General features: G+C 32.0%; 1 non-coding gene across 1 annotated transcript; it reads right to left on the reverse strand.

Annotated features, from left to right (window-relative positions):
• Positions 1–141,336: 141,336 nt before the first annotated feature.
• TRNAT-CGU (transfer RNA threonine (anticodon CGU)) lies at positions 141,337–141,409 on the reverse strand. Its single transcript has one exon. It is a non-coding gene; the product is annotated as a tRNA-Thr (tRNA).
• Between the last annotated feature and the right edge of the window lie 2,770 nt (positions 141,410–144,179).

Raw genomic sequence — 144,179 nt, forward strand, 5'->3', positions numbered from 1 at the left:
GAAAAATATACAAAATTCAGTTTGTGGAATTTTTTTTTTTATTTCTGTTACATATATATGTATCCATTTTTTTATTTCTGTTACATATATATGTATCCATTTTTTTATTTCTGTTACATATATATGTATCCATTATTGTTATCTGTAGTAAGTGAAGTATGTGTAGTAAAGAATTCATCGTTTAATCTAATACTAAACGACTATGTATTTTTTGTCATGACGTCATTTGTGTGCAAAGCATGCGTTTTGTAGCATGAGCATATCATGTAATGTTTACCTATTGTGCATATTTAGAGTACCTGATTATAGGTGTGGGGGAAATAAATTTATCTGTGCAATTTATTGCAATAAATAACTCTGCAATTAATGCGCGCAACACACCCGCGCAGTTTAGAGAGAACTGTAGTTGAAATGCATATAGGCAAGCTCCACTTTCTTAAAGAGAGCCATACCTCTCTAAATCAGGACCACAAATGCTGATTTACGCCATCACCTACCACTCAATAGCGTCTTCTGCCACTTACATGAGCCATTTCCGCGCACACATTCCGGTACAAAGCCTACTTATTTAAGTCACCTGTCTTTGCATTCCTGCCAGCTATTTTTAAGTCATCCTATACTCAGGTATACTTTAACCGCATTTTCATTTTGTCATAATACTGTAATTTTTTTATAATTTACCATAAAACGTAAGGAAGCATTATAGCATGTTTAAAAAAATTAGTAAAATATTTTTCCTCTTATGAAACTCGTAAGGTCTACTTGTGTTATCAAAACACAGTGTGAAGTAACACTTCAAATATCGAAATAATGATAATTGTTAATTGGAGGAGCAGATTGTGAAAGCTAAGAGGTTTACTTAATTAATTTTTAGCTATGTTTCTAAACTTTATCACGATCAGACGAATTATAGCCGTCACGTTCTAGCTGTCTGCGCTGTAAGTCGATAACAAGTCTGGAAATAAAATAAAACTTCAAAATTCATTCCACGTTTATAAGGTATTACTCACCGCCTTTCAGCATGCCTTCATGATTAATAAAATTGATTATGCAATGAAAAGCTGTATATATGAAGATATCAATAAGGTTTTTGCTGTAAGAATGAGATAAAAAAATGAAAATTTACTAATTCACAAATTCAAATTTATAGACGTGTACTGCATGCGCTAAGACGACGCCTCCGGTATAATACCTATGCAGAAAGGGGGACACTACAAAATAAACGAAAGCCCTTTAGAGGAGCCTTTAATAGCAGAAGAGGGATAGGGGACCCTTGAATAGCCCCTCGGGATGTTCTCCGTCAAAATTTGGCGGAAGCTTAAGAGTTATCTAGGCGCAGCGATACTTAATATCTATTTAAGGGAACGCACAGACCTTTCATGATCCTGTATCTAGCATAAGGTTTTCAGATTTCTGAACATATGGAAGCAAATCAAAGTAATTCATGGCTAAGATGTAGCAAGACAAAATGCGGCAAGCCATTAAAGTTTACGGCATAAAAATCTACATTGTTTTAAATGCGGGCAATGAAGAGAAAAATGGGAGCTTGTAAGTGGCATAAAATTTAAGATGGTCAAACTGTTTTTAGAGTGTGATATTGCTTTTTGGATATAGCATCTGTCTATTATTATGGACTTTAGAAATTTGAGACAAATATTATTAGACAAAGAATTTCACTTTCCATTGTTATTTCAGTATGTGCGTCAGCAACGCTGTATAAACACCGTTTATACATGTCATAATTTAGAAATGCTATATTAAACATATATTTTCTAAATGTGAAAATTTTAAGGTAGCTTAGAAAATGCAATCATTCTTAAAAAATTTGATTTATGCTGATGTTAGATCAATAAAATTACTTTCCCGTGAAAAAGTAATATGCCGTTCAACAACTTGATTTTACACATTAAGATATACTGAGTGAAAATTCCTGAAATGTTTTATTTCTTGGTATCTCACTGTACACTAATTGTATAAATAAGACTTCTTCCCATTTTTTTAAATGTTTAGTAAATACTATGAAGAAAATTGGTTACATTATTTACAGTTCATGATTAATAGAAAATAAATCATTTCTTAGCTTATCAAAATTTTTTTGTCACATTCATAAACAGTACTCATTTAAACAAACACACCATTATGATTTCAATAAATATGAAAAAGAAAATCCAAATCTGCGTCTTTGATGGTTTAGTAGACTGGACGTCTAGTTTACTACAATTCAGGAGGGCGCTGACTAACCAGACTGTAATATTTTATTTTTTTTAATTTACAAGGGAGAAAGCAATAAAATTATAAACAATTTCTTGGTTTTATATAAGCATTTATGCACATTTACAATTTTCATTTTTTAACTATCTAGTTATATCAAAATACATGATTTAATCAAATATAATTCAAATAATTTAAGGTATTTTAGATCAAGTACTAAATTTTCAATAAATATTTTCCTGCAATTCTAATAATCGACATAACTATAAAGTTTTGACTTCGAAAATTATGTTTAGAGAAACCTGAAGCTGCAGTAAATAGTAATAAATTTATTCAAAACTGAAAGGAAAACAAGAACTTTTACTTGAATTTATTTTCTTTCTTTAATTATGGCAGATCTTTTAAAACAAAATCAAACAAACAAAAAGAAATGCATTAATGAAAGGACTTAAAGGAAACTTTATATATTTCAGTAATTACAAGTGAATGAAAATTCAGTATATATAAAAAAATGAACAAGATTTGGAACAAAGTACCTGTGTTTCTATCGCATAAAATTTCTCTTTTTAATAGCACAATATCTTTGAGTTAAAGATTATACATTAAGACAAATTTATAAAACTAAATTCAAAAATAAGAAATTAAATTATTTTTAGGGAAAACATTAAGCAAATAAAAAAAATTGAATTTCATAAATAAATGAAAGTTGCATGCTTTATTTTTTGGCTTAAGGTAGATAGATATTTCCAAAACAGATTTCTGAACAATTAATCATGTTAATATTGCCTTTCTTTTTCCATTAAAAGCTATTTCCTGCTTAATGACAGTATTCTTTAAGATAAATATTAAAACGTTTGAGTAAAAATAATATAACTATAAAAAAGTGAGACACATACAAGCAGGAGTGACACAAACAGTAAGAAACAGACTAGTGCAGAATTTTTTCAATTTATTGATTTGGTATTCTATGTCATTAACAGTACCAAATGCTGAAAAGGAATCATTAGGCACGTGCAGAAAAGAACAACACATGCTACATGAAATTCACATTTCCTACACTGACGCTATTCATAAAATTTTACATAGGTGAAGCAAGTATGACTATTAAACACTGAAAATATAAAATGCTCACTTACTTTCTTCAAATAAATACTGTAATATCAGATTAGTAAAATAGGTGGATTCAATTACAAACGCCAGTCTACGAACAGTCAGTATTCTTTGCGAACGCCGCCATTCTGACTTCACAAATATTCCGCCACACTACCGGAAGTAGAAAGTTTCCTGCTTTGCCATTGGTTATTGAACAAGAATTAGAACGCTTTTTTTTCCTTGATAATTAAACATATTAAAAAAGCCTCTAAATTAGCATATTAAATAAATGTATTTTTGCATTATATAAATTTCTATTCACAGCACCTCTGCATTAAAGTAATAATTAAATTTTTCTACGAAAAATAGAAATGTCTGTGTATGCGTATGATCAGTGTATAATCGTAAATGTTGTTAATTTTTATAACTTAGCGTAAAATTAACCATGTAAATTTTGAATTCATTTAACTGGACCGTTGTGCTTATTCTGTAGATTTCCGTATTAAGAATGTCTTTAACTGTTTCAAGGAAAATATAAAATATAATATAATTATTTATTTACATTATTTATTTATTTTTTCCTCATATAAAAATTATTAAAATCGCTGTATCATTTTTTCCGTACATTAAACAAAATTAAAAAATTTTACCCTCATGTGATTTTTATAACCAAGATTAAAGGAACTGAAATATATGTAAAATATCAGGATTAAGCTTGCAATTTCGTAGAGTTATTATTATTATTATTATTATTAAATAAAAATATTAGTATATGGCATTAAAAAATCTCTATGTTTGCACATTTTTATTTTTTATTTTTATTTATTTATTTTATTTTATTTTATTTTATTTTATTTTATTTTATTTTTTAAATTTTTTTTGTTCAAAGGGGAAAAACAAACTGTAAAATGAGAAATAAAACAATGGGTACTCTGAATCATAGATTTTTTTAAAGGTTTTTAGAATTCGTATAATATTCGTAAACGTACCGAATGAAAAGTACCATGATGTCTACAGTTTTTATCAGAACATTTTGTTTCGTATAATTTTCGTAAAAATAATGTGCAAAAAATACCACACCCTTATTTCACCAAAATTATACGTATATTTATGCTGCTTGGGTAGTAATTAGAACTAATATTTCACAAAGACCAGAAATTGAAATTCATAATTAATAAATTTCAAATAATCATATAAATGCAACAAAGAATTTTAAATGTTAAAACCAAAACTTTTCAAACAAGCAAAATCCCACTTCAAAATTTTTTTTGAAATTTAAACAAAAATGAACAAAAACAGAAGAGGAATTCAATCAACCTCAATGTCACTTCATCAGGGAGGGACGAGGAACTTTGAAATGAATTGAAATCTCTCTTCTACAAAATTCCTTGCTTTTCTATATCCAGAATTAGCCAATGTACCACTTCAATGTATTTTAATTATAATTATAATAATTCCCCCGAAAATTCTGGCCCTTCCCCAAAGCAAGAGAAAAACAATGTAAATTCCAATTAGAAAAATTAGAATAATCTTAAAAAAAGAGAGAATTCATTTTCTTTTTAAAAGAATTAGAAACAAAAGTGAATAAACAATATACTTCAGTGAGAAATTTTAAATCAAAATGTTTACCTTTAAACAGATAATCCAGTGTTTAAAGGCAAGCATTTTAATTTAAAATTAAAAAAAAATTCAAAAAAATTAATTTAAAAAAAATTTTTTTCACTGATGTATATTGTTTTTCCACTTTCGTTTTCAATTTTTTTCACTTTCGTTTTCAATTTTTTTAAAAAGAAAAAAAATTCTCTCTTTTTTTAAGATTATTCTAATTTTTCTAATTAGAATTTACATTGTTTTCCCCTTTCTTTGAGGAAAGGCCAGAATTTTCGGGGAAACTATTATAATTGTAATTAAAATACATTGAAATGGTTCATCGGCTAATTCTGGATACAGAAAGCAAGGATTTTTGTAGAAGAGAGATTTCAATTAATTTCAAAGTTCCTGCCTGATGAAGTGACATTGTGGTTGATTGAATGCCTCTTCTGTTTTTCTTCATTTTTCATTAAATTAAAAAAAAATTTTTGAAGTGGGATTTTGCTTGTTTCTGTAAAAAATCAGCCTGTTTCTGGTAGTTAAGAAATGCGAATTAAATTAATTGAGTTAAATACAATAAACTGTGGAACTAATCGGGAACATTATGCAATAAATGTCCAGCAACATAAGAAGAACTGGAATAAGTTTTTAACTAACTCTAATATGTGCAAACTGATGAAGGATAAATTTAAATGTGTTCTGATAAGTTAAAAGTTTAGTAAAATATTTTTAATGTAGTTTAGAAAGCAAGTAATAATTAGAATTAACCTACTGTGTAAAGAAAATAGTTATTACCTCAATTTTGTCAAATTCAGTGAAACTGTAGGTGCTGAAATTGTTCATGACATAAAGCTAAACTGCACGCCACATGATTCTACTTAATGTGGTAGTAGTTGAAATTAAAGGATTTTCCAGATGATAGATTTAGTAGTGGTATGTAATGCAATAGATAAAAAACTAGAAAACGAAATACTTTGTTTTCTTAAAGATTACAGCTTGCTGAAGAGGGCTATCTTGAGTCTTACAAAATGAAGTGTGCCTGATTTGTTAAAAAATGCAGAGATTATTGATAAAGTCGCTGAACACTGGTAGTTCGGTCCGAGGTTCGAATCCCGCGAACGGGCTGGCTGCATGGGTGTTTTCGTGGTTTTCCCCATGTGTAACGTGTATACGAGCCAGTTTCCCTTAGAAAGTCCTCCACGAAAGGCATCCCTCCCCTTAGGCAGATAGCCCTAGTGTGCTTTGCCATAATTAAATACACCACACCACAGAGATTATTGAACATTCTTATATATTTCAATTAACAATTTAAATTCTTTTAAAAGAGTCTTTGCTGCCACTGCAGATACCTCTAGTTCTTTTGGTATAATTAATAATAGGATTTGCTATAATTTTACTGGAGATGTTTGAATGTCTATTAATTAGTTTAATGGTAATGAAATTGAATAGTCTTCTTTTATCAAAGACTTTTATATCTCAAAGATTTGTAGTTCTAACTACTCTGCTTCTATATCATTAGTGGGCATTTGTGATAGATTTGTCGTTTTTCTGTTTCTTTCTAATTTTTAACAGCAGTAATGTCGTCAATATACCTGTGGTAAAATTTAAAAATTTAGGATTTTGAAAGTTTTTTGATAAAATATAATTTTTAACGAAGAGGAAAAGGTTACAAATGGTTGTAGTAAATTTGGTACCCATTGGAATACCATTAAATTGTAGATAATTTTTTCAATGCTATTTAACATAGTTGTGTAAAAGTGTGCATTATAGGCACGTATCTCATTATTTCAGTACAATTAATTCTTTAATGTTGATAACACGATTATAAAGTTTAATTAAATTATTGAATCTTACTAAGAGGTAATGCTATATATAAGTTTGTAAAATCACAGCAGTTAAGTATTATAAATTGAAATTTTGGTGATGGTTTTATTTATTTTATGACTATTAGTAATAATCCAATTATTATGTAAAGTTAATATGCTCTTTTACATTTAGGTAATCTTTTTTTAAGTATTTTGATGAAATTAATATTACTTTTTCGAAATTATTAAAATAATAGGTATAAATCTAAATATGATAGGATTCTTGTGAAATTTTGGCAGAGAGTGTATGCTGGTAAATTTATTCTGCTGCGGCCTGTTGGAAACTTTAAATTTTTTATGACAGAATTTAAATATATTAACTGAAGTGCTTTCGTAAACAGCAGACACATTTTTTCACAATTCTTATACTAAACATACCAGACATATATATATATATATATATATAAATTATATAACTAATTTTCTATTTATGATTATTTTCTCGGAAAGAAAGTGTAAAACTATTGCAAATTGAAATTAGTGTGGTGTGGTGTGTGGTGTATTTAATTATGGCAAAGCACACTAAGGCTATCTGCCTAAGGGGAGGGATGCCTTCGTGGAGGACTTTCTAAGGAAAACTGGCTCGTAAACACGTTACACATGGGGAAAACCACGAAAACACCCATGCAGCCAGCCCGTTCGCGGGATTCGAACCTCGGACCGAACTACCAGTGTTCAGCGTCTTTACCGCTCGGCCGCTGGTGGGCCCAAATTGAAATTAGGAAGTTTTAATTCTTAAGATGACTGTAATAAATCTATTAAAAATTTATAATAAACTTAGAAGAAATTTAAGATTTGTATTGAAATGCATCAAATACATATAGTTTTAAATAAAATTAAAAAAAAAAAAAAGAATAGTACGAGTATATGCATAAAAATAAAGTGGAATAACACATTATATAAAAAAAGTTGACAAATTGCTAATTTCTCGGAAGAGGGCTGTCATATCATGGCATCTTACGCATATATATATATTTAAAAGGTAATAAAATAAGGATTAAACAAGGACTAAAAAATAAATTGTAAAATTAAGCCCTTAAGCTGTTTAAGATTAAAAATATAATTTGGCAAATTTTTTTTTCAACCGCAAATATTATACCATCCTGAAAACATTAAGAAACGTTTAGACTGTAAAAAAAATTATTCGGTATTTTGAACAAAGTATTTATCGTATTAAACTAGTTAAAATTTTATTTAAAATATAAACAAAAAATTCATTTTTTTTGAAAAACTTATGAAAATCTGCATTTTAAATCTGTGTATTAATTTCTTAGTTTAATGTTTCACATTTAATTTAATTAAAAATTTTTGTTTTTGCACCCAAAACGTCAAGAAGGGCGAAACGTGTATTCCGTGGATAAAACGTGGACGATCCGTACTACTTAGTTGTTCATGTTTGATGTTTTTAATAATTACCTCCTGTCGAGCTATTTGAAAAATAGGGGTCAAAATTTCTTGACTCTCTGAGAGGGGAAGTAAATCTTTTTCTAAGAAAATTTTGTGATTATATTTATTTTTATTTTTATTTTTGCATTCAAATGATCAAGAAGCCTGAAACATGTATGCAATACTTCTTAATTGTTCGGCCCACCAGCGGCCGAGCGGTAAAATCGCTGAACACTGGTAGTTCGGTCCGAGGTTCGAATCCCGCGAACGGGCTGGCTGCATGGGTGTTTTCGTGGTTTTCCCCATGTGTAACGTGTATACGAGCCAGTTTCCCTTAGAAAGTCCTCCACGAAGGCATCCCTCCTCTTAGGCAGATAGCCCTCGAGGCTTTGCCATAATCACACACACACACTTCTTAATTGTTCATGTTTAAATAATTACCCTTTGACGAGTCTGTTTGACGTATTAAATTATTAATAATTAATATGTAGACATAAATTGGAAATATTCATTATTTAATTTTTTTTTTTCATTTTTTTTTCATTTTTAGAGAAATCTGATTAGTTTAAAATACTTGATACGCACCGAATAAACTTCCAGTGTAGTATAAACTATGTATTAAAAAAAAGAGTATTTGATAAACTTGAATGTATATGTATATAGTAACACAAGTTTTTTTTTAAAACAAAGATATCCCAATATTATTTCCGAACACAATGCTGCTGAAAATATTAATCAATTATAGACAAAATAGTAAGAAATTTAAAACCAAAACCGCAAAACATGAAAGAAATAAAATTTAAAGCCAGTAAAATCCCTAAATTTCCTAATATATATTTCTGTTGTTTACGGGATTTCTCCTGGTTTAAAAACACTGAGTTAATAGGGTTTTTTTAATTTTTTTACATTTTCTATTGGGTTATTTATTTTTTACATTTCTTATACGTTATTGCATTTTCTATTTTTTTATTTTACACACACACATATATGTATATCATTCTTTCTCTGCAATTCCTCTGCATTTCGATAAACTTTTGAACTTTCTCTATCCAGAACTCAAGCAGAGACGTTATGACCTTATAAATACTACTGCAACTATTACGCATTTTTTTCGCCTGTTGCTGCAGGAATAAGCGACGTCTCTCGCTTGGCTGTATTTTTCCTCTATTTAAAATTTAAGCTGCGTATACAAAGTTCTGGGTCGAGTTTGGCACCCGTAGTATTGTACAAAATAAGCAAAAATGCGTTTCTAAAGAACGATTAGTATTCAAAATAAAAATGACGTTTTAACTATGAAGCCAGTTGCGATTTTCCCTTCAGTCATCGTTATATGGAGCAATTTTCTCGGTCATGACTAAAAAAGTGATTGATTTCATCCATTTTAGCCAACTAGCCAACTCTCTACTAGGTCCTACGAAAATAAAAATTAAGCCTTACGAAAATACCTCTCTTGTATATGTTAATTGTTACCGTTGTCCTGCTCTATAAGCATTGTTAAAATCATGACACTGTATTTAGTTTTACATGCCATGATACTGTATTTCATGACACTGTATTTAGTTTGTATATACAATGTAACAGTGTGAATAAAACCATGACTATTAAATCACCATGTGTTTCATCATAGTGCAATCTGTTCTTCCCTTCGAGAGTTACTTAAGTTCTTGTTTAAACTGATTTCCGACTTCATGTTATTAGGATTATGTGATACTGGTAGCCGTATGGCATTACCGGACATGAACACTAAAATTTAATTGCAGAACTGACTAACTAGAAGCGGAATGCTAATCACGAGCTTAGTAGCTGGATTACTGCAATGAAATTTGCAGAACCTGAGATATTAACGAAATTCCAGTGGCTTTTATATGTATCACGAATTTCTTTGATTTTAAACATGCATCATATTTGCAAAGAATAAATTTAATGGCATTAAATAACCTAAAATGAAAATACCTATAATATATTTTATGAATAGTTTTAAAAGTTTACATTTTCTGCTTCTAAGCAGATGAGAGGAAAACCCCCAAGGCAAGAGAATATGGAGAGGTAGTTCATTTAACATTTTGCGGGCATTAAAGGAACTGCTTTTCCGCCATAATTATCCGAATCATTAAATCTTTAGAATCAGTTCATAGGTAAAGGGAAAATTCCTAAAGCAGCATGGTATAAATTATTCACAATGCCCCACTGACAAGGAGTGAGCATTAGTTTCTAAATATTGAAATCAAATACTGATACTGATATTGGAGACTGATAATGATGGTGAGACGTCAATATATTTAAGAGGTTGTGTGGCAAATTTTGGTACTTAATATGGAAATGATATAGATTTATATTGTAGCAACAGTGAACCGCAATTTCAAAATAACTAACACATACCTTAATTCTTGCATTTGTTATTACTAAAAAAGCATATAAGTAAAAAGCATATAATCATGAAAGCAAAAGCATATAAGTTCTTAATGTGTTATTAATAGTTACTTCTTTTAATTTACATTTCTGTAGATTTTTTTCCCTTTCCATCTGATTCTCCTGCTTCCGAACTTGGCAAACCAATAACTTTGATTGAAATAGAGCTAAGACACGATTCTTGATCTAGTACTGAGGTAGGAAATGGTTGAAACGTCTGCATTTTAAACGCTCCATTAAGCGTTGCATTTAAACAATAGCACTTTAAATGCTCCAACCGTCGACACATTCTAGATCGGATTATTACCTGTAGCTGAGTTAGACAAAAAGTAAAATAAGGTAAAAAGATTCTTATGAATTAAGCTTTTATTTAAAACTCCTAAAATATTTAATGGACTAAAAGCATAAAATCAATGCGCTATATATTTTCATGGAAATAAGAGATTAAATCATCTTCTCTGCAAAATTCATATGCAGTTTTAAATCACGAATAATAAAAGCGTGAAGCACTGTTGATAAATTAAAAAAGATAATGTATCATACTTTTGGATATGCAGTTCCATTAACGAATTTAGCTTAGCTTATATTATTCGTACTATAAAATTGTAAATAAATTTTATAAAAAAGAATTATTAAATCATTTGTTCCCATGAAGCGATATGATAAATTATATATCTTCTTTTAGATTATTAATTATTTTATGAATTTTAAATAAAAGCTAATTTTATAAAAACATTTTATCTTATTTTATTATGTTCTTTTTATGTTTTTTAACCTCATTTTGCATGTCTCCGTGACTCGTTGTCAACTAAAATAGAAAAATATTCTTTCAACAACGAAATGTCGCTCTTTTATTTTTAACCATTATTTCCATTCAAATAATTGGAAAAAAATTAGCAATTTCAAAAAATTTTCTCATAACATCAGAAATTATACTAAAAATTTCACATATTCATTTATGTGATCTTTAGTTTTTATATGTGATTAGAAGATCTTTTCCTTTGCTCTACCCCATGATGCAATCAATAAAATTCTGAAAATTTTAGTTTATTCGTTAAACGAAGATGTGCACTAAATAATCATTTCAATATTAAATTTAAAAATCTAAATGGAATGTAGAAAACATGTATAGCTCACAACAACGTATTGTTATTCAAATTGTGCGTGCGTGTGCGTCTGCTTGTGCAAAATTTGAGCTGGGTAGCTTATCAGGAAATACATTAAAAATCGATGGCAATGATTTGCCCATAGCGACAAATACAAAAAGTAAACCAAATAAAAGTTTATAAAAGGGTCCTGTTTTAATAAATGATCTTAAGCTTGATTTTGTTAAATTAAAGAAAAGCCGTAACATTTTTTTCCCTCCAGACTTCTTTTTTTTTGGGGGGGGGAAGGATAATACTTATTCTATATAGTAGATGGAACAAGAAAATCTTGAGCGTTTGTATTGGAATGGTGACATCCACCTTATTGTTTCAACGGAAGGTTCCATATAAACTGTGAATGATGGCGGTGTTTAACCCAAGCTCTAAATAGTGCCTCTGGATTACTGCAATGGATTATTGTTTCAACTGGAATGGTACTGCAATGGATTATTGTTTTCAAAAGGGAGCAGAATTTTCGCTAAGTTAATTTTAGGATTGGGGGAAAGATGTCTTGACATCAATATATTGCACGATGTGCTGCTCAGGAATGTTCGCTTGAGGTGCAAATTTTCGACGTTTTACATTCAGAGCAACCCAGAGTTATGCATTCAGAGCAACCCTGTTGAGATTTTAAAGAAACACAAGTTCACAAATTTCTTAAACGGGAAGACTAACTAAAGTGAAAATTTAATCAAGCAACACGATTCGTGCATTATTCAATGAAAGGAAATAAAAACAAAGAGATCAAAGGAAAAATTATTAAGTAAATCTACGTTTCCGTTTTAATGGAATAAACTAATTTTAGAAGAACCTCTCTTAATGTGGTGCTAACCAGCTGCAAATCTAGCAGTTTTCTGAAATAAAGTATTCAGTATTCAGCAGAATTTATACATATTGTAAAAATTATTAACATGCAGATTGCGACTGATTTTACCGGTAGATTTGCTGATGGTGCTGGCAAACAACTGTTCCCTGCTATACCAGCTATATCAATTGAAACATGTATAAATCTTTTGAAGCTTATGTTTTCCTGCTACATGACATGTGTATAGACTTATTGAAATTCGAAGCAACAGATAGTTCCGTCAATTGAAACAAAAATTTACCACCCCGGAAGACAATAAAACTTTGAAAGTGAGAAGTATTATATATGGCTTCTATAAAGACATTAAATTAATAGCATTTAATAAATGCGTTTTCTTTGCAGTATGAGACTGTATTTGTTAGGAAGAAAATCTTATGCTTACTTATACTGCGAATTTCATATCCAGGAAAAATTAAGAGTACACTGTATGAGGTTTGATTATGAATTTCAGAAACCAGACTTCCTTGAATGCAAAGTAATGAATTTGGGAACTTTTCTTGATTATCCAGAATCTGCTGCAGGTCAGTCTACTTTTGAGTTAACAGTATTTTATTACGTTTCGCTGGAGTTTTTTATTGAAATAAATTAAATTTTTCCTCTTTTTCAGAACTTTTAATCTAATATCTAATATAAAATTAAAGTTGTTCATTTATATTTCCGCAGTTGTCTAGGAATATAACTTGCTAAAAGGAAAAGAAGTTACACTCATGGAGAGAGAAATACAATGAAGTTAATATAATATTCGCCTCTTCTTTTAACTCTGTTTTATTCAGTTATTCATTTGCATAATTTGGTTTGAAGTGAAAGGAAGAAAATAACAGAAAAGTTGTTGAAATTATTTAAAATTTGTACTAAAATAAGGAGCAATTTAAAGGCATATCTAAGGTTGTTTTCAAGCATATTACTCCTCAAAATAAAAGAGAGCGAATACAAAAAATTACTTTCTATAATTCCTCAGTTTTCCTTGAAAATGAAAAATATTTGTGTTGACTTAAAAGTTCTACTATAAAGCCCTTGAACTAAAACTTTAATCAACTTGACCAACTATAAGTCTTCTAAAATTGTGAGTCTTCTAAAACTTCCAGGTTCAGTACGAATTGCAGCACAAAGTAAGAAATTTGCTAAAACCGAATTATATTTATGATCAGAATATAGTAAAGTTTTTTTGTCTCAAATACATGCTAACCCACGATCTCTTTTTCTAGCAAATGAACACAATGCCAATTAAATTACCGAAAAATACTTTCTTTCTTCTTACGCTTATTCTTACGTTTCAGTTGTTGTTGATATTTTACCCTTCTTCTAGAAGTGGTAGTCTTTACGGCCTTCGCGCAGAACCTCATATCCGAGTTTCAGGAAATTACACACATTCGACTATAAGAGATACTGCCATGAAAGCGACTCGAACATGCGAATTTCTGCCGTGCAGATGACTACCAGAAAAACTGAATTTCACGGGCAATTTTCCCCCCTGCTTTCCATTTTGCTTCTCTCAACAAGAAAATTAGCGTCTTTTTATATTTAAGCAAATATATTTATGTATTATGTAATGCATTCTCAAAATGAAAGCCCTCTCTCACAAACGTAGTGCTTTGGCGTAATCATGGGAAGCTACGTGCAATTGCACTCGCTATTAAATAATCAAACACCTACCAATAACATGATGCACCTAAGGTATTGATTGGGCAATATCGATGCATTCAGAGCAGAATCTAGACGTAGGTTAAGTGTTTACTATTGCAGGTGCTAAGTGGAAGGGAATGCCGAGATGAAATAGGGGAAAATGAACTTTCAGGTGTAATGAAAGATCGACCACGAGAGGGCGCTTGCTCGGCGGTCTACATCGGAAGAAATGTTATGTCTCCAAGCGATTAATTTATGTCGATACCAAAATTCGTTATATTGGGTATTCAGTATCGATATCTTTAAAATCCCAATCAGATTTGCAATAATTTAATTTATGTACTCTGCTAGAAACATAAATTAGACAAAGATTAGATTGACAAAGCAATAATTTTTAAGGAAATATGTTCAAAACCACTGTATTTTCCAAAACAGGAAGTTCGAGAGCATTTGTATTTGAAATCAAATAGTTTCCTAGTTATGTGTTTAAACATCCAGTAACTCAATTTTTGGATGAAGAACGATAAAATAAAGGTTAAAAATCGTTACTTTTTTTTTGTATTTGCTAAATTTTTTTTTTTTTTTTTTTATTTATTTCTTGCAATTACCTACCTATATTTGGGGGGGGGGGGAATTTTGCTAAAATCTTCATATTAAAATGTATATATAATACTTAATCAAAATTCTGAAAGTCTAGAGTTGTGAACATCTATTAGGATTTTCGACATGAGAAACGGGAAAAAGCAACTGTGTTCTAGCCCGAATATTCGCTAAAGGAACGTGCACTTACTCCATGAGAACACGCACAGGGTAATATAAATAATTCTCTAGCTGTGGAGACCTATTAGAATTTTCAAGACGACAAATTTGGAAAAGCAGCTGTCACCTAAACGGGATTTTGACCATGGATCTTCAATTTGCTAATGGGGTGTGCCTTTGTACCATGAAAGTATGCACACTGTATTGCAATAATTCTCTATATTTTCCTCTACCTCTCCATAAAAATTGAGAAAAACGCGACGTTTAGTCAACTCCATCCAAATAGTGATAAATTATCGCTCACGACATTTTTAGTAGGAGAGCCACTGCCGAAGATAAACATCACTATCCTAAATATAAAAAATCTTATGAAACGACTGTCTTCCTGCGGTGTAGATCGCCGTCAAGCGTATAATCCCATATGCTGCCTAAACGGAATTTTTTATACCTTAATTATGAACAAAAGGATTCCGCATAGCAGCTGTTTAAGCTGTAATGACCTACTCCAGTATACCGTTTCTGTTAAATTTATTTAATTTTATTAATTTTTTCCAAAATTATGTTTTGTTTTTCAATTTAATAAGTTTTTTTTTATAATTTTATTTCATGTGCAAGTCATGGTCTTTATAAAATTATTAATTTGCTTTGTAAAGTTTAGTTTAAAACTTTGTATTCGATCCATATGAATTGAATGCGCTACTGACAGACTCATGTTGTTTCTCCTCTTTTTAATATCAAAACAAAATTCCGTTTCTCAGAAAAGGCTTATAAATTTTCCAAAACCCGAACCCTCGGATTCTTAATTCACAATGTTTTCGTGCTATTTCAAATGATTTGACCCGTGGACACTTCTTGAATGTTATTAGTAACTTCCATTTTGTTATTGTGCTCCAAGTACTTGTTGTGTTGTTTCCTGTTATATTTTTCATTTATCGGATCATTTTGCTACATCAAAACAATTGTCCTCAACTTAATTTGTAAATCTTAAATTGTATTAAAATTATATTTTAATATCTTTACGTTAAAGTATTATTTTTAATAAATCATGGATACGGGCGTAAGCTGCGACTACATCATGTACTATAGACATTTGTAGAATTTTATATGAAGATTCAAGCAATACTCAATGAGATAATATGAATAAACTTAGTAATGTACCATATACTGAAGTAAAAAAAATTAAATACACATATTAACTCAATATGAAGTTAGTTCGGAATCACAGTACTCGTTGGATCTAGCGCCCACAAAGTTACCACCTGTTCCATTTCCTGGACAACTATCTCCGTAAAAATCCTTCGACAATGAAGCAGACATGCGGCACGCGCTCACCGATTTCTTTGGGTCCAAGACCCGAAGGGATTTATCGCAAGGGCACTGTACAGCGGCAGAAACCTTGGCAAAGGGACTTCTTATTATTTGGAAATCTAATTCTTAGTGCCATGTGCTGTATGTCTGCCTATTTTTTGACAATCTCAAATGGCAATACATTTTTGGCTGCCTTATAAGTAAAAAAATCTAACTACGTTAAAAATCTAACGATAAAAAAGCAACACTTTTTAGCGAGCCGACCTCGTTATTTATTAAAATTACTGTCAACCAAATTCGGCCATTTATTCAAATCAGGCACGATATCTAACAAATCTTACTTTAATAAAACAAATTTATACCAATTTTTTTCACATATTCTTTCGGACGATAGTAAACTTTCATCTTAGGTGGTACTTGTTTGGCTGAACTTTAGTCACTTTCATTTCAGCTAAGCAAGTATTATTTTCTGATTCTGCCTATTCATTAGTCAGTTTTACCGAGCAATTTATATATGTTTAATTATTTTAGTATTCGAATTTTGAATCTCAATAAAATGTAAGTGGCGTGATTATGTCTGTTAAATAGGAACTTGATATTCTTTTGCAAGGTTAAAAAGCTGGTTATTGAGTAACTGCATCGAAGTACGGAATCTGAATCTTAATTGTCTCAAATTGAATAATATCAAAGTCAAAACATTTCCAGCCTTGCTTTGCAATACCAACTGTAAAAAACCAAACAGAGTTCAAGGAAGTTAACGAAACCCACATTTCCTTCCCTTGAACGTGTAAAAGAGATTTAATTACTTAATGATATGAATGAAAATATTTCATGTACTGCATACACGACAACAAAACGAATTGCTTTTTCGCTTCAGAATACTTGAACTTTTTTTTAAAACCAAGCGTTAAATATCGGTGCAGATACACAACAAAAAACACAAGCGATGCCAAAAAAGTATTCGAAAGAATATTGTTCATTTTTTAAAATTAAATAAATATGTAGATGCATTGCAAAAGAAATAAATTTATACATGTTTGTACAAATTTTTGTTCGCTCTAATTTGTACTGTGGCTTAGCAATGTTAGGTGGTTACTTATGCCTTAACTGTCGGAAACTGAAGAATTCTACGATAATTCCTTCAACTACTAACATAAAATTTGGTAGCGAATAATCTAAGGTTATAACTGAGCTGATACTTGAATTTAAGTCCTATAACCTTACTAGACAAGTAGCGAGTTATCGTTATGTCTGAAACACTATGACAAATACTTACGAAGGTAAAAACAATCTTTTTTTTAAACTGAACTTTTAGCAGAAAAGGCACGACTTGTGCTGCAAATAAAGGACTACTTGCGTGGTGTAATTTAATCAATTGCTTATACCTAAATTTAAACGGTGAATTAAAGTAGTCTGTGACAACACAGGCAAGAAATTGAGCTATTATCTGGCTCAACTGTCTTTGCCGGCGTGTAAGTTTAAGCAATTGGTTGCTACAGAATGCAAAAGCCGAGATAGTATCTTTTAGATAGAACTGGTAAAATCTAACTGCTCTGAGTGAATGATAGAAACTACCATTCTCCAAGATTCAAAATCCTTTGCTTAAATATACCTAGATACTAATTTGCATTCTGATGAAGAACATGGAAAGAAGAATTTAAAGTAAAGATTAAAATTATAATAACTGGTTAATTAATATAAGAACCTTACAGTACTAATATTATTTGCACCGCATGGTAAATTTCAAATTGATTACATATCAACCTGGTTCCGATTTCAGGCGAAAAAACTGTCTGCATAGGCGTTTTCGTGGTTTTTCCTACGTGTAACGTAGATAGGAGACAGTTTCCCTTAGAATCCGTCCGGGAAGGCAAATAGTCTTAGTGTGATTTTTCATAATCAAATAAACAACAAAAATAGTTTGAATACATGAAAAAAATGAATTTTTATAGCGTGTGATTAGACTACTTTTAGGGTTTTCATTAAACTTAAAAAATATTTAATTAAGAGAAAGAAACTAATTAATTAGTTGATACGTTTTACATTTTATTGCAGCATTTAAAAGGCAGTCTGCAATGCTTGCAGATCAATAACTCATGATTGGGCTTTCAAGCTGCTTCTAAGACTACGTGCTTTTTGCTAATAAACCAAGACAAGTGTCTCAAATTGAGATCTTCGTACCTGGTTTATTTTCGTGTTTGCTCTGTAAATTAATGTCAGAAAGTTCAAAAAATAAATTTTAACGACTAATTAGTTGGTAAAATCCTAGCGAAAAATCAGTTAGATATTTGACTACCGTAAAGCATGTCTTTTAAAGGAAATGAGATTAGATAGGCCTGTTTACTCAGGCTGCATATGAGTATTGGAGCAGAGGACTTAAAATTTTTTTATCATTCGTTATGTAACAATGTGGAGGCATTAAGTATTTATCGGAGGAGGAAACAGGAACAAAATAATGCTCTACCCGAGATTCGAACACCGGACCTTTCGACTGTTTCCAATTACACCACGAAAGCACGCGGTATTTATGCAGAAAATTACTTAGAAGATAATCTTAAAATATTTCTACAGTTAAGGTCAGTTTTAAGCTCTCGAAAATAAGTCTTCAGAGGCAGGCTATAAAGCATATTTTGATATTTTGTTTTTATTAATTGACATATATAATTTAACAGTGCAGTGATTTGCACTGATGTCTGAAAAAACTAAACGTTTCTGATTTGAGTTCGTCTGAAAATTTTTTAAAAATAATCAGAGAATATATGTAGCGAAAAATATGCGCAAATAGACTAAAGCTCTTTTATAATTATTGAATGATCTTTATCATAGCAGAGAAATTAAATTAGCTTATTTTAAACTATACTAATTATGGATCGAATGGACATTGCACAGTGTTTAAAAACAATAGAATCACTTCTGTCGTCTTACATACATGCTTTGATGCATTACATGAATGTTTACATACATACATCTACATGCTTTGATGCCAGATGCTGGTTTCAGTGACGTTAAGAGTTAAAAACTTGAACAAAACTCAATAGAAATATCCTCACTGTTCAGCGATGAACCCACCTTCACTGTCTTTCCCATTTCTGAAAAAATCCATGCGTGGAGACAGACTCGTATCTACATATTTTTTTATTACTACATAATGTGCCTGTTCAGTTAATTTATCTAGCAATATGAGTAACTACTATAATCCAGAACTAACCGCAAACAAAACCAACTGTATAGTTCTGCGTAAATTAAATATGAATGTAAGAAGACAAAACCTTGAACTATGCGTATTGTTCAGTGACACGTGTTATACAAAAAAATGAAGCAAAATATTGAAAATATTTCTCTTTAGTCCAAAGGGGCAATTTACCTAGGACTATTAATTTCGTTTTGGCACTTTGCGTCGATTCACAATAAACGTTGTTTCACTTTTCAAATTGTTGTCACCAAATATCATCATATTTAAAGAAATTAAATAATGAAAAATCTGCATGAATTTATGTACGTTTCTCGCACTGTGGTAAAACAACGGTACCTAGAGCCATCAAAATTTGAATAACGTAATCTCCCATAGAATATGGGCATGTGGAAGCCCTAATTTCAATTTGAAATTTGTTTTATTATCGATTTCATATTTTATAACACTTCAACGAATTTTTTATTAACAAACTAACGATTTCAAAGCTAGCAGTTGCATCACTGTACGAAAAAACATTTATCTCCAGCGCGCGAGACTCTGTGTCAGAAATTCTAAAGATATGTTCATTTTAAAAGTATTTTGCGATATTGCTGTTGAACTGAATTTTATGGTTTAAGTGCGAAGAACATATTTAATAAATAAAGATAACACACAAAATGTTAAAAAACGCCCCTTTGGACGTAATGTAAAATCTCAAACCTTTCAGATTTTTTAGTCCAAAGGGGTTTTGTCCCTAAAAGACTATTGTTTTTCTTTTTTTTTTCTAAATTTTATTTTTGAACATTATTTAGCCTTCCGATGCTATTCGAATAAGCTTTTATGTAGTAAGTCTGTTGCAAAAACTTTGGGTATTTGCGTCGCCAAACCGTATTCAGTTTGCGGACTTCAGAAACATTGTTAGGCTAACTAAGTGCAATAAAACCTATAGTTCAAATTAACAAGGAGATAGTACAGAATTACTTACGTAAGCAGTATGATGATTTCTAGGAAAATTTAGATTATGCAAGCAAATACGTTAGTGTAAAGAAGCGCAAATTAGTTCCAATAAATTAGTTCTAATAAAAAAATTTAATATTGGAAAATAATATGTATAGTACTCTAAAGTATCAGCAGTTTTGAGAAAAAATTATTAATTCTTCTCTTGATTCAGCTGGATTGTTTGTAACATAAAATTCTTTTGATACTTCCTAATTTGTTCCATTATTTAAAGTTAATAACTGTAACTTCTTTCTTAAAAATGAATTTCTGAATTTTCGTAGCTAATTTGATGCCTTTCAAGTTATTCACCTGCCTCATCCTTGCTTCGGCTCTGCATGGAGAGATTCAGCGAGTGGTCTCATTTGGATTGTATAGCATGAAGTGGATTGGTTGCGCTTAGAGCTGCAATATTGGTAGAAGCCTCTGGGTGTATGCATAGTTCTTGTTGATTATACCGCTTTCAAGTACTTCTAGGACTTTCAGAGACTATATTTCAGAAGTTCACGACCACCCTTTTTTAAAATGTGCATCAAGTAACAGCATAAAATAGCTGAGGCACAATAAATCTTGTTGAAACTTTCTTTTTGTCTCTTTAGGTTCACATATCTCAAAGTACAAAAACATGTTATTTTTAACTAATTATGAAAGCATTTCACTATACTAATTAAGTCGACCAGCGGTCGAGCGGTAAAGTCACTGAATGCTGGTAGTTCAGTCTGAGAGTTCGAATCCTGCAAACGGGCTGGTTGCATGAGTGGTTCAGTGGATTTCCACATGTGTAACGTGGTCATGAACCAGTTTAAAAAAAACGAGCACGAGCCCTTAGAAAGTTCTCCACGAAGGCATCCCTCTCCTTAGGCAGATAGCCCTCAAGGCTTTGTCATAATCACTTAAAACGAAAACCAAACCTATACTACTTAAAGGTGCTCCTATGTAATTCTTTGCAAAGAATATGAGTTTTGATAGAGTCTAATTCTCGCAAAATTATTTTGCTAAATATTTCACATGAGATAATAAATAATAATTCCGATTCTTTTTAGTTTTAAGTTAAAAAAATGAGACATTTCGAGTTCGTAAACTTTGTTTATTGTAACATCATTAACAAAATTTTACTGTGTTCTTTCTAACATATATTATCTGGCATTAAAGCAAAATTTTACACATTGCATTTTCTACTCTTCCGAAACACATATTTTCGAAATACAAACACTTCATATAAAATTAGACTTTCAGTTAAAGAACTGAATAATTAATTTAAATATAAACACGTAACGATGCTAACTTTACAACCAGTAATTAATTATTTTATGAACTAATGTTGTATTACAATTCTAAATTACAACTCTTAGTATTATTCATTCTGAAATGTTAATATCCGGAACATTTTGTTAACTTCCCTGTATTGTGTTCTAGCTAAAAAAAGTGTGCTGCCTCTTGAAATCGCTTAAAGTCTGCTTTATTTCTTAACATATTCTAATTTATTTAACATCTAGTGTAATTTCGGGAAACGAAACGTCATTGTGAGCTTATTATTGCTGTAAAGTCCTTCAGAAGTTCTATAAAAAGTGCAAAGAATTACACGATGCTAATATGAAATTAGGATTTTCTAAAGCCCAGCTGTTACGAATTCGTGAAAAGCGTATTCAAACATCCGGATATAATTACAAGAGACCCATAGCTAGAAATTCATTTTTTACTCGTTAGTTTTCCCAAGACTCCTTGTGTATGTAAAAACACAAAGCGAGAACCACGGAAACGTGCTTTAAGTTACAATCACACGCAAAAAAATAGTCACGAGTTCAGACACCTAAGCAGAACAGGTTTCTGATAAGTTGACTACTGAATTTTTATTGAAATGAAGCTCTAATATGTATTTGCATTGTGTTTGGTAGCAATTAAATTACCAGCGTTAACGGCAAATTAGAACTTGTGTCACACGTTGCCTGTAGAATTGTAGGTAATGGTTGGTTAACTAAATTCATGCATTCATGATTTTCTCAGTTCTGTTATTATGCTCGTGGCTGCGATTCAAGTAAAGCGATGGTAGACGCCCAAGTACCGATCCAACCTATAATGAAAGTGATTGTGGCAGAAACCAGCTGACACAACGGTAGTATTAGTCGGGTTTGTAGGTCAGATTGTGTAAAGACCATACAGTTGAGTGACCTTTCGGATTCGTCTGTCATAATAGCGATTTAACCATAAAGCGATATTTATTGGTTAGATAAATTTTATTCTTAATATTTATTTCATTCTTCACTTTGAAGAGATTTTATTTTCATTCACTGAGGAACGATATTTTACCAACTTTGCTAAATCAGAAGGTTTTTGTTGGGGTTGCATTTAAATTTTTTTAAATTTAATTTGTTTTAATTTAAATTATTTCTGAAACGTTTTCCCGAAAATTCCCGCTTGCGTTTCTTTGAAGTTCACTTCAATTTCCTATTGATTTGGAGGAAGTTTGTTGCTTAGTTCATTGTCAATGAATTATGCTTTATTTAATTTAAGTTATAATAACATGTAAAATCCTAAAATCAACTGCAATTTTTTTTTCTCATTTAGCTGTCTTGCTCACTATCTATCCATGCGCGGTTATCCAACCAACTACGACTATAGACATTTCTTAAGGACTTTTAAATATATTTACATGCCTGTTTTAGTACACCTGTCGCCTAGATTGATATAGTGATCATTTCTGGTTGCCTTATTGCTAGACCCGGGCGTCGAAACCCAGAGGAGGCTTCGATGTTTGTAAATGTATAGTGCCTTAGTGGCGCAGGGACACTTGAAATATACGGCGAGACAAATTCTACTCTAGTAGTTTAGTGGTAGGAGAAGAGGGGTGGAAGACACTTGAACCGTTCCTCAAAACTGGGAGGGCATTTCAGAAAGGCATACTGCCACCTGTAAGGTGATGATGGGCCCATGCCAACGACATACTCAGTCCTGCATACCTTATCACGATAAAATCCGTGATTGCTTTGATGTTCTTGTCAGATAAGTAAGATAGTAACAACAACTGTGCATATATATATATCGCGCACTGAAAGCTGCAGTAGTTTAACGATAATAGAAAAATAATAAAAATAAACAGTAAACTTATTTTCTTCTTCAAAAATCATTGTTCGTAAGACCGTTATTGAGCCGTTTTCTTGATTATAAAATATTGTCGCGCTTGTAATTTTTTAGTTGCCTAGTTTATTTTTGAACAGATTTACATGTATTTGGTAGTATATTAGTTACCCTCTATTTTTAATGAAAAATTATGTTTTTTTTTTTTTTTTTTTTTTTTTTTTTTGTAAATTAAATTGATTGCAGTGCGTCATTTGCTTGTGAGCGTGTATGTGAGCCTGAAACCTGTAAGGTTGTCGTTATTTTTTGGATTGCTATCCTCTTCTTCTTGTCTGTATAAAAATTTGTTTTCTCTTATAAAACTGTACTTCCAGTTTCATTCGCATATCGCAAGAATTCCCGCTTGTGTAACGGCCATTACAAATTATCCGATGGATTTTTTATATAGTTTTTTTTCCGTTTATATTTAACTACTCTTTTTTGCTATTTATTGAATTTTCTATATTTACAGCGGAATTTTTGTGCTATTTTTTCAATCATAGCCTGTTGGGTTTGGCAACTAATAAGCAATTTAATCCCTAAGACCTTTCACATTTCTCGAAACACTGATTACCTAATGCAGGTGTCACAACAAATGTAAAAAAAAATTCCCAGTCATTTAGATGACTTGTAGATGCATAAAGAAGGAACTTCTAGTCATAAACGAATTTAAATATTCCTTTTCATTGTTAACATTTTCAGCCACAAATAATTTTGCCTAAAATGCACACCTGCTTTTGAACATTTACAATTGTTTGCACTGATTATAAGAAGAAACGATAGTAGTCTAGCTAGGCTAAGGAACGGATAGTAAGTGCTATGTGTTAAAAATGAAGCTTGTGACAGAATGTAAAGGTATTGGGTTCGTAATTAGTTAGTTTCAGTTTGCTTTATCTAAATTGGATAACATTTAAGTTTCGAAAGTTACTGTTAATGAAGTTTTATGTGAGTTATCTGTTCAGAGCTTTATGTAAGAGTCATATGATGGCTTTTAGATTTGTAATGACGCAGTTTAGAGAGATTTATTATAAGCAATTACTATTTTTGGATATAAAGGGGAAATGTCCGCATAAAAATGAAGATTCGTGGGACTATTCTGCATTAAAAGTAGTATTTTACTTTATTTATTTAAAATAAATAAATTGTTCAATAAAATAAAAATGCCATAATTTTAATGGTTTTGAGTGATGTTATTAGCTTAATAATGTATGATAAAAGTATTTTATTACTATGAAGTAAGCAATTCATTCACTAATTAATGCTGTTTTGAAATTTGAATATGTAATGTTAAATAATTATGAGCCTGAAACCTGTCCAATAAGATCAGTATCGAATTTTAAGATTTTTCATATATTTCAGTTAAGGTAGCTTATTAAAAGTTAATATAAAGGCTATTATATTTTTGAATTATTGTGGCAAATTGTAATACAGAATATTGTTATAATGAACAAAATGTTAATAATTTATGAAAAGGAATGCTTGTAATAAAATTCAGTGTAAGAAGTGTGATTTAAAACAAAAAATATACAGAAAATTTTGTTTTAAACTTTTGCTCACTGAATGTTATAATTAAGCAATGGGTTATTAAATATAAGGAATAGACCATGTTGTAGGGAGTATTGGTTCAAAATTCACAAATTCCTATTTTTACCTCTGCGCAATTGCTCCATTTAATTTCTAACACACACAAAAAAATAAAGCTGAAGGTTATCTTTTTATGATTAAGTGTACTATTTTACAGAATTAATTTTTTTACTATGGAATTTTTTCATGTAGCTCTGAAAAGGCAATTACTTTACACAAAGAGCTAAGGCTTTTTCAAGTAACTGCTGAGTACCCCTTTAATTACTGATGTAGGAGCATATCAGTCAGTTAATGACAAAAATCAAACATTTCCTGTTTGATGGAAACGTCTGATTTTCAAAAACTGAGTAGTCTTCCAGTTTGTGTAAAATAAAGAATTTGGAATAAAATATAACAACAATGTGTAGCTTACTTTAGAAAATAAATTTTTATTATCTTACTTTGCAGCTATTTCGCAGATATTACTAAATTAATTCGATTTCAATGAATTTCAAATAATTAATTAAGTCTTTGATATTAATTAAATAGCAGCTATTATAGCTATTTATATAGTTCTGCATTCCACCAATATATTATCTACACCTCTTATTTTTAAGTTTAAAAAGTTTTTCTACAAAACCTTTACTGTACTAAAGGTCAGCAGCCTCCTTATTTAGATTTCTACGAACTTTATATTAGGAGATAATATAATCAATATTACTTTAGTAAATAATATATATATAAATAGGCTGAAAATTCGAATTAATTTTTTTTTGAAACCCGTCCTGCTCTATAGCTTCAGGAATGAAGTAGAATAACTTGAAGCATCTAAATTAATTAGTAAATTGGAATAAAAGCAAGACAGTTCCTCTATAATATAATAATTACAATAGTGTGTAAAAGTTTAACACATTATCAAACTAATCATTTAAAGAAAGAAGTCATAGTAGTACAATCTCGAATAATAAAAATGCGAAAGAGAAAATATACAAAATTATACAAATAAAAATTAATCTCCTTTTATTGAAACACCAATTTAGAATTCATCAGGGGAAAATGAATTAAAGTTTCATAAAAATCGATTAATATGTTTCGTTCTCCTGGTCCATTAGAGATCAAAAACCGTAACAATATTTCATCAAATTTTTATTAAAGACTTTAAAATTCATATAAAACCGAAAACTCGAATCTCAAATGCATCAGAATTTTCCCTACACATTTTCGAAACGCTTAGAAAAAAGAATAAAATATGACATAGCGCCAAAATGACAATTAAAGAAACTCTTTGAACTTTAGATTATGTACCTTGAAATTCAGAAAAACCAATATATGTTAATCCGAAATTCAAAAATCAAATATAAGTAAAGAGCAAAACTAATAGTCATTTAAACAAACTAAAAAATTGGGAGGTCCTCGATATGCTAAACTAAATTTTTAATGTCAAGAGAACAAAAAACTGTACTTGAGATTTTTATAAATAAAAAGGTTAAATCTGAGCTTTAAACAGCTAAAAACTTTGATATTGTGTTAAACCTCTTATACACGGTTGCAATTATTATTTGATGAGGAACTGCCTTGCTTTTATTCCAATTTACTTATTAATTTAAATGCTTTAAGTTTATATATTTATATGCATATACATGTATGTAGAGAGAGGAATAAAAACTATTTAAGTAAATAAATATTATTAATATCGAGGAAGATGGTATGAAGCTAATCAGTTAATAAAAGAATGAGATCAAATGTAAGAATATATATCTACCAAAGGTGTCATTTTAACAGGAAGGCAAAAATTAGGCAAAAACTTGGAAATCGAACGTGAAACAAGATTAAATTAAAAAAAAACAATCAAGTTAAAGTAAGTTGATCTTTGGTTCAAGGAACAGTCGGAAAAAATTATCAACAGTGTCATATTTCTGAATTACATACGGATGAATGCAAAACAAAAATAATCAAGTGAAAATATCCCTTTTTAAGTCAAAACAAAATTAATCAAATGAAAGTACATTCTTAGAAACTTTAAAAACAAAATTTCAGGAGCATTTTTTCAAAGAATATTTAATAATGCGTTCTTCAGTACCTGCCCCGATGCGACACGAAAGAACATATGCGCCTTAAGAATTACAAAAATTGTAATTTAAGTGCCAAGTAATGTGAGTAATTGCCTTGTAAAAGAGAATAAATCTAAATTTTCAAACAAAGTAAAGAAAAATTAAATGAAGCATTTTTAAAGAAATTAAAAGTAATAAATTGTATTACCAAAGAGATAGAATTGCGCAATAACTAAGAGAAAGTCATTTGAAAAAACCCAAAATTATGAGAAAAAACAAAATTGCCTAGGCATTGCAAACGCACAAATTACAAAATTAGAATAAATTGCGAACCGGTAAAGAACATTTTTAGAAAAAGTGCCAAGTACTAGTAAAATGACACAGTGGTGAATCCCAAAGTAAAAAGCAAAAGCTACATGTTAAAATACAATCTATATTTCCAAAACTTATGTTACAAAATTAAAATTTTGAAAAGAAATTGGAAATAGCTAATTAGATAAAAGGAAAATGTTTATTGTTCCTATTCAATGTCCTGAAATTCTGGATAAAAAGTAAAGCGAAAATACACGTTTTAAATAACAGAAAAAAGTACACATATATAAAATTAAACAATTGTAGTAGATAAATGGTCTAAAAACAATAAATTAAAGAAACAGTAACATTGAAAATTATTTTTCCTTCTAAACTTCTAGATTTTTAATATTAGTAGAAATCAAGAAGCTTCAATCATTAGGAAGTGGAGAAAATATGCTTCAAAGTGACTAAACACGAGCTGAGTGACTGTATTATTGTCCCAGTAAAAAATACAAAATAATTACATTTTAGTTATAGAAATGCATTTTTTAATTGGGCCAGATTAAAAGGAAAAATGTTTTACTTTTGTTTTAAAATATTGTAAAATAATTGTACTATGGTAAGTAAGAAAAATGTCAAAAATAGGTAGACAACAGCAAGTAAATTGCTAAATGTCATCAGATATTGGAGGTATAATAAAACTGAAAATTTATAGCGAAGCTTAGGAAATGCATAAAGATCAGGAAATTTCTTATAGTTAGATTTAATTGAAGTTTTTAAATATTTACGGAAGGAATATAATTTGTTGATAATTGTTTTCTCGTTATCATTTTTTATAAGTAATTTTATTTTCTAGTTCGTTATATTATTTAATAATAAAATGTTTTTTAAACGATGCTGAAGTTATTGTTTATTTTACAATGAGCTAGCCGCTACGCGGCCAGCCTTGGTCTGGCTTTTAAATGTACCGGGAAAAGGCCTAAAGGGAACACCAAAAATTATATTTAAAAACTGCACAGTTTTGCTCTCCAGCACAACTTCATCAAAAAAAAAATTTCAATAAAAATGAATTATATATATATAAATTACAATGAAATAAGCAATATCCATTAATACAAATATTAATTATCCTAATAAATAAAATAACCAACTTCCCGTTGCAAAATCTTAAAAATTCAAATGGTGTAAAGGAAGTTAAGAACTTTGTTTCCTAAAAACAAATCATGTCAAACTTTTCAGTATCTTTAAATAAGTGAATTAAGAAATAAACAGCATGAAAGAAACACAAAAAAATTCTGAGTAGGAAAGTGTAATTAATAATATTTCATCTCATATTTTATAGGAAAAAAGTTAGTAATCCAGTATACAAAGCTTAGAGAGAAAATCTGTGTGTTTGTTAGCTAATAACTCAGTCACTACTATAGCTATCGTCACCAAAATTTTCTGCAACTCTTTTCTGGGTCCCTGGAAAGGTCGACGTTCACTTTAAAAAAAAAAAAAAAAAAAAAAAAAAAAAAGGCTAAAATTAGAGATATTAGTTAAAAAACTTAAAACACTAATTTTCGCCCTCATTTTTTCGATCAGCAACAATGGCTGCGTAACGCTGTTGCTGATATGCCGTTGTTCCTGTAGCCCATTATATCTCAAAATAATGCGATTTCATCAAAAAAAAAAGCATTAAATAAAAAAAATTTATTCCAATTTTGAAAAAAAAAAAAAAAAAAACTCTTCGAATCGTAGAGAGCTTTGGATATTTTGCATTAAATTTTGGAATTTATCTGTCAAATGTTTTTCATAAATTTAGAAATATTGTTTTTGAGTTTCAAAAGGTACTAACAGGGAGTTCAAATTTATTACTGGTTTTGATAATGTGATGTTTAATATTGTAGGACGGAAACTAGTACTTAGCTTCATAAAGCATCCAAGTTTAAAATGCGTCGAAAATTGTTTTTTAGAGGAACTTGAATGTAAATCACAAAAAAAAAAAAAAAAAAAAAAAAAAAAAAAAAACTTTTTAAGGGGACTTGAATTTTAATCATGAATTTAACTCAAAATTTAAAACTTTGAAAAAGAAATTAAAATTTAAAAAACAAGTAATTATCGCTATTGATCGGAAATTAGTTGACTTTTCAAGGGGAACAAACCAACTCCCGTTCAATGAACAATAATTAATAAATGCGAAGGTGTTTCGTCTTTTACTCAAGTAAGCATGATGATGCCAAACTGGTAAAGTAAGTTAGGCCAAAATTGTAGTTCCTTGAAGTGAGGGATTTATAGGCAAAGTAGAGTACCAAAGGACTCATTCTGAATAATGCATTTCCGCTAATACATTGCAGACATTTTTAAATGGAAAAGTACTTATGAATCCAAATTTAGATTAAATGCAAGCAAAACACATAATTTTTATCCTTAGATCAAAATGTTTATAAAACGTTCTATTGTATGAATAAAAGAAGTTTGTTCTTCCTTAACTTATCTTCACGAAACAGTTTATGGTCACGTAATGATTTTTTTTTATTTCGACGACTCTTTTATTTCGATTTACTTTGAATTGGACAGTCTTTACAATTCTAAAAGAATAGCACTTTAACATTTCAAAACTGTGTAATTCCCAGCAGCGTTTTAATATTTAACTCTTGCTTGAAAGTTAGATCTGATGTTTCAGTGACGGTGAGGGTATTCATTCATATAAATCCGTGTATTAAATTTTAAATGAAGTAAGCGTAGAAAACTCTTGTTTGTAAATAAATGTTTTGCCACGAGTACATAGAGACTACGCATAAAATTACGTAAAGCTTTCCTCGTCTAAAATTTTGAGATATAGCCTAAAAAGGAACATTAAGATTCTACTGATTAAGCTGCTATGGCTATAGTAACGACAAAACCAGGAATCGATTTTCATAAGTAGACACAAGGAAAACGGAAATCGATTCTTAACGGAGTAGCAGCACTTTTGATAGATGGAAAAAAGGTGCATTTATTCCCACCTGCACATGCATATCGTTATATAACATAAAATACATAATTTTCTTTCTAAAAATCCCTTTTATTTATTTATTTATTTATTTATTTTATTTTTAAAGTAGGGACATTTCCCGTTAAGAATCCCAAAAATATACCAATGTGTACAGTATTCACTGAAAGGCGACTTATCTTTCTAAGGGACCGTTGTTATAAAATAATTAACCTTCAGTGATGCTCATTTAAACAAGATAATTACATCAAAGTAAGAAATCTGAAAATTTTCTTTTGATTAAGAATGTGAAAATCGAGAAATTTTAATGCATTAAAAGGAAGAGGAAAGAAATGCTAGTAGCAATTCATTAAAATATATTCATTTCAAAAATTAACATGTAGCTCTTTTAGACTCCTAAACTTTTAACGTAAAAGCCACCCATTTATAACATGTTTCTCTGTTCTCTATAATTTCTACCCATATACCCGTAGGATCCAGTTCGCTTAGCTATCATAAATGTGACTAGATCTACCTAAGTGTTATCCTTGCGATTTCTTGCACAGGACTGAGGATGAACACAAGGAAAGGTGTAAAAGACCCTTTATTTGAATACAAAATATTGAACAGAAGGCACAGATTTATGTGCTTATTCAAATCACAGACCACTTGCGGTGAGAACGTAAAAGATAATGTAACACTAATTTAAAGGTAAAAAGTAATGTCAGACTCCATAATTCAATTTAAACTAACAGCTTGACTCAGAAACCTACACCGGCAGGATACTAGCTCGACGGTAAGAATGCGTAGCCGCTATTAAGATTAACAGCTGGTAGAAACTAACGAACGGACACTAACAGTAGCGAAATCACGCTCTGTCTAAACTTTTCGATCAAAACGTTTAAACAATATCGTTCATCCTACTTCATTTACATCCTGTCGAGGAAAGGTGAGAGGAAATAAGAGAATTTAGGAAAGGTTCACCTGTTAGTAAAAATAAACAGAACTCCACAACCTTAAATAATACATTAATACCTTACATATCTGTCTGAAATAACTTAAATAGCTCTATAGTACATCATATAGCTGATTGAAATCAATAAATGAAGATCTTTTATATTATAACCATTTAAATCACATTTATTTCTCATATTTATATGAAAATACTGTTACTGAATAATCAATGTATGCTACACTGTAACCTGGACTGCTTCTCCTTCGATAGCACAAGGAGTAAATAATGACACTAAAAGATAATTAAAGGGTTTGATAACACAATTTAAGAATATAATTCCATATTAATTTATATATTTAAAGAGAATCGCTAATTGAAAACAAACCCACCAGTGATGGGTAAGACAGCTGAATACTGGTAGTTATGCCCTGGCTCGAATCTTTGGCGTATTCTATTAAACAAGCAAACTGAAAGCAGAAGCGGAACATAAAATTAGTGATACAGCGACCTTGAGTTTGGCGTAGATTTATGTCAAGATCAGATTATGTTAGACTGAGAGATTTATGAGATTTATGTTAAATGAGAGATTTACGTTATTTATGCCTTCGCATAAATCTACGACAAACTCATGGTGACTCTGTTACTAATTTTAAGGACACTGAAATTAAGTCTTTCTCTAAAGTTCCATAATTATCACAATAAACATATCTCTGTAAATACACTTTTGCTCAAAAAATATGCAACAAACGCTAAAAGAAAAGTTACGAATGTAAAAAGGGAGTTAAAACATACAATTTTCACATGAGGTTGAGGTTGCATCGCCGAATGGAAATAGGCAACCAAAATTAACATAAAACGCTATCCCGAAATCACTTCCCAACTCTTTAAGGGACATGCCGGACTTATGCCTCAGTTTCGCAAGCAACGATAGTTCCGTGTCATCAGAGGTAGCTAAAGTGGAAAGCATGAGCATAAGACACCATTTGGCCGATGAAATGCGTTGGAGGGCTGTTGGAATGTTTCAAGCTGGTGCAAGACAATCCGCTGTTCCGAAAAAGCTGAATGGTAATCATAATGTCATCAATAGGCTGTGGAATCGTTACCAAAGGGATCAAAATCCGTGTAGAAGATGTAGGTCTGGACGCTGGAGGATTACCACAACGACAGACGGTCGTTTCCTGTTGCTATATACAAGACGTCGTAGGTCCCTAACAGCACGACAGCTGGCGTCACATCTCTCTGCTGCTGAAAGATGGCCCTATATCCCGATAAACAATGTCGCGTCAACTGCATGAAGGTAAACTGTACGTCCTAGGACCTATGGTTTGTGTTCCCTTTCGCATGTCAGAGCGCTTTTGAATTTGGCCCGTGAGCATTGCAGTTGGACACTAGAGCCGTGGGGCCACGTACTCTTTACAGATGAGTCTCGATTTAACATTCAGAATGATTCCTGAAGGGCAATGATATGGCAAAACCCAGGGACAGGCTATCGTGCGCCAATCATCGTCGAAAGGGACCACTACAAAGAAATTGCTTGGATGGGTTATGATAGCAATAAACAGCAGCACAGACCTCTGTTTCATTCCTCGTGATTCCGCCACAACCGTCCAATATCACGGCGAAATTCTACACCCCTGTATCTCTCCAATAGGTACTGACGCGATATTTATGGACGATAACGCCAGCTGAAATGGAGCTTGAGGGATGCGAAGTTATCTAGAGAGTGAAACCATTCCACATGTGCCGTGGTCAGCTAGATCACCGAACCAGAATCCTCTAGAGCAAGTGTGGAACATGTTGGGCCTACGGATAGCAGGCCGCAGTGTGCCACCAAGTACCATCCACAAGCTCCATATATCCTCCTCCACCCTCCACGATATGCATTACTACAGGAATGGGTGCTACTGCCACAAGTGATCAACAATACTATCGCCAGCCTGACTCACCGTTGTCAAGCATGCAGTTCAACTAAAGGGTATCATGCCCGTTATCAGCGTGATGTTTCCATTGCCCATTCTTCCAACACATTTAATTTTTCGCGTTGTGGTGGGCGTAATGCATGTGGTTTTGTATGTCTTTGCTTTATTTGTTTGCTATGTGGTCTAGTAAAGCCACACCAATCTCTTGGATCAATGTCACGCATATCCATTAAATAGTTTATGCTTTATTTCGCGTTTTGCTTTTGTTGCTTATTTATTGGTAGGAGTGTATATTAAGCGATTAAGGCATTTAAATGGTTCTAATGCTGTGTATAATATTTTAAATAAAATAAGTGCAAAGAAATTTCACAACACGGATCGAAATACAAGGCTACAGTCTGATCTTTAAAACCCCGTAAACTAACACATTCGCTTTAAAGCTCCATACACTAAACAGATTCACGTTACCTTTCAGAGAAGGGTAGTTTGGTATTTAAAATGAATAGCGATATATCTCGAATATATATATATATTTCACTGTTATGTTGCGTAATTCATTTATTTCACAGAATATTTAGTTATTTCATGAAATAGCTGATCAGTTTAGTTAAAGGAGTAACAAATTAATAATTCCACACTTTACCTAGTCATTTAATAGAATAACTAGTTATTACATAAATTAAGTAATGATATAAATTTAAAGGGTAAAATAAAAGATTTAACTGAAATATACAGCATACAAAATATTATTTATATAAAGACACAATAAAGTAAGTTGTTAAACTGTATTACTAAAATGGCACTTGAAATTACACAGAGCATTATTTTTAAAACAAATGCATTTTTTGTTGACACACTGCGATTTATGCAAATATTTTTAAATCCCTGACCGGCACCTAAATTTCGAGCTGTAACTCCCGACCGAGCGATTTTCCTACATTCGGCACTGTAGTTTTTCTTCACACATTTTGAACTGGGATTAAGAATATAGCTCTTTTACGTGTCCGTTTTACGTTCACAAACGAAGAATGAAAAATCATTCGTTTATTTTCATGATAACAGCTAAAATAGTGTCACCTCTTCTTATGTCAATGTTTAGTACTGTGCTACGGACCGTAAGTCCTACAGAAGCTTCAAAATGAGATTTATGTGACATTAATTTCATTTTCTTAGCTTGAATTTCCGAACATTCTTTAGTAATTCCTCTTTTCCTATGAACATTCATTTCATCGAAGCATAATTTGCGGGCCTTTATCACAAATGTATCTTCCAAAACATTACTCTTCTAAATATGATACATCGACAGGCTCATTACGTCACTGCATTCTTTTAAACATGCATACTTTAATTAAGGCATTTATTGAACCTTATTGTTTCGACAAGTTCCTCATTATCATGTTCTGAAAAAATAAATCTTAAATAGTGATCTTCTGAGTGTCGGATGCAAAATAAAAAATGATTCAGCTACCGTAATATCTATATATTAAGTTCAGAAATTATCTTATTTATAAAATCATTATTTGTAAATTAAATTCAAAACTTTAATCAAAGTCATCCTATATATCGCGGTATTGTAGATAATACTAACAAGACATAGGAGTCATACCGCTTATTACAGAATTACACATTTTAATGAGATGCTGATCGCATTCTACGAAATAATTAGTTAAGGTGTGCAATTAGATATTTTTATACAGTTTAACTCACCTGGTAAATTATTTCATGAATAAAATAATTTACCAGGTGATTTTTACCATGATTACCATTTTCATGACTCTGTGTGCTATGAAAAAAAAAACGGATTTTTCACTTTAAGGGTAATTTATATACATCACAAAATGGGAAAAATTGTTTTTCAATCTTTCCCAGATCAACCAAATTCGATGCATACAAGTTAAGGAAACACAAATCATCAAAAGTAGTTAAAAAAATAGACTAATGTGTTATAGATTGCGTAATATCTCTACCAACAATTTTGAACTAAGTAATAATCGGAGATACAATCAAAATTTTTATTAGCAAAAAGTAATAAAAAATAATAAAATCGTTTTGAGCAGCTCATTCATTTTATAAAATTTAATGTAAATGAAAAGAAAGTAAAAGAATGTGAATAAGTTACTTTCATCTTTACGGCATTTAGTATTACTGGAAACGGGCAGATTAAGGTCGATGATTAAGTAACAATCAGAATATGAAACAAATAAGAAAAGCTGGTTAATTGAAAAAGTAAACGTGAATTTTTTTTCTTTGCTTTTCAATTTTTCAATAAAAATTTATGGAAACGTTTTTAGAATTTGGAATAAAATTATGTAGGGAAGGTGATTTGTTAAGTATGTGCATTTGCTCACTACTTCTTCATAAAAATGCCCTAAAATTTGGGTATTTATAAGCAAGGATTATAAATTTTTCTTATGTAAAATATTAAATTGAGAATTGTTTTTATGACTAGGATTTTAAAACTTCTAAAAATATTGAAAGAAATACTTTATGTATTTTATTATTATAATATATTTCTTAAAAATTGTGCATTGCAGGAATAAGTTTGGAAGATCAGGTTGACTGGTAGGCTTTAGAAAAATGGAAATATTTTCTAAAATTGTAAATTTTGCCAATTTATAGCGTACATTTGAAATTGTATGTTATACATATGTATGAGTATTATAAAGGTCTCACAAACTGTGATTTCCTTTGAAGGTATTAAGCAATAAGATAATTAGCCTTTTGAGGTAAAGAATATTATGATGATTGCTCAAGGCTATCATTGCGTACGCACTGTATTCTAAAAAGATATTTCAGGTGTTGCTATTTCACTTTAAAATAAAGAACACCTCTATCCGGATAAAATAAGTAGTTGTTGTCAATCCATGTAGCATATAGGCCTTCACTTGCGTTCCTGTTTATAACAGTGCTTAATACCATTCGCTGTTAAATAAATTCATACTATTCATACTTAAGTACGGCTAATTAACAGTGTCTTGCTATAAAAAGGTTCAGTCTGGAATTTTTGATAGAGTCGCACCTTTCACATTTGTAGGATATCAGTTTTATGACGTCTTGTAAGGGTTATGCTGGAATCTGATCTAAAGAACAGCATAAAAGTTTATTCCCATGTTCTCTTCATTCAACTATCTTTTCAACATTTTTTTCTAAATGCGATATTTCACATATACCGTTTTACCTCGCATATTTTTCCGTTTAGCGTTTTAGTGCATGGTTCTGAGAATTTAAAATATATTTTTGTAATATTCTCCTTCATCAATGCTTTCAGAGAACTAGCTGCCCTTAATTTTAAAATAGGCTAGTCCACGTACTGATTGTTGTGTCTCACTTTCAACCACAAATCCTCGCAAATTATCTGCGAAGGTCTTGCAGACGCTAACTGTTGAACTTTATGCCAGACTAATGTAAAAACTTTCCAGTCATAGCGAAACAAACACGAACTGATATTCAGTTTACGATTTCACTAAATTAGCCGCACATTCTCCTAATTATTTATGGATAATTTGCTGAGGAGTGTCTTGCTGAGGAGTAACAGAGACAACAATAAGGAAGTCGAGATTCAAGTTACAGAAAAAAAGATACCTTATTAGATATTGTAATGTTAATATTACTATGTGTGTGTGATTATGGCAAAGCCTCGAGGGCTATCTGCCTAAGAGGAGGGATGCCTTCGTGGAGGACTTTCTAAGGGAAACTGGCTCGTATACACATGGGGAAAACCGCGAAAACGCCCATGCAGCCAGCCCGTTCGCGGGATTCGAACCTCGGACCGAACTACCAGTGTTCAGCGACTTTACCGCTCGGCCGCTGGTGGGCGTTAATATTACTATGTATTATTGTTGGAATGTAGGTTTCATTTAGAAAATAATATTGTCATATGACTGCTTTTCACTTGTTGTATGCTTACTATGACCACATTCGCATAATTTTTCCATTTCGATTTTCGGACGGTAAAATAAGTAAAAAAAGGGAGAAATTCCGCGATGAAAAAAGATGTATTATTAAACATTTTCAGACCCTCTGAAATTTTATGTGTTTACAAGTGTTAAACCCTAATGGCATAAATATTAATTTATCTTTATTTTAAGACATGGGAGAATTTGTTTCACGATTGTTAGCTAGATATCTTAAATAAATATTTGCCCGAAATTAGATTACGTGTTTAACAAAGATTAAGAGATACTCTGCTATAAATATATTTGTATCTTTAGCCTGAGACAGAAACTTTTGAGTGGAAACACGAAAACTTAAAGCTGCTGCCGAACAGCAATTAACATTTTTCTCTTCAGTAGGTCAAGGAAATTAAAAAATGAAGGAAATTATTAAGACAGTAAAGTTAATATCTCGTCTTGCTCCAAAATGAGTTCTGATAATCACGTGCGGCTTTGGTTGAGTGGATATCTACGCACGACGGTTTCAATTTCGCTCACATTCAGTGTCAATGCGTGCTCTTTGTTGACTGAAAAATGATTGCAGCTCTTCTTTAACTCTATTTAAAACATTACAGCTACTTTTTATCTTTCATGTAAACGCTATTTTCTCTCGCTTTGCAGTAGATCAGAAAAGTTTTGGGTCACATTAGATTATTATGTAAAAGAAATATGTAAGAAGATTAAATTAGAACACTTTTCATTGTTTTCTTAAATAATATTTTCATTGTATTCTTTTTAAATCTGTGCATAAGTTTATCATCATAGTAATTTAGCAATTTTTAAACGAAGGAAGAATCGGAATTCCCCAAATCGGTAAAGTAACCGTAAAAAGACTTGGGAAGCTAGGGAAACAATGCTAAAAATACGAAAAATATTTAAATTCCAGAAACTTCAGTATCAGTGACTGCCCATCTTAATTGCATTATACATTTCAACAGCTTCAACGTTCAGCGTTAACATTTTTATAATTTCTGCATCAATATTATTTCGTCATTTGTTTCAGTTTATCACTGGATGAAAGGTTTCCTATTATGTGTTCTTTCATATATCTTTAGTTGCATTCAAATCATGAAAGTGTTTCCATTATTTCAAAGTAATTTCTGAACAACCACAGGATCGCGTTTAAATATATCTACATGACATATATCTACATATAGTTTAAATTTGCTTTGGAAACTCAGTGATCGGGATCGGACCGATATTTTTCCACGTTCCTTCTTAAATGTTCAGATATTTTAAATGATACATCACTGTTCCAACTGTCGAGTCATTAGGCTCTATCGATGCTGGAACGTGAAAAACGTGCAATGCCCTTGTCGGGATTCAACTCCGGATCTCCCGAATACGTGTCGATCGTGCTTTTAGTTACACTACGAAGGAATACGGAAAGGAAGGGGAAAATATCTGATATACCCCTCTTTTCGGAGGCGATGGGGGATGAGGGAACACAGTCGTCAGACCCCATGGAGGTAGCAAATAAGAATGGTACCCATTGGAGGTACCTTCTTACCCATGGAAGGTAAGAAGTAGAGGCTTTAATCGGTTTTCCCCATACATTGCTTTGAAGCCCTGGCGATCCCTTCATTTTGATGAAAACTTTCAGTCACTTACCATTAAGATTAATGGTTTTTGACACAATCGGATGCAAATATTTTGTAATTACGTGGTAAATATACATATAAATGTATATATTTTCGTTTTTTACAATATTTCAGATTCCTAAGTATGTGAAAAAAGTACATTTAAAAAAAAAATTTGATTCTGAACGGAATTAAATGCTATACTTTTCACAGAACAGTTTGCTAAAAACGGTTTAATTTGAATGAATATTTTCGCAAGATTTTCGTTAATTACATTAGAAAAAAAATTAAGATAATTCGATTTTATTCGGTTAAGGATTACAAAAATTAAGATCAAAGTTTATTGTTTTAGTAATATTAAAATTATGCATTATTTCTTTTCTATTTATACAGCTTCTTCCTAAAATAGTTTCTAAAATATGACATGATTTTTTAGCTTCTGAGTCATTTTTTAAATCGAAAAATGTAAGCCAATTTGTAATTAATGCTCTATTTGGTCCATTTCAAATTAGAGCACCTTTCGTTTTAACAACGAAATACGTTAAATATTGCTGCTCATTTCCATGTACTTATCTTTTTCTAAAAATTTCTGAAAAGGAATAAAAAAAGTTTTTTTTTTTCATATTATATAAACTTGTAACTGAGTTAGTATAAAATGTAAGGGAATAACTCTTTTAATTATACTTATCAGATTTTTTACCCTTAATATCAACAATACATATTCTAAAACTCTTCTTTATTACTTCCTTAAGTACGCATCTCATAGAATTTGCTTTACAATACCTTTTAACAGATTGCTTTCCAGTACGAACAATTCTTGCTTAAATAGTTTTATAAACGTACTTTTCAACAGGATTTCAATTTATGTTTACAATTCAATGTTAAGGTTGTTATATATTTAGATGATATTAATATTCATTATAAATTTAGATAAATTTAATAATCTTCACAGTAACTTTCACAGGAGTTTATGAATGAATAAATCCTTCATTTCAAATACATTTAAATAAATAAATATTACCCAAATAAGTAATACCCAAATAAGTAATTAACCCAAATAAGTAAAAAGTGTAAGCCCAAAGTGATTATTTTTCAGCTATATAAAAATAAAATGATGAGTTTGAAATGAGCAACTGTAAAGCCTCTCCTCTAAAAATTTTTAAAAAGTTCATGTTACAAAAATACGTGATTGAAAAAAAAATATTTTATTTAAAACATTTTGACGTTTGGAACATAAAATAAAAGTAGCGAATACTCTATCAAGGGTATCGAAAAACGTATGCAATTTTAAAGGTACCGTAAGGTATTTTTTATTCCTTAAGCATAAGATTTTTGCTAAAATTTATATTTTTGTAGTTCAACAGCTTAGAATTTTATAAAACAAATTCATAATCAAAACCGCTGTTGTTAGTTATCGAAAAATAACCAAGATGTGATTTTTGCGTAAACGTCACTAAACTATACAAAATGCTATTATCCATCACACAATGAATGTTTCTTTTATGCGGAAGTTTTTGGATTTATATGGAACTGTCGTGTGTGTCTAAATACTACTGAAGCGCTGTCAAGAGAGCTTCTGAATGTAAACAAAAAACACCACATCTGAAGACCGAAGCTTCGGACCAGTGATTCACGCCTAGTGCGGAGTTGGCTTCTCCTTCCTTTCTTACCTCCATGCTAGATCCTGGTGATAAATTATCGCTCACCATCTTTTTAGTTCGAGCGCCCCTTTAGAGACTTTTAGAATTCTTTTGAGTTAAGATGCTTATGAAATCCGCAGTGCCCTCTCCTGTATTCGAAGTCCGTACCTTCCGAAATCGCGTCGAGCGTGCTTTCAGTTACATCAGTTACACTACGATGGCATGCGGAAAGTAGGAAGAAATTACATTATACAATTCGATTCGTTTAGTCATGCCGTGGACAGAAAATCCGAAGTAAGTGCACATCCCCAGGTATGCTTTAATGCTTTACCATCGGTACGGAGCCCCACCAGTGCCCGAGTGGTTAAAGCCGCTAACATGTTTGGTTTCCGTGGTTTTCCTTATGTGTAACTTAAATTTGAGCCGGTTTCTCTTAGAAATACATCCGCTAATGCATCCTTTCCCGCTGACAGATAGACCTTAGGAGCTTATCCGGAATTTGCCACATTTAAATGACATAACTATTGCTAACGTGCTCTTTAGATTTAATTACATATTCTTTTTTCTCCATACAATTATGCACCATCCGAACAAAAACTATTCAGTTTGTTCTCATCCACAGAGATGATCTTATGCCCAGTATGACAAAAACCTGTTGATCTTTCGTTCTCGGAAAAAGAACTAGACCATTTTTGTTTTCCTTGTGAAAAATATGCTTCCAGAAGAAGGACTATGATGTCAGACTGATTTAAGAACTTTTTCACTATTACAGAAGAAATAAGTGTGTTAAAGTTTATTCTAAATCCTGCAAGTTTTGCATCCCTTTGCTGTTAAATTTCTTGAAATTTTGATAATAATATAAAACACTGGTTCTGCATGATTAGTTTCAATGGAGAAGATTTTCCTACTTTGTTAAGAACTCGGTTTAATTTCTTTAACTGCTTTATAGCACTGATATAAGAGAACGTAAATGTTTCATAAAATTTGCGCTTCTGAAATGAAAATAACACGCTTTCTGAACCTACGATTTGTTTACTTTACAAGTTCTGCTTTGCCAGTGCTGCTGAACCCAAATTAGGTAATTTTCATATGGCAAAGAACACAAGTGTTATCTCTTTTAGGGTAGAGATACCTTTGATTTGAGGAGGACTTGCTAATGAAAACTAGCTCGTATTTATGTTTTATATGGACAACGAAACACAGGAACCCTAACTATGAAACCAGGCCTGGATTGGGTTCTATATCGAGTTACTGGTATTTAGCGGTCTTAATCGCTCGGCCATTGGTGTTGCATTTTAAATAAAGTCCAGAAAAGGAATAAACATACACACAATCTCAATCTGTATGTTGCTATAGAATTTTATTAGCATAAGATTTTAATTCTGCAGTTTGATGAACAGGCTACAAGCCAAAATCTTTCGTTAATTACGCTGATGCTGAAATATTAATCAAATTTTCTATTGCCAAAGAGCACCAAAATATTATTAAAAGGGACACATTGTTTGAAATTGCTTACATTGATAAGTGTCTTAGTGTTATATGTAGCTGAGAAGGAAATGGAAAATTTTATGCCAGGTAAATTGCCAACAGAAGTTTAATACTTTGCTAGGAAACGTTTTCTGTGCAAAGTTAAAGTCATACCAACCGAAAGAGCTTTTGAAAACGTTAACAGATGGTGCATTATTTTTAATCAACATTACCAGCAGCTATTCTTTGAAATAATTATTTTTCTAGACAGAAATTTTCATTTTGCATTTTATAATATTTCTGTCTGAGTGATAATTATAAAGAGTAACTAAAAATGAAACACTACGTGCCGCCCAACCGGTATAGTAGTTAGCGTCGCTGACTGCCGTATCGAAAGGCCTGGGCTCGAATCTCGGAGAAGGCATGGATGTTTGTAAATATATAGTGTCGTTGCGGCATGGGGACACTCTAAATATGCGGTGAGCCGAACGTTCTCTCGAGAGGTTAGTGGTAGGCGAAGAGAGTGGAAGACCCTCGGACACGTCCCCCTGAAGTGCTGTCCATCAAAATTGAGGGCGGAATTGAGCTAACTTACACTGTCAACGGTAAGGTACATAAGGCTGTTGCCAACGACAGGCGTAATCTTGTGCTCTTTACCACGAAGGAATTGCGTGGGCATGGGCTGACTACACGTCAGACAAGTGAGCATTAGTCAACACCACCAACAACAACACTACGTCTCTGACATTGCCATCAAACAGTATAAGGAAATGAGTTAGCAGATTAAGTGATTTGTCTTACACAACATCTATGAGACTTTCCATTTGCATTAATTTGTTAATCAAACCTACACTTCAACCAAATTCAAAAGTACCTAGATTGTAATCCGATTTTACGTGGTTACTTTCAAAGCTACAAAATATGATTCTTTAAATTTTACGCGTCCATTATTAACAAGATGGAGGTAGTGTTTATGTAAGCATATTAGCAATTAAATTTAAAATTCTTAAGAATTTCTGCTCAAAAATCTATTTTAAGTATCCATCTTCTAATTTCAGAGTTCTAAGTAAATTTTAAAGCATAGCTTTTAACCATGGATAGTAATCATTTTCTTTCTTTTTCTTTATAGTAGTCTACTTTTAGGGATAATAAACTGATACGCTGAATCCAAAGAGAAAAAAAAAACATACACATTTTACTTCTAACTATTGTTACATTATCCACTATGATTTCTAGCAATTTGGAGATATATTTTCCCTAGTTTGAGACCATATTTTTTCGAAAATCTGCCAAGCCAGCACATGGAACGAAGAGATAATAGGAATACTCCCCAGCTTTACAATAGTTCTTGTGATTCATAGTGTTTCGTGCAGCATAGATTTTCGTGATTTTCACCAAGTGTAATGTGAATATGAGCTAGTTTACCTCAGAAAGTCGCTTAACGAAAGCATTTTTTTCTTTAGTCAAATAGCCCTCGCACGCTTTCTCGTATTTGTCTGAACCGACACTAAAATTTAAGAAAAATATAACTAAGTATCACTACTGTTCATTAAGCTGATAGGCAAAAGAGTGGGAACTACGGCATACCTTCTCGTATTCTGGAAGTTTCGCTAGAACTGAAATGTAATTTATGATTCAAGTTTCTAGAATAGCATTACTAATCTGAATTTTATTTGAAATTCGCAGGAAAAAAATCTGATATATCAGATGTTTTAATAAATCCAGTAAAATTAACAAAATTAATGGCAGGAATTCGCGCAGCTGCAAAATTACTAATACGTCTTAATAATTATTATCTGATCAATAATGACCCATTTTGAACTCTTGTGGCGATCTAAACTGATGCACTTTTAATTTGCATTACATTTAAGAATATATTTATAATCATTCACAGCGAGTATAAATTTTAGGTGAGAGGAGGGTCTTAACCTTTCATTTATAATCCTACGCCAGAGGCAAAACTTCAATTAAGAGAAATCCTAAAAGACATCAAGCGATACAGCCCAAAGTACGCTTGTTTAAATAAATTACTTCGAAAATGCAATCACACGACTACTACTCAAACGAAATGAAATGGAAGATAAAGCGCCATCTAGCGATATCCACCGCACTGCGAAGGCACGCACCATATGTGTGCTATTTGTTTCTCTTCATCATCCGGTATATTTTATTACGCAATCTACATGACATTTATGAGCTTGGAGGATTGCATGTGCTTTCATGGAAGTTCTGTAAGATTTACCACTTAATAGTGAAGAGTTGTGTCATAGATTTTAAGAAAAACCTAAGAATTTACGGTTTTACTTCCCGCAATCGTAATAAAACAACGAACGCATCTCAGACGGAACTAATATTTTATCAGCAGTCAATACAGTTTTTAATTCCTGAGCTGTCTTGTATTTTTCGCATGTCTAAGCGGAGAGAAATAATTTTATTTTAAGGCATTCTAAGTAGGGTTAGGTTACATGAATATGGCAAAGCCACGAGAGCTATCTGCTTAAGAGAAGGGATGCCTTCGTGGAGGACTTTCTGAGGGAATTGGCTCATACTCACGTTACACTCGGGAAAAACCACTAAAACTAAACTTGCAGCCAGCCCGTTGGTCTGGGGTCGAATTCCCAGAATTTATCGGTTTTAAACAATCGGCCATTGGTAGGACTTTTAAGCAGGGTCTGATTTAAAAACAAAATAGCTATCCGAGGTAAAATTTAGAAGGGAGTCTTCCTTCTAAAATTTATAAATGAAAGGGTACATTTCACAATATAGTGTATTTTGTTTTCATGGTTTCAGGCTGAATACGTGTTTCATAAAATAAAGATTAGTACATTTTAAAAGATTAATACATTTTAATTTAACGCAATTAAGTTGTTTACCAATTCAGTAATTAATTATACGAATGAAATGCAGAATTAAAAAATTCAGCCCCTTCAAAAGCGGACATATTTTCATTGGTCATTTGGGGGGGGTGATATTTATGGCCTGCCAGCTTAATACTTAATTTTGGTATTTCTTTAAGTACATATCTAACTGACTGCAAATCCTAATTTAATAATCTATAACGTTAAATTAAAGAAATTGTAGTGTTCCTTTACTTTTCCTTTTTTTAAATGACTAAGCATACAGGTATAATTTTATTTTAAAACTTTCAGTCCGAATTAAAAACAAAATTTTTAAGGCGTTCCCCTTCTAAATTTTTCAACGCAGTAGAAGTCACTGATGCATATTATATTTCATGCCAAATGCATCGCATATAAAAGATAACCTCCTGAAATAACATCATAATTTAACAATTTTCATTCAAAATTATATGTACATAAAGTCATATTTCACCTTTTTGTGAATTTTGGGAGGAGAAGGGAGTATTATATGCCTCAGTAATTTAAAAGGCCTACTGTCTGATATTTAAAGAAAGGCATTAAAATTAAAATACGAAGTTTTAAATGTTGCTCCTGCTTCTAAATTGGCATTTTTTAAACCTACAATTAAAAAAAGGGTCCATAATGGTTCATTTAAATTGTATAAGAAAAATTGGATGAAACAGAAGCCCCAGCCAGGCGGTCTGTTTGCCTCTGTTGTGGAATCGTGCTTTGTTTCTAAGAGCTTTCGAAATTTCTTTTTTAATGTAGGTCAGTTTCTAATTCACTGATTTTAGAAATATCATCTTGATAGAATGAGTCACCCTGATTGAGGACTGTAAAGCTCAGAAATAAATGCGTGAGCTTAAAGAGTTGTCTTTTATACGCACTTGGAATTATATTTTAGTTGAATATACTTTCATTATTATTTAATGAAATTATTACTTAATTGAAATCTTTGTAGGGTTTATTTAATTTGTTTAACCAGTTGTTTTATGTTTTGAATCTTTACTGTTACTTCTCTCTTTTCGTTTCCCACCAGAATGCAATATAACTCGCATGTAATTACGTAGAGGTTGAAAAGAGAAAAATGTCAGTAAAAGTACAAAATTTCAAATAACTAGTTAAACAAGTTAAATAAACTCTACAACTTTTGTGGGGTGATTTTGCTTTCATATCGATTGATGGAAAAGCTTCACATGAGGAGGTTTTTGTAGTAACAGTAATTTCATTTAGGCGATGATTCCTCTGAACATGAATGCAAAAACTGATTTTATATCTATTATGCACCGTATGAAAAGCAAGTAATTTGAAGTTATTTAGATACCGTTTAAATAAATAACGTGTTTACTGCAGTTTGAAAAAAATATTGCGCATAAATTTGTCTACATTAAGATATATCGTCATGAAAACGTAAATGAAATGCAGATAAACTAGTTGGTTTCTCAATAATAATAACAGAATGTAATTTGACGTTAAAACTGTAAAATATCAGCACTATTATTGTGCTTATCGTTAACTAAATTTCTAATTGTACAAAATACCGAAGTATGCATGCGTTGGTAAGAATCAAGTGTATTTTTCACTGGTCTATTGAAGTCAAAATATCAAATCAATTAGTTATCCCAAGGTCCCGTACCTCTAGACAAGTCCAAATGGTTTTCAAAGAAACCTTGCTCCTAAACTCTACTGCTCTCTAGAAATGACGGCCAGATCAAAATAGTTTCTGACCAATATGAATTGTCGAATGCGAAAAATTCCTTTTAGTTTCGTGCATATGTGGAAGAAACGAATGTGGTGAGAGTGAATTTCAAGAGTTTAGAGCAGAGTAAATTTCAAGAATCTCGCACTCGATTAGGGGTAAAAGCGCAATTAATTTTTCAGGATTCATTGGTTCTCATCTCTTGTTTTGTCTACAATTCGTCGTTACCTGAGTAGGCCCTGTTTGCTTTGAGCAATCTTTGTGTGATAAGATCCGCAATTTAATCTTGAGCCCTTAAATAGTTTTCTAATCCAGCAGTTGTGTCCTAAGATATTCTTAAAATTTGTGCAATTTTTTAAAACTGAAATTTATTATAGATATATTTGTTGATATTGTATATTAAATCAGAACGAAATATTACACATAATTTAAAAGGAAGCAAGAAATGCTACGCCTATGATGCAATAGCTGGTTTAATAAAATCTTAAGCATGGTATCTTTAGATATCTCGTTTCAGTCTGATCATCATTAAGAGTGAAAAGGAAAAATCATCATGCTTTTCATAAAGGTTATGTTTTCGTTACAGCTTTTACCAGGCACTATTATTTGACAATATAAGCTTTGCGTGTTTGAAAACATGAGATTTCTGATGCAAGTTTTAGAAAATTTTATTTGTTTCAGTTCTTATTCAGAACTCAGAAGCCATTTAATGACAAGCATAGGAATGTGAGACTTAATATAGTTTTCAAATCAGGTTGCTGATTATTAAGTATTTTCTAAACAAATACTGATGCAGTGCAAAGGCAAACACCTGAGTTTCTTTCAGAATAGTCTGTCCATATCAGAATTTTATTTTTTCAGTTAAAATTTTTTGTACTTTGTTAACCTTTATAAGGTAGCAGTTTCATATGAAGAATATTTGATATGAAATCCTGAAAACAGTTTCATAAGAATGTGATCACCAATGGTAAAAAAGTTTTATATCGTAATTATGAAACTGTTTTCATTGCAGTATAACTCTGTTGTGTTAATTTAACCTAAAGTAAACACTCAGTCGAACGGCCAACATACAAAGTTACTTTACCCTGCTAGTGAATTATCGCCCTTCAGGAATACTTAACTATAAACCTAAAAACAAATCAAATTAAAATACAAATAAAACTTATCAAGCCACTCTCGGTGGTTCACAACTGAAATATAACACAAACTTAAACGATGACTTGTCCTAGAAAATCATTACAAAGATGAAGCTATTTGGCCTGTAGCTAAAGCTCAAAAACGTTCTATTTCAAAGCAGTGCTCTACTATTCTGGTACATAAGTAGTACTTCTCAGAGCAGTTGCAGAGCTCCTTACGGAGCCTGATAATGAAAGGTACATAAAATGTTTCCCTCGTAGGGAGATCTTAGATGGCGAGAATGTATCTGAATTACAGCTAGGAATTTAAGTCACTTACTGACAACACAGATGTTTATCTATCTCAGACCTTCAACCAAAACTGATGCAGCGGGAACTAGCACTCAGCGACATAGCCGCGAACTTTCCAAAATGCCAAAGATGAGATTAAACTCAGACTTTTAAACCATAAATGTGTATATTCTCTGGTCTGAATGAAACATGTAACATAAGTCAAGAAGGATAGAACAGGATTTAATTGAAAATCTGACTAATAAAGGTCACAATTGCCACAGTGGGTGTTCACCAGTATTTTCGAAAAAAAAGTCTTCAGAGTAAACGTTACCTGCAATTATATGGCACCGTAGAGAGTTCTTGGAAAATAAAGCGATATATATATAACATGATCCGAAACTGTAGTTTTCATTATTGCTTCAGAATTTCAGTTTTTTACCTAATGAAACTGCACACAAAAGTCACCAGACTGGCACTTTTAGCCGAACTCGGAACGTTTTTACAATTACCGCCAGCCTTCCTTCCAGTAGACGATCACAGTTTGCTGCAGTAATTACTGTTTTCAAGATGACCTAAAAGGCTGCATTAACCTCAGTGATTTATTCTGCTGTTTTTTAAATTAATAAGCTTTGCTTTCCAAGCTCAAGTTGAGCAGATTTATTTTATGTTACATATAGCGTTGTTTTTATAGTTTATAAGATATTTCTCCCACCTTCTTAGCATGCCTTCGTGGTCAGCACGTTCAACGTGTATTCGAGAGGTCCTTGGTTCGAGTCCCGGCGAGAGTATGGCTCATTTTTCATCACTCCTGCTTCGAAATAACCTAATGTCTCTACAGTGGCGCCCTAACTGAAAAAGGTGGTGGATAATGATTCCCCATCGCTAGGATTTGGCGAATGGATCCCCTAATCCCCAGTCGTCCTTTATAAAGGGGATATATAAGGTATTTCTCCCGCCTTCTTAGCATGCCTTCCTGGTGTAATGGTAAGCACGCTCGGCGCTTATTCGAGGGGTTCTAGGTTCGAGACCCGGCGAGGGCATTGTGTGCAGGCAAGCCTCTACATTTATTCAGCGTCAGGTGTACTAAGTGCGACCGCCGAATGACAAGGCGAAATTGATTACTACAACCGGTTTCTCCTTCTTCTGCTGATGGGGTCTGAAGGTGTAGGACGGCTCTGGCTGTCCTCACCCTGGCTGATGCGTGCGCCATTTTTCTTCTTTCTTCTAGTTTTTGACTGCCATTTCCGTTGCTGGATGTAGAGCCATGATATTCCTTCTAGTAAGAAACTGGAATTGAAGATTCAACTAAGACCCATATAACCTAATAACCTGCCGAAGATTAATGTTGTCCTACAACTTAAAAACTTCGAGAAGTCTTCGTATGCACGTGCTTTAATCTTTCCTGATGATTTAAGAATTCGCCTTGTTGTTATTCGAAAAATATATTGGTATAGAGAGCTAACTCAATTTCTGCCGTTAAATTTTGACTGTTGTTTCTCACAGAGACTTTGTTTCACGTTGATGGAGTCAGATCTACTTAATTTGAGTAGAACGCATAACTCGTACGAGATGTTCCGGTTCAAAATTGTAGGACTGATATTCGTCTGTCTAGCCGATAATTGCTTAATTTATGCTAATACTTATTCAAAATTCAATGATGTCAAAGATATAATAAATATTAATTAATTTGTGTTATTTGAATTGTCATCCTTTGGGGTGAGTTATTTTGATTTTATATTTCTCTTTTAGATCACACATTTCCATCTACACTTTTCCAAGTATTATGGGATATTGCGGTTTACCATTTGGCCCCGTAAAACTATTCTATCATTACATTTTGGATATTGTAACATTTGGTGACGCATTTTCCCACACATTGCTCATTCTTCACATCTTCTGCTTTAAAAAAGTACCTAATGTCTCTACAAGCTTATGATACTCTTTGTCTGTGTTAACGATTCGGCTTTCAGCTTCCTGATAAGGTGATCAGTCAGGAAATTACTCACAGAAAGATATTGACCAGTGTTAAATAACGTAATGATAGAGTGTACGTTACAACGTATTTTTACAAAAACTCCATATCTCTTTCTTTCTCTCTGTTCTGGTTACGAACGTGGGAGATTCTGACATTTTCCCTCAAGTCTCCACTAACGATAACGCCACGAAATGCACTGTAATAGCACTGTGAAGTAGCCTGTAGAGATTCAAAGCCTGACTAAATGATAGAAAGTATACCTTTTCATCAAATATTAATCTGTTACTTCCTGTTATTTAACAAGCAACAGGAGTTCGGTCCTAAATGCGCCTGTATATTCGTATTTATGTTGTGGCTATCGTTAGACGTCAACGATGAGAGCGTTTGTTTTATTTCACCTTACTTTGTCTCTTTTTTACTTCGTGTAAAATTTGTTTAACTTTTTAACTTTCAAATCGTATCTCAGACAACATTTCTGATGTCGTAATGCATTATGAACAGTTCTTTCCTCTATTTGCAATAATTCTAAAGCCTTTTCTTTCAAAATGGTGTAAACTGACAAGAAGATATTCCAGGCATCTGTGCTCAAAAGCAAATATTATTTTTCAGTTTTGTTATAATTATTCTCAAGTTTTGATTTAGGCAAGGAGTTATAAAGTTAAAGAGTAAAAATCATAATACCGTTAGTAAAATTCATAATACGTCTCATTTCGAGGGAATGAAAGCACGTACTAAATATTACCTAAAACATGATTACTGTATACTTAGAAACACGCCTAAACTAATAAATTTTGTATGGGAAAAATCGTCTCACATTTTTATAGTTCGGAAAACAAAGAGGGAAGTATTTTTTTTTTTTTTTTTTCATTTCCAGAGGCGAGCGCTGACTGTTGTAAGCGTTGGCCACTAAGCCCGGAATCGGTGTCCACTTTAACATGGAGGCACCTAATCGGTGGGCCGCCCTTGCTTGTATGAAGGGACAGACAATTTACATCCATGCCTTCTCCGGGATTCGAACCCGTGCCCTTTGGTACGGCAGTTAGAGTCACCAATCACTTATCCGTCTCTGCGGCAGAACAGCAAATGCATTCGGTTACATTTTTATTGCATTAAATCTAAGCATTGTGTAACCTCTTTACACCCGCGAAATGAATTTTCATTCCTTCTGTAACTAGAATCCTTTAAAACAAAAGTGCCAGCAACAGTCGTATAAAAAGCAGTCAAAATGTCTATTAGTACTCCAGTTTGAAGTTATACAATTAAAAAGATTACCAAACATTTATTTTTCCCTGCTTGTAGTGTGGATATACAATAGTAATTCAATAATTTACAAATCAAATATTAATATCAAATAATAAATCGAAACCAAATTATAAATATTAAATTATATTAAAATAATATATAGTATTAAAATCAAATTATAAATCAAATCAAGTCTAAGAACCTCTCTCTTACGCTAGCACGCGTTCTCGAGTGCTAAAAATGCAAGCTAGTTCACCAGCAATCAGCGGGACACTTCCGCAGGTTGAATAAAGTCAAAACTTCCTAGATATTTTCCAAGATGATAGACGAAAAAGGCTTTTAAAAAAACTGGAATTCGGTTCAGTGGTTACAGAGATATTGCTTAATAATTTTTTCTTTATTATATTTCTACAGGAAAAGCATTTGTCCTCAGTTTTCAAAAGTATAACATTCGTTCGGACTGGTCAAGTTAAATAGAGGATTGTTAACTAAAATAATTCCGAAAAGAGTCTTGGCGGGTACATTGAAGGGGTTTCAAGTTATCCGATTTCGAATTTCGGCATCTGTGTTAATCTTAAATTCTCTACCGCTATTTAAGCTCCTTTAATTTGTATTTCTAGTTGAGTAGACGAAACCTAAAAGTGCAGGAATCATTCAACGTGAGAAATAAGATGTTAATTAAAATAAGCTATCCAAAGGCGTGTTTCTTTGGAAGGGGTCAATCTGTAAGCGAAGAATTTAATTGTGTGTTGAAATTTCCCAGACTTTTTGAAGGGTTTAAATATCGCAAAATTCCCGATTAAATAAAGCGAGAAATGTCAGAAGCGTATTCAAGAAGATGAATAGCTAACATTTGCTGCGTATCATGATGCTTAATTTTCACGCTTTTGAATACTAAAATACTGAACAGCTAATACTTCAGTACTTAACTCTCATTCTTTCAAACATTCAAAGAGTGAACATCAGACTGAATTTATCAATTAGTAGTACATTCAGGAAATAGCTCAATTTTATACATTAGTATATTAATTCCTCGATGAGAAGGAAGCGGGTTTAAAATTTATAGGGTTCTAATTAAACTGAGCGTCCTTGGCAACTAGAATCATCGGAGAAGAGTTTAACGACTATTCGCTGATCTTCTGACACTTACAACTTGAGAATATTTACAGTCGGCCCCTCTCGGGCTTGCAGGAAAGCCTCCATTTGGGCTTTAACTTAAGATAGAAAATAAGGAATTAAACTAATTCTAACTGATTGAAACTTAACCGAAGCTGTATAGAAATAACTAACCGAGTTCGCCCTTATTTAAAACCTCATCAATGAATACTAATAGACATGTAAGAATGCGGCTGAGCGAAGTAAGGTTGGCTTAAAGACGTGGCCAGAAGGCAGAACAAGCTCTACTGCGGTCTTCTGAGCTCTTCATCGAAGTGAATGAAACGTCCCATTAAATACTTGTTCTACTTCATTTACATAAAATGTAATACTAAAAACTCATTCTGGCAGGGAATTGTAGGTGGGAAACAAGAAAATAAAGGAAATGTTTTAAAATTAAAAAAATAACTATTAAGAAATTAAAGTAATCCCTACAAATTATCTGAAATCGAACTGGCGTTGGTTTCATTTAAAAACTGCATGCGTTTCGAAAATCTAGCATAGGTCCCTCTTCTTTATGGAGAAAATTGTCCTAGACTAATTTTACAAGAATTTCGTCCCGTAGCATGAAATAAAATAAAGCGAGAGACAATTTCTGTACCGTTTGGTGATTTGTTGAACAAAGCAGAAAGTAAAAGGTTAAAATAATAAGAAATGTTTTTAAGCACACGGGAAGAAATATAATTTCAATATTAATCATTGATTTATTTTGATAACAGCTGAATGGATATTGACCAAGAAAGCTTGACACATCAGTTAAAGAAATTGCTTGGATTAGAAAAATTTGTTGTATGTTATGGTAAGGTTGTTTTATATGCAAGAGTGAACGCATCCTTTATTAATATTCTCTGCAAGTTTTTTGGAAATTGTTTTTAACTAACATTTGTTTTTATTGCTTTACCTTTCTTCGGGCGTTTTATCTTTCTCACAAACAACAATGAGATATGGGCATGTATACTGCTCTAGAAGCATATTTCAGGGACAAGAGGAAAAGAAATTCATAAATAGAACTCTAGGCGGAAAAGACTGCATTAACACATAACCTGCTAAACAACATATTCAAGTTGCTTAGAGGATACTTCTGCACAATGACGTTGCTTGCAAGTTCAAACTATGGCATTCTACACTGATATATTGGCATTGTTTTTACGTATTTATGGGTGAGTAGTTTGAATCTGCGCAACCCCTAACCAGAAACTGAAAAAAAATCCCATTGATGCTTGTGTCTGGAATATCACATAGGGAGATGCTTGTATGAAGCAAGACACAAGCATGGTCTAATGTTTGTGTCTGGAGTACCACATTTTACTAACTGGAGTACCACATTTTATTAAAAGCACACATTAGAATGTCCATCTTGGCTAGTTTTATGAGATTATAACGAAAACCAATTTTGCGCCGTGTAATATAAAAGAGAAACTACAGTCAACTCCGACTATTTCTAAGTCATATTTAATCTGAAAGCAGTGAAAGGAAAAAAAAACAAGGAAGAGGTATAACAAAATTTTACGACTAACTGACAAAGAATATACTGTTATTGATGTTTCCAAATATTTTAATTTCAAAAATAAGTTTATTCAATTATGTAAATTAAATCAGCATTCAAAATGAAAAAGAACGCTGTGTAATATAAGACTATGGTGTGTGTGGTGTATTTAATTATGGCAAAGCACACTAGGGCTATCTGCCTAAGGGGAGGGATGCCTTCGTGGAGGACTTTCTAAGGAAAACTGGCTCGTATACACGTTACACATGGGGAAAACCACGAAAACGCCCATGCAGCCAGCCCGTTCGCGGGATTCGAACCTCGGACCGAACTACCAGTGTTCAGCGACTTTACCGCTCGGCCGCTGGTGGGCGTGTAATATAAGAATAACAGTCATTGGAAGCGAAGAAACGAAGTTTATAAGTAGCATTTTATAGAGAAATATTTGGAACAGGACCTGAACAATGTTACTGAGTCCAAATTCGTGTAAAAACGTGTGCTACAAATTTTTGTCGTCTTTCACTGTTCAATCTTCATATAATCCGAATTGCATGCTGTTTCGCGTTCTAAAATACTATGTTAATCTTTGCTGATCACTACCATTATCATAAGCATTTTTCTTTTCCTTTGTGACTTCCATATTCGTAGGCAGATCTCTTTACACTTATTGTTTGTAAAAGTAATTTGTTCATGATTTCGCAGTAAAATGTTTTCTTAGACAAGGTTCGGATAATCTGAAACCCGGTTAATCAAGAGTTCAAAGTACAACAGAAATTCCTACAATACGCTCAAATTAAATTTTAAATATTTTTAAACATTCTTTCAGTTTATGTTAACAAAGAGCGCACGGTTGAAAAAAGTACTGTAATAAGTGCACTTTTTCTGCCTAACGTCAATTTTAACGGGCAGGAAGAAGTTACTACTGCTCCATTTTCTTTCTCCTAAACCTTGTCCACAGTTCCAGTTGATCGGTTGAATGAATATTGGTTCAATCAGTTCGATGAGTTGTAGTCATGATGTAAAATGATGACCACCTGCTCTGTTGTGCTTTTTTACTATGTTAAAGGGTTTCCCCCCTTGTATGTGAATTGTTCTATTTTGTTCAAACTGTCATTCTAAATGTCGTCGAAGCATACAAAATACATAAAATATGCTGAAATGATTGCAAGATGAGATATACTTAGACGTCCATCAGATGAAAAGGGTGGCGATAAAGAAAAAGAAGCTAATTGTTTTGTGTCAAAAGTGATATGTGTGATTTATTTATTTATTTCTAGAGTAATTGTTATGACTTTTTTTTATTTGTGTGGAGAGTTATTTAAGAGACGAAAATGGGGACGCAAAAATGAATAATTACGGCTGTGATATAGTAATAAATAATAAAATAAGTATTATGTATATGTCTAAAGTAGTCTGTAAAATAGTCTTATGACAATTTAAAGAGTGATAAAAATGAGTTTAGCTGCGGCCTAGAGTAAAAACATTACAACACTATGAAACTTTAAAAAATTGCCAGGACCTAAGCCAATCTGTAAATGAAATAGAGGACTGCACTCATAAATGAATTGAATACGCGTTTTTGTTTGCTATAGAAAGCATTTTTATGAAAAGTTATCCGAAAAAAAACTTTTGTTCTTTTGAAATACTTTATATATTTTATGTTTTATAAATAGAGAAAACTGGTAATATTTATATATATAAATCAATTAAATTTGTAAATTAAAAGTAAACTTAAATAAAAGTATTTTGCAATAATAAGAAGAAACATTATTTACATAAAGACTATCTATATATTATGGAAAATTCTTCGTGTGCTGTAAAATTAACGCACATTTCCAAAGATTGGTAATCATTTCGACAATTACCAGTACGTTTAGCATGCAGAAGATTAATGTTAAGTTCTTTGTTTGTTTAATACTTTTATTACTGATGCCACTTTATTTCAAATTAATTGCAACAGGTGCCTTTCTAATTTGGAACATTATGCCGTCTACCTTTGTTTCGTCTTCAGAATGAAAAAAATAGTTATTTTCGCATTAAGAACATCGGATACATGTGGCATGCAAATCAAACAAATCAAATTACCTATGCTGATTTAGATGTAAACAGACGAGGGAAAATTTTATTATTCAGAAGGTTTTACTCGTGTACTTTCCCCCTTCCCCCCATGTTAATCAACGCTGAAATTTAATTTAAACAAAAGAAGAGAAATCTCACTTCCGGAAGCGAAAAATTGAATCTTTTTCCAATCACCTTTATAACAAATTACTTCAATGCATAGGAGAATCACGATAATAACGAATGAATTCTAGGAGGTACAGATTTTCTCATGCCCTACATTTCATGGCCCTAGATTATGCTTGCAGAAACGATTTGAAAATGTTCGGAGTGACTTGGCCAGAGAACTTATCTATTTTCGTGAGTTCCAGACTGCTGTTCTCTGCTTTTATTCGTTTTATTTATGCATGTAAATTTTAATATTTTAGTTAACTACTTTAGTTAGTAAGGCACGTGTTGTGCATCTGTGGTGCACGAGGAGTCTATATATTTTCAAATTAAAAAACGTTCGAAGTATAATAAATTTAAAAATTATTATACTTCGAAATTATTATACTGTTTCTAACAAACAGCTCAAAAACGGAGAAAATAAGATTGCTTTTTAAGTTAAAAATTAAAAATTATTGTTGCTTTTCAGGAGCTATGATTTATTCATTTCTGATTTTCTCATGATTGTTACTTCTTTTCTTTTCTTTTCTTACATTACAGAGTTGTAGAGTTAAATTCAGTTTGCCTTAATCTAGTCTTTTTTTTCTAGGGCCGAACAAATTATCGCCCCGTCAATTTTGTATTTCAGGAATTACAACAATGTAAAAAGAATAAAACCTAACACATAGAAACTGTTATTAAAACAATATAAAAACAACTAAAAGGTTAGTTTGCACTTCATCTTGAAGTAATTTAAACCAAATCAGTTGCCGAAAAATTAACTTCCGCTTCTTACGAACTGGACAGACAACAATGATTTAAAATATTTACAAATCAGTTAGTTAGTCGTAACAACTGGATCCAGTACCCCACAATCTTTAACGCAATGTCAGGGAAAGACGAACTCACCAAAGTCATATCACAGGTCTAAATGACAGGCACCAACAAAGTTTCAGAACGACAGGGTGAGGTTATCAACTATATCTTAAACTTAGATTCTCGCTTCTTATTTGAAGTCATTTCATTTACGTTCTTTGGTGGAGTAGATGAAACAGTATGTGTGCATGGAAGATTAACATAAGAAATATATGTTAATTAAAATAGATCTTGCAATGCCATTCTCTATTGCTATTGGAATTTGCTTGTTTCTACTTTTTATATTATATTCTGAATACAATGATCTCTATATGCTAAGGAAAATTTATAGAAAACGCAATAATATCCCAGAAATCGTAAAATGTTCTCCAGACTTCGTCATGTAACCAATTCAGTGCTAATTGGTATCGAATGAAAATTAGTCTGCTTTCATAAATTCATGTAGGCGTTTAGTAAAAGTTGCTTCGTGCTGTTTTGCACTTACCAGTAGATGAATTTCTAAAATCGAAAAACACTAGTAATTCACTTAGATGATTGAACCAGCTCACTGCAAAATAATTTTCAACTTTTTCTCCTTTTCGTCTTGTGGAAGAAAATACGTACTAATCTTCTGTCCTAAAATTCTCTAGTCCTCCAAGAAAGCATATTCTACAGAGACTGATAGATTTAAAGTGATTTGTCTTAACTTAAAAATTCTTCCTAATCCCAGTGCATAGTGTTTTACGTTCTAAAGAGGAATGAAAAAATGAAAGTTAGCCATTTTATAGGAATGATCTCGAGACATCAAATAAACCATAATTGGATGTAATTCACTGATTAGCGGCACAAAGAAGTCAATCAGAAATAGCTCTGTTGTTTGATGTCATTCCTTTTAGTCCATAGATTACCAAATATTCAGCGACATTAATTTTTAAGGGGCATTAGAATTGACAACAATTATGCAAACTGCTATTAAATTTACAAAGAATCAGAATTTCTATTTGTTCTCAATTTCAATTAATATTCTTCTTTCAAACCGCAACTACCGGGAGCAGTGTTCCAATGTCTATTATGGGCAGAAATGTCCATAAAAGGGGGTCGCTGTGCCAGAGACCAATAATTTATATGATCACAGCAATGTAAAGAGTTGTTTTACTGAACACTAAAGTATGTGTAGTCTTCCTCTCTGAATCTAAATATTACTTGTAGAGCAGTTATAGCATGAAGAGGATCGTGACCTGTCGGGACTGCGATTTAACGTTCTGCGAGATTTGCTGCTCGTGTTATTTCGGATCCAATGATTTTCGGCAAATATGAAAGCGATGAGCCCAGGAGAGGACCATACCGACTACAGATTTGTGTATAGTATATCGATGTAAAGTGACCGATTCTGAGTCACACGTCTGAATGTATATAATATGCCTTGCATCAATTATCTCCTCGGATTATCATTCAGGAGATTTTTAGCAAAACTATTTGATTTTATCTTTTCGAAATACCGGTATATAGGAATTTACCTGACCTTTAGATGGTTAGATCTCAAGTTGAGAATTTGGAAGCTATTTCCTTAAGTGCACAGAATTTTATTAACTTCTGTCAAATATCTCATGTTAAGTGTTGCCACTGAAAATATTTGCTGTGCATTTATCAAACTTCTGATTTTAGTGCTTTTTTTAACATTTGTGCATAATCATAACCTATTATAAGTACCGTTCAGATTTGGTTACTTCCTGGTCCATTATTGTATGATTTAAATTTGCTATTAACTAACTCATTTTACGTAGTTGTACCTAGTTAGTCTGTAAGTATGTGAAAGATAAATGCTTATCTCTGTTATCTTATAAGGCGAATTTTAGGCACATTTTAAACTGACTGTCGAAGGAGACACACGCATAAGATAGTATGAAAGCTGGTTTTCAAAGAAGAAAATATTTACAGAAGTCCATTATATGAAAACATGCTTTCGTTACTGTGTTGTAACAATCAGAATCGTTGTTATGTGATTGTAATAAAAAAGCCTAACAAGCGAAGTTTGTAGATGCTATGACCTCAAATACTTACAGAAGAGATATTTTATAAAAATATGAAAATAACGAAGTGCAAGGGACATTTTTTAAATGAGCTGTATATGAGTAAGTCAGAAGTTTCGTGCCCTTCTAGACTTCAGCCAAAGAAATACTTTTCGTAAACAATGCAAATACCCGATTTTAGTTTATATTTAAATTCTAGGTTCTATTTAATCCAGGGAGCACGATGTATCCCGACATCACAGCTCTCTTCTCTGCTATAATCCGCAGCTACATTCTAGGTGTATCTTAATTGAAGAACATGCATTATTTGGTAGCATTCATTTAACATCGTAAAAATGATCATTTACGGTGCTGGGGATGTATTTGTTTGTGTGACGGGCGAGTGATCAATTGCATGCATGTCTTCAAGTTTATCGTGGAGTAATCTTTACTGCTAGAAGTGCTGAGAAACGGTCATCATAGCTGATGCCAGAATTTTGAAGAGGACTATTGATTCAAATTTAATTAAGTGAACAACAGTGTTTCCACTCTTTATAATTTTCAGACGATGAATAGAAAGCTGGATGTAGTGATTCAATAATTTCAATCATCAGTAAGATCCTCAGAATTAAATTCCATCGCATATCTGTTGTAAGGCATAATGCAAAGTTAACAGTTGCTTTGTTGTCCTCTTTGTTAATAGCCGTTTCAATCACAGGATGAATTTCATCACGAAAAACTCTCCAGAATTCCATATTGTGATGAAATATGTTTCAGCTGTTAAACCTATTTAATCATTAGAATAGTTTATCCCTAATAAAGATATACTGCGTGTATATTTTAGTGTAGCGAGAACCCTTGCCGAACGCGAGAGGTACGCCATTGATAAATTGGGCGCACAACAAAATAGCGTTAATTGTCTATGGAAGTTAAATGTTAACTTTCTATGGGAAAATGTGTAATTCAAATTAAGAAAGTGTGTATAATTTAAATACACCTAAATATTGTTGTAATTAAAAATGGAAATACACAAACTGAATATTAATTGAAAGGATTTTTGTTACTGCTTAATAAATACGCAATGCATTTTTAAAGCTGATGATTTTTGTTTCAGACAATAAATGACGCACTCTTTAAAAATTTCGCGGTAAGGAGAAGAGATTTTCTCAGTGTCTGTGATAAACTTTTTCTTTCTTCGTTTGGTTCAGTTTCCATTGCAAAGTCAGGCAATTCATTTGCCTTTTTTTAACAATCTGTTTAACTTCCTCAAAGTTCTAGTCGCTTTGTCTTCTTCATTATCTCTGCTTTCACTGCGTGATAAGATCATCCAGTTCTTCATTCGTTATTTCTTGATTAATATTTTGACTTTTCCTTCTTCTATAACTGAAACTCCTTCGCCGCCAATTGCTTTCGTAATTTGTGCAATTTATTTGGGTTAATTTCCAGTCAGTGCAGATCCTTTAAAATTGCTGATAACTTCTGACTAGAACTAATTCAGAAAGCATTTAGTATTTATGAATGAACTTTGAACCACATATAAATAAAATGCTAACGTTCGGAAAATCACATAAAAACAGTTAAGATACCGCGTAGGACTGAAATCGTGTGCCGCAAATTGGCGCTTGACAAGGTTTTCCTGTATTTAAAATCAACTTCTCTGAACTCGTCGCTTTATCTTTGCTCTCCAAACTGTTAATGATAATATCTCATAGTACCAAAAGCATTAAGAATTATACCATATTAATGTAAAGAATAAAACCAAATAATGGTATAATGAAACACCACATAAACAAATGTACAAATATATCAAAAAATTAATTATTAACGAGACTCATAAAGCATTACGGTTGATATGGAATGTAGCCATAAGGAGGTTACATACGTATTTTCGTAGTCACTCACCGGTTTCCTGTCACACCAGTTATTATTATTTTAAGTGAATTTAAAAATGAGCAAATTTTGGCATGCGACCTGTTGCAGTAATAAGCGACTTTATACAAAACTGAAATCTGCTAGGCCAAAGTGTTAAATGCGTGCAGTTCGAAAGTAGATCGAAGAAAGCTTGTGGAATGTGTATAGTAAACCATTAAAAAAAACTTGAATTCTTTTTTTTAACTGATCCAAAAACCTGTGCATCAAAATTAGGAAGAAGTGTGGATTTTACCTGCTGCCTTAGAGCTTTAGAGTCCTGTAATTTTTTTTTATCCTACTTGCAGTATATGGAGTAAAACACGTAAATCCAATGTCTTATTTTAGCTAAAATTCTCGGTTTAGAGAGTTTATAAATGAGCTTCATACTACTGAATGCAAACTCTTTTTACGGCAAAAATGTGTACTCCTAGGTGTGCAAAACAAACAACACGTTGACTTTTCTAGTAGTGAAATTAATAGTTCATTTCTTTAACTGACTCCTTGTCGAATCCTCGCAAAGGAAGTTAAGAGAAAGTAGTCTGACGTCACTATACTGGATTACCTCTGTTTTCACACATTTAAAATGTCACGTTGTAATGCGAAATCATATTCTAGTAAGGTTATCCAAATCATGTACATTTTAATCATGTGAATTTTTTAGTAGTGTAAATATTTTTAAAAAACATTTTTAAATATAATTTTAGATAGTTTTCTTCTAAACTTTTGTGTAATAAAGCATCGTTTATATAATGTATACTTGCGCTGTTGCAAAGTGCAATAACACAGACATAAAAATAGACGAGATACTGGAATTTATGCTTTCCCAAAGGAAATTGCTTTTGACGAAAGAATGCATGTATAAAGGTCGAAGAAATGATTTTAGCATTTTGAAGGACTCGAGAATTTGCATGAAACATTTTCTGTACGATGATTATGAAGATGACACGAATAATCGTTAGACTGAATTGCCGAGGAAAGAAAGAAACAGTACTATGCCGAAAATAAATTTATCAAATTTAATTAAATTTGTAAATATAATTAAATTTAATTAACAAAGTTCAATTTAATTTAGAAATAACACCAGTAAAATCGAAAGCAAGAGATCCATAGTGGCGAAAATAATGCATAGGGCTTTCAAATTACGTCGAAGGAAACAGGTCGAACACAAAAATGATGATTGCAAGAAATACCAGATTTAATGATTTTGACATACTACTCATAAATTAAGATTATTAATACCTTTAGACTACCTAATCTAAAGGTATCTAAAGGTAAACAAAATCTAAATCTAAAGGTAAACAAAAATATTGAAGAAAAAATAATAATTCTTAGAAAATTATATTGAAAACATTTACAAACTTTAAAAAAATTTTAAAACAAATTCTGAAACGAAACCTTATACTAAAAAAAGTTGGGTACTTAATTTGTCATTTTAGAGTTAATGAGTGAGTATTATTTAACATTTTAAACGTTTAATGTAAAATGCATACGTAGTAATATAGCAATTTAAAAATTATTCCTATTTTTTCGCATAGTTTTTCAAGCAATATAGAACGCTAACTTATTTTACTGCACTGCGCTTTCCCGGTCAGTGTCAGCATAACCGTGTCCTAACTCCTTACTTCCCATTTCAAAGGAAAATCTATGTGAGTTAACCCTTCGATTCTAGTGCTGCATATTTACTGTTTTTGTTGATTAAAAGTGATTAAACAGACCTATTATGTTTAACTATGCGAAAATGTTTTAAAAAATAAACACTAAACTTTGGAGGGGATAATTTGAAAATGACCTTCCTCATCACGCACAAGTTTTTGCAAATTATAGTAATTATTTCCTGACTGACGCAGGTTGTTCAAATAATATGACAAAAAACTTAATTTAAATGATTTCAATAAAAAATATTGTGATAAAAATTCAATAAAAAATATTATGAATAACTTCAGTAGAAAGTATCAGTAGAAAATATGTTGTATAAAGGGAAACTATTGTTAGCGTTTTCTTCTTATGCTATTAAAATGTATTGTTTATGCAAGAGAAAAAATTTAGGTCAAAAACCTGCTCTTGATTTATTAAAAAAAACATTGTTGCTTTTGCTCTTTTCTCCCGTAACGCCGCTGAATTTTAGTTATGCAACATCCAACGGTAAACTGCAGCATATGAACATTCTAAAAATACTGGTAACTATTTTTTAAAATTATTTCTTTGCTTTCATCCTTTATTTTTGGGTATGCGCATTACTTGCTCCTCACTTGCTACATACAAGTTTCTGGAAAAACATCTAGAAGTGATTTAAAAAAAAGAATTTTATGCTCATTGAGCAGCTCAAAGATTTGAATTTTTGTTTCTTGCCTTCAACCTATATTACTGATTTTATTTACTTGACATTTTTTAGGGCAAACCAGATGTGTCTTCTTTACTTCCTTCATTACGAGTCAAAATTTTAAATGTGATCCTTCACTTCTAATAGGAGTAAGAAAATTTCACAGAGTATTTAAAAATCTATCTATTTCAATTCAATGTATTTACAAACTGTTTTTCATGAAAATTTTATGTTAACTAACGAGGCCTTGATGTTCGTAAAATGTTTTTGCCAACTTCCTAAAGCAGCTTTACCTTTTAGTATATTTTCTCCAAGAGGTGAAGTTTTGTCCTACTGTCCCTCTTTCACCTGAAGCATAGTTAGCTTATATTAGAAAAGGTGAATGTGCGTGTTGTGGATGCAGTCAGCTATCAAGGTCAAAGGGATTCTCCTTTTTCCCTCCTGGAACGTGAAAGCAAGAACGAATTTTTCCCTTTCTACGGAAAAATGTGAAAAGTGAGTGTTCATTGTTTAGCGATGAATTTTGTCACAGTTTATTGTAAAGTTTTTGTGAAAGCAAAGGCGAGATTCCTGCTCCGAAGTTTATATTTAATTTAAAATACTGTACATGTGTATTATATATACATTAATGTTGAACAACTTTTTTACCGGAAACAATGTGTACACTATAGTTATAAGGTATTTTCCCCCTTTTTTCCACATATGCCTTCGTGGTGTAACTGGAAGCGAGCTCGACGCCTATTCGAGAGGTCCGGAATCCGAATCCTGGGAAGGGCTTTGCAGATTTCTTCGATTTCCCTGCTTCGAAAAAATTCTGAAAAAAAGGAGTTTTTCTACAGTGGACCCCGAACTAAAAAAGGCAGTGGATGATAATTTGTCATCACCACCACGATTTGGCGACTGCGTCCCATAATTCGTCTTTTAAAAGGAGGAATATATGAGGCATTTCCTCCTTTCTTTTCGCATGCCTTCGTGGTGTAACTCAAGCACGCTTGGGAGGTCCAAAGTTCGAATACTGGTGAGAGCATAACGTTCATCGATTTCATTCCTTTGAAAAATTCTAAAAAACGAATGTCTTTGGAATGTTTTTAATTAATTACACGAATTGATTTATTTTGTTAACTTTAATGTTCATCACTGAGCAAAATTTGACTTATGCTGTTAAATAAAACAATGAAATAATTGATGCACCTTTGTTTAATCTTTATTTATTATTTATTTTTTATTTAATTTCGTTGAATGTTTGCTTAATCTTATCATGAAGTTTTAAACTGTATACGAAATTTTAAATCTAGGATTTTCTCCACTTTTTAACTCTTCTATTCTCATTACCATGTAATTCATGCTATAGCCAGTTTCAGAGCTCGTTTATTTGATTCGATAGAGAATCGGTTACGTGCTGGTTCAGTTTAATTAAGAAGTGAACCCAGTCTTTTGATAACTCCTCAGACAATATCTTCATAATCACTTTATTTTATAGGCGTGAGGATTTATTTCATAATTTCTTCATTTTCTCCTGAATGTTCATTTCCTACGTTCCCAACAATTCCAGAAGTATATTTCTTAGTGTATAAAAGAACACATTTAAAGTTTCTTAAATAAATTAATAAAAATTTAAAAAGGGCTTAAAATTTCCTAATTTATAACAAAATTAGTATTAAATTTCTACTCTTTACTTACATATTCACGTTTGTTTAGCAAATGTCTTTATACCTAATATAAATTGTGCCTTTAAATAACAATAAACAAATAATAGCATATATAACTCGCAACAAAAAATCGAATTTTTAAAAAAGTGTACTTCTTAATATCATTTTTAATTTCAATATCTAACATTAAGAGTAGGTAAAATTTTCAAAACTTTCTTCTATCACAGATCTACATTATCAATAACCTGAAAGCCATTTTTGAAGTCTCACTCTTTGAAAACTTTAAATAAATTAATTCTAGAATATTTATCACGAAACTAGAATTTTCATTCAATAGCAGATTATTATGTCTGATAACTGCGCAAATATGTACACATAATTGTTAGGAGAACAGTCAAAATTAAATTTTAAAAAATTATCTTGAAAAGATACAATGCTAAAGATTTATTTATTTTATGTTTAGCAACAGATATTGTGAACGAATTTGTTTTGTTATAACCTATAAATAATAGATTTCATAAGTATCCAAAAATTCAGTGTAACCCATCCTCAGGTTTTTCAATAAGTTAAAACTTAATCCATGAACACTTTGTGGAACTATATCTAAAATAAAGAGAGGATCCGAATGTAGCTGTGCTTTTAATTGCATCATTTGATGTCTAGCCTTCTGAGCGTTACGGATTTGGTTGTGAAAACTTCAAAGTTCCTCAAAATACCATGAATAAATGGTACTTTTTCAAATTATACTTCCAAATTGACCATCTCTGTTTGCATCTTGATTCCTTTTCTTCCAATATACAACCAACTCGAAATCCGATCTATTAGGATCTAGCAGAAATGCTCATATGTAATGACTTGGAAGCTCATCTTTAAATGAGGAATTTTACGTCCATAACTTTGGTGGGCTAGATAAATTAAAAATAGAATTATTGAAAAATGAAGGTGAACACTATATAAAAGTGCTAACCAGGCTCAAATGGTTGCCTGCCGTTTCCGAGTGCTTCCAAATTCTTACCAGTATTGCTGCATCATTGGTAGAGAGAATATTTTCAGACTGGAACTATCGTTTTCATTATTTTCGAACAGTCAACGGCAAAAATGCAGCATTAAAATCTTTTTTGTCCCGTCTCATGACCTAAGATCATTCTGATATGCAGTCGCTCACGTTACGTCTTCAGAGCCATCTCGATTATTCATATAAGTTGGGGAACACTTATTGATTCTTATTTGAAATGAAAAAAAAAATTAAATTTCTAGTTTAATATACCAGTCATTATTTACCTGTGAAATATACAGGAGCACATAACATTTCCTTTAGACATGTGACCATATTTTTCTCTCATCTTATATATCATACGTTTTCTTTTAATTCTAATGACGATTAATAACCTTTGCAGTATTACATTTACTGCGTCTAATTTGTAATGTATCTGAACGCCTTATAGTATTCTAATGAGTTTAAGTCATAATTTCTCTTTGACTTAGATCGCGTATAGCGTTTTGAATTGTAGGTGCGAACCATTCAGATAATCCGCTTAAGTTTACAAGCAGATTTATTACGATGAGGTGCACTAAATCTCAGAGCAATAATTATTTTAAACAATGCATAAAATACTGACTCTGTCTTCAACATTGTATTTGTGGACAATATTTTTGCAAGTTAAAATTTATTCATAATTTGATTCCCAACGATACAAATTTTATTTTTATGAGAAAATATTATGAAAAAACGCGGAAACCTGTTTATTACTAAATTATTAAATTTAAGAAACCGAACAAAATAAAATGAAACTCTGGCTCACGCGTTAAGCCCGTCTATACTCCAGAATGACGCTTTAATGAACTCCGAATTTATAGTCGGTCTACAGAGCCCTGAGCATTGTGTAGCTTGTTACACGCATCTTTAAAAGTTAATAATCCTTCTCCTATTTATTGCCGAAAATATTTCGAGTATAGTTTATTATGCATGCAACAATATTGCAGTGCATGCAATAATATTTAAGCATGCAACAATGCAGCTCATATGATCAGGAAGTTATTTAACATTTTTCACCTAAGAGAAAGTACTATTCGTAGTGGATTATTTATTTTGCAGCAGTAAGAAAAAAAATTGCGACGTCAAAGCGCCAGATTCTAAAATATTGATGAAAATAAATTAAGGAGAAAAAGTGTACATTCATTTATTTACAATAAACACACTGCTCTGTATAGAAGAAATATCTAAGGAATAAGTCCACATGCTCACAAAACCGAAGGGGGGATAAGCTTTAAATCCAAAATAATTTCGGCATATATTAAAAAAACTAGCTACAGCTGCATAATATCGCTTATGGAGAAAGAAATTATTGGCATTTCCCCTAACTTCCCTTCCTACTTCCCTTCCCCTAACATGATGCTTCATTGATGAAAATGAGTGTTATCACGTTGAGAAAAGAGGAAAAGTAACTTCCTTTCAAAGCACTATAGATATCCTCTTTACACTGCATGGAATTAAAAGTATTTTCAAAGCATGAAAATAGGCCGTGTTAGAGGATCAGATGATATGTCTCTAGAAATTTACGGATAAACTTTTCTTATGAAAAAAAAAACACCTTCTTTATGGAAGTTTTTAGAGGAGATATAAAGAGCTTTGCTAAACTATAGGCGTTGGAAGGGCATCTAATTTTATATTTCACCTTAATCAGAGTAAGAAAACCTAGCTAATTTCTTCGCGTATCTCCCGATGTGTATTTTGCCTAGGCAAGGTCTTTTTGAGGCAAAGAGTTTTGATTTTTCAAAGTTAATTTGGAATTGAAATCTCAGTAGCAGTTCTGACGTATCGCTTTTTAATACTTCGCACATCATAGGATGTGACATAAAACACTATTATTCAAAATTTTTGTCGACACAATTTTCTTTCCACATGAATGTTTATGTTTTGAATCCAATGAGCAAAAAAACAATTAAACTTACGAATGCCTTTCCATAGCGCCTTTTCTTGTTTCGCATGCGTTTTCTGTTGTTCTTCTTAAAAGCATGTTTTATTCAACAAATTATTAGACCAAATGTGTGGTAGCCCAAAATGGCTATTAGTTTCGAAGTGGCACTTTGCGCTGTTTCACTATAAATGTCCGTTTCACTTTTCAAATTGTTGCCACGAAATATTGTCGCCCTGTATTATATTTAAAGAAATTAAGTAATGAAGAATCTGCATGAATGTATGTATGTTTCTCACATTGTGGAAAACGACGGTACCTAGAGCCATCAAATTTTGAGTAACGTAATCTTTCATCCGAATCAAGACCTGGACGCCCGAATTCCGAATCTGTTTCATTATCTCTACATATAATAAAGTCTATCTGTTTGTGTGTGTGTCTTTTATTCGTTCTGCGCGTAAGTTAATAGACCCAGGGCTACAAAATTTGGTTCATAGGTGCATCTAGATAAGAACCAGTGCACCTCGAAGCGATTTTTTCAAAATTCAAATGACATTCTTTTCTATTTTATGTTTTTTGACGAAATCGCATCAAATCGATAATTCTCTCTCATTATATCAGTGCCATTGTTGCTGATATAGCTCTGTTGCCCTTGTTGCTGCTATCAACACTGTTGCCACTCGGAAAAATGAGGGCCATAATTCTGTGCAGTTTTTTTATTTAATGTTTCTCTTGGATATTGGACGTTTGTGGACAGAAGGCAACGGGAACTTTGTTAATTTATGTATAAAGATTGTAAGATTTTCACTAGTGTACTTCTCAGTTACCGTAGAAAGTGACGAATCTTAAGAACTAGTTAGCGAATAATCGCTTAAGTTCCTGTGACAAGAAACAACAAGATGGAAGGGTAACTAACCCTTTATTATTCCAATAATATTTAACAGAACTCCGTCTTGGAGTTTACAATAAAAGCCGACACTTGGGCTTGAGCTTAAGAGACTAAGAATTAAACTAAATCTAAGATTAACTAAAGAAATATAGCCGAAGCTATCAAGATTCTGGACTAGTTGGCCCTTTAACTCTATTTGACTACGAAGCTATCAAGGGCGTGAGTACGACCGAGCGTAATAACAGCTTTGAGAGAGAGAGAGAGAGTAGCCAAAAGGCAGACGCGCGTAAATCAGAAACTCTGATTCCCTCTCGCTAAGATCAAAGAAGTTCGTGGTTAAATACCGCTTTTCCTCATTATGTATTCAGACGTGATTCTAAAACTACGTTCTGGCCGGAAGTAGTAAGTTGAAGAATTTGACAGGAAAGTAACTTTAACTTAAAATTTAACTGTTAATAAAATTAACATAATTCTTACAAGATAATTAAAATTTGTATTAAAGGATATTGTATTTCACTGTAATTTTTTATATGTAATACATTTTTATTAATTTTTTTTAAATAAATTTATTCTGCAGAATAAAATTCTGTACAGTTTTAAAATTTAATATTTGGCGTTCCCTTTAGACATCTTTCCGGTACATTTGAAAAGCAAAATTTGCGAATTTTTGATTAACAATCTCCACGATTTGAAAGCGAGCAATGGCAACATTGCACGGAAAATAACATTTATAGCTCCAGCGCGCCAGACTGTCTATCGGAAAATTTAAAGATATGCTGTTTTTAAATATTTTGCGATATTGCTGTTGAATTGAATTCTATGTGGTTTAAGTGCGAAGAACGTGATATTTAATAAATAAAGGTAACACACAAAACATTAAAAAAACGCTCCTTTGGGAGTAATATAAAATCTGAAAGCTTTCATATTTTACTATTATTTTTTTAATTAATTTTTTATGTCAATAAACAAACTTCTACAGCCTGTAGTTGCATTTAAAGCGCTTCCTTCTGGCTTTATTGGGAATAAATTCTACATTGCTGCTGCAATGAATAACTAGTGAAGATAAAATAGGACAACTGCTAGGTCTCCAGGTCTCCACTGTTCTTAGAGTTAATAATGAGTGAGAATTTTGTTATAAAAGAGTAACTGAGTCTGTTTCCACAATTATTTAAATCACCATTACAGAATTTTGTCTATACAAAAAATTAAAAAGGGAAAAATTGCTTTTTTCCTAGAAATTCGAAATATAAACGGATTGCATCTTTATATCAATAATTCAAAAAGGAAAAAATAATAATAATAATAATTAGAATCTTTCCAAAACAGCTAGAAGCGATACATCATACTAAAAGAGAAAAAAATTTCGAAAGTTAAACAATAAAATAAATTCAAGAAATAAAACAAAATCGCAAACTGAAACAATAACATTTCATTCTTTTGGTCTTTGAAGTATCAAATGCTAATATTTTGATGTATCAAATCATAATTTACTTTTCCGAAAAAGTTATATATATATATTTTTTTTTCGATGTTCCTACTAAATTTGCTTCAGCTTTTAGCGCATTATTTAACTCATTTGTTTAGTTTGAATTTATGACATTCATTAATTTGCGTATCCGTATATGATATTCCTTTTTTTAAACATCTGTTATCAAAAGTGAATTGTTTACATTGAGTGGAATTTCGCGCATCTAAATTTAATGCTTATCTCTTTAATCTTTAAGTATTCTATCATTTTTTCTTCCCCCTGGAATGGTCAACTTTAAAATATAATCGGAAATTACTACAGTAAATAGTACTACAGTCCAACACACAGACGAAAGTTGTGGGGGGGGGACTTCTAAACGTACGAGCGAATCCTGTGCACGAATGACACTGCTAAGCTCTGCGCAATGAAAATCTGAGCAATTATTGACGCAGCTAGAAGTTTTGCCGCTCGGCGCTGTTCCTGATTTTGTCACCTGAGTTGGTCACTGAATTTCCTGCTCTACTTTATCTTCTTGATACAAAAATAACTACAAAAAAATGTCAAAACCGCATATAGAACAAAAATAAATAAATAAATAAATAAATAAAATTGTACGTTTATTTCTGAAGAAAAACTTAAATTCCAATATTTAAAAATTATATTATTATTTTGTTTGCTTTTTCTGCCCACGAAGCCATCGATGTAGTGTTGCTGCTATGTAGACAATATAGAAAGATTTCTTAAACACAAAATATTCATTTGTACTTATTAAATGATTTTTATTTAGGAATTGAGATAAATTGGATTAATATTGCAATATATGGAACTTTGTTCTGGAGATTGTATTTTGGAATAAACTGCAAAACTTCAAAAGAAAGACTTCAATTTTATATATACTGTTTAGATAACATCAACTGAGCAATCAAGCAGACTTTTACGATGTCATCGATGGTTTTGCGAACACATACACACTAGGAAAAAAAATACTAATATAATTTTTAAATGTTGGCAGTGAAATTTTTCTTCAAAAATAGACATTGGGTTTTATTTTCCTACGCGTCATTTTGACATTTTCTTAATTATTTGCTTATGTATCAAGAAGGGAGATTAAATTCAGGCGGTAAAAGCTTTAGTTAAGCAGCTGCTTAGACATTTTCCCGAAAATTAATTGCACAAGTCACGTCGTTTCACGTATGCCATTTCGTCACTGCTTGCAAAAAGCTACCTCGTAGTCTTCGGAAAGTCAAAGGATGATATGTACGATATAACACAAAGCATTAAAAACTTGCATAGTAACCCAAGAGAGAGTAAGCAAAGTCTAAAAAAAATCCCCTTTTCAAATAAGCAACTAAATAAAAATATAAAATCCTTAGATCTCTATCGCTGGGGAGGAGAATAGCCGCAATTATTCAAGTACTGTGAGGTGCATCTGGAGAAAAGACGGGCAGCAGAAACCGCGGCGCCGTCTAGTGGTTTGTCACACTAACTGAATCTTTCTTCAGAAGTTTCGCCTATGCGAAAGAAAAGATGACAACACCTCTTCTTTTGCATCTTTTTGCAGAAAAAAAATAAGTGTTTTGATGGCCATTTTTCCTTTTGTTAGATGCTAGAGTATCATGCGCTTAAGAAAAATGAGAATTTAGATCCTAGAAATTTTTTATACCTTGGAATATGAGTAGAAAAAGAGGAGGTTAAAAAAAAATATTTCGCTATCCATTAGCTGAAACTGTTTTATTTTAGACGTTCTTAATGCTCGCTACCAGCATTTGCATTTCTTTCTGAACTTCCCTCTAAGAGAGGGAAAAGAAAAAAAAAAGAAATTAAATTTTCTTGCTGTTGTTTTATAATTCTTAAGCGATATGCGTTGCAGCAGAATAACTATTTTTTCCTCCTTCTTGCATTTTTAAAAGAGGAAGTCTTTTTTTTTTTTTCCTCCAACCTTTTCCGTTTTTTCTTCTTAAAGGTTTATATCTCGCACAAAATAAAAATAAATTGTGCGTTTCATTCTTTTTTTATTATTGTTATTATTTATTTTATTACTCGCATCACTTGGATTTGATAGTAGGTTCTATATATTTTGATATAGACATGACAGCAATATTGGTTTGAATTCGAAGTCTCAGGGTTTTGAAACACTTAAAAATAAAGCTTTCCCATTTATCAACCAAAAGTTAAAAAATGGTCAGAAAAAAAACGAAGCTTTGAAGTTTAGATCACTTTTTAATCCAGTTGAATTTTAAAGTATGTATTAAATATCATGTTTGCATAAACGTGTAACTATCTCATTTCAGAAAATTGGAATTATCTGTCAGAATTTTTACTTTGTATGAAATTACTTCAAAATATCTTGGATGCACAATTTATTGATAAACAGTGTCATGCTACTGTACATTTTCTAAACAATATGATACGCTATGATTTTTTATTATAAGTGTCATATACAAATGTAACATAACGCGTATTCTGCATCTACATTGGTGTCTAAAGGCTGTTTAAAATCGTAGATACTAACATCTGTTCAATTACTAGGAAATATTACGAAAGAAATAGTTTTATTTTTAACTTAATACTAAGGTGTTTTAACATCTTACATTTTCTGTAACGATTATTAGTGAACAAACATAATGCAAATATTACGCTGCTGATTCACATAAAAAATATATGTGACTTTCTGATGGAAATAAAAAAAATAAGTAAAGTATAAATTAAATATGTTTTAGCGAATTTGAATCCATTTTCCCCTTTAAGGCAGAAATCGTATTTAAGCTCTTGAGTGGGAAGAAGCTCTTAAGTTACTCAGCCGAAGATTAATACATTTAAATTAAAAAAAAATATTCAAATCAGAATAAAAAACATATCTAAGGAATTCTAAAAAATTCCTTAGGTCATACTTTATGAAATGAATCATTTCTTACGAATCGCACTGCCAAGCATGACTATTTTATATCCGTATAAACACACACATACACACACACACACACACACACACACACATATATATATATATATATATATATATATATATATATATATATCCAAAAACGTGTTTGTGAAAACTGAAAAACTGTGATTTCAGTTTTCATTCTTGTTAATTTTTAGAATTCCTATTTTATTTTCTATCAGCTTCTGTCATTGAATTTAATAAACGATTTGAATTGATGAAAAAGTTGCGTATTAATATGAGGATTAGATAAACATTTGAAAGACGAGGAAATATAAGAAAGAACAAAATTTAAAAAAAAGTAGCCGACTTAGAGTTAAAACATATAATTCTGCACTACGCAAACACGCCAGTATTAATTTAGAAGTCAAACAACAAAAATCAGCGTTATATTTGCAAATTTTCACAGGGCTAGTTTCGATGGTTTTACAGAACATTCATCCTCATCTGCCAAAGCGCAAAGGATGATGCTTTGGCAGCTGAGGATGATGGTTCGGTAAAACCATCAAAACTAGTCCTGTGAAAATTTGAAAATATAACGCTGATTTTTGTTGCTTGACTTTTAAATAATATTTGTTCGACGTGTTATTTTACCTTAATTATGCCCGTATTAGTTTATCAAATTAAAATGGTACAATAAAACTTCATAAATTTCTTAGAAGTGATCTTAACTATTTTGCGCATGAAAATATATTTTTCTCAATATTTTTTATGACTCTGTAAAAGCAAGAGGTTTGACTTTTTACAGTAAATAGGTACCTTTCAGAGAGAGAATTTTATTTTTATTTATTTATTTATTTATTTAAGATAGAAGGGAGAAAACGTAAATTTTGTGTAGACAACTCTACAGCGGTTGCTGCATAAGTGAAATAACTAACAGCAGAACATATTTAAAAATTTTTAATGCAAATTTAACATTTCCTCCAAATAAATTTTCAAATCTCACACATTTGAGAACAACAGTTGTTTGTACCAAGTTATTACATACCTTTTCCGCTCATTATTAGCAGCTATAGATGGTCTTGCAGTTGGATGAGGCTTAGGTCATGAGTCCCAAATTGTTATTTTCCTTCGAAACTCCTGCTTTCGGTTGACAAAAACTGTAATGCTTTGATTCCAAACTACTGTAATCAAATCATTAGGTGCTCCTCTTAATTACTGACTCTAAATTCGTGAAAAATACATGATTCTTATTTTTCAAATAAATCGTTCGAAAAATACGTTCGAAAAAAGTTCGAAAAATACGTGACAATCTAAGTCAGGAAAAAGGATAAATAATGTCTGAAATTATTAACTGTAATTGAGGAGCACGTATCAAAGAATCTATAGTAGAAACTAGCTTATCAAAATATGCTATAAATTACATTTATGCTACGGTTCCTTTTTTAAATGATAGATTTTCAAAAGAATATTTACATCTGGAAACTTAAATTGTTCTACATTGTCATACCTAATATCCACACTATTAAAATAGATTTCATAAATGTTTGCGTTTAGAAAAAAAAATGCATTTAGAAAAAGCAATAAGAAATTAAACAGTATTTTTTAATCTGGCTAATTTCCATGTCCGTTAAAAACTCTTCTGGTTTTTAGCAAAGCATGAATTGATTTATGTAATATCAATTCAATATATATAATGCAAAATAAATTAAAATAAATAACGCGTTTAAAATTCATCTTATACTCAGTTCGGAAAAATCATATGCAAAAACCAGAAGCACAGCGGTAGCCTACAAGAAAAAGGGGGCAAAACATACCAAAACCAAAAAAGGAAGTAATTTACATCTTTCGCTGTATCTTCATCAAGGTGTTAGTGCAACGAAATAAATAAATAAATCAGCCTGTCTCTGAACCAATAAAGACACAATTTAAAATTTACAGCTTAAATAATCTCTGTAAACAAAGTAATTTGTGTCTTTATCAGTCCAACCACTACAGACCGAATAAGGAGTGTAAAAATCGCAAAATTAAAGCATCAAAACATAAACAAATTTTAAAAAGCATAGAAATATTAGTTTGGGCAGGTCGAGTCCAAAAACACAAAATATGCAAAAGTAAACAATCCGATATATGAAAAAAATGTAAAAACGTATGTAGATTTTGAAACCATCCTGGCCGGATTAAAATTTGAAAAAAAATTATTACTAAATTATTACTGAGATTGTTTTAAGTTTTAAACTTTGAATTGTGTTATTATTGGTTCAGAAACAGGTTCATTTATTAATTTCTTTCGTCACACCAACCCCCTCATGCAGATGCAGCGAAAGGTGTAAATTTCTTATTTCATTTTTGATTTTGACAATGCTTTGCCCTCTTTTCTTGCAGTTTTCCACTATGATTGTGCTTTCTGGTTTTTGAGTATAGTTTTCCCCCGAACTGACTATGGATTGAATTTTAAACGTATTATTTATTTTAATTTAATTTTGCAGTACTACCACGATTTGTTTCGCTTGTTGCTGCTTTCATCGGGGAATTGGATTAAATTTTCAGGTGCTTTGTATTTATTAACTTTTGTGCACATATATATTATTTTTAAATAAAAAATTAATTTTTATTAATTAAATTAATTTTAAATATATAAATAATTATTAAAATTATGTATTAAATACCTTCTTTGTAATTTATGAATTAAACACCTAAAACATTTTATTCAATCTTCCTAATTTCCTACTGATTTTTGTAATTTGTCGTTTGATTTTTAAGAATGATGTTATTGGTTTAGTTTTTCAAAATATGTTACTCTTTTCTGTTAAAAGCAAAGAGAAATTCTGCATTACATACAACAAAAGCAATCGATTCAAAATCATCAATCCTTACCAAAATCCTACTTGAAAATACGCTACACTATCTGTAATAATTTTGTATGTCCATCTTTCATTATAACAGACAATCTATTAATTGCCCATAGCCGGCATATTTAAATAAATAAGTCTCATAATTCAGATTTATAATAAAAAATACGAAATTCTTACTTTTCTTTGCTGTGTCAAAAACATTATTTTTTGCCCCCACATTTATACACCTATAAGAAATAAAATATTTCTTTCTCCTTTTAAAGAAAGCGATTCAGAGATTAAATTAGGAAACCAATAATAGTTTTAACTTGTTTTAACAAAAAATGTTCAAAATAAGTCCAGCTTCTTTGCGATTGATAATATAAGTAACAATCAGAGTAATGTTCGAAAAACTAATTTAAGAACAATATCGGTAAGCTTAATAATATAATTTCCCCAAACGTTTTCACACAAGAATAAATTATTAGGATTTCAATGCAATTACATTATTTTTTAAAATCTACATTTTTATAAGTTCTTGCACGTTTTATGGTCTATTTTCCTTAATATCATAGCAACCTTATTAAATGTTAATTATTTATAATGGCATTTATTATCCCGAATTCACAGAATATGTTAAATTTGAATATAATTTTGATTTTCCTTTTTTTATTTTCTTTTGAAAAGTGTATCTTTTTTTTTCTTTTGTTATAAAAACTAACATGTCTGGTATCAAAATTATCTTACAAGGCAGAACTGAAGTCATGAATTGTTATAACTTTGAACGTTTCCACACTTCCTGTTTCTTTTTACTGAAGCTCAATCTAACCGTTTTATTCTTTAATTCCTTATTTTCCTCATTAAATTATGTTGTTTACTTTAATAAATAATTCTTTCCTTAACCGCACATATTTTAACAATTACTTTAAATGTAGCAAAATTCTTTATAAAAAAATTAAGTACTATTCCGGTGGCATCAATTGTTCAATAGAACGTCTTAACTCACAAACTGAAAACTATATTTTGATTTTCAATATCTAGTAATGGTTTAGTCTTTATTTGGTATCAACATTTCAAACGTAAAAAAAAATTCATTTCAAATTTTACTTTTATTTTCATTTCTTTCCATTTCATGTGTATTTTTTCTTTTGATGCAACCATTGTGCATTTTTATGCATCTAGTTTATTCATTTTCTCTTCTGATATATTATTCATTCTTTTTCTTAATTCTCTAGCCTCCTTTCCGGCTACCATATTTGGTATTCTCAAGAGGAGTTCACAAAATAACGAATTTTTAAGGAAAATTAATATAGCTTCTTTATATTAAAATCCTTTTATTGATCATCTCAAAACCTTTGAAACGTGGCTATCTATTACGGCTGAAGTATACTCATTAATTTATTCCTATAGTGATATGAAAATAATTGGTTAATTTTTCATTTCTTGCTGCGTATTTTTAACTGTGCTTTGGATTATTGCCATTACGATTTCTTTTATACTGATTGTCTTATATTATATATATACATATATGTATGTAAGAAAAGTTGTAAACATTTTCTGATTTACGTCACATGGAAAGATAGTGTTGATAGCTAACAAACAAAAAGTAAATAACAGAATGAAATATCAAATAATTGGGAGGAGCAAACATTTAGAGATGAAGCGATTATGATAAATTGCAATTCTTCATCAGGATCAGGGAGCAGATTTCCGCTGTCGTTATCTACAGTTTTCTAATTCATTTCTTGATATATTTTATAAATTTTGGGTTTCTTAGAAGACAGTTTTTTGTGTCATATTTAAACTAATAAGTAAAAATTTGATAAATTTCATAACCAAAAATGAATCAGTCCTGTAACAGTATTTCCAAACAAAGTTAACAGGCCGTAAGCCAGGATCAAAATGGCGTTTAGCCGGCCGAAACTTTTTAAATACAAAGCGAAATAAAATTAAAAAAATCGCCAGAAGTAGCAATGAAAAATACATTCTCGGCTGGATCAAATTTTTATTCACTACTTTCAAAGCAGAAAAACCTACCATTATTTTTAGAGAAACCCGTAACCCGAACCCACGTATACTTAACAAAGTCTTAATTCCTAAACAAACAGAACGGATTTACGCAACAAGTGAATGCAAATATGTGGTCATAATAAAACTCAGTTCAAAGCAAATTATTCAAACAAGTTCAATGAATCCGCTAAAATGCTGTCAATAATTATTGTTATAAACTGTTGTTAATTCTGTTTACAGAAATAGCGTAGTAGAGTTTAGCTGTAGATTGCTGCGTCTTATCCGATAAACAAGTTTTATGTCTCGCTATTTGTAATCATCTAACCGTTGATATAAAAACTTAAAATTAATTCAAAAATAAATTGTGACAAAACGTGTTTAAAATGAAACGTGGGAACCTTTGGTAATAAAGGGATCATTAAAGTTATTGCAAGTGTCCCGGATTTTAAAATAAATAACAGGGATTTGCGTTTTAGTGTTTTTATCTAGTTATTAATTATTCATTTATTTATTTTACTAATTTGATTTTATTTCAATTCAACATTAATTTCGATTTTTAAAACATTCTTCACGATATAAATGAAAGACAAGAAAAAGAGCATATGAGTAAAACCTTAACAATCTTCTACGGTTTCCTAAGGACTAGTGAAAGAAACTGGCCAGTTTGTTAGTAAAAAAATAGCAGAGACTGATTTAAAAATTTACAAAGTATGTTATATATCCAGTATTTACCACCTTCGCAACCTTTAAGTTAATCTTTTCGTTCGTAACATAAAAGTTGTAAAGTGACCTATAATCCGGAATTGCTTTTCGGTAATATTCTTATTTGCACAGTTGTTTTTATAACTCAGCAATAATTATGCAAGTATTTTTAATCCCGTTGGTCTGGTTCATAATGACATCCGATATGATCGTTTTGGAAATATTAAGATTTCAGTGGATTAATTTGTTAATTGAACTCCTAAAGAAAATATCTACTTTAAAAATCTTTTATTTTATACACCTTTTTGAAGCTTTGTATGATAGAGTATATGCGTAACGTGAATACATAAAGTTAATAAGAGTTTCCCTCATAAAGTCCTTCACGAAGTCATCACGCCTCTTAGACAGATATCCTTCGTTGCTTCGAAATATTCAAATAACTTAATCTTGATGTATTATATGTTATGATCGAAGCCTGAAGTCTTGGTGAAGCTACAAGATACTTGAGGGTTTGGTCAATTCGAGCTATCAGAACCCGAAAGATGTGAATGAAAATGTATGTGAATATGTTATAGACTGTTTAATATACTCATATTCAGTAATCTAAATATCCATATTTTATACAGTTCTCAGGATATACTTGATCAGTACCTCCTTCTGAGGGTTATTGATCAGTTCGGGCTTTGAACAATGAGCAGCAGAGGCCAAAAGTTACACATATCTACTTTTAATGAGGAATTTGAAGATAATAATTAAATTTAGTTTGAATATTTTATTTGGAATAACCATATCCTACTCAAAGACCAAAACAAATACTTTAGAACATATTAATAAGAAATAGAAGCCTCATTTAAGAATAAAGAAGTGTTTGGAATAATTTGTAAACAGTAAGAGTTAATATCAATAATAAATGCCATTCCGTTAATAAAACTGAAATAACATTTCGTCGATTAACAAAAGAATGGTACGATTTCGTTTAAGAAAGTCTTACTTAGTTCTTAAATATAACTCATTCATCTGCTACGAGGAATTCATAAAATATTCATATTTGTATCAAGATATAAGTATATTTTACACATTCTTGTTCATTCTTGGTCAGATTCTTGAAGTATTCATAAATTATTTTATATTTCGGGCCTAACGTTAGCAACGGCTATCCAAAGCGCAAAATAGCTGGTCATTTTTCTATGTGACTCAACTACGTAGATACCACTTCATCACACTTTTTTAGCAGTCAGAAATATATATTTCCTAAATTATAATGAGTATTCCATATTTTCAAACTGCACATCGTACACAAATTATCAACGCAATAAACTAAGGGCAAAGGTTTCCATTTTTGTAATATTTAACATCTTGACAATGCTATATTTTAAACAGCTAATAGTTACAAAAATGTATTAGCAGCATAAGAAGTCATTGGTATATCTCTAATCTTACTGTAGGATTACTTCGAATGTATGTGTAGTATTTTTCATCGACAAAAACAAAAGCATCTAGAGTCCAGTTCTTACCTGATTAAATGATTTAAGGCTTGATTTTATTTTCGTATATTGGGCTTCATGCTAACTGTGTCACTGTGTAGAGACATTAGGTATTCTTTGAAAGCAGGAGAGATGAAAAATAAGAAATGCCCTTGTCGGGACTCGAACCTCTCGAATACGCGTCGAGTGTGCTGCCCACTACACCAGGAAGCCCTGCTAAGAAGGCGGGAGAAATACCTTATATGAGAATTTAAACTAAACTTCTGCTTTTTATATAAAATCTCCGTTATTTTAACAGACGATTTTAAAATATTGTTTGTATCTGATTACAGTTCCTCGGCACCTTGCATTGACCCATCACATCTGTTTTGATTTCTTAAAAAGTGAAATATTTATTTGAAACATTTGCTTCTGTTCATAAGTTTTTATGCTTTTAAATCTGCATAAATATTTGTTAAAAAAAATTCAATTTCAAGCCTTAAATGTCTAGCTGCGGCTTTTGAATATTTTTGATTACCTCTCTGCTACTCTTACTGGCAAGAAATTTGTCCACTCTTGTTATATAATAATAAAGTTCTCAATAAGAAAATAAATACATAAAAAATGGGGAAATTAAAGGTAAATTTGCATTATTAAAATGAGTAAAAATCTGGTCGTATTTTTAAATGAATTATTATGCAAAGATTGCTTAAAATATAAAATTATTGACTAAGACTGTCAAAATGGAACGTTAATACTGAAGGATATCGAGAAATGTTTCATATGACTGTGTATAGGGGAAATCCCATGTCTCACTAAGGACCGAGTGGTCGATGCTGAATCCTGGCAGTTTGACCTCGGTTTGAGCCCATGTGAATGCGCTAGTTGCCTGATTGGCTTTTGTGTTTTCCGCATGTATAGCATGAATAAGAGACAGTTTCTGTTAGAAATTCCTATCCTAAGGCAACCCTTCACATTAGTCAGATGTGTATTTTGCCCATTCGAATAAACTAAACTAAGCTGAATCACATACTGATCGAGAAACTCTTTTCCAAACGAGAATTATGAGTTCAGAAAACAAAACTCAAATTGGCTGAAACTGAGTCAAATCTTTCCTTTAAATGAATATGTTCCAAAATGTAGTTAAGGAATTAATTCTTCGAAAGTGGTTGAGGAATTCAGTTGTGAATATGGAAGAAAACAAATTTAGTGAAACTTTTCCTTTAGTCAAAGGCAGCTAATGAGTTTCAGGATTTTCATTGAAGATAAGCAGCGTTCAAGATATTAACTTGGAAAGCGAAAATATAAAACAATCGAACGTACTCAGCCAGAGGTATATATTTTGTTATCCAAAGGTACGAGAAATAATGTAATGGGTTTTTGAACAAATCCAACCAAGTTATGAGAAAACACTTGTTATTTCTCTAAATACTTTTATATGGATGCTGACGTTCTTATGTTCTAAAAGATTCAACTGACTGAATAGTATTCAAATCTCTAGGATTTAAAGTGCTGCTACATAAGAATTTTGGAGAAAACATTCCAAGAATGAAGCTTAATTACTACGGTTTTACAATTAATATCTGTAGTTTTTAAAATAATCTACAGCGTACGATTTAAATTATTAGTAAGAATTATAGTAAAGATTATTTTAAAGAACAAACGTTATCATTTAAAGAGTGACAAAATCTTTTGAGGGAAAAACAAGTTTTTTCCCCCCTCCTGTTGTCTTAGTTGGATATTTTCAAAAGCTGTAAAGATAACGTGGCATGCCTTACATGGAACAAACGACACTGGACTTTGTTGTTCCCAGATTTGGCATAAACCTGTTCATTGAGGATGTAAATAAAACTTTTACTTTGTCAAATAATTTCTCCCGACAGATGCTGACGATTAGGTATGAATCTCACAGTAAGCGGCAGATTGATTTCGATTCTGAAGACTCTGATTTTACAGCGTTTCTGCATTCCAAGAGGTACAACTGACCGTATGGGATTCAAATGTCGAATATTCTGTTTCCTGAGAGTTTTGTAGAAAATACTTTAGGAAGCCAGAAGAGTTATTACAATCTGCCAGTGAGTAATTTTCAAAATGAATCAGATGTAAAACTCAAGCTAGATCAGAGGACCTCGACAGGGTAGGAATTCTCCCATGGAAAATTCGGCGCTTTCCACGCGACTTTAAACTGGTAGGCTCTAATAATTGCAAAACAGTAGACCCCGCTTACTGCGATCGAGCTTAATGTTACCATTTGTATACTGTTACAGCATTGTCGAAGTTCTGCCCATTTGTATACAGAGATATAGAAAACACGTCTCTTATTGTGATCAATAAGTCAGTTAATGTTATAATTTTTTTCTGGGGGGGGGCACCAGCTATTTTTAGCCTATGTCAAAAAATATTATAGAGTAAATATATCAAAATGTTCTAGAGTAATATAGTTATGGAGTAAAACTTTACTTCAGATTAAAATATTTACTCTGTTACATTTTGATAACATTTTAATCTGAAGTCGAAATTAACTTTTAAATCTGAAGTAAAGTTATTACCTAATTAACGGTAAAATTGTCAAATAAGATCGAAATAAAGTACATAAATTGCCAAATGACATAAACATATCCCCAGGTAAGCGGTTAAAGGCCAAGCAGCTTGATTTTATTTAAGTTAACCAAAGCAAGAATTCTAGCCGGATTTAAGAATCCAAGACCATCTGGACTAAATTGTTTAATAGAATGGAATTCTAAATGACCTTGCTTTTTCGCGTATTTCTTCGCTCGTTTTGAATGGTACACTTTTACGAATATTCTGTTTAGGAAACGCTCATTATTTTTTCTGTTTAGTGATTTTTGTCATGATGTCTAACAAGAGACATAATAATCTGAGTCTAAGGGATAAATTCGACTTTTTAAGCGCTATGTTCAACCCCAATTTGCAAAAAAATCAACTATTAATGACCTCTTTCTTTAATTAAAAAATTCTGTGAAATTAAGTATTTATTTGTTTTTAATCATATGTATATTAAATTAGCCAAATTCCAATGATATTTTCATCGCATAAGGTTATCAAAATAGTCATGGATAAACAAGATCGCTTTAAGCGGCGCTTGCTGTACTAGGCTCACATGAATGCAAAGTTTAACAAAAGCATGAGGTAAGAAAAGCAAAGGCATAAATTTTGCTGTTAAAATAATCAAACCACAGAAAATTTCTTTAATCAGATGCAAACGATCCAATAAAAAAATTTTCTTCCACATATTTCAATTATGTGAATTTTTCGCATCTTTGCTACTGCGACGCTCTCCAAACCATTTCGCCTTTTCTAAAAGCCATATGATGTGACACATATTCATGCTTATGCTGGTATTCCTTTTTGTACATTCTATGTGCCATACTTCTAGTCGCCTCCCTTCTCATTTTTTTTTTTTTTTTTTTGGTATAAGCACATTTTGATAAAATTTATTCATTTTATTTAGAAACCAATCGGGGATTTGTGAAGTGTGTAACTCACTTCACGTGACCCTTTGAGACACCTCCCCCCCTCTTAAGACAAAGAGCATGTTTAATATATTTCTAAAATTAGTTGATAATTTGTGAGGCGAGGCCCTAACGATTGCGGTCCTATAAATCCACGTCTGATAGAGATCTTCAAACGGGCTAAGAAACGAGAATACCATAATTCATATATTCAATACGGATTCGCATTTGTTGACATCAAGAACAATGATCTCAGTGTGTTATTTGTAACAAAGCTTTCACAATGATTCTATGAAACCAACAAATTTGAAGTAACATTTGGAGTTCAATCTGAATAGAAAAGAACAAAAACAGTAGCTTTTATTTTAGTACTATTTGGGAATACTCTTGAAATGAAATTGGATTCCGCAAAAAACTATATCATAAGCTTGTGGAAGCTTTCAATGAACTTGAGATAGCAAAGCCAGAACAAACACATAGTTTTGTAGAAACTGATCATATCCTGATCTCTTAAAGTATTGGAAACTGTATATTGGGAAATGAAGAATTAGGAAAAAATTACAAAATATCACCATCATGCAGAACTACTAGAAGAATGCGTATAGTCACTGATACCAGTGATCCAGCTATGAAGAAGAAAACTTCTGATGCTTTTGGCTTATTTTTCGCTCATCATGATCGAGCATCGTATTCCCGGCTGGCTTGTATTTGCAAGCTATTCTATTTCAGATTCCTTTATAAAGGAGTGTCTGTTTTCATCACAAAATTGTAGGAAATATTTCATGTTTCTTTCAATTAGACTATACTTTGTAGGAAACCGATGCTTGATAGATGCTTGATGATGGAGAGTCAACCATGTTGAAAAACAGAGACTGCATTTTAGACGTACGTCCGAAACGTCTCCACGGTGAATGAAAATCAGTGTATGATACATCAACAAGCGCTGATCTCAAAAACATTACCGGCTGCAGGAGGTATTTTGATTCAAATAGCTGAAATCTTTTTTTTAAGCATAGGACTTTTCAAGAAGGATATATTTTCTCCTAGTTTGATGTGAAGCTGAGGAATACATGCGCCTCGTCTATCTGGCTGACATTTTTTAATAGCTGAATGAACTGAACCTTTAAAGGAAAGGAAGTAACACAACTAACTTACAATTCATCGATTCTCTGAAAGGTTTCATGAACAAACTTAAAAACTGGAAAAGAAAGATTAATATTGAAAACTCAAAATATTGAAAATTTCAAATAGTTTGAAGAACTGACATCAAATCTTGATCATGAAGGAAAAGAACAACTGCTTCCGTAAGTTCTAGAAAGCAAAATTCTGCAACATTTAAAGCATTAGAGAGTGTATACATTCAATTATATTGGATTGTACTTATTAGAATGCGGCAAAGCACACGAGAGCTATCTGCCCGGCTAAACGTTTTGAAGTTAATACTCTCAGAGACGAAAATACATTCATCATAAGACTGAGGACGATAATATATGAAGCAATTTAACATGCACAAAGAGTGCGTATTTTAGAAATAGAATCGCCAAGAAGAAAAATGGAGCATTCAAGGATTGTACTGTACCATCCAAACCAGCTGCCATGATAAGATTTGGTATATCATTTGTGTATGCCGGTTAGTCTAAAAGTTTTATTTAATTTCGTTTCCCCTTCAAGTAGTGGTGGATTACTTTTGTTAGCTTTCGTTCAGTCATATTCCAATTAACAGAAAGCGGAGCGTCCCAACGGAATAGCGGTTAGTGACGCTTAATTACCGTATCGAAGAGCCCGGTTTCGAATCTCGGAGAAATCATGGATGTTGTAAACGCATAGTGTTTTTCCGGCTTGGGGGCACTCTAAAATATACGGCGAGTCGAAAGCTATTCCAGGTGCAGTTATACCCAATTAATAGGGAGCGGAGCCGCCCAACGGAATAGTGGTTAGTGACTCTGACTACTGTATCGAAGGGCCCAGCTTCGAATTCCTAGAAAGCATGGATGATGTAAATGTATAGTGACTTGGATGCTGTAAATGTGGCATGGAGGTACTCTAAAATATACGACAAGCCAAAAGCCTTCTCGTGTGGTTTGATGGCAGGAGAAGAGGGGTGAGAGACAGACACACCAGACGATAGATCTCCGACCCAGGTCCATATTCTAGAGGACCCATACAGAGTTTAGATATCTATGGTCCGAGGGACCTCATCCTCGCGGGCGCAACCCCCCGCAGTCCCCGCCCGGCTTTTACAAAGCATTGGGCAGAACGAAACTTTGCTATGTTAAAACTTTGTCACCTTGCCTCCGGGCACCACTCCATAGGCAAAACTTACATTGTTGTGGGTGCTCTGTCCACTCTGTCAGTCCCCGCCACGAGAACTGAATGGGGTCGGACCCCCGGGGACTCGGTCGACGATCTTTGTTCTTGCTCCATCCCAGCCGAAGGAACAGACACGACAGTACCAATACGGTCCCTGCCAAGCCTGAACCAACCTGAGTACAATACTCGGGTTCTAGTCCTGTGAAGCCAACTTATATACCCCCGTGGTTGAGACTGCCTAGATACAGATCCTAACCAGTAGTTCCCAGGCGTTCGCCTGAGTCAACAAACCGGGGGGAGAGGGGAAGACAGTCGGATGGTCCACCGGGATGCTCTTTTTCAAAACTGAGTTGGAACTGAGCAACGTAATCACCTATGTAGTCGTACTGTCACCTATGTGGTGTCGTTGGCAAGAGCCAACGACACACGTAACCTTGGACTCTTTGCCACGATAAAATTCATGGTCTTGTTCTGATTAGGTCAGATAAGTGAGATTAGTCACAATAACAACAGGGAGCGGAGCGGATCCCAAAGAGTTTGTTATGGTTAAGCAATGGAAAAATTATCATCATAGATCATCAGCATAAAATAAAACTGTACGGAAATAACAAAAAAGCTTGTGTGATATTCGCATTGATAGCAGATGATATCATAAGTTTAGAAGCTGTTTTATCCCTATCAGTATGTAATTTTATTGCACTTAATCCAAAATGTATAAACACTGTGCAATTAAGAAAAGGGTTTATTTTTATTTTTTTTACCGAGTTTGAGAATCAATGATATTGTTCAAGTTCGCCTGTAAAATTTATTTTTTTTAAAATGCTCTTCTTAATAAGACTGTTTCTTAAGAATAAAATATTGTTCTTTAAAAATAAAAATACTATTCTAATAATTTAGTTTATTTATTATTTCTTCTTTCGTTACTTGCAGCTTGCTCCCTTTCTTTTGAATTAACTAATTGAATTTTCTTCATGTGAAACTTCTTGAAAATGTCGGTAAGTCGTAAATAATATTTTTCTGTTAAATATGGTATAGGTTAGAACTTTTTCTTGTAATTTTTTTAACTGCCCTTGGATTAATTGTGTTTCTGAGTTAATGTGGATGCTATCCAGTGTAAAGTGGTAAAATAACTGTTTCTGCATGCTTGCAATTTTAAGCTTGTTTTCATGCTTCATGTTTTTACAGAAATATCCAGGACCCTCGACTGGGTTCATTATCACAGATTTTGTGTATTCAAAATAAGATTTTAAAAAAATATTTAATATTATTATTTTTTTAAATATTTCGAACTTGAAAATATATTTGCTTATTGCTGAACTACAGCTGACTAAGTTAAAGTAGTAATGTATTAGATATAAATATGAAAGAATTAATATGATAATTAAAAATCTGTAGATATTATAATTAATAATCTCTAAAGCTCCTTTGCACTTATTTTATTTCTATTAATGTCTTCATTAATTAGCTTTGATTATTCTGTCGATAGTGTTAGAAGATGAAAAGATAAATATTTTAAATGTTTTCAATTTAAGTTATAAATGGATTTGGAAAGCTTTTTATGATACTATTTTATTAAGTATTTTCCGTTGAGCTGACTATTAATTTGATTGTGTTTCTTTTTAGTGCAAAAATGAAACGCCAGTCAATACTTCATTTTACAGTAGTTAAAATTTTTGATAACTGTAGGCATGATTATCAATTTTTGCTTCCCTGAAATTATTAGGTTTAATCTAGTAGTATAAGGCGATTTTCCTCTTAAAATATATCTAGATTCTTGCAGAATATTATTTTTGAATTAAGACAAAGGAAAGCAAATATCAAGCATTTCAAGTTTCCTTTCCCCTGCCTGAAAACGAAACTGCCTGAAAATGAAATTATGTCTGACGCATTTGTTTAGAAAAAGAAATATCATTCCAAATTGCCAGACACTTGCAACTCAATGCATTCGTCGGGAATGGTGAAAACCCTTCGGTCATTTATTAGTCTCATCTTAGTCTAGAACATTTATTAGTCTAGAACGTTACTGAGCATGCAACACAAGAGGTGACTGAATTACATCCTCGAGAAAAGGGACTCTCCATCTCAGTTTTGAAGAATGACATCTTGGTGAATAAATCCGATTGTCTCCCAACCCCTCTTCCCTTACCACCAGCCTGTTGACAGAACTTTCTGTACTACAATATTTTAAGTGTTCCCATGCTGCTAATATATTTGTGAGGTTTACCACTGTGTAATTGCAGTCAAAAGTGAGTAACCTTAAGAACTAGTTAGCGAATAATCGCTTAAGTTCGTGTGACAAGAAACAATAAGATGAAAGGGTAACTAACCCTTTATTATTCAATTAAGATTTAACAAAACTCCGTCTTGGAATGTACAATCAAAGCCAACACTTGGGCTTGAACTTAAGAGACTAAGAAATAAACTAAAACTAAGATTAACTAAAGAGATATAGCCGAAGCTATCAAGATTCTAATCCAGTTGACCTCTTAACTCTATTTGACTATGAAGCTTAACAAGGGCCTGAGTACAGCCGAGCGTAATAACAGCTTTGAGAGAGAGAGTAGCCAAAAGGCAGACGTGCGCAAATCAGAAACTCTGATTCTCTCTCACTCAGCAAGTAGACTTCGCGGTTTAAATACCGCTTCTCCTCATTAAGTATTCAGAGTGATTCCAAAACTACGTTCTGGCCGGAAGTAGTAAGTTAAATTTAAGAATTTGACAGGAAAGGAACTTACCATTTAACTGTTAATAAAATTAACATAATCCGAACATACTGTACAGTTACAAACATTCAGGGCTTCTCCGGGATTCGAATTTTTTCTCAAGGCTATGGAAGCCGTCTGAAAGCTACATCTGCATTTCAACAAAGCGGCTTGAAAAGATATTACAGTACAACTCCAATTATCGGAGCTCCGACTATCCGAATCGGTGATTATCCGAATCTCTTTCAGAATTTAATAAAAAGAGAGAGGGAAGAAACAGCAAAAGATAAGGATGACGTGTCACTTGAGGAATTAAGAAACATTCTTTGAAAATTCTTGGATATTCAGAAGTTAGTGCTGAGGATACAGCAGAATGGATGGTGTGTGATTTGTCACACCCTGGTTTCAAATTCTAAATGATGATAAACTTTTTGAAAGTGTGAGAGAAGAAAGTGTCGAGGAAGAAGATGACCTTAATATCAAGGTTGAAGCAGCAAACACGGGATGATCAGCTAGTGAAAAGTTTGCCGGCCTTGAAACTGCGTTGAAGTGGATGGAGCGTCAGCCCGAGTGTGACCACGTGCAATTTCTCATTGTCAAGCGGATGCGCAACTTCGTTGTCCGAAAACGGATAAAGACAGTCAAACAGCCTACTTTGACCGTATGTTCAGCAAGAAATGACTCATTTGTAAGTAAAGTAAGAAATGTCACTTGTAAGTGACTTCTCACTCGTAAGAAATGCCGCTTGTGTCCCCTCGTAAGAAATGCCGCTTGTCTTGTAAGTGCTGTACAGTACGCTATATAAGATGTACATAAAAGTGCTGCCTTTTCATTTTAACCCTTAAGTACAGACGTTCATTTTCTGTTACGTAAACACAGGGGAGAGGTCTTTCAGACCGTGTTCTGTTTTATGCATTTTAAAAATATAAAATTTTAAAATAATGTACTATTGTTAATGTATAAGCATTAATACGCTTTGCTTGTTATAGTGAAGTAATTAGTTCTTCCTAAAACTCTAAAATTAATGCATTAAAGTTTAATCTTAAATCACATACGAAAAGGTACGAAACACTTAATCAAATAAATAAAATAAACACTACTTACTTGCAAATGCGTATAAATTAAACTATTTAATAAATTTTCCATCTACAGAATCTGGATTATATCAATAATACAAAAAGGTATAATATGTAAAGAATATTAAAAAACTACAGGGCATTATTTTAAGTATTTTCAACACAATTTTCGCAAAATCTCTTGGCATATTCATTAACATGTCGGATTCTTGAAGCTGAAACATAGATAGGTAGTTTTTCTTCTCAGTCTAGGAGGGACCAAAAAAGGCATGTTTTACGCTTTTTAGGGGTATCAGTTACATCTGGCCTAGAATAGATTCTGCTAGAAACTCCTAGCACTCTCTGAATGCACATTTTTATTTCTCGGTTCACAATTACCGTTTGAATCCTCCGTTCCATATGTGGTTTCACTAATTCCGATGATAACTCCATCAAAAATTCCTTTTTCTTTTTCAATTTAGCACTATCTTTTAACGACTGATGTATTACATGTGCATTAATTTCACTTAAATCAAGTAACCTAAAGAATACCTACACCTCCTTTAGTCACATTGCAAATTGTTATTATTTCTGGTTTCTCAGTTTCAAGGTCTTCTGATTTCGAATGATGCATTGAAGAAATGAGAATAACACTTTTTAATTTTTGAGGCACATATGAAACGAGAAACATTCTATCTGTGAATGCATAAAGAGAAGATCTTTCACTTTTCATTTTATTTGGAAAAAATTCACCTGCTATTTCTCTCTTATTTTTTTCATAGTACCGACATATGTCAAACCTCTAGAGCTAAGTTCTTGTACAAGTTCGACACTCAAGTAGTAATAGAGCCATCTCTCTCTTATGCCAGAAAACGTAACGTAAAAGTAGAGATGAGGTCTATATGACCGCGGTCCAATTTTAAAAATTATTTTAAAATAAACTAATGGATAGATTTTAATAAAAATTTAGGAATAGTTATATTTTATGTCAGCTTGAAAGTACTGAAAAGGAGAAGAATGACTATATAACTTATAAGCAGTTTCACAGTTCTAAAATATTGGCGTGTTCATATAGACCCACCTCTGTGTTTAAGAGTTAATTAATTGAAACCTCTTTTCCTTTAAAAATAGCTTTTTTTCTCCTATTTTCAACATACAGTACATACAGTAATTAATTAAAACGTACATAGACCTTTTCTTCGAAAAAAAGCCAATTATCCGGATGGGGTGCGGTCCCAGTTGATTCGGAGTTCTGCTGTATTTTTATGCAATAGAGTGTATATCATTTGAAGTACTGTAAGGATCTTAAGTTTTACTAACGTTTATTTTATTTTAAATCTTTACTATCACTTCTTATTTTCTATTTCCGGCCAGAATTATAAGCGTTAAGGTTTTTATGCAAAGTTTGTCTGGCGAACGCCAAGTATTTAAGTTGTGGCTTTTTGCCAAGCGAGAGAGAGGAAGCAGTGAGTCGAAGCAGGCCGCTTACCTGAGAAGTTACGCAGTTGCTTGTTGCTTCCAGGCCAGAGGTTTTAATCCTCTTGATAAATTTAAACGTATTGTAGTGTTCACAGTTCTCTGTACTACATACGCTTCCTGTTAATATAAGGCCAATCTTCCACGTTTATTATTTTAACGTTAAATTAGAGTTTAGTTCTATTTTTATATTTTTACGTTAGACCCCAAGTAGCGGGTCGGTGTATTCCGAAGTACGGAAGTTTTTGTAAAATAGAGAAAAATAAAGGGTTTTGTATACCCTTCTTGTGTATCCTGTTTACTTCCCACAGTTTTGAACATAGTTTTAGTAAGCTCTCTGTTCCGAGTCAGGTCCTTGCATGTTCCCGAAGAAGGTTAGAAGGACCATTGAACCTGATAGTACATCTTAATGATTCGAAGAGTTTGTTTTCCGGAAGTCCTGTCTCAAGTATTTGAGATAAAAGGATAATTAACTTTTAATGTAACAGTCCAGAGTAATCTCTTATTTACAATTATTGGTGGCAGCACTAGTAACATTAATAATAATAGTAAATCCTGAATACTACGGTAATAAATGCCAGAGCAGTCCAGTGATCATATACTCTATTAATTTGGTATTTCTGCTCCTGTTCAGGGAAATAGCTATGAGGAAGATGTAATTAGTTAACTTGAATGACTGAGGTAACAAGAATGCCAGTAAACCAGCGGCTGGGAAGAATTTCATAGTTTCAGGGGGATCAGCCTTTTATTTACTTGTTAATATTTAGTTTATGAGTATAAAAAACTATGTTTATTTTTTGCATTTACCAACATTTTCTATGTTTTATTTTATTTAGTTTATAAAACACATTAAAAAATAATCTAAATTTGATTAAATGCATATACATGTTTCGAGTTTTGGAAAAGGGGGGAATGATCGTCTAGCAATGGTGAAAGAGGTGCATGGGACCAAAAGGTGTTGAGGTTCACTTCTTTAAACATATTCGCAATATTAATATACGAAACGCAACTTTCCTTAAAATTCTGTTCAAACAGTTTCCAACCTTTCCCGCAAAATGAGTTAAATCTTGCTTAAAACTTTAAAAGAAGTATTTAACCATTTTTGAGTTTCTCTCACGCAAAATCAATTGAAAATTCATAAAATTGGGCAAACATAACAATAATGCCTGTAATAACGTGTAAATATATGAGTAAAAGGGTAAAAATATGATACACCGGAATAAATCACGCGGAAATTACAGATGTATGGATATTAAAATGAATATCAATAATACATATCAATAAGGCAAAATACTCACATATTTCCCCATTTACAATTCCACTGACATGGTGGGGAAATAAAAATAAACATTTACAATAGACAATGAAATTATACGTATGGCTAGATGCGGGTTTTTAACAAGATAAAATATATAAAGTGCCCAAACAACGAGTGAATCGAAGAGTTTATCCTGACAAGCCTCAAGAACTGTTGGTAAAGAATTAGAAACTGATTATGTAAAAGTATGCAAATGTAAAAAATGTATACATTATTAAGCTATGTAATTTACCTTCTACTTTTTCTCCCTATCACATCGTTTCTTTGAATGGGATGGGATTTTAAATTAGGTGGAAATATGTGGATTTTAGGTTTATTGCTGAGATTGATTTTTTTTCTGCAACATTCACACATCTGCAGTTTGTAATTTATTCTAATATTTCTATAGAATAGGCGCCGCTTAACTGTGATCGCATTTGTCCATGGTTTCTTCTATAACATTAACCGAATTGTAACATTAAAAAATGAGAAAAATATCCTTCAAATTAGTAATAGAATTGAATTAATTTAATATAAGTAGAAACATATAAATACATACTTTTACAGCCTTTTAGGCAATAAAGTCGCTACTAGTGTTATGCTAGTGTTCATTTGATTGCAATCGTTACGCAGAAGTTCATTTTGAATTGTTTCTAATGTTTCTGGAAATCATTTTACCGGTGCTGTACCTCCAATCTTGATATTCGGAGGGCGTCTCTTATATCAGCATTTATAGAGAATTCACCAAATCACATATTTGTTTTTCAGAAATTTCATTACATGACATCTTTGGATTTGTTTCAGAAAGCCCTTGGTAGATACTTTCTGTCTCAATCTTCTGTCTAAAGAAGAGAGACCAGTATCTGATCACCCTTTTTTTTTAAATCATCAGTTATTCAAAATCTACTCCAAACTAAACAAAAGGTTTTCTATAATTAAGACACAATAATAATGATTTTTGTTGTTTGACTTCTGAATTAGTAAACAAAAGGTTGCTTTATAATTTAATTTTAAATGGTTGACTAAAATAAAAACTAAGCTATTTGGTGCCTTAATCCCTTACTTGCTGACATTTTTCAGTCATTTGGCAATTAAAAAAAGTTTTTTCGACCGTATTTGGAGAATTTAGTTCGGTTTGAAAAATTTATTCTATAATATTTTGATAACATTAACAGAATTGTTAATCACAATAGGCGATGTATTTTACATGTTTTTATACGAACGATCAGGACTCTATAACAATATCTGAAAGATAACATCAACCGCAATCACACTAAGCGGCGTCTTCTGTACGTATTTAAGTTTTAGATGCTTATTTACACACTGTTACTGCAATTATTCGTATAACTGATTATTTTATTATTCGTATACCTTCGCAAGTTTTTATGAATTGACGATTAAGTTTGGTGAGGGAAACTCACATTATTAAATCTTTTAAGCTTACACAAATAAACGTAAATTCATGAAGAAACGTATATTAAATCAAGGGAAATTCGGAATAACAGAGTACAAAATTAAGAAGAATTTTGACTTGTCATGAAATTCAATTTGCAATGTTCCAGCTGGTAACTTCAAATATTCCACTGAAGCATAATAGGTGTATATATGACAAAATCTTACATCACCGGTGACCATCCTCTTGGGAAAAAAATCTTAAATTAAAAAAAAAAATTGAGCATCGAATTAAGAAACAATACAGGCTATTTTTCATTTTGAAACGACGTATTTGTGCTTAAAAACAATACCTTGCATGAAAAACAATTTATTATACCAGTAAAAAAATGCCATGATATCAAAAGCAGAAGCAATCTCCGAAACGCATGGCAGTGAAAAAGGAAAAAAAACTATTACCGAGTTTAATGACCGAAAAAAGAATGTTGAAACAACAGTGAGGTAACGTAAGATAAGGCTAAGGGAAGATAGTGAGCCGGGTTGCCCAAGATAGTTTCAAAAAAAAAAAACTGCTTTATGTCTTCCAAAATGGGAAAAAAATTGAGAAACAGCCTTATAGAAATAAAAAATCTCCCCGCGCAAAATTTACGGCATCTGAGAACAAACTTCAACCCCTTGGAAGATTTTTCCCAGGCTATGAAGAAAAGTCGTGAAGAAATTAGCTATCGAAAGGCAAAGAGTAACGACCGGGTTTTTACAAAGGCTCTCCTTTTTTAACCCCATTTTTTAACCCGTCCCTAACACAACGGGGACTACCCAAAGTAGAATGAAAGGGGTCAACTACCAGAGTTTTTTCTTTTTTCTTTATTTTTCTCTCTTTCTCTTTTTTATTTTTTAATAAACCGCCTCTTCCGCCTGGTCCTAGATTTTTCTTTTTTTTTTTTTTTTTTTAAGTTCAGAGCTGTGCTGTTTCGGGATGTGACTTTTTTTTCCTCTTGCATCATCCTAAGCAGCTGGTTGGCTCGTGGGGCTCTGATAAGGTTAAAACACATAGCGTCACACGGCAAGTGCCCCAACCCTCGTGTTCGTTGACTTCTTTTTGCAGCTGGGCCGAACCCTGGAAAGGGGTGAGAATTTTTTTCCGCTGTGTTTACCCTTTCTTTGCCTCGCAGTTCAAATCGAGTTCAATGCACTTATTAAAAAATACAAAATGAATCCTTTTACACTGCTCTCAGGTTGCATTTTTTTTTCCGTAGGCAGGAAATATTATTCGGGTGGAGCCACATCTCAAGATCCGATAAATAAATGTTTTCTCCCGCTAGGATTCCTGAATAACGAAGTAGCAAAGGTTCTGGGAAAATTGGAAGGTGCCAGAATATTTAAAACACTTACAGAATGCGATGTTTGTATTTCAGGTAGAGTTCTTTTTAAAGATTTTTAAATATTTAATGCTTAGTTGTACAAATATTATGCCGTAAAATTTCCCTGTGATTTCTTTTTAAATAAATTTCGGACATAAACCTAAGAAAATTGAAAATATTTCAGGGAAACTGTTATTAAGTTAAAGCGTGTTCTTCGTTCTAATTATGGCCCACCAGCGGCCGAGTGGTAAAGTAGCTGAACACTGGTAGTTCGGTCCGGAGTTTGAATTGCGGTGAACGGGCTTTCTGCATGCGCGTTTTTCTGATATTCCCCATGTCTAACGTGTATACGAGCCAGTTTCTCTTAGAAAGTCATCCATGAGGGCATCCTTAGGCTCCTCCCTCGAGCACTCTGCCATATTCAAATAACCTAACTTACTCAGTGTGTGCGAAAATTACCCGAGTGCTCAGTTGCAGCTCTACCCTTCTCTGTCTATCGCTGAGATTTTGAACATTTGTTGGGATTTAAAATAATTTGGAACTGGCTGAATTTCCCTTGAGGTAATTTAGCAAACCAAACCATTATAATTATGACTTAAAATTAGGTAAGGAGATTGATTGAATTTGTCATATAAAACTTCACTTAAGGAAATAGATTCATCAAGGATGTTTCTGCATGGCATAATTGTAAAAGAAGGTACTGAACTGAAAAAGATTTCTGATGTTTAAAAGAGAACAGCTCTTACTATTGATGCGCATGTTACTGGCAATTTATGAAAGCCGCCATTCTAGAGAATATTTAGGTATTTTATAGAATGTCGAAAACTGGCCGGTAATATTTGAAACGATTTAATTTCATGCATTTCCTAAACATTCTATGTAGTGCCAAATACAAACCGGCAAAGTATGAAATACATCTCATATTCGTTATGAATATTACACATAATTCATACATAATCCTTTCTTTAATAACAAAGGCATAATTTTTGTTTTGTACAACTTTATTAACGTGTTTTGAATAAAAGTTTTTAATGGCACTCTTTCGTTATTTTTTCAAAATAACATTTACAGTTTTGGGGGATGCGCTTCTTTTAATTAATAGCTTTTTTATGACATTTTCTTCATACTTTGCCTATATAACATTTGTCATTCTATAGAATGCCTAGGTATTATATACAACGCTTAGAGAAAGTATATAATAATTTTCACATTTCATAATTTGCCTAAAAATATTGCATCCTATAAAAAATTGCATTCTATAAAATGTCTGGTTATTTTATAGAATACCGTCGTTTCATATATTTCCGGTAACCCATACAAACAAATATCGTAGCTATCACATCTTATCTTTCTTAAAAAGGAAAATCTCATATATTGCATTATTACATGTATTACAGTAGTGATCAGTAAGTAAATAGAAGTGCACCTCATAAAGTAATCAGTTCGATTAATTTAACTACGAGCAGCAACGAAATGCAAGGAAAGAAAAGAACAAGATAGCTGCAACCAAAAAACGCGAAATACGGTAATATATGTACAGTTATTTATTGATCTTAACAATTATTTTCATTTTCGCACTGGATACTAACTTTTTTTTTTGACAAAATGGCTATTCTTTACGAAAGAAACTATGGTCGTTACGATATTTATTTCTACTCTCCAATAGCAGGAGGTTAACCAATAAGTACCTTTCGATAGCCGTAATAGAAGTTTATGATCTTTTACTGAGATTTATCGACATTTATCATTTCGAGTTAAAACATCGAAATGCACCATACAGCATGATACGAATGCTTCACATCTAAATCTGTAAGGTACTAGAAATTCTTATTTAAGCAAAATGTTACAAAGTTTGTGTTGCATAAGTTAAGTTAGGTTAATTGGTTAAGGCAAATCCACGCGAGAGCTATTTTTTTTTAAAGTGAGGAATGCTTTCGTGGACAACGTTTTAAGGAAAACTGGCTCATATTCACTTTATACATGGGAAAATCACAAAAACTTCCATCTAACCAGCTCGTTTTACAGGGATTTGAGTCTGTGTTGAACTGCTGGTGTTAAGCGACCTTGGTTGCTAGTAGGCTCAGTTGCAAAACAGAAATTATATGAATCAATCTCTGCTTCTTCAAAAAAAAGAAACTTTTAACAGTTCTGTATCTTAGAACGTATCAGTTGTATTACAGTCTTAATACTTACCGAGATCACGCAATATCTTTAGCCGATCAAATCGTTATTTAAAATAAAGGGTGGCAGTGCAGTTATAAATTAATAAGAGTTATTAATTGATTAAGAGTTATTAATTAATCTTTGAACGGAATTACGCCAAGGGACAAGACGAAATGACTCATGGCTTAGCCCATGCAACGACTAATGCCTTTATTAATAAATTGCTATAACTTTTAAAAGGTGTGTTTTTAACTTTTAGTCAAATATGACTAGGGTTGCATTAATCTGCTCACATATAAAAGTCCTTTATGAGGTGACGTGAATAAATTATTTCTGAAACATTACTTTGTTCACCTATTATTAGCGGAAAATGCCGCAGGTCTAACGTCTAACGTTAAAAATGCACCTAAACTCAATTCTGAAAATTGCCAGCATACATTTATATGGTAAATATATTACTAATCAATTACTAATGTTTGGTTTAAAAAATAGTTAAAACAATTTACGAGGAAACCCAAATCTGTAAAATTAAGTTGACTTAAACGCTATCTATTCTGGATTTATAAGTTAAAAAATAAGCTAAAATACTTAAAATTTCGAATGCATTAGTTTAAATTTATATGAAAATAAAATACTTGTGCGCAATATAATACATGCGAAGTGAATACTTATTATAAGTCTTCAGTTATAGCAACATTGTAACAAGTTATGTAATAATGTTTCAGTGCGTAACAAGAAAACTCAAAATGCTCACTATTTGTATAAGTTGAAATAGATGATTTTATTCCTATAAAAAAATGAGAACCGCTTATTTGACTATATACGTTTCTAATAAACTCCTTAACACTGCAATTAATAAGTAAATATTTGTGATGAAATAAATTGCCTGGAATGGTGCGAGCACCAACAGCCGAGTACTGATGGCCGCTGACCACTAGAAGTTCGACCCGAGTTCATGGCCTACCAGCTGCCGAGCGGTAAAGACTCTGAACGCTGGTAGTTTGGTTCGGGGTTCGAATCCCGGCGAGCTGGCTGACTCCATGAGCGTTTTCGTGTTTTTCCCCATGTGTAACGTGTATACGAGCTAGTAAGTTCTCTACGAAGGCATCTCTTCCCCTAGGAAGATAGCACTCGAGTGTTTTGACATAATCAAATAAACCAAAACAATCGACCCGCGTTCAAACTCCGTCAGACAGACTGATTTCGAGTTTTTTCCCTTAAGTAACAGGAAAACAAGCCAGTTTCCCTTAGAAAATATTCTACGAAGGCATCCCTTCCTTTAGGCACAAAGCCTTCGTGTGCGTTCATATTCAAATTGCCTTACTAAGCATGGAAACGGGGTTTCTATTGCCAGGAGTGCATTTTCATTCCAACCTCAGGAAACAGACTTTGTCTGTAAGTTTGGAGACTTAAGATGACCTGATCAAATCATATTTATGACGGGAAAGAGCTATAACCTGATGAAATAGCAAAGGTTTTGGGTATTTGGAGGTTTTCTTTCAGAAGATTTCCACTCTACAATCAGGAGGAATTTGCCTTTGTTGTCATGTACTTCGTATACAATAGTCCAGAATCAGTTAGCTGTATAATCCTTGCTGCGCATCTCTATGTTTAGACATATCTCGACCTAACTGTTTCATTACATCATTCCAATGTATTTCTCGATTCGACATTAAGTCGAATAAACCTAGACAGAGTATGAAAGCTATGACACGTTTTTATGAAGCTCTGAAAGCTTTGCATAGTATGGAAGCTTTGTATTGTATTCAGGATAACAGTTGTTATGTCTAAAATGTGTTACATTTTCCTATATTAGGCTATTATATTTATAATACATACTACTGCAAGCATAGCATAATGCTTAGAATGCATATTATTACACCCATGCGATGATTTTGCAATTTTTGTTTCTGTCAAGGCCTCCTGAATCCCCACATTTATTAATGTTTAATTTCATTACATTAGTTTATTGATTACAACGAAGCACGCGAAGAATGCCTTACTGGAGGACTTATGAAAACGAATTGGCTCATAGTCACTTATATGCTGGAAAGGTTCTGCAGCCATCCTGTTCACAGAGAACAGAACTTAGAATGGACTACTTGTGTCTAGTAGTTTTATCAATTCGGTCACTAGTAGGCAGAGTCCTGGGAAGAGAATCGAAATGCGCTTTCAAGAACTCGTGGCTTCCTTCCGGAGTTGCTAGTGATTCTGCGAGAGATCGTGATTGAAAATTTACCTAGATAACCTGCATAAAAATCTCAATTTTTAGTTTATCACGAAACCTTGCTATTCCTATCTCACGACTTTACAAAATAAATGAGAAGAATAGCAAAACTTAATCTCTGAAAAAGATGAACTAAGTCACGTAGTTAAGACACGCCGAATAAATACTAATCCAGAAGTCAAACAACAAAAATCAGCGTTATATTTTCAAAATTTTCACTGTGAAAACTTTGAAAATATAACGCTGATTTTTGTTGTTTGACTTCTGGATAAGTCACGTAGCTTTCCCCTCCAAAATAAGACTGATTAAAAAAGGGATGCGTCTTAAATTTCAGTGAAGAAAGTTTACTGTTAAAGAATTCTTACTTAATCACCACTTTGCAAAATAGAAATCTGTAATAAGATATTTAATTGAACTTGCATGAATTAAAATACCTAACTGAAATATCGAAGAGAAAAATTTGTAATTTTTTTATTTATAACTAAACCCTTGCGTGAGAGGAAAGGTATCATTCTAAAATGTCAGGCTTTTAAAAAATTCCACTGAAAAATGTTTAATTTTTCAGGTTAATATTTTCAATTATTGTAATTTTATCACTTCACAATATGTTTAATAAATTTGAGATGAAATATTGACTGATAACTTTAGGAATATAGAAATCTCCTGGAAAAAATTTCATAAACAGAAATAATATAATACATAGAAGAAATTATAATTAATTAACCTGGGAAGTATTTACAATTAATTTTCTTGGGAAATTTAAGTTTTCGAAAGTCTTCAACAAATCTATTAAGTCCTACTGAACGTAAGTCTAAAATAAAAAAAAAAATTTTTAAATTAACAAAGAATTATAGCCTAAAAATAGAGTTGTGAGAAATAATTATAGTTTAAAAAAGACAGTTCCTAGAAATAATTATGAGATGAAAATGCAGTCCCTATAAAAGTATAAATGTTTAGTGTTCTTTGGCTTTTCTAAACTGAAAAAGAATAAGTTCACTGAAAGGCTGAAAAACACTGCGTGATGTTCATGCCATTAAGTTGAATGTCGGAATGAGAGATATAGATCTACGGCGTAAGAGAGATCTTTGTATCGCTCAGATCACTGCGTCTACAGTTTCGATGCCTGCCTAGCCCCTAAGTCTATTTTTGTAGTTTACTTTGGCTTTTATGAAATGTTTCAGGTGAGATCGCTAAGTCTGAAATTCTTCTAAGTTACGGTTCATCGCAAAGAATCAAAACTTCTTAAATCTATATGCTATTCCAAAATTAAAGCCATACTTTTCTGCAGTCGTTGGATGAAAAAACGCTGCATGGCAACTTTGCTTTTCGGCTTTCTTCATTAAACACGAGAACCGTTTCCGAATTCTTTCGTTAACCGAAAAGGCAGTAATTTAGGTTTCAGTAAAGATGAAGTGACCTAAAGCGAGCTTTTATGAAGTGCAGTATATCTATATTTCATTATGTTATGAAAAACAAGAATATAAAAGGCGAACCATCTCAGATTATAGTTGAATCAGTTAGTCACGCATATCTTTCGAATCTCAGTATTTTTTATTACGCAAAACATATCCGGAGGCATCTGCTAGCGTCTCATTGCTCATCAGGTCAGGACAGCTTGTCCACATACCGATCCATCACGAAAAATCCTTGTTCCAAATCTCAGCAAGGAATTCAGAATATAAGACCTTAAAGGTATTGTATGTGTCCTAGTGTTGTAGCAATCAACACATGTGACCATAAACTGGAAAGTCTATGATTCACCTCCTGGGGACGACAGTGGACTCCTGGGGACGACCTACGTGCAGCACGTTAATATTAGCCATTTAACTTATCTTTGTTTATTGACTATTATATTTACCTACGCTTCCATACTGAGACGCATCGCTCATTATATATGCATCGCTCATCGCATCGCTTATTTGTGATTTAATGTATAGTATCTGCAACCTTACTGTTTCATTAGCAAAGCTATGTATAGCTGTCGTGCATAAGAAACTTATCACGAAATGTCTCGAATGTGCAAGTAAATCTTGAATACCGATTCTCGAGAACCTTTGTTCAGTCGTAGAGTCTTACCAGTTTAGTAATTTAATGACAGATTTAACATGTTTCCGAAGGCACTTAGTGGGAAAATTTGAAAATTAGCACTTGATAGGAAAAATAGCACTTTTAATTTTTTTTTTAGTATTAAAGCTTTTTTAAGAGCTTAATAACTGAGGTTCTGTTGGGCCCCCAGTATTTTTTAATGACTAACTATTTTAGGCACTAACCATTTTAGGTTTTAGCACATCTAAGGCTAGAGGTGGTGGTGATTTTATTATGGAGGTACACAATGGGAAGTCACCATTGCCTCCTATGAAGGGAAAGACAATTTACATTCATGCCTTCTCCGACATTTGAACCCAGGCCCTTCGGTACGGCAGTCAGAGTCACTAACTATTTCCCCGTCTAGGCGGCCCAAAAATAAAGTTTTATTTTAAATATGCATATGGAAATATATGAAACAGCACGAGTGCTGCATATTCTGCTCTGTTCTCTTTCCTGACTAACTGCGTCCTATTTATATACGCATCGCTCATCAAATCAACCAAGGTGAGCTATACCTGTTTTCACATATAACTTTAAAATATAAAATAATACTATTAACATAAAAATAACTGTGTGATTATATCCACAGCATTAATAACGTGAATTTCATCTGAATACATAGATTTTATTCAGGAATCAGTTATTTAACGAAAGTTTTTTAGAAATTGGCAATGCCACTAATTTTTCAGATGGTTATTTGCGTATAACTTAGTTGTTGCTACTTTATTATCGGTGAGTGAGTTGCTAACGAATTGCTAAGTAAGTTGTATATTTACAAGTTAGAATTTCACTTGTTTAATTTTGTTGTACTTCCTTAATATTAACACTCGTTAGTACCAAGGAAAAGACAAAAATGAAGAAGCAGAAATTTCTAAAGGAATTGACTTAGGCTTTTGACTTTTATTCGATTCATGAAATCGTATACAAGTTGTTAAATTGTATGAAAATACTAAAGAAACCAAGTGATAAGCAAATTATATGAAACATTTTAAGTCTGTGTTTATAATTACACTTAAATATTTCTTACATCTTCTGAAAGGCTCAACCGTTATTCGCAACATGTACTTTAAATAGGAAACATGTGAAGAAACTTCTGAAGAAATCAAAATTTTCTTTAAACTTAGCACAGTTTTTAATGAAAAAAAACCAATTGCAATTATTAGTTTAGAAAACATATTTATCACTCACTTTATGACTGGATTTGTACCAAATAAATTATCTATTTATATAAATAAACATAAGGTCAAATTTCAAATTTTCTTATAAAAAAATTCAAATTAATTTTAAAAATTTGAAATAACTCTATGTATTTTATATTATACAATACATGTTAGATATCGTTAAGAGTTAATTATGTATTAAACGGTAACAGACAAAAGCACAATTCAATTATTTAGTCTTTTAATGCACATTATACAAAAATCAGAAATGCAATCTTTGCTTAATTTGCTTGCTTCAGTATTGAATTAGTAGAACAAAAATGTTAAAAGAATTCCGTGTTCAAACCCTGAAATTTTTGTTATCTGCGTGAGTTAAACTGAATTTTTGATTAAGGCGTCTTGCCCATATATGACGATAAACAGGCCAAGCAAGTTTTGTAGGCTTTAGGCTTGAATCTACGAGCTGTCTGCGTGAGCGTTTTCGTGGTTTTCCCCATGTATAACATAGATATCAGTCAGTTTCCCTTAAAAAGTCCTCCACGGGGGCATTACTCCCTTTCTGTGCAGTGCTTAATGGCGAAGCACGCAATAAAATTAAATTATACTTCAATCTGAATTTCTGGTTTTAATCCCATTTGAGTGTTTCTAGTTTTACTCCCACTTTAGTGATTAATCCCTCGAAGTGAAGCTAAAATCGGTTCGTCTTCTCTTATGCAATGACTTGTACAACAACCACCTTGTGCAAATTTAAGTTTTCTGTTTGGGTTTTAATCTTGTTTTTGTAACACTGGTGTGTAAACGGGTTGTAATTCCTGCTTTTGTTTAATAACGTTAAATGTATTTATCTTTACCTTTTAGTTGCTGAAAGTATTTCCATGAATTATTGAAAACATATGTAAACTAAAATTGATTCTCTTTCTTTAACTCATTTAAAGGGAGTTCACTAGGCTACAAAAATCTTAGAAAAATCTTGCGTAGGCAGATTGTAATATATCCTTTTGTTCAATGATGTTATGTGTATTCGTGTATGTCGCTTAAATGCTGAAAATATTATGTCACGCAGGTCGCCGAAAATATATGTTATTTGAAATGGATCCGCCCTCTTAAGTTCAGATAGACAGGATTCTACAGTATAAGAAATTCTTGGATAACTCTAACATTTTGTAATATATATATATTTTTCAATGATGTTAGCCTGTTCATATTTATCTCTTAGCTGCTGAAAATCTTTCACATATAGGTTGACTAAAATATGTGTTATCCCAAACAGTTCTCCTTAGCTCAGGCAAATGGACTCTGTAGTATGCGGAAATTTGGGGTAAATCATCACAAACTGACGAGAGAGATAAACTGACGATAACTTCCCTAATGGTCTTCAATATGCTAGGTCTTTATGATCTTATACAAAGTTATATAATTTCTCCTGTGATGCTATCCCATAAGATTTTTCCAGAGAAAAGAGAAATAATTTTTCTTTTCTAATTCTTGTTGTGTGAAAAGAGAAATTTCAAAAATAATGGTTACTGATATTCGCTAGTTATTATAGGAAGTTTTTGTTTCGTGTTCGTGTTTGATGGGTTTATAGTGTTTTTTTCTCACTTAAAATTACATAAGTAGAAGCTCAAATAAATGAATTGTGGAAATTAGAGCTCACTTGCAGTTATATATCTTAAAGCAGAAGATCTTAGAGAAATTAAACGTAAAGGTAATAATAACGAGAACCTATTCTCTTTGTTGTATTTATTAAATTTTTCTTTGTCACGCACAGAAAAAATACATATATTCGTATATAAATAACTATAAGCTTTTTTATGTCTTTTTAAATACAAATTTCAGTTTCAATACCACTCGGTGCTTCGATTTCGATAACGTTTGTAATCTCAAGAAAAATTACTAGAAACTATCTTGACTATAAATTATAGATAACTAAGTAATTATACCAATTAAAGAATTTAAAAGCTTTAGTTGCGCTTTCATCTGGAAAATGCAGAAACAAATAATAATGCATGCATTAATAAAATTATCTCCCCGTTCTAGCGGTTTGGACGGACAGCAATGATTCAAATTAGTAACAGGTCAATGTTTAAAATTAAGGCGTCACAAACTGGTTCGACTAACCTGCTACTACTAACTTAATTTTCAGTTTGACATAAAGTTCTCAATTCGTAGCAATGGACAGTAATAGAAGAGTTTTCACCGCGACAGACTAAGATTGTCTTAAATTTTCTTTTCTTATTTAAACTCACTTCTTTACATTTTCTGGTGGTGTAGACAAGTGGTTTTAACTTGTGATACTCAAGTACTTATTCAAGAGTACACAAAAATTTATCTATAATGACGGAAAATAATAAAGCGTAATAATAATGGCTGATAAAAACGCAAAATATTCACTCAAACTTTGTCACTGTATAAATGAAAAAGTGATTACTATGAATTTCGGTGCGACAGTTACTGTCTAAACTTTGTAAAGCACGGAAATCAGACAACAAAATGCATTCATAAATTGTGCGCTGAAGTTAGATTTCAATTAGCTCCGCCTACATCGATCGTATTGCTCAACTCCTTACATATCGGATATAACTAACCCTTCCCAGCTATGTTAGTGTGTAAGAAAAGTTTTTGATTGACATTTTCTTACATATCGAGTTTTAAATTTTGGCTTTAGTATTAATGAAGTTTTACATTAATGCACTTTATACGTGGTACTTTATTGCTATAAAACACTATTTCAAGAATTCTTGGAGTTTGAAGCATGGGCCTTGACCTCATCAATGTTCAATAAATTCATCAATTCATTTACGTTCCCCATTCCATTTTGCAAATGCCGATAATAACAATACTGACGGGACATTAATAATGCTAGTTCTGTTAAAAGATCAGTGTTATCTCTGTTCTTATGTAAAATAAATAATGTAATAGTCAGACTTTATTTTATATTTTCCTAACTTAATTTCATTGTAATCAATTAAGTTTATGGTATTGATATAATACAGCAGTCAGATATATTGCGAGAATACTGCAAATAGATAGATTGTAAAAAGGATGTTAGAGATAATTTACAATTACAAAATATTACTAAGAGATGCGTGAAAGAAAAAAAATTGGATGCCGTTGATGTAAAAGAAACATTAGAAATGCAGGAAAGCTTCAATATAAGAGGTAATGTATTAATATCAACCTTACGAAGTAACAGATTTAGTAACGTTTCACATTACATAAATGTGAACAAAGTTTTTAATTTTAGTCACTTATTTGAATCTTAATAAATGTCATAATCTTAGTCTCTAAAATTTAAAAAAAAAATAAATAAATAAATAAAAATAAAAGAGTCATACAGAAAATGAATGCTCGTTGCTTCAAAGAATGATCTATATGCATAGTTCGATATTAAGATGCAAACTTATATATGTATATATTTCCGGTTATAGATTATATGACTGTAGTTAATCTGCATGCAATAGTTGTAGAATTATCAACAATTTAAAAGTTTAAGTGGCGCTAAGCCTAACGAAGCCGCCATTTGATTACATTTTAAACTCTTAGTGGAACAGTAAATTCAGTTGGTTCACCAAATTCAGCGTCTTTTTGCCCAGTGGGATCAGAAGTTAACGTTCAGTTTTGTGCGGTGAAAATTTGGTCTTCCTGCCTGTTGGCCGAAGTGCTTCTTTTGCCGTAAAAATTCTAATTTTAATTGTAAAAATTGTTTTTTAAGTGCTTTTAACTGTATTTGATGTTTTAGGTTTTTCTGTAAGTTACAATTTTTAATGAAGATGTTTTGAGATTTTATGTATTTTTGCCTTTTTGCGAAATGAGACTTGAAGTGATTGAATGAGGAATATATCTCTAATGAAATTCGGGGAAATAAGTTTAAATGAAATACAGTAAAAAATCCGTATAATTTAATAGGCCGTATGAGGAAGTCCTGTAGCGTTCACGTCAGAATTTGTTTTTCATAAAGCAAAAAAATATCGAGGTTGCAACAGTTAAATATTTTTAGAACACACAGAGTTTTAAAGGCTGATTATTCCATCTTTTGATAAAAATTTAACTCTAACACCTTTTTCAATAATAAATTATCAAGCACTTGCACTATGGAACATAAACAAACATTTTGAAAATGATCCTTTTTAAATTAGAGATGTCATTCTCATTACATTTTGTACAAGTCTTATGTTATGCATAGGAGAAAAGAAAATTCTTCTGTACTGTTTAAAATATTTGTGTAGGCCATAATGAAGAATCGTAACAAACCAAAAGTGAAACGTAAACTTTCACAAGTATCCAACTTGCGTTCTTCTTTCTACGAGGATGGATTCAAAGGAAAATTTCCAGGCGAAACTTTAAAGTATGTAAAAATGGGCTTGATTTTTTTATTCTAATAATCTTTTATATTATGCAGATGAAATTAGAAGGTGTTCGAAAATGGGTCTTAAATAATTGATAAGATTGTTTTGCAGCTATTATATACTGCAACACTTCTTGCAATTTGTCCAGCAATGCCGTTCTGAATGAAACATATTTTTATAAGCTTGCATATACTTTTTACTGAAACTCGTAGATTATTCAAATAATAGTGTGGCATTTGTTTATGATTTACTAACGAAATGTTATTTAATTTACTTCTTCTCTTTCTACCTCTTTTGTCCACGATATTCGCTAATTCTAGAATTTATGAAGATTTCGAGTGGCAAGTAGTTTTACTGTGAAGTAGACAAAGGAAGTACGAATACGTGTGCAACAGTGTTTGCCTGCAGTCCACTGTTGCCTAGCCGATTAAAATCTGTAGGTGACTCCAATGCTGATCTTAACTGAGACATTGTAACTTGAAGAAAGATTAGACTTAGTTAAATGGTACATTTGAGTTTTTCTTCCGGATTAGTCAGGCCAGCCTCAAGTCAGGTTATATTTAAATTATTGAAGTTATGACCGTTGTTAAAAGAAGCTTTATACTTCGAATCAGGTTCAGTTTGCTGCTAACTTCTTATTTGTATATTTCAATTTAATCCCTCACAAGTGTGCACAGATAGAATAAATTGCTTTTACTACTGCCTTTGTTTGATTAGATTAGAAATTCTTGTAGAAATAATTCATTTTGAAACAATGAAGGGGAAGGATGAGCAATAAGGACACAGACATTTCTAAGAAGAAATGACAAAAGTCAGCTGCATACATTGCAGGTGCGGATCAAACATTGAGAAACCTGTGTTCGAACCAGCAAGGTTTAAGTAACTTAAGTGTCTTCTTATTCTCACTTCTATAATAAGGATATTGAATAATCCTTTTAATAAGCAAATTGAAGGTTAAGGATTTCTTAATAATACTAAAAGACAAAATGTAATCATTAATTTTTGCAAAAGTCAAGAGACTAGATTTTAAATGGAAGACTTCCGTATTATTAAAAGTCAACATATAAAATAAATTTAGTTAATTATCACACCTGTCATGCTCGTAAGATAATTAAACACATAACAGACTCATACTGTTCTCTAAAAAATAAAATAATTTTACTTCTGGGTGTAAGGCAAAGGGAATCATGCAGCTGTCTTTTCACAAATGAATGACATGTAATATGTTTATGAAGTTTTCAAAATGCCATTAATTTATATTTCATCCCGAGTAAACCGCATTCTTCCAATATCTTATAAAATTTGCTCTGTTTTTCTTCAGTTCCTTTAGAAAATGCTGCATGTTGGATAACGTCTACATTCGGCTAATCCCTTAGCAAATACCTGAAACGAGAAAAGCGGAGGCTTCGAATGTACAGGATTCCTTTGTGAAGACCCTTCTTGTACTAAAAAAAAGGAATGGGAAAAAATAATAAAGCAAGCGATCAGCTTATGACGAAATGCTCTCTTCATGACCCTCACCAGGTGGCTAGATGATTGAAACTTTAACCTGGATTAAAAAAGGCAGCCTCTATGAACTTTTGTTTCCTGGTCGTTGCTACTTCTGACTGAACTTAAAAAAATAAGAGCATTCTATTGTTACAGAAGGAGAGATTGGAAATGCGAAAATAAGCTATAGCATGCGAAGCCATATCAAATACAATTAAACCATAATTTAGCTATTAGAAAGGGACCTCATAAAGTTATCGTTAAATAGCGAAATCTTTGCAATTAAACCTTAAGAATGATATATAACCTAAAATTATAAAATTTTTGTTTCACTAAACCGGCGCTAGACTGTAATTGAAAAATTAACGTATCTCTGTATGTTCACTTGAAGACTGTACTTCTTTATTATAAGAATAGAATTAGAGAAGTATACAATAAAGATAATTAAGAAAATTAAAAGATGGAAGGCAATTAATTAAATATCATATTAGTTTGCTGAAGATTATCTTCAATCAACTATTACAGTTGTTTAAATGAAGGACCATAACATTTTCACTTAATTAGAAGTAATATCTCAGTTCAGGAATCGTCTTTGGCTTTTAATGAAACGTACCATGCATTTATTAACTGAAGCTGAAGTTAATTTGAAGAGACTGAGAATTTCTTTTCCCGGGTAATATAAATCTTAAACTTATCTAGTGCTATTGTTTTAGCACATAGTTATTCTTAAGCAACACATCAGCTACAATTAGTTAATTAATACTTAAATCTAGTGGTATTTGTTTACTGCCCACAGTAATGGCTGGAAATTACTTGCTGACTTTAGTTTCCTAAAACTCTGCAGAGTGTTTCTTAAATGCAAAATCTGTTTTTTTCTTTACGCATTGCCTTTAAAAAAATTAATCATTGCATATTGAGGTCAAAAACTTTTCTCGAAACATAAAAAATCGCATTAGCTAATTAATTATTCCCTTTAAACAACAAGGAATATCATTTAAGTCAATCGAACTGATAGAATAGTGGGGAAACCGGATTCGTTTTGAGTATTTTTTCCCCCTGTAATTTGAAGTTTCAGTTCTTATTTCAGTTTTATGCATTTTATTTATTTTTCTCCTCTCCCTTGACGTTTTCGAAAATCTGTTTTTCAATACTTAAAAAAGTAGTCAGATTACTTTTTCAAAATACATCAACTCAGTCTTACCTATTTTTTTAGCATAATTCGGAAGGAATAGAAAAACATGATACATAAAAATTAAATGCAAAAGATAATGTAAGTAGTAGATAAAGAAGTCTATAAAAATTGTTTTATTCATTATCCCAGCTATTTGGAAGATACATGACTTCTCTGAGAATCAGTCAAAAATAAATTAAATTTACTAAGTAAGATTTTCGTTTTCACGCAGATGAAATAATATGGTAAATTTTTCAATTTGGTAATCTTAAAAATTTGTATTGCCTAACATTTCGTAAAAAATGAATGTAATATTGAGCAAAGTTTTAAATCCTGAAATTCTGAGCTTATACCGCAGCTTCATGGTCATAAATATATTGGTGAAGAATCTCGGCTATCAGTGGGCAGGGAACACTTGTACGTCTTTTTAAATTTGTTTCATCTCTTGTTTTGAGTATTCACCCTATTCTCATTAATAACGTATTATGGCAACTCTTTCGTTCTCTGAAGCCCAAGAACATTCGAGTGGTAAAGACTGGTAATTCTATTCGGGCTCAAATTTTGGTGGAGAGGATACCTGTATGGGGTTTTCATAGTTTTTCACATCTATAGCATAAATACGAGCCAGATTCTCTTTGAGAGCCTTCCACAAAGGCTTTTCTCACCTCAGGATAATATCCCACAGGATAATATTGCTATTTTCCTTATTCATATGACCTAACCGAAACTTGTTCGGCTAAGCTCTATATATTGCAATAATGCCCCCAAACATCAGTGATACAATAAGTGTTGGAAACTACTAATTAACTACAAATTACAAAACTAACTGCTTTTAAATACAAAACTAACTACATACTGTCTGTAACTCTGCGAATTTAAATCAGAGATATAATTGTAATTGCCTTCTCTTAAGCAGTTATCTAAATGGGAATCATTTAAACTTTTTTCCGATATTTTAATTTCATATATATATTTTATTTGAAAACAAACATTCAAAACTATAAATAAATGAATAATACGAATATATAGCAATAATAAGGACTTTCCCCTTTCATTGAAATAATTTTTTCTACAAGTTGTTAAAATATATTTTTACTCCATAGTCCATCTTGCCCATCAATATTTTGAGATGTTAGTAGTGAAGGCACAGAGCTGCCGACCTCTGCTCTAGTTTACAATGTATTATTTTACATACCTTTAGTTAGATATATATCACTTATAGTTGCGTATAGAATACTTTGTTATCGCATTGTTAGTCCAAAGGGACAATTTGCCCTGAAGAACTATTAATTTCGTTTTGGCATTTTGCGTTGAAAGCTATAAACGGCGAATCACTTTTCAAGTTGTTGCCACCAAATATTATCGCCCTGTATTATATTTAAGGAAATTAAATAATGAAGAATCTGCATGAATGTATGTATGTTTCTCGCATTGTGATAAAACTACGGTACCTAGAGCCATCAAAATTTGAATAATGAAATCTTCCATAGAATATGGGCATGTGGAAACCCTAATTTGAATTTGAAATTTGTTTTACTATCGATTTCATATTTTGTAAACCTTCAACGAATTTTTGATTAAAAACCTAAACGATTTCAAAGCGAGCAATGGAAACACTGTGCGTGTTTTTATCTCCAACGCGCGAGACTCTGTATCGGAAATTCTAAAGATATGCTTATTTTAAAATTATTTTGCGATATTGCTGTTGAAGAATTTTATGGTTCGAATACGTAAAACATGATATTTAATAAATAAAGGTAACACACACAATGTTAAAAAAATGCCCCTTTATACGTAATTTAAAATCTAAAATCTTTCAGATTTTTATTGAGAATTTTTTAATGCTTTATTAGCATAATTTATCAATTAAACTTAATCATAATAATGTATGCTACAGGAATATCCGGTTTGATTTAGCTTTCGCTACTATTTCAGTTTCAAGTTTTAGGATAGGTTATATGAATATAGCAAATCTCACAAAAGCTATCTGCCTTAATGCCACAAGGGCTATCTGCCTTCGTTGAGGACTTTATAAGGAAAACCTCGCATTCACGTGACACCGCTTTTTCAGATGGCACAGACTGTCCTTCACCATCGATGATATAAGTGAATCGATCACCTTTTGATCGATTCACTTATATCATCGATCAAAAGTGGGCGTACTTTATCGATTACGAATTTTTCAAATAAATAAAATTCAGGGATTCTTTTCCTCATGTTCTCTATTAACGTAATTATTATTTTAAATCGTACATATACAATCACTAGATTCTAATATCTATTTTATTATCATGCATTATTTCTACTTAGACAGCAATACAGACATATAAAATTTTCATTAACTTACTCATTATATGCATAATTGCTGTTTTTTATTAACAAGAGAATAAAATTAGCCATATTAATACTTTTGATCATTGTATCATCAATATGAGCCAGTTTCTATTTATTAAGACTTTTATAAAGGTCTCACGATGAATTAATTTGAATAATGGAAATGACTGACTGTAATTATACAGATTTATCCGCATTGCATCCAGTCTCGTATATAACAAGAAAAATAATTAATACGAAGGTAGGCCCTTTTCCTTTCTGCAAAATTTTCTATATACAACCTTACCACAATTCCGCATAAAACGTGTAAAGTTTATCCTGAGATTTTAACAGTTAATGCTTAGTTTAAGACACTTTCCCGTCGCTTTTTAATTTCAGTTTACAATTTCCCGTCAGAACGTGTTTTCAGAATCGCGGTTAAATGCAAATGAAGGAAGAGCAAGTATTTAAAGTTGAAGTTCTGATGACTTCGTGAGAGAGCATGAGATTCTGCGCAGCGCGGGTTCGCCTTTTAGGCTACTCTCTCTCTAAGCTATTTTTACGCTCGGCCGTACTTTAGGCCCTTGATAGCTTCGCCATTAGTTAGCGTTAAGGGGCCAACTCTTGTAGAATCTTGATAGCTTCGGATTTATCTTTTTAGTTAAGTTTTATTTCTTAGTATTTCTCAGTTCAAGCCCAAGTGGAGGCTTTGCTGTAAACTCCAAGGAGGAGTCAACTGTTAAATGTTTTTTTGAATAATAAAGGGTATTTAACTATTCTTAATTTCGGCTCTCTGTCTACTGAACTAAGCGATTATTTGCTTACCAGTTCTCACGGTTCGACAAATTTAGTTGTAACTCAAAGGTTGGAATCTTACAAACCTAAACGAAGCATCGAGTGCATCGTAATCGATTACAAAGTGCAAATTATATTAGCTATTCCCCATCGATAGTGAAAGGACGGACTGTTCCATCCTAAAAAGCGGAAACCGTAAGCTGGCACCTTGATTTTTTTTTTTTTTTTTTTTTTTAAGTGCTACTTATACACGAGAACATACGGTATCATATTTGTAATATTTCTATATATAACTGGGATTATAATCGATTTATTAAATACTTCTAATAAAATGTTAAACTATTTCATCCAAGATATCTTGATTCATCTTTCTTTGTAGAAGAATGTTATTTAGTCAAGCAGAAATTTAAGAAAACGTCTTCTGAGCTAAGACAAACAAACTAAGAAAAACGCTTTGTTGGAAATAAGTTTTAAGAAATCGTTTTCGCATTAAAAATGTAATTGCAGTTTTAAAGAGTATGATTTTAGCTTTTATTAATCTTCAGCGAAATAACTCAGATTGTAGAGACATTAGGTACTTTTTGGAAGTAGGAATGATGAAAAATGAGCAACGCCCTCGCTGGGAATCGAATCACGGACCTCTGGAATACGCACCCAGCATGCAGACCACTGCACTAGGAAGTCACGCTACGAATTCAGGAGAAATACATTATAAGATTTCCGTTTAACACCCAAAGACACAGTACTTGCCCTCGTGATGTTCTTGAACTAATTGCCTAATATGCCGCATTAAAAGTCACAATTCACTGCTCGGAAAACTACCGCACGTATAGAAAATATTGCCAACGAAGTCTGAAATTCGGCATTCTACAAATGACTAGACATTTATAGGCAAAGTATGAAACAATTAATATTTCACATATTTCTTCTTACACAATGTCAAATGACAAATCTGCAAAGTATGGAATACATTGATGCAAACTATGTGCAATTCAAAATAAAATTATTTATTTTCTTGGTGCAACAAGTAGGTACATATTTTCCTTTGTTGTCTTTAATAAGAAAGCATAAACTTTGCTTTGTATAAATTGCCTTTTCATGTTTTAAATAAAAGATTTTTAATTCAATCATTTATTATTTTTCCAAATAACATTTGTAATTCTGTAGAACGCACGTCTTTTAAATAAAAGTTTTATCATGAGCTTCTTTTTATACGTTGCCGAAATAGCATTAATCTTGCTATAGTATAGCATTTACTAATTGATCTGTATTCCTAAGTATTATATGCAATACCTGGGAAAAGTAGTATAAAATATTCAAATAATTGACATATTTCATACATTGCTTAAAAATGCCTAAGCATTCTATGGAATGCCGGAATTTCATACATTACCGGTATCAAGATCAAGATCAGAGGAGTTATTTTTAAATGTTTCAGATGCAGTTATTATTTTTTTCCTACATTCTTACTTTCTTTAAAACTCCTATAATTTACATATTCTTTTGGAAGCAGACGAAGCAGTAAGTGTATATGATAGATTTTAATAAAAGAATAAAATAATAAACATTCTGAAAGGTTTCAGATTTTAAATTACGTACAAAGGGGCGTTTTTTAAACGTTTTGTGTGTTACCTTTACTTATTAAATATCATGTTCTTTGCACTAACCATAAAATTCAGTTCAATAGCAATGTCGCAAAATAATTCTAAAATGAGCATATCTTTAGAATTTCCGATACACCGCGCGCTGGAGATAAAAAAGTCCCCCCCCCCGTAGAGTGTTGCCATTGCTCGCTTTTAAATCGTTGAGTTTGTTACTCAAAAATTAATTAAAGATTTAAAAAATATGAAATCGATAATAAAACAAATTCCAAATTTCAAATTTGGTCTTCCATTCGTAGGAGGATTACGTCATTCAAAATTCGATGGCTCTATGTACCGTTGTTTTATCACTGTGAGAGAAATATACATACATTTATGCAGATTTTTCATTATTTAGTTTCTTCAAATATAATGCAGGACTCTAACATTTGGTGGCAACAGTTTGAAAAGTGAAACGGACATTTATAGTGATTCAACTCAAAATCGCAAAACGAAAACAATAGTCCTTCAGGGACAAAGCCCCTTTGGACTAAAAATGTATTAATGAATATGAACCTTCCAGTTTGCACTCTTATTAAATAAAATCAGAAATGGTGTGACTGAACATAAATTAGAACGCAGAAACCATTCATTTTTTGAAAGCCAGTATCTTGTAAAGAGTCAGTCATGACATTATCTGGAACTGAACACGAGACCTTCTAATTGACTAGTTAGATTCCGTAACCACTATCACCAAGAGATGGCATAGGAGAATGCCTCTAGTTCCTTATATCACCTCACAAAATATGTAAAACGTGATTGGAAGAAAAGAAGGAAAACCTAATAATCAGATTAAAACGGTGAAGAATTATCGTCTACCATATCGTAGGTCATTGGAGAGTTGGCTGTTTTGCGAACGAAAAAAAAAAAAAAAAAAAACTTGAAAAATTAACCGTATTCTCACCGCGGATCGAACCTGGAAAAACGTTTTAGTTTTCTAATCACTACACTAAAAAACTCGGAAGAAGAATGTAGTTAGTTCCTTATATGTTTATAACACTTAAGGCTAAAATATTTTTGTTAAAATGGCTGGATTAGTAGCATTCGATTAAAAAAGGCATTTGTGAATTATATGATGTTCTTCGTATGCAACATTATCCTGATTCAGTGATCATTTGCTGTTCAGTTGTTTTAAATGTTACAACAGTATTTCTCAAAATCTTTGACTTCGTAACACTCGTACGTATGGTTGAATTACATAGTGAGTACTTCTGTTGCTACTGAATTTCCGGTGCAGTATCTAGCAGCTAAGTGTATTTCATAGATGAAACTGACACTACTACGCATAATTGTTTCTAACAATTATTAATTTATTTCAAATGGCGAAATTATTACTATATTATATATTGTCATTATAACGCATGGATAATATTACTGTATATGTAAAGCACTGTCTTTTCACTGAAGTGTTTCGTAACTCTTTAAAACAAAACTAAATTCTGTATTTATGTTATTTAATTGCTCTTTTACAACAAAAAAGCATTCAGTCTTGCATTAATTGCATCATAAAATGTGTACTAAATTTCGCTGTCATTACTTCTTATCCTCCGAGGTTCTACTTCACAAATAATTCCTAAATCTTCAAGAAATCCAAAACAAGATTCCGTCTGTAGTCATATTTCTTCCATTTGGCTCCTACGAAGTTACACAGTTCTGCTATTCATATTACTGTGCTGGATGGACGTAGTAGTTTACCATTCTTATCCTAATTATTTCAAAGTATCCATTTATAGTAATATCAGCAGACTCATCTTTGTTCAAATTATAGTAGGTTACCTATTATTCAAAGTAAATCGTGTAAATGTCAGATGAAAAAGAACCACCAAGATTGCAACATAAGACAGACGTAGTTGCAATAGGTTAAAGTCAGTGTGTAACTGAATCCCTTTATGCCTAATAGGGACTTGACCTCGTTTGTAATAAAGTCAGAGTTGTTACGATACACAGTATATTCTGTCAAAGTTCTGCTTTTTGCTCAACATCTTTTGAATATTTTCTAAACTACTTTCTAAACTAAAACCCGAACATATCGAGCTCAGTCAGTCTAGCTCAGAACAAAGAGGAAAAAATAGTGGGAATAATTTAAAGACAGGAATTCTTGGAAAGGCTTGCTAGTAAACGACAAGGCTGTTTTCCCCGAATTTCGCTTGGCAATAATATGAGGGGCGTAACTTACATTGAACGAATATGATAATTATAAAAAGAATGTTTGTTGAAAATAAAATAACCAACATAATAATAATTTAAAGAACGAATTAGGTTTTCACAGTACGTCGGATATTCAATTTTATCAGATTTGTAAAGGATTAATATATTTCACCCAGCGTTTTATAACTTCAGGAATTGCTATTAAGTGTAAAAATAATGAAAATTCCATTCATCCTTAGTTCGGAGTTTGGTTCAAAAAAGGTATCTATTCCTATTTAAATTTCTGTCACTTGTTACGTTTCAATTTCAACTAGTTTTTCGCATGTTCATTTCCTCGTTTTATATTTTTAGCTGTGCTTATGTACTTGAACAAGCCTTTATATCTTGCTCTGCAAGTGCCCACTGTTACTGGTTTTGAATAAGTTAAAGAGAATTTTTGAAACCGAAGCCAAATTTTCTCTAAAGAGAAACCACATAATTTCCTCCTTGAATGAAAGAGGAAAAGCATTTAAGAGCTCCGAATAAATCTATTAATTAGCCAGTCGCCTTTTATCAGCCAAAACGTTTTTAATTAAGTTGAATTATGACTCCCCAACAAATAATTGCTCTCGTCCTACATTGTGAAAGGTGGAGACAGATGCTTGCTGTAGATGATAACATTTCTAAAAGAGGGAGATCTTGTCTCTGACTCTTCCTGTAAGCTGTTCACATCACTTGAGCATGTAATGCATAATTCTGGAGTTCTAAATGCATTTAGGAATACACAACCGCCAATGAGGGGTTATATTCCTAAGACGCAACACAATTAAAATGTCTCGACAAGCTATTCATTTAATTAATCACTGCCCATTTTATGTTTATACCAATTAATTTCACATGAAACATAATAGAATCCATGTAAGTTCGCAGAAATTGTATTTGTAGAGTCATAAACGAAATTCAAGAATTAATTGTTGAAAGGTTTATTGTTCATATTACATAAAAATGCAAATAAAATATATAAACAGCCCAGTTTTATTAAACCGTATTTAAAATAACAGCAAAGTATCCGAATATCTTTTATCGTAGTTAATTAAAAACATTTTTGATTTAAATGCCAGAAATTGGAGCATTAATACAATTTTTAAAAAATAATAGATGCAGTCCCGTAGTCATTCGGATGGTCACACCCAGTTAATTTAAATTTCCTTTTCAAAATATTGTTTTAAAATCCATCATTATTGGCTAAACCTCGATTTTAATTTTAGTCACATACGACCAAAAATAATGTGGTAATTAAAAAGCATATCTTTTATTTCAGTGCATTTATTTGAAAGCGTGTCATTTAAAAAGATTTAATGTATTTTATTTTATACCATCAGAGAATTAAAAAAAAGTCGATTGTAGAGACTTGTATTTATTTTAAAGAACCAATTTTATTTAATTTTACGTTCTTTTCTATAAGCCTTCATTCCCCTAATTGTCAATGCCAGAATATTTAAATTTGGTAGCGTGAGTGAAGAAATGCAAATTCCACCTTGATGAGAAAGAGTTTAAATACCGAGTTTTAGAAGGAAAGCTATAGAGTTTATACAATTTCCGTCACCTCTGTTGCATGAGCTTCTATTTCCGTAATTATTGCTGGTTTACGTGGCATAACAGATTTTACTTTGCTGTCACTAGATTTCGCCGCGGTTTTAAATAACAGGAGTTTCTGAGCCCTGTAGCTTAATTTCTACTACTTGTTAATGTCTTCGCAATTTTAGTTTAGTTCTTGTTATTTCAGTTACTGCCCGAGTGAGGCGTAGTTTGTTAGCGTCAAGTTGACGTATTAGAATTTTAAAGCGTTTAATAATGGGTACGTTTAACCTTTCTCCTGTGTAATTCCTACACGCACTTACTACACGTACAGTCGTTACTTAGAAGATAAGCAAGAGGATCCTACACGATATTAAAAAGAACTACTGACCCTGAATGAAAGAAAATCATCCCCTTTCACAAAAACATTACTTTTCTCAGGATCTTCCAATCCATCCGATGGCGTAAAATTGCATTCAGTTCATTCAAATATTTGACGAATTTAAAAATCCGACATATTTAGCAGCTCATTAATCGATTTTGAAAATATCGCTGAGACTAGTTTAGTTAGCTATATAGTATTCCAAATACATATTATTTGTAAGATTACTTTCCAGACTATTTGAAGATGCAAAGTTTGAAATTCTGAGGTAATTAGTTTGATCGTTATACAAGAATAGGTAAGAAAATTATACAGGACCTGCTTCACTATTAAATAAATGTAATCTACACCGTATTTCGAAGAAACTATTTTGAAGTACTGTATTATCATTACAAATGCTGTGGATCAGCGAAATTCCAGCAAAATCGGTGTCTATAGGATTGAGTGGAAATTTAATTTCAAATTTTACCCCTATAAATAAGTAGAGAAACCAACTTAGACAAATCCAATCGAAAGTCATTATTTAATGATATGTAATAAACGAATATATAACTTCTTTTCTTAAAAATTAACACGCGAAAAACAGCGCATTTATTGAATTTAACTTATTAGGTTGGACATTTTAGATCAGGGATTTCCAACCTTTTTCTTGTATCGACTCCTTTTAAAAGAATGGTTTCCTTCATCTTCTTACTTACACTTTTCCTGTATAATGCGCAGCATACAACTTGCTCATAATACCGATATCTGCACATAATTAGGTTAAAGATAAATCTTAGACTAAGAATTTGAATAAATATCTTAAAAAAACGTTTTGTAGATTTATCTTTAACTATTTTTGTGTTATCATTACTTTTAATTTTACAAATATATACAAGTTTTCAGCAATAAAATCTCAGATTATAATTATACAAAAATTTGATTTTAATTAATGATAGCTACCCTTGATGTATTAATGCAATTTTTTTAGTATTTGACCTAAAGTTGATTAACTTATTCTTAAATCCCTTCGATCAAAACTATTCATTCTGTTTCTTGTTTTTCTCACTAAATTACTGACTTGACGAAAGCCTCCTTCCACTAAGATAGAAGAGAATGTCAGTAATGTTGGTTTAGTAACAACTTTTTATTTAGAGATATTTTCATTATACGTCCTTATAAATTTCAAAACTTAGTTAGCCCATATATTTTTCAACTTATTTTTATATATTTATATGTACTTATTTTTATATATTTATATGTACTTATTTTTATATATTTATATGTACTTATTTTTATATATTTATATGTACTTATTTTTATATACTTATATATATTTTTATAATCAACTCTTGCATCATAAAACCGAGATCAGATATATTAGAGTTTTGGTGTATATTTCCCCTTATATTTATTTTATATGATTTCTTCCCTGTTGCATGATGTATCTTTATAACAATAAATATTTAACTGTAAATTTTATTTACAATTTTTTGTTATCAGTAAGATCTTGATAATGCCAGTCAATTACCGGTTCATATTCGACTATCGATCCTTGATTATGATTGACCATCTTTAAAATTTCATCGACCCTTAGGGTGAATACCGCCCTCTTTGGGAGCTCCTGATACAAGATTATGGAAAAGCACTAGATGATTACCTGCTTAAGAGGAAGGATGGCTTCTTGTGGGACATTCTAAGAAGAACTGACTCGTACTCACATTACATTTAGAGAAAACTACAAAAGCTTTCATACAACCAATCCATTCACTGAGATTTGAACCCGAATGCTATAAGTGTTTAGCGACCATGCTACTCGGCTACTGTAAACTTCTTTGAATTGCAAGAATGTGGTTAAAGCATAAGAGAAACTAAACTTCCAGGCTCTGAAGAAATGAACTCGTCTGTTATGAAATTCTAATCGAATCAAAGAACTGTTTTCCATAAATCAACACGCAAAGGTACCAATAATGTTTAAAGAAAAATGAAAAGTTCGACTATTAAATTTTCGCTCAATAATGATTTTTTAAGTATTACTTCTTCTTCAATACTGACCAATATCCGATTGGCTAAAGCCACGCACCACTATCGTTCTAGATTCTATTCTTGGTATGTGAACTAGCTAGCTACATGCTGTCTTTTTTTTTTTTTTTTTTTTTTTTTCCCATGTGTAACAAAAGCTCTAGCGAGTTTCCCTTAGGCAATTCTTCACGGAAACATCCGCTTTCCCAAAACGGATAACACTAAAATTCTTCGCCATATTCAAATAATCTAATTTTCCTCCATTTCATTAATACTATATTTTAAACTTTTAACCTTCAACATTTAATATAAGTTTCAACTCAAAACAACTGTAGGAAGTATTTGAACTACAAAAGGTTTTTAAACAGAGCAAATAGATGTGATTGTTTCCATGCATTGATTAATTGTATGCATGAATTTTCTTTGCGGTTGATTTAACATCAATCAAATTCGCCTTTTTTCTTACAGGTTATTATTAGGTTACAGCTATGTCTTACAATTATTAAGTTTACTTAACTATTTTGAAATCAAACTTTACTTTAAAAATTCTGAGAAAAAGTTGCTTACAGTAGCCAGTCTACAATGTTTAGAATTAAATCTATTTTAGTTCGAGTAATTTCTTTAAAAATTAAATAGAAGGAGTGTTATTATTATTATTTTTTTATTTATTTTACATTTGCACTAATAAAGGAGCAACCTTCTACTGGAATGAATTAGAATATTGGCCATGAAAGCCCATTATCAGAACTATTTTATAAACTTGAGTTGATTGATTTTCAGCTAGGGTCTGTCCTTTATCGACAATACAAAGATGGCTTTGCTACTGAATGATGAACTATTCAATGGGATAACTGATCAAGGGTTCATGAATCAAGATAATGGGCCAGGTTTCTTAGTGCTATAAATTGTTTATTAAATGAAATAATTATTAATTACTGCTAATTTGCTTCTATCTCCAATTTACAGAAATCTGGCAGAATTCCACTGCGTTGCTCGCATCATCACTGGCCTTCGTTCTAACTGCTCAAGCAAAATCTTACTTTTCGAAGTAGATCTACAGCCACTAACTTTGAGAGGAGTATCTTGTCAATCATTATAAGAAACTCTCCAAATACGTCACTCACAATCCCCTGCAATATTTTTGCTGAGTGACATAATAATCAAAATTCCATCGATGAAGCAGTAAAAATGAACCTTTTTCGCCTAGCTGTGGATCGATGCTTCTTGGGACATTTTGTTAGCATACTGAGGATCTCCAAAAAGAACCCACCCCCGTCGCTAGCAAACATTTCGCTACAATCACAATTTCAGATAACTAACTGGCTCTTCAACATGTACATATACTCTCTAACGCTGATCATAGTGAACTGAATAAAACAGAATCGAAGATTGCTTCATTAACAGTGGGATCATCATTAAAACTGACAATAACACTGTAGAACTCTAAACAGAAAGGTAGCTCTGTCTTCTATTCTGCATTAACAATGGCCGAAGAAGCATTAAACTGCGTAATAACCCTTAAAGGTGGCAAAGATATTTCGATTAGTTGGACTGTATGCGACGTTTGAACTCCTGTGCGAATATATAAGATATATTTAGAGAAGATATTATAAGAGAGCTTCAAAAGTGCTCGAGTCATATTGACGCTCACTTTCAATGAATTCAACCTTATGTAAATCTCAGGGAATTTGACTTATCTGAAAAAAGAATGGAAGAGGGCACAGCAAAAAGCCATGATGTCTATTTACTGATCTATCAAGAGATTTTCTTTATTAAAAAAAACATTAAATATTGACACATGGAAAGTTTCCGTTACTCGTAGTTGGTCCCATAGAGGCCATCTCACAGTAGCATTCGAATACGTGTATGACAGAAAACGGCTTTCTTTTCTTGTCCCAGGCACTGCCCTGTCATTCTCTTTTACTCAAGAAAAGCAAAACGTTTTTTCAGCTGTCTCAAATGCAAGGCCTCTCCAAGTTATGTATTCTCATATATTTGACTTTTGAAGATCTTAGGAGCTTGGACCTTGTCTTGGATTTCTTAAAACATTACGAGTTAAAGTACTTAATCTAGAACTTGAATGTTAGATTTTGGAGTATAAAAAAACTTTTACTGAAAATAATTAATCTACCTGGACAATGAGAAGATACTTTGGCACAGTCATACGCACAAGCTCATTTGAGAATTAAAATATGTCAAAAAGAATTTTTTTAAATACTTATAAATTCGTCAGAGAAAAAGGAGAATTAAAATTTGTATATCAAAGTTTACTTTATCTGCTTTCATTTATTCAGAAACTAATACGCACACCTATTGCAAAGTAGAATTGTTATACGCATGAGTAGGAATCAGAGAAACAAAACATTTCGCATAATTTACAAATAACAAATCGACTATAGATTATTATTGACATCGCTCCTCTGTTCTGCTTTGCTCGATGGGGTGCGAGGGAAAATAACCTCCTTGCACCTGCCGTTAAGCACAATCAGATATTCAAACGTTACATTTCTCTCTCGTTAAAAATCGACTCAGAATGGTCAGCGAAGCAGAAATAACGGAAGGCAGCACGCAGTTGATAAATATGTTATTGAGTTATTAGGGTTACATAAACCACTCGAGTACTCACTTTATATTTCTTGCAAATGACAAAGTTGTCAGCTTTTTCGCATAAGTATCATCGCGTCGAAAGAGGAGTAATTAGTTTCCTAAGACTTGCGAGATGAAATCCATAATTCTCGGTTGCGGATACTGATGTAGGTAACGTATTGCTTGTCACATCGAATGCTTCGGATATTCGATTTCACTAACCGTCCCTTTTTTTTTAAGCGGGAAAAAACTTTTGATGAAAAATGCGAAACTCTTGATGTGTTACTAATAGCAACTCGCCGTAATTTTTCAAGTTTTTACCCTTTAATTAAGAAAAGAAGAATTTTCGAAAGTGTTTGATAATTGTGTATGACTAGTTAGTTGCACATAGCTAGTCAAGTTTATAATCCCCCATTGTTCCGCTGTAAAAGACTTTTCTTTTCAACTTTTTTCCCTCCTGTATTTTGTTTTATAATTTTATCAATCCCCCCTGCGCAATCATGAATTAGAATCCGTGATTGAAGACTAGAGAGCAATCACTTTGCATATTCATAAATACTGAAATTTCTTCACGATATCTTTTTCACTTAGATTGTTTAACGGGGCGCATTAATTGCACCAGCTACTGTAAATTTTAGTTAATTAAAATTTTTGACTAACTTATTTTGTATTCTGAGGTTTTAATGCTATGTAGAGTCAGTAGGTTATTTTGTAGCAGGAGACATGTAAAATGAGCAATGCCCTCGCCGGGGCTCGAACCTGAACATCTCGAATACGCGCCGAGTGTGCTACCGTTACACCAAGAAGGCATGCTGAAAGGAGGGATAAAATATGCACGTCTATCTTTTTCTTTCTAAAAATCACACGGTTTTAGTATCATGTATTAAAAAGTAAAAATTGTTTCAATTAAGTATTTTTAAGTAACTGTTAGCATTAAAATATATACATGTATTTAATTTCTTTTTCTACAAAATCTTCAGGTTAATTTAACTCAGCAGCGACAAATGTTTATGTTAGGTTAAATTACTCATCCAATCCACAAAAGCAACTATAACTCAATTTATCACTGCACAAGTATCAAAAGCAGTTGATACAATTCATATTTGGGCTCCCTTTATTTTCAGTCGTGTATGATCCAGAAGTTTGAGATAGATAAATAAAGTTATATTTTACTGCAGTTTACCTAAAACGTTTGCATAAATACATAAAAGGAAAATTAAATTTTAAATCTGAAAAAATAGTATATTAAAAAATGATACAATCAAACGCTAAAGCAGCTTCAATTTCATCTTAAATTATATAAATCAATAAATGTACTACTTAGAAAGACCAAGGAAAAGTTTTGAAAAAAATAAAATAATTTATGGTTTCCAATTAACAAGAAAACAATAAACTCCATTAAAAAATAAATGTCATTAACAACAAAACAATACACAATGTTAACAATAATACCGTTTATTGTTCTCAAAAACTTTTCTTTGTCTTTGGAATTAGTAGACATATAGCGGAATTTTTTAAGGTATACATATGTTTTATGCAAAAATTGCAAAATAAGAAAGTAAAGCTCTGGAACACAAGAAAACGCAACCAAAAAATAAAGAATGCAAACCTTCCTCAGAAGGTATATCATTTTATAAAAGCTGCTTGCAAAATTTTAAAGAATATTTTAATGTTCCCTTCCAGGAAGGCTCATAGAACCACTGTACTGTGATATACCTGATTTTATGATGCAAGGAAAGTTGATTGCATTGAAGGAGGATGTTCAAGCAAAGTCTTATTGAAAATACTTATGTATGCTAAGTATTAAAATTTAAAAATCCTCCGATAAAAATATCCTAAAATAAATATTTTTATAGTTTTAGCATAGTTCTGTTCCCATTACTTTTAAGCATATCACTTGAAATAAATTTCTTTCTAAAATCAGAGGGATATTATCAACAATCTTCTTTATAAATATAAAGTTTATCCTTTATTATATAAATAATTGAAATGCTTAAATTTGGCATTCTAATAAATATTTTATCTTAACTTTCTGAAAAATTAAATTTATTTTAAAATGTATAAAAATGAATTAAATCCTGAATTTTTGAGAACATTAATGATTTGCTCGTACCAACTAGAAACATGCTTTAGTCAAGTTAATAATTTACTATGGAAAACAAGAAGGAAGTTGAATATTTTTGAACAGACGATTTAAGAATTGAGTTAAGCATTTTATCGTAGATATTTAAAAAAAATTGAATCAATACATGAAATACAACCATCGCATTAATTCAAATTGAACTTTTTGACACTAGAATTTTTTATATTGTTTTTGAAAATTTGTGTACTATATTTGTGAAATTAAAAGTAATAATAATAATACAAGAAACAAGAAAACGTAAGTCTAATAAATAATTTTTTTCTAAAAATTGTGTCCATACTCTTAGTATAATTGTTATCTTTTAAGTTTTTTATGTGTATCTCTTTGTATATTATGATTATATTGTATGCTGTATATTTTGAAATACATAAGGGGTCTATAGGTTGATGAAAAGACCCATTCTTTTAAAAGAGGTTGGTGCAAGAAAAAGGTTGGGAATCTTTGCTTTATACAAGATTTAATCCTTTTCTTTCTGTCTTGTTAAATAGATGGTGCTGCAATCGTAGCTTTTTTTCTTTTGGTTTTGTTTGCATTTTTGTTTCCTTTTTTTAGTGATATATTTTTTCAAAATGGTGCAGAATATTTTGCTCTTTGGAGAAGAGAGATCCGTTTTAGCCTTCCTCGAAATGGAGAAACATTTTCTCAACACCCGAGGCAATCGAAGTCCAAATTTTACCTAATTTGCATTTTATTTATTTATTTATTTTTAATTTCCAAATTCTGATGTTTCTTTTCCCGAATACTAGTTTTCTAGTTCTGTAACGAAACTTAAACGTACTCCTATGCAATTCAAGTTAATATTTTCTGTGCCGAGATTACAGTTAAGCACTTAAAAAGATCAATCATTCAGACTTCTTTGTAATATATTTTATTTTACTGTTAATTTACTTGTTTCTCAAAATAAAATAACAGCAAATAGTAAAGCTAATTAAAAAGGTTAATGGCTCAGCAACATAAAACAGACCTTAGAAATTTATGTCTTTAATATTTCTCAGTTTTACTTGTGAATGTGAAAATGTTTAAAAGCAAATACCATATTTAAAGGAAAGTAGTTAATGTTTGCTCAGGATTTACATATTAACGTAACTGAACAATTATTTCATTATGGTCCTTTTTAAATAGTCTTTTTGGTATCAGAGACATCTTCAGCGAAATCTTTCAAAACATTTTGTATCATTGTGCTAACATGCAGTTTTCAGTCATAAAAATGCTAGGCGTAGGTATACATTTTGAATAATATTGCATCAGTTTCAAGAAGGATCAGGCATAGATCCCTTTCCTTCAAAATCAAAGCACTTTTGCAAAGGTGAGCTATTGCAAAAACCATATATAGAGAGAGAAATCAATGAGTGCAGAAAAGAAAGGCGGACATAACTTCACCTATCCAGAGAAACGGTAATGAACATGAAAAAGCTAAAAAATTAAAATTTTCAAAACAGTGGGAAGAACTGTATTGGAATTAATATCCTTAATTAAAGATAGTAAATTTTTGTGAATGTGCGAGACTTCCAGAAAATCCATTTCACCTGCTGAAGAAGTTTTGTACATAATTTTTGCAGATCCAAACTTAAAATTATAGTTAAAGGATCACCTATCGAAGACGTGATTATTTCTACTTGTCGCACTATGATTCATATTCTTTATGCAAAATTTTAATGCTCTTTTATTTCACTCGATATGCAGTACATATGTACTATATACAACTCAAACAGTATCTGTACTGTATACTGTAATACTGTATATCAAATCACACTCGTAAGAAGCTGTAAATTCTCTAAGAATTAAAATAAGAGATGGGACTTTGAAGAATCAAACAGCGAATTTTGCTGATAAAGGAGGAAATGACCAGAAATCTGTGCTCCTGTTTGGTTGTTGAAGCAATCTATTTTATAATTGATAGAAGAATAGAATGAGATAACTTTAAGAGTATTATGGCTATTGCTAATAGAAAAATGTCTTCATAACGGTAAGAGGAAGAACTTGAAAGGCGTTATAGATGAGAAGAGAAAAGAGCCTTACGGGAGCCAGTGGAACTGAAATCATAGTTATCGTGGTTAATTAGAATGTCAATGAAAGGAGTTACCTGATTTTGTTTCAAAAATAAATTGTATGGTTGGATCAGTCGAATCCATAACATTTGTTGTACAGAATTGTTGAATCTTTTTTAATTACCCCAACTAGTGCAAAAGTGTCATCAATATAACTGAATTAGAACGGAAAAGACAGTTTTTCAATTACGACCTCAGAGCAGTGCTTGTATACGTTTATTTGAGATTTACTCCAACCCAAGGTTGCATTTTTTTTTCTAATTTTAAAGTCTACATTGCCGTATTTCATTTCCAAGTACATAAAATGTTTATCTTCCTCACGGTGTGGTAGATAAGCAGTTTTCACAAAGCTACCATTATGCTTGACATAAGATGTTTATATAATGCAAAATTGCTTAATAGACTGAGCGATTTAAAAGAAATAAATGCATTTTTAATTAATATATATCCTTTATGCTATTTTTATTTCATTAATTTATGCTTCTAAAATGCATGCAATTGTTACAATTCAGTTTATATTGTAGAGACATTAGTTTTTTTCCAAGCAGGAGACGTGACAAATGTGCAGTGCCTTCTCCAGGACTCGAACCTGGACCTCATGAATACGCGCCGAGTGTGCCACCGTTACACCACGAAGACATGGAGAAAATACCATATAGTTTTATTTAAAGAATAACTATTACCTGTTAAAAATTTCTAGCAGAAAATGTTAGTTATTTAAGAGTTACCATTGAAATGCATCGCAGCAGACAAATGTTCAAGATTATTTAGACAGTTTGTATAATTTAAGTATTGCTGATTAATAAATCTTTTAAAGCATGTAAATTTTTAAAGAAATTGGGCAACTTCTGGAAATGTTGCTTTAGGTGTCAAGCCATGCAGTCGTCACTAAAGAAAACAAAAGCAACTCGTCCATCTGATAAATTTGTCGTCTAATTATTTATTGCTAGCAAATATCCTCCAGTTTTCTAAACAGTCGGAAAATCTTTAATTCGTTGAAAAATGTTTCGAATTAATATTGCGACTATAAAAATATAGCTTGTTACTTCAACATTTTATTTAACTTGGAAGAAAAATTTGTCACTCGACTTGTTATTTCAATTTCTCTTCAAATGATATTTTAACATTTCATTGAAAAGCCAGAAGTTTGAAATAGCACTTCAGTTTAAAATTAAAAACCGCGAAGTGGCTGTTTAAAGAAGCTCTTCTGAAATAGTTCTTTCATGTTATTTTTTTGTTTTGTTTTGTTTTTTTAACAGTATAAAGTTGCTTTAGGTTTCCGACCACTTCAAACTCAAAGAAGTTGATCTTAAAGGGCCACATATCAGGTACTGAATAATAAATAATAAAAAAAAAGGAAGCAAGCATATAAATCCTCAAAATTGCCTCTTTTTGAAGTTACGAATATTTTTTAACTACCACGTCAGTAAATTATTTATGTCATAAATTAAGTAGAAGAAATCCAGTTTAATAACGATCATTCAAAATAAGAAAATAACGATAATTCCCAATTAAAGTTTTCCATTTATGTCAACTAAAGAAACTCCTAGGTTTCACATATTCTAATATCCTTAAAATGTTTCGCAAGAGGAACGATGAATCAAAGAATTGTTAATTTAAATTATATTTATTTTTATTACTCAGCATCTATTTCAGTATTTGCTTATGATTCCGTATTTGCTTGTTTTTCACTACTTGTTTAATGTTGTTCACCACTTGTTTAATATTCGTATTAGAATCTAATTTATTGTGCTTCAAAAAGATTTCTTATGCAGAAATAAAAAGAAAAGTTTTTTTCGAGTCACTTCGTTTTGAAACACTACTTTTCAAACAATAATAACGAATAACGTAATATAAAGCTTGATGTTTAGTAGCCTATAGTACCTCATAAGAGATATTGATTAAACTCTGTAGGTGCCAATAGCGTAAGATGACAATGCTTAAATATATTTTTGAAAGAGGGCAAGATGCGCAATGTTAGTTGAGCACCTTGTAGTAACGAAAGGATTTCAAAACAAGAAGGGCGTGTTTCGTCTAGAGCTGCGTGTGTTTAATGAAAGTGTCACGATTCGGATGTTCTCTAAATTGCTTATTTAGAAATAGTTCAAATACTTGAAGGATAACTTCGCAGAACGTTTTACTGCTTTCTGCTTTGTACGTGCTGTTTTTAAACGAAGCGTGCGTAAAAACATTTTAACCCTTATGGTTTTTAGCCTTAATAAACAATTGATTTTCTCTGGAAAAAAAGTAGGATTTCTAAGTTAATCTTGGCCTTTCGTTTTTATTATTACCATGCGTTTAAAACATAAAAACTGTAAACATTTCTTAAGTATTGTAGAAGTTCACGCTATAGCGAGCCTGATATTTATTTAAAAAGATAAATGTTGTTTCTTTTCCTTCCATCCTCTTTATTTTTTTATTTTATATTTGTCTTGTTTACTACCGTTTATCGACTAGAAAATATCACTAAGTTCTAATAATTGGCATAAAGTCTACTACTGTAGATGAATATTTGTTAGTCCTTCCACCCTGAAAATACCTTTTTATGTTATTAAAAATCTCTTTTTTATTTTTAAACTGCACGTTTTGGTTTTTGCGTTTCTTACACATTAACAAATCAAGCAGAAATGGAAGTGAAAGTCTTCGACTTATTCTTGAATCTCCTAACATTATTTTATTTAAACTTTTTTAAAAACTTATTCATTCCGTGAAGTAACTTTCACGCCAGAAGGAATAGACTCCAAAAATAAAATATCTTTAATTTTTAACTCTTGGAGTCCATATCGAATCGCAAAAAACAACTATTTAAATGAAAAAGTCTTTTTTCTCCTTACTTTTTTTAATTTTTGTAATATTTTAAAGAAAATTTTGGGTTAGGTATAAAACATCGCGTGATGCCTAAAGATTCCACTTCAATTTGGACGCAACTGCTCTCACGGGAACGTTTTACAATTGCGCAAGTGGGGCTTAATTTCATTTCGAATGAACCAGTTCGCAAAGAGACTCTGAAGTCCGACGATCTCATTTAAAATCGTGAAGGGGGAGGGAATAATATCTGATGTTTCACTTGGCGCTGAAGGAGTCTAGCCTCGTATGTTTTGCCTTTTCTTGATTTTGTGTTATATTCGCTTAATGTGGTTTATTACCAAAAACGTCTGTTAATTTTGATTAGCTTGCTTCTTTCTCTCCCTCTTTTATTAAAGTCTGAAAAATATTTTCAACACATTTTCAACATATTTGTCAGATTTTTCTATTTCCCCCCTCAGTAGTCTCGTTACTTAATCAATGAAATGTTGAATACCTCTATCTTTAAGAAGTTTTTCTTTCGTTTCTACCGCCCCCCCCCCAACTTTCTTCATGCTCAGTTTTTTTTTCCAGTTTAAGAACGACAGGAAATTATAGTTTCACAAAATGTTAATTTTTAATTTTTAGTAATAAAGAAAATTGATAAAAATTTCAAATTATCCCATACTTATGTTGCCATCTTTAAAGTTAAATCTTCACTGTTAAATAAGTCAAATTAAAACTCACCTTATAAGCAGAATTGAGTTTTGAAAACGACGGCGTTTATTATTTCTGCATTTTCCTATGTATCTCTTTTTATAACATAGATTTGCATAAATAGGTAACTGTAAAAATATTGAAAACTATGTATTCATTAGAAAACAGAATGAATATTTGAAAATGTTAAAGAAGTAAATATATCAGAAAGGACTTCAGTCTATATCTTTCTAAAAATTTTCATTATTAACACCATATTTAATTTTTGAAGCAGATGGTAGGAAATACAAAAACTCACAGCCCACTTCAAATTTGTAACAAGTTTATCAAATATGATATTACAGAAGTATAAACCAGAACGAATATTTCAAAATAATGCTCTGTTTGACCAGCAGATTTAAGCGATTAAAAGAAAGTTGTCATCAAGTTTGCTAGAGTCTCTACTGTATGCATTTTGCATTATGGACATTTGTTTTTGTTTCCATTTATTTCTGATCTTTTACACATTACTTTTCTGTTCTATGGGTAGAGAGATTTTCTCTCTAAAAATCTTTAAAGACTAAGCATTATAATCTTAATTAATTATAACTACAGAGAGAGGGCTAAGACTAATAATTGCTTATAATTTTAACAAAACGTCACAGTACATTTCAACATATTTTCCGATTACAAATTTTTAACTGATTATTTCCAACGCGCATAAATCTTCCTCTGACAAAAATAAAATTATTTTCCCTTTTATTGAAAACATGCTACTTGTAGGCTTAAAGTCCCACTGGATTCTGTATTCTAGTCTTTCTATTGCTAACAGAAATTCTGGTGACAGAAAAACAGAATTTCTGACACTAACGGAATTTAACATAAATATCATTACCTTAAACCTACTGGTTACCTCCTTTTTTACCATTTTACTAAAAAACGAGCGTAATAAGTATTAAAATTTTGTGACTATATTTTCCCTTAAAATCATTAAAAATTAAGTTATTATAATCTTAATTAATTAGACCTACAGAGAGAAGGTTAAGACTAATAATTGTTTATAATTTCGACAAAACGTCACAGTCCATAATGAAATGCATTTGACGATATTAATTAAGATATATAAGCATTGAAGATATATATTAAATGTTAAATTTAATATCTTTAAAATGTTAAAATATATTAAATTTAACATTTAATATCTTCAAATACATTTCACTATGGACTGTACGTCACAGTCCATAGTGAAATTTGTTAAATCTTTATCTTAGTGATATCGTGCTTAAGACCAAAAAGTGAATTTTTTTTTTTTTTTTTTTGAAAAAAAAAAGGGGGGGATTCTATTTTAAAAGTTCAACGCTACCTAATATCCGGTACTAAGGTGCCGATCCTAGTTCCGGTCTTAAGTCACATATCTACCAGCATTGCCCTTGATCTTGCAGTCGGGGTTCAAGAGCAGGGGCGCACAGATTTCAAGGGCAGGGGTTGGGTGTGAGAAGACAGAGCGATGAACTGAAAGAAAAGCCGATATATCAGGAAAGAGCAGTCTGAATTATGACACCGGGATCGGAAGTTTTAACTGCTTAAGTTTACTCTCTTCTATGCACAAAACTAAAATGTACGCAACTAAATTACATAACTAAATTGAGCATCCGTACTGCAACTTATATTTATAACTTATATTATCGGATTTTGTTATTCAGTGTGCAAACTCATTGATTCTTAGTCATCTTACCCTTCCTTTGTATCCGATAAGCATTTTATATTAATTTTTGGAAACTGACATAGAAGCGTTTTCTGTATTAAATATATAACAGTAGACTCCCTGTTACTTATGGGCCAATATGTCGGGACCAGACCTAAGCCCGGACAACAAAAAGCCGATTGCTTAAAAACAAGGGAAAAAAGGAAGCATTTGCAGACTTTGAATCAGATTAAAATACTACGTACGTATGTATGTAGTTCATAAGTGCATATCAAATAGTTATTTATTTCTTAAAAAATCAGCAATTTTTATATTATTTATTTATTTTAGTTCATATTATGAAACAAATACGTTACAGTTTTTCATAAAGATATTGTCAATAGCAGATGAATTGTTTTGGAAATATTTTTCGATTATGCATCTGTAAGTCTGGAATTACACGATTTTATTTTGGAAAAAAAATGTTATAATGTTAGCAAACAAAAACGTAATAGTACTGGTATCTCCAGTTATGAACTTGGACGCACGATCCACAACTAATTCTTGAGTTTTTAAAGTCTGACTTTAAAAAAATGCGTTTCTGATTGTGTAATCGATGATTTAAATTTGTGTAGTATGTGTAATTTTTAAATCTTATTGAATTATCAGCTTTTTATCTATAATGAAGATTATGCATCTCAAATGAGTAAACAATAATATATTTTGGTTTCCATCTTCGTAGAGTAACATTCTGGTAATGTTTTATTTGATTGAGTTTGTTTACTAAAATCTTTATCCGCTAATTATTTCTCACGATTTCTTCAACATAAAGTTCACTGCCTGTTCAGTTTAGATTCCCCGTTCTTATTCGTTTCCAGAGCTCTGAATTTTATTTCAATAGTTAACACGTTTCGTTATGGCTTGTTCCCCATTAAATTAACTTAAATTAAGGAAACGAGCAGAAATAACGACACATATTACATGTACACAAAGTGAGTACAGCCCAGAAATCATACTTTTATTAAAAACTAACTGAAAAGCTTAAAATCTTTCAAAACTATGCTTAGCGGCTCTCTTCTTCAGGTTTGCTTTATTTTCTAAAAGAAATTATGCAATGTCTCATTCCAGTACTCTACATTTTTCCTAAAATTGACAACAAAAATTTGATTTACGGAGAAAGATGCAACGAAAATACGACTGTTGACGCAGGCTGGTTAAAGTGAGACCGTATAAACAGGAGTCTACTGCAGCTTGTAAATATATTACGGCAAACTTCTTGCCATTAGCTGAAAGCGTCCGAATCAGAATATAGTCTGTAACTTGTTAATAATGAAAGTTGAAATTATATTCCATAATTTTATCCAAAAAAACACTTTTTCTACGTGAGAAACGTTTGTAGCGAAATCTTTGCAGGTTTTCGGGACACTTACAACTTACGCGCCTTGGTAAATGTTACCATTCCAAAGAACATAAGATCGATAAATTAACTGCCATGTAGACTAGGAAATCATTAATTTTCTGAGCACTGCCATTTAATGCGACATGATACCTTTAATTTACTTTTCAATTTATAACAATAGTTGTATAGCAGACTGAACGATTTAAAAATAATGAAAGGAATTCTTGATAATTTAAACCTTTATTTTTATCTTTGTTAGTATATCTGATGTCCTTCATTACGCATTTACTTGATGTGATTTGTAATGTAACCAGTTAATAATTTTACAATTACTGTAATAATGAATGCGGTGTTGCTCTTTCTTATTGTCTTGATCAAACTCAAATCAAGCCCATGAAAATCATCGCGGTCAAGACAAAGAGAATATAACTAATCATTGGGAAAAAGCCTTAGGTACCTTAATTGGTTAAGATGTTTCTATAGATATAAGATCAAGTCCACAAAATTCATCACGGTTAAGAGGGAGACAATAGCTCTCGTCTCTGGGCAAAAGCCTTAGATACCTTTTTGGAGAAGATGTTTCTAAGGATATTAGATCAGCTCCACGAATTTCATCATGGTCAAGAAGAGGATTGTTACGAATGTCATTGATTAAAGCCTTGACTAACTTATTGGGGACCATGTTTCTAATGATATAATTATGTACCATGATTCAAAATAATCCTTCTGCTTGACCTTTCTTTTCCTCTTTGTTCTTTTCAAAATGGATTCTTTTTTCAAATATTTTGATTTTAAAGGAAGAAGTAAAAAAACAGGTTTAGCTGAAGGCTTTTTTTATACTCTATACCTTGTATTGGCTACTAAAAAAACACACAGAGAATTTTTCTTAAAAGCTATTCCATTTTCATAATAGCTAAACATTGCACAGCTTCTTAAGAAGTTTTCTTTCTATTTTACTGAATAAGGGAGCAAAATTGAAAGACAAAACATTCGCAAACGAAAACAAATTGATGAAATTTGAAACTGATCAGAGATGACTCAAATCTACTGAAGACTGTGAAACCTGAATGCTTCAAATTCAAACGAATTAACTGAATCAAGTGAAAATTAATAAATAGAAAAATAGAAAAATTGATGATTAAAATTAAAGTAAAAATGCTGATGACTGAAATGACAGAAAAAAATATTTTATGAAATAAAGATGAGAAGACAAAGAATGATATAATGTAATTTCTAAAAAATGAAACTGATGGCAAGATAAGTGAACTTGAGGGATGAAATGATCCCATATTGAAAAAAAATGATAAAATCTCAAACTAATAGAAAAGAAAAACGAAAAATGGCAGCATTTCCATTTACGCTGGTATTCAGGTTCAGAATAATAGAATTTTCGCAATAGGAGAATTATGTCCAGAACTGATTGATATATTTTAATGCAATTTGGTATGGATATAACCTCATAAAATGGAAAATATATATCACACAACCGACACACACGCATGAAAGTCTAAAAAAGAGATTTCATGGTCAAACAAAATACATGGCTAAATGGTCATTCTAAAAAGCTCTCATAACTAAACTTCATTCAGAAATTTAGCAGATTATGAATCTATGTGGTCGTCGCCTGCAGGCTATTTCAGGTCCTAGAGGCTTCTGGAAGTGCGTAGACGAAATGAAGCTGCCCTCCCAATAGTGTTCTAGACATGTACAACAGAATTTAAATTTGGAAATCTGGCTGGCTAACCCAACCCGATATCAATAACAAGATCGATAACAAGATGCTTAGTTCATAATTTTGATACTTTCTCTTTTTTTAAATTGCACCTTTGTTTTTATTAACATATTCTCCATATTTTAGTCATCTGACTGGAATAAACTTGGACTTGAACTATGTTAGCAAGTTTTATATTTACTTCATTTTTATTCATCTGATGTTTAATTGCGGTAGAGGATTAGTTTTACGTATGTGTGGGGAAAGCTAAGTTCTTAAGAATAAATCTGCGATGTTCCTATCATAACAACTTTCAATTAAACGAATGAAATGCTTAAAACTAATAATCATTATTGTTGATTTTATTTATTTTGTTTCCTTTCTTTTAAAAACGGCATTATTCATACTAGTTTCATTAATTTTGCTTTTGCTCCTTTCTGAGCCAGTTACTGGTTGACACATATTTGTTAAGATTTCTCATAATTCTTTTGCTTAATTACATTATTTTACATCATTTTATTTTTGTTTGTTGCTGTTATTTTACATACTTTACTGAAGTACTTAATTACATTTTGTGTAATATTGTGAAGGAAAAAAATGACAGTTTTGGACGATTGAAGCTCTAACGATTTTGCACTGTACTAGGAATGCGGGGGCATTTATAAATAAGAATACTAAAGGAAGCGTAATTAATGAGTACTTCTGATCTGCAATTCGCAAATTTTACTTGTATTCAAAGGGGTTATTTTAATGCATAGCTTACAAAATTATTTTATTTGACAAAAGATGCTCACTTTTGCTAAAAACCGATAATTATTTTAGCTTCCAACTGTTGATGACACTCACTCAAAAACAGTAATTATTTTACTAACACTTACTCAAAAGCGTTAACTGTTTTAGCTAGAAATACTGTCATTTTTGTTCGATTTAATTCACTAGCTGCCAAGTAAATAAACTGTACGAGTTTACATCTGATTGGTTTCCAAGTGACTAAATAAACAGGGTGCATGGAGTTTTCCTTAGTTATAACTCGAACTCGAGTAGGTTTCCTCCTTTGTCAAAGTATTCTTCCTTTTAAGCTAATAGCCACAGAGTGCTTTACCAAAAGTGTGTGGCTTAATCCATCTTCGAGAGTGATATTAAGATTAATAACTTTCTTTCACGTTTGCTTGAACGGCAAAAAACAATTTTACAATCGTTGAATTTTTTAATTTAAGGTCATAAATTTCTGATATAAAAGAAAAGACTACTTTTAGACTGATTTTTCCAACTGATTTCAAAATAGGAGGCTAGACTGTAGAATGTACAATATAACTGACCTGATTTTGACATAGAATTTCATAGTTTTCTTTTATATTAATTTCTGGGTTGTTTTAATTTGTGTGCGTTATTAGGTTTCTTCCTTTTGAATATCACACCGCTAATCAATTTAAATAGTAGCAACGTTTTTATTGTCACAGTTATTTAAATATATCGTTAAGAACAACCATTGAAATTATTTAATTCTCTTTGTTCCTTTCAGAAAAGAAATATTTCAATTATAAAAATTTCAACTGCTTTCATTTTTATTCTAAAACTGTTAATGATGAACGTGAAAATTCTGACTGACCAAACTTATAAAGTTGATGTTTTACAATCATCAACAAACTCTTGATAGACGTTAAGCGAATTATCTCTAAGTCTAAAATAACAACTGAAACTTGAGAGGGATGTAAAATAACTTTTAAATATTTAAAACACACTTGGTGCTTACAGCTCAGTCAACACTTATGGCGAGATAACTTAAATGAACAATCAAATACAAATTTAAATTTAAGTAAACTAGTAGTTGAAGGCTGCACAAATCAGTTCAAAGCGAAGTTGGCTCACAAATCTAATCGGGCTGGAGATTCAGTGCCGAAAAATAAAATGCAAAGCTGAATCGTCAAATCTTATCTAAACTAGCAACCTTGTAAAGCGTCCTAGAGAGGCAGCACATGCTTCGCCTTGTAATCTAAAAACCTCATCTTAAATACACGCAAATTAATTTTAATTCTGGTGTCGAAACGGAAGGAAGAAGTGACAGTAAAGGTTTTAATCATAAAAGATCATTTAATTAGTAATAATAAGTTTTAATCATTTAATTAGCATAAAGGAACTCTACAAACTAAGCTTAATTAATTACTCATAACAATAATAGGATAGTGAAACCAAGTAACGAATCTAAACCAATTGAATTGTATTTAAAACAACAAAATAGTTTTAAATCGAGTCTAATTAATTACCGCCCACCAGCGGCCGAGCGGTAAAGCCACTGCATACTGGTAGTTCGGTTCGAGGTTCGAATCCCGCGAACGGGCTGGCTGCATGGGCGTTTTCGTGGTTTTCCCCCTGTGTAACGTGTATACGAGCCAGTTTCACTTAGAACGTCCTCCACGAAGGCATCCCTCCCCTTAGGCAGATAGCCCTAGTGTGCTTTTCCATAATTAAATACACACATACACCATACACTAATTAATTACCTGTGAATGTTTATGTTTTGGTTCTAAATTTTAAGATGGTCGCAATAAATTTACTTGCCCTTTGATTTGGTATAACGTGCTGGCGGGGATAAAATAATAGTATTTTTAATTTCGTATCCTTCAATTGGTGTAATTAGGCATTTATTACAAATTCTTTAATAAAATATGGCAATTGTATTTTCAAATACCGATAAAGATATTTCATCCTACTTAATGTAACATATCCATGGTAATACAGTTAACCCTTTCGTCATGACTTCCGTGATTGCTCCTCTGAAAGCGATCATTATTTTTGTGGAACAAGTAAACATCACTTCTTTAAGGCGACCACACCTCCACTTAGGGTGGTCTTCTAAGAAAGGATTCACAGTTGCATGAGTTGTGACTTATCGCTCCAAGTCCACGAATTTTGTCGTGGCTAAGAGGCGCCCATTCTTTCTATGTGACCATACTTGGGCACCTTATAGATGACATGAATTTGTCCAACTCCGTCCCAATTATTAGGGAGAAGCCCTGATGAAGGTTATTTCCTGTAGTCTATGGTAGCGACACAAGTGTAGCTTAGAGAGATACATCGATTTCTTTAGGCTCGCTACGGAATGGTTTAATTTATCTGATTATGGCAAAACACTCGAGGGCTATCTGCCTAGGGAAAGGGATGCCTAGGGAGGACTTTCTAAGGGATATTGCTTGTATGCACGTTACACATAAGGAAAACCACAAAAACACACTTGCAGTCAGCCTCTTCGACAAATTCGAACCTCGGTTTAACTGCTCAGTGGTGGGTTTCGTTACAGAATGAAACATATAATCTCAGTGTCATCCCCTACGAAGTCCCTATGTTTGCATGATCAGTCAACCTCTACGACTCTACTGAAACCTATTTTCTTAGTCTTTTAGCACAACGAAGACAAAACACAACTGAGTCTCATTTTGTTGCTGAATATTTTACAGCAACCGATGGAATAGGAAAGTTTCAGTTGCAGAGACATTTTCTCAAAGAAACTGCTGATTGTCTTCCAGGCACTCGCTTAAACATTATAACTCTGTTAATTTGGGTAAGATTGCATATCACATGAGGCAGCAACCGTGGATCAAAGTATTGCCCACGATGCAGATACACTGTCACATGACTCGGAGAAGGGGATCAACTAATAACAGGCACTTAAGGAAATTGATTGCATCGTGACTTCGTTGGGAATTTCTTTGTGTGTGACCATATTTGAATATTCTAGGGCAGCGATCTCCGAATTTAGATAACGTACCCCTCAGACAAAAATAGTTATATGGTGTATCCTACATAATATAATATAATGTAAGGCATCGCAATATGACATAATATATTAATTTAATCTAATGTAATATAATGAGATGTGATGTGCATACGCTTTAAAGCCGGTGCATTTATGATGCTGAGCATCTCAAACGCTAGTGAAACCAACACAGCGACTAATGAGAGAATCTCAGATTCACATAATACACGATCATACACCTGCAAGTTATCGTTATCCTACTTCTTTTGCGTAACCCCAAGTAACACTTCGGGTAGCCCACTTTGGAGACCATTGTCTTAGGCAGTGCTTTTCGAATATTTTCGGCTTGAGAAGCCCTAGGTGAGTCAGAATGTTTTCATAACGCTCCAAGTCTGAGCATAGTCTACCTTGTCATTAGATTTTTTTTATGTCAGGATACTGAAGAAATGAGCAATGCACTCGCCCGGATTCGAACCTCCGACTTCTCGAATACGCACCAAGTCTGCTGGTCATTACACCACGAAGGCATGCTAAGAAGGCGGGAGAAATACTTTATAACCTCAATAATTATAGCACTCAGTTGATGCAGTAAAACTGGATAAACTAAAAAATAAATGGCGCATGTTCTTTAAATTCAGAAAGGGTTTATGTAAAATGTACCAAAATAAGTATATGTTTTGAACAATGATATCATATAATAAATGACTTTCAATTATTGGAAAGGATGATCCTTTTCCCATTCCACATTTTTTGAAATTTTGGAATCAAAATGAACACTGCCTATTTCTTTTCTGCATGGACTCTTCTCACTGTTTATCCCGATGTCTCATTTATCTCAACGACAACTGGAAAACCCACTTTCTTCAAACTCGTCGTTGTCCATACATTACTCAATTTTTAACTGTATTTTCAAATGTCAGTTAATTTTGCTGTTAGTTTGTCTTCAATGTTATCATGAAGACATGACTATTATTGTCATGAGATAATTCAATAAGCTTTCTATCTACAGAAATAATTTCAAATGAAATTTCGATAAAGCTGTGAGCCCATACAAGCTTATCGACATTATCTCCTTCAAGTAGATTTCAAACTAGTTGATAAGCTGATAGGTTTTCTTCGAAAGGTTCTTTCTTTCATGACGTTAATACATCGATGACTAGATTCTAAAACTACGGGGATTTGGTACCATTCCTACGAAACTACTGAAACATTTCTTAGCAATTCTATGAGCTCCTTACGACGCAATAATCCTTCGCAACACACAGTTTTCAAATCACAGTTGTAAGGCATCGAGAAGTCGTCATTCAATATGTGAGAAGATATGCTACAGCAATAGGTCTACCTTTTTAATGAAGGACAATGCATGTCCCCATAGGGCAGATGCAGTCAAACTGTATCTCAAAGATCAAGGTATTTAATTAATGAAAGGCTAGCTCTATGGTTAAACATCAGGACCCATGCAGACGTTTTGTACAGATTTGTGTAACTATCCAAAAAGAGAGGCAGGTCTCCTATCATCCAACCAGGATAGAAATAAACTAGAAATGGGATCGGGAGTACATAGACTTTTTTCCCAATCTGACTGGCAATATAGAGAGTTGCCTAACATTTTACAAGCTAAGAAATGTGATATTTTTCTTTCCAGATCCTTGCGTCTTTTTTCACATTACTACCCTTACTTGAAAATTTACCAATGATCCAGAAAACTAACTGCGCAGTAGCGCATCTTTTAAGAATCTCTGAAACGTACCTATAAAAGTTAATTTGCAGAGCTCTTTAACTAACTTCATAAGCATTTTCGCGAACCAAATTTTATAGAAATAGTAACATATTCATCGCAGTTAGAATTTCGAAAATTAAAGGAAAAAAAATAACAATAATGGTGTTCTTGGAACAATTTTTCAGGAACTGGCTTGAGTAATTTAAACAAAATAAAAAATCATAAAAATCCTAATTTTTTTGTGCTTAAAATCAGATATTTGGACCGTTTAAAGAATATTTCAGCTTGACCAAGACACGTACAACTAACATTTTTTTCAGAATATTATTAGGAAGGAAATAAAACTTTAAGGCAAGTAATGTAACATATTAACGCATTTCATAACAATAACGCTGTTGAGATATTAGGTTATTTCAAAACATTAGAAATTAAAAATGAGCAATGCCCTCGCCGGGACTCGAACCACGGACCTCTCGAATACGCGTCGAGCGTGCTGACCACTACACCACGAAGGCATGCTAAGAAGGTGGGAGAAATACCTTATATACTTCCCCTTTTTAAAGGGCGACTGGGGATTAGGGGACCCAATCGCCAAATCCTGGCACGAATGCACACATTAAGATACGAGAGAAAATACCTACATTTTCCACTACATTTTAGTTCGGGTGTTGCTGTAGAAACAATTAGGCTTCTTTCGGAACAGGAATATACAAAATGTGCAATGTCCTCTCCAGGATTCCAATTCCGGACCCTTCCAGTTGCTAGCCGGACGTGTTTTAAATTACACCACAAAGGCACGCGGTCAGAAGGAAGAAAACACTATGCAACTGGAATTTTTTTTTAATATTTTCTTGTTAATTTAATTATCATACTGCATAGATCTTATAGAGTTTAGTGATTAATTTACATCTCAAAAGGAATAAAACAGATATTGGGATACTTGATATGAAATATTTGAATGGTTTCTGGTACCTTGTACGCATCTGATACTTGAAGAAATACAGTTATCTGTAAGTGATACCAAGATCCCCCTTTCTGTCTTTTCAGAAAAGTGTTAAAAAATTAGAAAATAAGAAATCGCCCTCCTTTGCTATCTTACCCCATTTAAGCTCTTGCCATTTCTTTTACCCCTTTCCAGCTCCCTTTTTTCTTTATTCTTCTTAGTACAGAATTTCTCACTCCAGTTTATTACATCACGGAAAGGGCGGAAAGAAAGTCAGAACAGACGAAGAAAAAAGTCAACCAAGAGTCCTGGACGGGTTAGGGCAGTGAACGGCAAGCGAAAAAAAACTTTTTTTTTTTTCCTAAATTTCGCACTTGGGTCGATGACCCCTGTGTCTGTGATTCAGAGAGGTAAGTGGGGGTTGGCACTCAGAGGGGGTAGGAAAAAGTGTAGGATGGGAGTGAGAACGGAAGGAATGGGTTGAATCAGCGGTTGGTTCCCACTCTGTCAGGGTTGAAAGAGTTCAGTTTTTTTCTCCCCCTTCTTTCTTTTTCGTCTACCCCTTCTATTTCTCTTTTCAAACTTAATACGTTTTAAGTCAATTTTTTTTCTCTCCCCTCCTCATCAACCGGTGGGTTTTTTCTTACATTTCCGGAAGCTGGTTTGACAACATTCTATTGCGGGATGTCGTAAGACAGTTTTTAAGTTCTGGCGTTTTTCGTCTTTTCTCTGTTTTGGTACTTGTTTGGACTGCAAATGTAAAAACATTATTCATCACAAGCAGTCACAACAAATACCCAACAGAAACAAGGCCATATCAGTGCGTTGCATAATGGCTTACTTGAAATGAAATTATTATGAAACCGTGGGAAGTGTTTCATTTCTTCTATCAAGAATGGCAGATCTTGGATAATACCCGCTTTTAGGCTTTATACGCAGTGCATTCCATTTTCAAAAGAAATAATATGAGCGAAGAAATTCCTACGCTAGAAATGGAATCCTACTCTTGGCAAATTGAAAGTACACTTATTTACGCTAGAATTTAATATAGTAAGAAAGCAGTTATCGAGTAGAATGGTTATAGCATTTCTATAATAATAAAAAAATTTAATACTCTACATTTGTGTTTCTCAGCATTTAACCCTCACAATATCTTTGACATTATAATCTCAGTTTACGAAAAATCATTATACATCGTTATCTTTATTTTATCTTTATTTCTTAACTATAAAGATCACAAAGAAAAGATAAAACTTTTTTGTGATAATTGTTTTAAGCAAAAAGTAAATAAACTTGAGGAAAATGAATTTTCCTCAAGTTTATTTACAATAATTAGAAAAAGGAATTTGAATTAAACAAAAACTATGTGTCTGTGAAAATATATAGGTCTCTTTTTACTTCCTTGTACGAAGTAAAAAGGAAGTATTGTAATCGCGAAAAGTTTCAGGCAGCATATTTCAACGAAAATATCCATTTTGACCGCTATCGAAAGCAATTTAACGGTGTTTTTGCGTGACATCTGTACGTAAGGACAGAATAAAAGACTTTTTTCCTCCAAAAAAGTTATAAAACTGCTTTAAAATGAATTCTGTAGAGAATTTTTCGTGGTGTCTGTTCGTACTTACTTACGTATGTATGTATCTCACATAAGTCAAAAACGAGTAGCCTCAGAACGTTGAAATTTTGTATATAGAACTGCTATAACATGCAGATGTGCGCCTCGTATTTTGGTTGTAATCGGCTGCACCAAACGTTAACAAATATATTTATATATATATATATATATACATATATATCAACTCTGTTACCCGGCTCAGTAATCTCAGTTTCTTTACTCTTATATGTCTGTAAATTGCCCATTTTTTGCTTTAAAAATGTTGTAATTGTGTTGATCTTATCTACCGGTTAAGGTTTTTATGCCTTTAAGAAATCTGCAAGCAATATTTGTAGAATTATCAACAACTTAAAAGCTGTTTAAGTGCGGTTAAGCCTAATGTTTAAATAACATGGCGGATATGTTTGCTTACATTTGAAACAGCAGAATAGTAGATTTGTTGCCAATCTAGAGAGACTAAGCTTCGCAACAAAAAAGGTAACGCCTTCATTTATTATTGCGAATTAAATCATGCTTAATCCTTTCTGGAATTTTTTCGAGGAAATAAGTGTTTAAGATTTACTTCGTAATTTTTAATATATATATTTTGAGTTTTTATGTATTTTTGCCTTGTCGTGAAGTGAGAACTGAATTAATTGAATGAGAAATACTGAATCGTCTGTGAAAAACTGTTCCTTTTTTGTTTTGTTTGCTTAATTTCTTTTATACATCGTTCTAGATTTATTAT

Source organism: Stegodyphus dumicola, chromosome X2 (assembly GCF_044657685.1).
Source record: "Stegodyphus dumicola isolate Sdum_Otavi_A_Nest chromosome X2, ASM4465768v1".
In the NCBI taxonomy this organism is placed as follows: domain Eukaryota; kingdom Metazoa; phylum Arthropoda; class Arachnida; order Araneae; family Eresidae; genus Stegodyphus; species Stegodyphus dumicola.